General features: G+C 42.3%; 1 protein-coding gene and 1 long non-coding RNA gene across 2 annotated transcripts; both read right to left on the bottom strand.

The window, feature by feature from the left end:
• Nucleotides 1-78,443: 78,443 nt before the first annotated feature.
• On the bottom strand, nt 78,444-124,893 carry LOC146856089 (mucin-19-like; the record flags this gene model as incomplete). The annotated part of the gene is made up of 8 exons (XM_085651209.1): nt 78,444-78,586; nt 79,878-79,997; nt 83,472-83,628; nt 83,956-84,195; nt 87,189-87,380; nt 87,471-87,575; nt 109,617-109,755; nt 124,766-124,893. Coding segments are annotated over 8 exons (1,224 nt in total), but the record flags the coding sequence as incomplete, so codon positions are not given.
• Nucleotides 124,894-124,901: 8 nt separating this feature from the next.
• Nucleotides 124,902-141,073, bottom strand: LOC146856088 (uncharacterized). The gene is made up of 3 exons (XR_014980901.1): nt 141,036-141,073; nt 125,456-125,556; nt 124,902-124,917 (listed from the first exon to the last, which is right to left on the bottom strand). It is a non-coding gene; the product is annotated as an uncharacterized LOC146856088 (long non-coding RNA).
• Nucleotides 141,074-144,179: the final 3,106 nt, after the last annotated feature.

Here is a 144,179-nt window from a genome sequence, read left to right as displayed (position 1 = left end):
TGCAGAACGCTCAGTTGGTAATTCGCTTTTTTGGTGGCAACATTAATGTGTTCCTGCATATTCAGATGTTTGTCTAATGTAATACCCAAGTGTCTAGCAGAGACTATGATGTGAGGAGAGAAGTGAAGGGCTGTAAGATGTCTCAACCAAAGCTCAATCTTGGGGATGTTATTCGTCAGTGAGATGAAAAGAAATTCGGTTTTGGCAGCGTTAATTTCGAGATGGTTATCTGTGAGTTAGAGATGTGTGTTTTGTAAGGTGAAATTGAGGGATATAATGTCCTCTGGGTAGGCGATTTGGAGATTCAGCTGACTGTCATCAGCAAACATAAGATAATCAATGTTAGCAGATTTTAAGTGGTTTGCTAGTGGTTCCAGGAATAAGTTGAAAAGAATGGGTAAGAGAGCTGATCCCTGTGGAACGTCCAGAGTGATCGCATGGGTCTTAGACAAACATTGGTTCAGTGTGATTCTCTAGGACCGTTTTTGGAGGAATGAGGAAAACTGTTGCAATACGACCCCTGACAGGCCCATCCTTTGTTCCAGTAGTTTCAGTAGATTATCATGTTTGACCGTGTCAAAGGCGGCCGATAAGTCAAGCAGTATCAGAAGGCATGATTCATTTCGATCCAGCATTTTTAGTAAGTCTACCACGACATGGGTAAGTGTATATTCAGTGGTGTGACCTTGACGGAACCCTGATTCGTGTTGATCAAGGAGTTGATGGATGTCTATGTGATTGCAGAGTTGGATCTGGACACATTTTCCTAAGAGGTTTGCAAGCGTAGGGATGTTGAGATGGGTCAGAAGTTATTAGGATCAGAGCAGTCTGCATTTTTTTTTTTAAGTGGGAGTTACTTGTCCTGCTTTTAGGCAATCAGGGATAGTGCCTTGACAAAGTGAGGCATTTACAATCTTAGTCGACAGGGGGAGAATACATACTTTGATCTCTTTGAATATAGCCAGAGGTAGAGGGTCAGTGAAGTGATTAGATGGGTTTAACCATGAAACAATGTTGTAGATGTCTCTTTCATTGATTGTTGAGAAGGTGTGACAAGAGGCATTATTTTTGGAGGGGTGCTTGAGTAGGTCGCTCCCTTCAGTATACAGGGAGGTGTATGTGAAACTGGATGAGGCAGTCAGTAGTAGTTCATTCGCTAGTTGTAGTTCATTCTATATCTTTGTAGTTTTTTCCATGAAGAAGGCAGCCAGTTCTTCACAGTTTAGAAGGGTGCTGGATTCAGGGTCTAACGGGTTTGATGCGTTACGTGATTGCTGCTTGATTATTTCGAATAGTTTTTTGGGCCTAATTCAGGCTTGGTCAAGCTGTGCTAGAAGAAATATTGTATGTATGTGTTCCTAGTTGATCTTAAGTGTTTTAGAAGTTCCAAGGATGGGGAAGATCTCCAGGCTCTTTCTGTTACTCTTAGATTGCGTCTTTCAGTGATCAAGTTGTCGTTAAACCAGGACTTTGATTTTATAATGGATATTTTTTTTGTTGAAGGGGAGTGACAGTGTCCAAGACTTCCAATATGGAAGTATTATAGAAAACTGTGAGGTCATTGACATCATACATGTTGGTCTGTGGAATCAAGGTATTATTGCAAAGAGTAGTTAGTTCATTGTGGTCAATATTACAAATATTCCTTTTCCAATGTTTTATTTTCTTCGGTTGCCCTTTCATTGGGATCAGCCTTGAATTGATGAGGAAGGTGATGCCATAATGGTCTGTCCAGTCACAGGGGCTAATGGACTCCAAGTACATGTTGTCTGTCTTTGAGATTATAAGGTCAAAGTCTCACCCTTGTTGTGAGTTGGCCTGTCACAAATTTGGGACAGCTCATGGTTTAAAAGGAAGTCCTTTAGACTATTTACTGACTGGTCGATCAGATCATTCCAGTGTAGGTTAAAGTCTCCCAGGAAGATCTGGGGCCTTGAAGATTATGATTCATTGTGATGATTTTCATGATTTGTTCAATGGAAAGCGAGTTATTGCCGGGAGGGTGATAGAAGGCGTGTATATTACAAATGGATTTAGAGTTGCAAGAGACATTGATGCTAAAAAATTCGTATGGAGTTAGAGCGATTGTTTCTGATTGGGATACTGTGAGGGTTTGCAGTAGATGCATGCTATTCCCCCACCCATTTTCTTGGGTCTATCTAGTCAGATGATCTTGTGACTAGGGGGGGCTAATAGGTCTATGACGGGAGGAGATGCACTGTTTAACCACATTTCTGTAAGGATAATATTATCAAACTTATGTGAGAGGATAAATATCCGCCTTGTGTTTGTTTGCCAATCTGCAATTAAAGAGCATGCACTTCAGCTGATTATTAGAATGATAAGAGGCCGTCCGTGATATATTGACATGCGTTCTCTGCATGGGTTCGCTTGGATGATTTGGATTTGATTCCGTTCAGTCTTTTTAACATTTTTTGGGGGAGGAGTATATGGCTCTCACTGTTCGATAGATCGTGATTTGATCTCTTAGGGCGAGAAGAGCCATTGGGGAATAGTATAGATTCCGATACAAGATTGGATAAGTGTGGGAAATAGAGTGTGGGCATATCTGCATGGGACTCAATTCTGTATATGGTGGTACTATTTGAACCATGTGAGAGCAGTAGATCAGATGTAATGGACGTGAGTCTTCTGGAGATCATCCCTAATATGGCGTAAGCTACGATCGATCTTGTTGAATCGTATTTCCCAATAATCGTGTTTAGTTAGTTGTGGGTTGGGTCGGGAAGTCAAGGGGTCGAGACAAGTAATAAACGGTACCATACTGAGAGCAGGGGTTGTTAATGGGGGCCAGGCATGCATGTGCATCTGGACAATTTTGTTGAGGATATGCATGAGGATAATTAGATGTTATGGGAGGAGGTGTAGGGAGAGTGGCTGTGAGATGGTCTGTGGATCTGGGTTACCTAAGGTTGGTTTGGTGATGGGATATAGGTTTGTGGCCATTGCAGTTCCATTTGTATGGGAGTGTTGTGGGAGTGTTTGGATGGCCCACGCTGGGCACCCGGGCGAGGTAAGAAGGTGTGTATGGGGGGAAGAAGTTCAATAAAGTAGGGGTCTATCCTAGTTCTGGTATTGGGGGAACCGAAAGAAATGAGCATTTAAAGATGGCTGCCAGTTTTGCATGGTTTTTGTAGTAAAACGGGTAGTGTTACTATTTTTGTTTCTAGGGAAGAATGTTTTTTTTTCTGATTCGGGCAGTGGGGGGGGGGCATTTTCTTTGAGTTTTCCGCCTTATTCTGTGATGCCAAGTAAATTGGTGGGTCGATTCCTGATGGTCATAATACCAAGGCAGATGGCAGAGTCAGCCCAGTCTTTTTAATTAATGAATTCTTTAATCCGGTTCTTTTCTTCAGGAAAACCGAAAGCAGTAGCTAGAAAGGGAGCTCCCAGGCTCCTCCTTCCGCAATGAGCCTTTTGCGTGAGTTGGCGCCAGACACGTGTAAATGCGGGGAGGAAGTACTCGTCCTTTATGCGATTTGATCATGAGTGGGTCCTTCGAACGTATCATTGCAGGATGCAGTGATGAGGCCGAGAGGGGGGAGGAAGCACTCACCCAGTTTTCGTGATTTACTTGCGATAGGCTCTGAGGATTTTGGAAGCCCTCCCATGGCCTGTCCCTCAGCGCAGCGCTGCATGATCCTGGGGAGTGTGAAAGATACAAATCCCTGCATCTTTCCTGCGAGGATCAAACCTGAGACTGTGGTCTCTGCATGAATGGCGATGATGTTGCAGTGGGAGGAACCTTGGAAACCGTGTTAGTCCCTCAGGTGAGCGATATGAGTTTTTTGTCTTGCCTGTGGTTTGTCTATTCTTCTCTTAAATAATGAGTTTCTGTGGGTGCAGATAGCCAGGGCTGATGTGGGATCATTTCAAACTGAAATCCCAAAATCCCAGGAGCTGCCTTCATGAAACCCCTATCCAGTGGGCATCTTTAAAATCATTCCACTTGTCCAAAATATATGTAAATATTTTTAAATTATAATCTACATGTATAATTTTCCTATCAATGACATAAATGAGAAGAACTAGGAAATATGTAAATATTGCATAAAAAATCCATGAGTTAAACGAGTAGCTGGTAATGCTTTAAGATCTGAAATATTGTAAAAAAAGAACTGATAGCACAAGTGGAAAATTAAAATATAATACAAAACATTATTGCAGATCACGACAAATAAGCAAAATACAAAGGCCAGTAGTGTGCAGGTCCTCAATCAAAAAGGTTATTGTAAACTGTTTAGCTAACCGTTACTTGTAGGACTGAACTATATGTAGTGACCTGTAGTACAAGCGTAGATGATGTCCAACACCAGCATGACTTTAAATAGGGAAGTAAATCTTTGGTGAAATGATTTGCTAAATATCTTTATACATGTAAATTAATTCTGCATAAAATGAGCAAACTCAAAACTAAGCAAATTCAAACCTATAAAAAAAGATATCACTTCACACAAGGCTAATAACATTGTTAGTAATAAGATAACAAATCTGTGATAAATGTATGTTATAACATCTTCTGCATTGGAACATTCACCTTTCCCTATCCCAGATATTACTGGTGCATTAAATCATTAAAACACATAATTGCAGTATCCAGTGGGCTTGCATAGAATACAATTGAACCAGTAGATGGTTGAATTGCTAGATGAAAGGATGGATGTAATGAGTATATGACTAAGTATTCTCACCCTACCTACAGAAATTAGATAAGCTAGTTCTACCCAATATAAAAAAGCACGGTCTTTACCCTAATTTTAAAAAGAAAAGTTTGTTGCACTATTGAAAACTGTTAAAACTAAAACAATTGCTCTCATAAAAGAATATCTTAAAAGTATCACTGTTTTCTAATTCGAATTTGGCTGGTCTACGATCCAGACAATGTGTGTTCTAAGAACTATAGATTGACCCATATAATTTGTCAACTGAATGGCGGGCTTTATGCACGTTACAGGTGTCTTATCATGAATGTGCTTGATGACAAAAAACATAGGTGTGCACCTTCTGAAACAGGGAGCAGTGGTTTTATTTCTTTTTGATTTTACTGGTGTTGTGTGCAACTCAGGCACTAACAAGCAGTATTTTTGTGTTATATCTATCCATTTAGGTGGAACAATGTCTTCAAAATAGGAGTACATCGTTGAGTATGTTCACACTCTAATGAAAGAGTACCAAGGCTTACAATGTTAATCTAAAATTTAAAGGAGCCAAGGAAGCTGATGTAGAATAGTGAATTAGTTAGATCTGTGGCAAAGCATCATGGGTGTGGCTTACTGAATGGCATTTAGACAGATTACTGAATAAAAACCTCATCTAAAGTTGATTGTAAATTTAAATTAATACTTAAGGCACTTCAATTGACAATGTTTCTGCTCGCTTTACCATTTCATACCCCCCAAATATTCTAAAACCAATTCCCCCATTCCCAACGGTGTTGTAAGGATGATGTTTTTTCATACTACCTTTGGACCCATGACGTCAATTGTATCAATTTCATCCCTCCTAGTCAGCAAGTTTCTATCAGCCCATTGCTTCAGTCAGTCTTTTAATTTGTGCTCCCTTCATCCACTCCTGCATTATTTTACCTTCCTGGGGATGATAATGAGTCTCTGGATAGTTAAAAGCTTTGCAACTAGATGGAGGGTACAACCTAAGTCTAATGGCAGAATGAGAAAGCCCATCCATGGAACTAGTGCATAATTCGAGGTTAATAAGCCCATCAACCAGAATCTTGTTGATCAGTGTCACAAAAATATAATCAAATTGTGTGGTGCCCAGAGAACAACATTTGATATGCACAATATCTGATCCTATTACTGATAGGCAGTTGCGCTTGAACACAACCCAAAGTATGACCTTATTAACTAGGGACTCAGTATCTTAATGGGCACTAGGATCGAGTTTAAGGACTGGGATCATGTAAACTACCCTTCCATGCCTATTATGGTGCATTTTTGTGATCTCTTTATTTTCTTTATATGTTAACAAAGTGGCCACTGACCTACTGGATAGTTGAATGATTCACCTACCTTAAATGGCTAAAAGATCCCAATCTTACTTTTTGCTGACGTACCATTGCTCATTTCCAAGGACCAGTGGGTCTTCAAAACATAATTGACCATTGTATTACGTGTTGCTACCTAGGAGGGTCAGAGCTGAATGTTTCAAAACCTAAGATTATGGTATTTGAGGCTAGACCAATCATGAATTGTGTTTTGAGGGTAGGGGTTGATATGTTGGAACGTATGCAAAGCTTCAATTATTTGGGAATAAAAATGTCTGATAATTATGCTTGGGGCTATAATGATTAGCAGAAACTAACTAGTGCTGAGACTAATTAAGTAAGATCCCTTATTTCAGTCCTACCAAGTATTCCCCTTGAACTTTTATCTTTTGATACTGGGATCAAAAGAAATTCAGATGTGGCAATAACAAAGCCATTTGTTTGCTGGTTAGGACTATGGATCACTCCGGAGCTAACTGATAACGACAATTCTGTAAAGGTACTAATGAGTCTGATGAACTCATCAAATGATCCTTGGATAAAGTATGTATTTAGTTTGCTTGCACAATTGGGCAAAACTGGAAATTATATGCAAGGCTGATGTTGTAGCCATAAAGTCTTGCTACTGGCCATTTGTTTATGATCACTATGTTTCAAACATGATTAATGGGGGCCTAACCAATCAATATCATGATTTTAAGCCTACACCACATTTCAAATTGTTTTAGATATCACCCCCCCCCCCCCTGTCTAAAAGCTTGTATGTTAGATTCAGACTGGACAATGTACAGCTTAAAGCGTTTGTAAGAAAGTGTAGTAATGGAATGTCTCTGAGAACATGTCCTGCTTGTGGTGTAGGTCCCTAATTGGAAAATATGTTGTTCTCCAGTCCAGTGTACCGAGCCGCTCGTAACAATGGATTTAAATGGTGTTCCTGAATTTAGGGACCAGAGGATATTCAGTAGCTTTTAGGGTATTACAAAGAAATACCCCAAGCCATCTATTATTTGATGTAAGTTAATATCTAGTTCAAGAGGAATAAGATCTTGATTTAGTTTGCTGTCTTTTCTTTTAGATTTGAGTATTTTTTAAATGATCACTAGATGAAGCAATTTTTGAGTTTTGTTTTTCAAAGATTACAAACAATGTGAATAGTGCTATCTTAGCCAGTGTTAGGGCCATTTATTGGTATTTACTCACTTATGCACTTAATGCCTTTACTGGTGCAATATGTTTAAGGCTAACAAAACAATTATTGTGTTCCAAGGTTTTAACATTGTGTACAAAATGTATGTGTATATATATATATATATATATATATATTATATATATATATATATATATATATATATATATATATATGTGTGTGTGTGTATATATATATTATTTGTGATTGTTCTTGTGCTTTTAAACCAAAATTTAGTACTCAAAATCTATCAAGGCTTTACATATATGATAACATTTTAGTAATCTGAGAAAATTATTTAATGTTAGCCAGTGTTTGACGTTTGAAGGGCATTTTGGGTAAGAACATTAGTGGATTCCAGGCAGACCTCTCCACCATGGACACCCTCTAGTATCTACATTTAAAACATATCTTAGATTGAGAGATTCTATTGGATGCTTAAGCTCTCCACTTTCATAGAATCAAAGTAATTCAAATACAAAAAGTTGACATTTCCATTGCATTTTGGGTATTCTCTGACCAGACCAATATGCCCACTCACACAAAAAAGGTACTGCTTTTATCAGAAATAGGAATGGAATTTCTATTAATTTTTTGGCTTTCAAATGTAGATTGGTGTACATAAAAGACCACATTTAAAAAAACACCCTCAGAATAATCTGACAAAAGTTAAGAGTGGTTCAAAAAAACCCTATTTCCAAACTTAGGGCATCATTACGATGCCAGTCGGACTCTCGCATGACCGGCATCGCGGCAGAAGCAGGACCTCCTGACAAGGAGTCGGTGGTCCAGCTGCCCTGATTACAATGTGACAGTTTTCACGGCGGTCGCAAAGTGTATATTTTCCATTGTGGCATGTGCTGAGGGCTGCAGTACATACCACAATGGAAAATGTACAATTTAAAAACATCCCTGCACTGTGTGGCTGGCACCACATGGTGCAGGGGTGTTTACGGGGGCGCCATAGGTGCCTCCCAGGCCCCGTAGCGGAGACCCAAGGGGGAGGGGGCCTTTTCATGGCAGGCAAACCGCTATGAAAGGGTAGGCGGAAAGGGACACTGCAATCCCTAAGGCGGAGCCTGAGCAGGCAGCGCCCCTTTAATAGGGATTACTGACCCTCCAACCGCATGCATTTTAATGCATCGTTCGGACTGCAGCAACAGATAGCAGTTGTACTGAATCTGATGAGCCATTGGATGCGGTCAATCATAAAAACCTCCTTAGATATTTGGTAACATTTTAAAACTGCATAGCTTTCCTTCAGCTCCAAGTGTATTCATTGGAGTTTATTTTAGGAATTGAAACATGGTCAAAACACAATGACAAATCATTTTAAGCCACAGTTTTGTTGATGGCTCTGAGTATCACATATGCTTGGACAACCAACAAACACTTTATATATCTCAATGACTGGAAGAGTATGCCGGTAATAATGGTATATTGATTTTGTTGACCAGTCTACAGTGCAAAATATTATAGAGGAAAACATTGTCACCAATTTCTATTTTTTCCTATTTACTATGACAATATATTTTTTACTTCAAATATGTGTTGCCTTGGAAAATCCATGATCATTCTATATATATGACCCCTTTCTAAACCCACAATTCTTCCTAAGTTCTAAAAATGTATAAATATTTGGGTTAATCCCTGGGTTTCACACATTTTCCCCCCTAAACTGTACATAGATAGAAACCGCAAAAATTAGAAACATAGTCCTCCACTTAGAAATTGCAAAAAGCAGTTTTAAAAAATGATATCTTATAAAACTGCCTGCTTATGAAAGTTGAAAAGAGCACAGAAAACGTTTTGTTGAAGTCATTTTAGAAACAAACACACACTTTCAAATGCAAATTTGGCCTGGTTTTCTTGTGGGATAAAGGTAAGGCTTATCAGAGAACTACATAAAATATGAAAAAATAGCTTTTCACTAGCAAGAAAGCCTCAGCACGTTAGGGATTAATGAATGGTATTTTGATGGATGAATGAATATCAAAACAAGCATCTAAAGGTAATGAGAAACTGCAATTAATAGGTTTTAATTAATGACATACAGTTTTCATTTAGATGAAGTATTGATTAGGAAATAGATGTATCTTTTTTGATCAAATTGAGAAAAATCATTTAAAATTATACGGTATGGATCCATATGTAATATACTTGACAGGCTCAGTTGTGTAATGACATTTTAGTAACTAAAAATATATCTAAAAGGATCACATCTGAAAAGCAAGGCCTGCACATTTAAGGTAAGGCCTCTATTACAGAATGTCTTCAAATAGATCTGATATGTGTCTAGATATTATGGGTCAATTAATATATCTTATACTCTTGATAAGGCAACACAATTCCAAACACTAAAGTCTTACATTATTGAATAAATAATGAAATCTGTAGGATTAAGTAATAATATATTTGTGTTATGCTTTAGTGAAGATTTTATATGATAAATAACTATGGGGACAAATATCAAATCTATATTAAAAAAATAAATCAACCATTCAAAATACGTAGACCACATAGTTTTGAAATTAAATTGAAATATTTAGAACAAATAATAAAACCCAAAGCAAAATACCAATAATTTAAGAAAAAAAATCAATGGGAGACTATGCACAGAAGTGATGTTTAGCTGGAATCTGAGTACAAATGCACAAATCACTGACTATGTTTTCCCATCTAATTTATTTTAACAGGAATGTTCTTATGCAAGATAAAAACAGAGCAACTTCTAAAGCTAATAAACCAACATGAATACTTCATCATGAACTAGAAAAAGATGCCTGTGGTGCATAGGTACTTGATGAAAATGTAATTGTTAAACTGTTTAGCTAAATGGTGTTTTGGTTACACATCCCAGACAGTGATCTGCAGGGCATAGCTGTAGTGATTTAAATGACAGAAGTATTCAGCAAAGTCTTTTGCTTATTTTCATTATCATACTATGTTTGTATAGAAAGTATATACATTTAATAATAAAGCAAAAAGTTCTGAATAGGAACTTAGGATTCCTACGTTTCTGATCAATTTAGCTTATAATGTAAAACGGTGCTTTATTATTTTATTGTTGATAAAACAGTGCATGAAACTCATGTTTAGTTTATTAAGCACACATTCTGAGGATTGAACATTTGGAATGCTAGAAAATTAATTGTATTTGGATAGATAAATAAAGGTCAGAACAACTATTCATAGTATCTAGATTGCATTTTATATAATGTCAGAAAAGGTTTATTCCATGCAAACCTATTTTTCCTGGTGGTAATCTGAGAAATGTTTGAATGTGCTATTTGTTAGGGAACCTTATTTAAAATATGTGATTGACCAAGATACATGGACATGCTTAGGTACAGACGCAAATGAATAAATGTGGACAAAGAAATCTGAAAATTACTTATCTTGCATAATATTTTAAGAGCATCTGCTAGTCATTTATTTTTTACAAATTTTGAATTCTGGCGGGTCTAAATGACATTAGATGATTGTATGGATCTCAATCCTCTAAATACACACTTACTGAGCATAATAATAATAAGAATAATAATAACAATCTTTATTCGGCATATAAAAATAATACCATAAAAGGTACATATTTTAAAATATGACATCAAATCACAAACTCTCTGGAGAGTTTACCACATACAAGACAAAAACCCTCTATATACACTAAAATATTCAACTAATACATGCACAGCAGCAAATGTCGGAGCAAAATGGCACCAATTCATTTTGGTTTCACACACCCCATGTGGATCTTAACTTTAAAGCAGATCTTAAAAAATTGGTAATTCAGAAGAGTGTTAAAACATCTGTTGCCAATTTTAAAAACAAGGCTAATGTGTTTGTCTATATCTAAATCTTTGTTTAAGGCTCTTGAAAATCATTTTTCTAGGATATGCATAATACAGACAAAGTAGGACAAAATGTAGGGTATCCTGTGGAGACCTATTGTCACAGCCACAGGGTCTTATATCTTTTATATTTAATATAAAACCCACAGCAACGGCCAATAAATAATGAACTAAATTTAATCTAAAACGTGTAATAAAAAAATCTGTCATGTTAACTGGTTATGAGCGAAAAGTATGGTTCTATCCCCTGCGTTGATTTCACTAATACATCTTCTCACACCGTGGGCTTGGAGAGTTCTATAGCCTCACGTTGCACCGTTACATACCTAAAGTACAAATCTTTAATGAGTGCCTTATCCTGGAATCTCACATTGTCAGGTTTTATGAACAATTCTACACGCCCTGGTCTAGACAAAGAGTTTTTAACATATTTTAACCAGGGAATTTTAGGCGCGTGATCAAGCGCGAGGTAGTCCTGGATAACCATCCTACTGAAACATGGTTCAACACAATTCAAGGCATTTTTTAGCGTATTTGAGTAAGTGTATTTAGTCTAATATGTTAAGGATGAAACAAACATGTTTAAATTAGGCAAGACTTTGAAATATACTAGATTAGTAACATCAAGTAAATAGAAATGTTGGCATTACTGCATCAAAAGCACATCTATATTGTATCTTCATTATGCTTTGATATTCAACAAGAAAACCTATTAAACAAAGTCCCTTCAACTGTCACGTGCACCAAGGCCACAATGGTGCCAAAGCCCAACCACAGACTCAACACATCGAAATGCCATAGCCAGTCTACCTGTGAACAATTTGGAAGAAATTAACAGAAAAATAGCATACACACATGGGAGCAATATTGCTTTAAAGCTTCATAATCATCAAAAATGGCTTCAAACTGACCAGCAGTTATTAGCCAAATTATGGTCAACTATGCACCCTAGCAGAATAAAAAAAAAATGACAACATCTTTTGACACACACAGGCCTACACTTAAAAGTCTGTAAAGATCCTTAACAAAATTTACCAGTCACTATACAATAAAATCCCTTACTATATAAAGCCATGGGTGCTAACTCATATGATACATTTGTAAACAATGAGAAAAAGAACGAAACACAATGTCCACATATCACCTGAATTCCAGTCATGGAAAAGCTCAAAACTGCAAAAGGTGCCAGATTCGAAAAGTACTGTTGGCTATGCAATCAAGCAAGTAATACCAATGTATGAAAGGAAAGCATATAACTATAATATATTTTGCAATTATGATAATAAAGAAATCAGTCATGCAACAGATCTGATATTGCTTTTAAATCTGAGATGTTATGAGAGAATGAAGGATAGCCAAACAGAACAAAACAAAAATATAATGGAATAATGGACTGCAAAGCTCCTTCTACACAGATGTTAATTTTCCACAGAAGCATGATGACATTTTACAAACATCAGTGCAACAACAAACAATTCTTTTAATCTATTCCAAAATGTGAACATAAGTATCGTGCATGCCTGAGTTAAAAAGAACAATTGAAAACAGATTTAAAAACGTTGTCACACTTTAAAATCAATATGAAACATTTGCAAACAGTGCACTAGACTTTAATGCTAGGAAAAGTGTTTGGCTCTATGCCAATATCCTAGTACGTGGCATGCAGTGTAAAAACACCATGTTACAAAAATAAAAAATTACACTTCACCATCTTTTGTTTTAGACACAAACTGCTTCCGACAAAATGATGAGGACTAGGCAATTCACTCCATCAATGGTAAGGGCATTGTTATTTACAATAATGTTTAGATCAATCTAAGAAACACAGCCATTTTTTCTTATTTATTTGTATCTCCTTTTTTACTAATATCATAAAAAACTGAAAAGCATACTTGCTGTTCCAGTATACATACCAGTGGGTCCAGCAGAGGAAGGTGCAGTTGCTTAAAGAAAGAACAGATTGCGTCAAGAATATATTGATGACGATACTATTTTACACCTTAAAAACAATGCATAGGAAACATTTTTAAATGCATGAACAGTTCCTGTCAGTAATAATTGTACAAACAAAAATAAAGATTTTTTTTTCTGTGTTTGCCAAATTCTTTCAACATAACATGCTAATCTAGTTTCTCGATGAATTTGAACATAAGGTGCTTATTTACAGTTTGGAAGACAGGATACACCACCAAAGGCATGGCAGAGTACGGTACCCACCAAACTGATGGCCTGTCCTCTGTTTATAAAGTCAAGAAGACAGTCATGTTCCATTGGTGATACCTCTGCTGCCTCTGCAGGCAGACACCTTAAACCAACAGCCAGGCAGAGTTCAGGCAGCTACTTTAAGTATCCCACTCCATCTGCCCAATTTAGAGCGCACATCCCAATGTACTTTTTTCATGTTCAGAACTGCCAGTAAAAGACTGGTGGTCCTGAAAAGAAAAAAAGAAAAGATGAACCCCACATCATGGGAGAAAACTTAGAGGGTGTTTGGGCATTCATGTTTTATTTTCAAAAACAACCCACTGCTTTCGGAGCTTGTTTATGAAAAACAAGAAAAATGTTGCTGAGCGGCTGCAACAAACACGGTAGCTGCCCTGCAAATTTAAAATTAGAGGATCCTCTATTGTAGCTGTTCCTCCAAAGGCACAGAATTCTCCACCAGGCAGGCAGAGAACTTTAAATATAGTGGGCTATAGTCCACCCGGGCAGCAAAGTAAATGTCTCCACTTCTGTGGCTGAATGGAGTACATTTCCTCAAATGCTAAATGAGGCTCTAAATTGTTACATTACCTCAATAATAATTCTTCAGACAACAAAATATATTTATTTAAAGTTCATGTTTAGCTGTATTTCAATATGTTGTTTTCCATGTAATCTTTAATTGCATTTATGGCAGAATTATTTTTCCTCTTCACCAAAAGCATCTCTTAAATTATAAATATATTACCCTCTCTGTGACAGCCTATCCCTCTTTATTATAACACAGTGTCCTAAAGACAAATTTTGCTTTTTTAATTACATTATTTATGAATGTCATCACCCTGAACAATTGTTGGACAGGAAGACAAAAATTTAAATATTCACCAACTGTGCTTGGAATTTGCATATAATTTTGTTTGAGGTGAAGCTTGCTTCATTTATAGGTTGCGCTTTCGAGACCTCTTGTATATACTTTAGTACATACACCTTTGTGGGCTTAAACCCAGCCCACTGCTTTTGATTTGTTTGTTTCAGGGTCCTTAAAAATATCTCATAATACATATCTGGGATGGGCGAGAGCTACATTTAGAGCATTACCTCTAGACAACCACAGGGTGGACTCATCTGCATTAAGCTACTTTCTGATAGCTTTTCCTGGGAAGGAAGAGGGAGGGGGAGCTGACACTCATACCTGAATAGGCAGTGTCCTGTGTCCCACACAAACGGCTGATTACCCCCTATTGACTGTCAAGAATCAGGGCTGGGATGAAAGCGGGATCTGTGCCCCCACTTCAAAGGCACATTTGGGTATACTTACTGGGACTCTGACCCTACCAAGACAGTACACTACTGAACCTTTCAAGAACTCTGCCAGGAGTAAGGACTGCTGTGCTACAAGGACTGGTTGTAATATAAAGAAACATAATTTGAACAGCGAGTATTTTTTAATAAATGTTAACATTTGTGTCTAACAAGCTTTCCACAGAGGATTACACTTTTTATCAGATTAAGAAATATATGATTGAGGATATAAAAATAAATCTTAGATTATCCTATGGGGCAGGAGTACACCACAGACTCAGAATAAAAGATTTTTTAGAATACCTTTATTGTTGATGGGGACCAGCTGCCAGGTAACTATATTTTAACATCCATGTCACCTATGTGAGGAATGTTTGTTGAAGGATCTCCTGGAGAGAAGAAAAAAGACATGTCCCTAACCTGTTGGGAGTTGTATCCAAGTTAGTTGGGAACTTTTTTTCTTTGAATTTGTGGGATCCCCATGCATTGCATGGCAGTCCTGGGCATCAAAACAAGAACGGTGGAAGGCCCACCCTAAAGAACTCAGGTCTACTGACATATTTCAGCCAGCCGTCACAAGGCAGATGGACCACTGCCAATATTTGACAGCTGAGACTTCACTGTTGGAAACTGAGTTATCTCCCCAATTCTAAATGAGGTAAGGAACTGCTAGTGGTGTATTTGGTTTAAGAAATTGGGTTATTAGTTGAGAGGGGTGGAAGCATCAATAAAATAATAAATGCAATCCTTGTCAGGGTGGACCACACAGGTCACTAAATAAACCTGTGCTTAATCCTATGGTAGCGTAGCACAAAAGCAGCCAGGCTTAAATTAGAGGCAATGTTTAAAGTATTTATGCAGTAGTCAACCAGTAACACCACAACAGGGGAAAATTAATAAATATAAATGACACCAAAATGACAAAAATACAATAGGTAAGACCAGAGTTATGAATTTGTACAGTTTTAGTGAAAATAGTGACAAAAAGCACAAAGTGCCGTTCTTGGGAATCTGGTTGCACTGGACCAGTTCAAAGTCACAAGTTCAGGCTGACGATGATGGAGCGCAAGTCAAATACAGAGACAATGTTTGTTCCAGTGAAGAGTTTACCTTCTCTTAGTTCGTTCGCACTCAAGGAGCCTTAGCTGGGGATTCACTTTTGCCGGGGACGCGAGGAGTTCGTTATCAGTGCAAGATGCAGTCGTCGCAGGAGCTTCCCATCGGCAGGAGAAATGGATGGTCACTGTTTGGTATGAAAAGCTTGTCGCTGTCAAAACTTTGCATTGGCAGTAGAGGTGGTGACCAGTGCTGATACAAGGAGCCCACTCACAGTCACGAAAAGCTCAAAAATTCTGCATTTTCACCTGCAGCTCGCTTTTGAAACAGGAGGAATACACTCTCATTTTAGACAAGGGTCCAAGACTTAGGAGGGGGCCCCTTAGGGATTAGGACTCACTCCAGCACCAGAAGCAGGACTCACTCCAGCACCAGAAGCAGGACTCAGGCATGTCCAGGAGGTTTGGTCAGCTGGGCAGTTGATGGGGGACCTCCAGAAGCTTGTTGTGTCCCTGTAGCTAAAACAGGAGTCCAGTCAACTAACCCTTTGAGTCACTTCTGGGGAAACTGGGTTCAAGACAAACTGGTCCAGGCATCCTTCTTCAGAAAGCAGGGCACTCCTTCTTCTGAATCTTTCACAGGTCCAGAAGTGTTCTGATGAGAGGTTCTGAGGATGCCACGTGTGTATACCTAGTGCCAGCCTTTGGGTGGGGAGCAATCCCTGGCCTACTCCCAAACTGGTTCTGATTAGTTCTTCTACTTCTCCTATGGTTGGCTCCAAATTGTCTAGGGTGTCAAAGCCAAGGGCAGGCCCGGTGTAAGGTTCATTTTCGTGTGCTGCAGAAGTGTGTTTTAAAGTGTAATCAGGGCACGGCACAGCTCCACCCCAGCCATCCTGTCAGGAAAAGTCACTTCCTATAAACCATGGACACGTTTGTCCCAATGTCTGGAATGAATACACACACCCCACAGGTGAGCCATTCTTAGTAATGTGGCACTGGACATGCAGAAAGGCAAATTTGGTTAACAAAGAATAATGTCAACTTTCTAAAAGTGGCATTTTCAGAATAGTAACTTAAAATCTGACTTTACTACTACACAAGATTTAAAGTCAACATTCAAAGGAGTGGAAGACATATTTCTTATCTGTTCCCAAATTGTAGTTATCACTTATTAAGTGCAGTGAATTGATCCAGTGTTAATCTATGGGAGAGATACCCTTGCTATAGTGAAAAACAAGGACACATAAAACTTAAACAATTCCTATTTTAAATACCATGCACCTGGCTCTATGAGCTGCTATGGCCTACCTGTAAGGGTGTAACATGAACAAGCATGTCCGCCTTCTGATTTTAAGTGCCATCTGCTTACAGAATGGAACCTGAGACTGAGAACAGGGATCAAGACTACTGGGAATGGCATAAGAATTCTTTATTTCCTTCTGATAGGGTATCTAATTGCACAAGTTATCCTTTTTTCTTTCAGGTTTGAATAGTTACCCAAGCATTATGGTGTGCAGGCGCATGTTATCCCCAGGATTAAAGAGAGATCATATGAGTTGTGGGCATATGTACTGAATAACAAGAACACACACCTTGAGTCTATTTAGCTATTTGACAGGTTTCAAAATGACTTGCTATCCTTTATTTTTTATTATAGGAAGCATGACAGCGGGCTCTCCAGAATGGGACCACATGTCCCAGCCATCTTGAGAGGGGAATGTGTATTATAAGCAGTCCCGCCCGATAGCCTATGCGCATAATCCTGGAGCTTCAGCTGGGAAGGAGCTTATCTTGACGCTCGCTCCACCTGCGTCTTCGGAGTCCAGCACTGACCATTTAGGGCCATATGTAGGAAGCCAAATACCGGTCGGTAACGGACGATTTTCGGTAAATATCCCGTTACCGACCGGTATTTTGGCTTTTGCTATGTAGGGGGCATATTTCAGGATTCGGTAATTTACCGAATCGGTAAAATTACCGATTCGGTAATTTTACCGAATCGGTAAATACCGAATCCTGAAATGAGATGTAGGTAACACTCAAATGAGTGATGTCTAGGAAAAAGAATTCGGTATTTAGCACCAAATATAGGTTGGTGCTAAATACCGAATACATTGCACAAAGCAATATTTTGCTGTAATAACAGTGCCATGTGGCCAGTAGGGCATGTATGTCCGCCACATGTGCACACATGCAGGAATCAGGGGTGCAACAGGGTGTCAATGTGACACCCTGCCACCCTTGAATGTGCTCCCCCATTACCGAATCGGTATTTACCGAATCGGTAATGGTAACTGGCTTCCCATTGATTCCTATGGGCCTCCTGGCCCATAGGAATCAATGGGAAGGTATGCATCATTACCGAATCGGTAAATACCGATTCTAAATTACCAACCCTTTCCGAATCGGTAAGTATTACCGATTGATTACCTACATCACATTTACCGATTCATAAATACCGAATCGGTAAAATTCGGTATTTATGAGTCGGTAAATGTGACCCTACCTACATATGGCCCATTGTGAACCCGGCCTGTGTTCACATGTAAGGGGCGTTATGTCCACTCCTATTTTCTTGATGAAAGCAAGCAGTGATTTGTGGCAAAGATTTCAGTTGCAAGCAAAACATTCAAAAAAAGTGTGCATGATTATAACAATGCATTTTCAGAGTTGTAGTGTAAAATTGACTTTGGCAAGATACAGAGGCAAATTACATTGTATAGTTGGTGCTGTACCCACTGTAAATTTGAAAGTACTGTTGAGTTTTGGGAAAAACATAAATTCTGTGTATGATGTTCAAGCACTACAAGTGAAAAAATCCGGAGACAGAAAAAGCCTCAGACAATGCAAGACATTATTATTGGAGAGCATACGAGTGAGGCAAGAAGGACTAAAACTTGTGGTGTGTACGTTGTGTTCATGAAGGAATTACGCCACAATGACAGGTGTAATTAAATTTGATAACACATTCGTATATATTCCTTTTCAGCACAATTTAGTCCTATTCTACTTATTTTAGGGAAAGAATACATGACCTAGTCTACACATGACAAGAAGGGAGGATTCCCTGTGTATGTTAGGTAATAGTCCTAAAGTATTATAACTTAAGGACTCGCAGGATTCTAGTTGCACTTAGGAAAACGAAGAAGTAAATATTTGGTTATTACTCTTCTTTGTAGGAAACCTGCCTGGTTTTTCCCAATCCCACAACCTTTCCCACACTCAATCACCTCAGGATTCTGTGCTTTTAAAGTATTTGGAATTGAGGGAGTCAAGAGGTGGACACTTTTGAACATTGTACTGATCTTGAGGAGCATCATCTGCAACGAGCTGTGACACTATCTAAGGGGTGAGTGATAATTATTTAAAAGGATGGGTTAAGCCTGGTAAAGGTATATTTTGCCAGGTTGAAATAGCTGTTTCAAACTGCAGTGGCAGGGTTAACACATGTTTTACAGAGGTACGTTAGAGGGTGGGACAATGGGTGCTGCAGTAGCATTTAATTTGCAGGCCCTAGGTACATGTAGAACCATTTACTAGGAATGTATAAGACACAAATCTGAGGTGACCCTGTAGAGTGCCCAGTCTTACAGTCGGGAAAATGAATTAATTTTGATTAGGCTCCTTATGACATCTCAATTTTTATATCAGGACTCAAGTGACAAAATGGCGGTCAATCAGATGTCCACTGGAAAATCTAATGATGCTCATCTGTTTCCAAATGCACCTTATAGAATGATAAGCTTCTAGAGTCTTTGAATCAATTCAGATTAAGTATTGAGCTGCTGTACTATTTACGACCCTCAAAAAGAAACCTCAAATTATGGGAGATACAAAGGGACTGCCTAATTCACATTTACCACTACTGTCAGGAATGGGATTATTAAATTGAGAAGGGGTACCCGTATCAACTCAATAAACTAATTTGGTTAGGTCAAAACACAGTTCTGAGAGAATAGCTACTCAACCGTTGTGAGCTAGAAGACAAACATCAGGTAATCCTCAGAGAACAGTTAGGTTCCACCAAAACCAACAATTTAACATTGAAGATAGCACATTAAAGTTCCCAAACTCATTTAGGTGAAAAGAAGAAACTTTAATGAGCAAAAAGACACCAATAATATTAAGATACGATAAGAGGAACTGGAGATATGAATTTAAAGGCTCTAAGGGCAAAACGTGTCAAGAAAAAGTAAAACACCATTCAAAAGTTACTGTTCTCAGTTAACCTGAACCTGGATGCAATTTCAAACCAATCAGAAAGGAATGTAGGTCAGATACACTACGCTGGTTTTTCCAGTCAAATATTTCATATTGGGACTTAGTCTCTGACATGGCAGTCAAAATCTCCAAGCTTGCCAATGCCCAAGACACATTTTTTGGAAAGGCAATTCCAACAGCGGGTAAGGCTTTTTAACGAGGGCCTGAGAAGTTCCTCTTGGTCAGTCCTGCAACCACTAGCTTGCCACTCCTGGGCAGCAGGTCTCCCTCAATCCCGGTCTCCTGCGTGGTCCAGTCCTCTATGGTCAGCTGGGCTCTCTTAGAATTAGGGGTCATTCTGCTATTTGTGTCTCTACAGTAGACAAATAGGAATCCAACCACTTAATGTTTGGAAGCAATTTCATTCCCTGGGTGCCAGCAGAAATCATGAGTTCTTGGGTCCTTGACTTCTTTATTAAGTATTTTTCTTCCAGAAGAGTCTTCTTCCAGCAAGGCCTTCCTCAGATAGAGTCTTAGCAGATCCAGGAATGTGAGATGGTGCCTGAGGCGCTTGATTTATCTTGTACACCAACTAATGATTGAAGAGATTCTACCACCCAAACCAAACAAATTTTCTCACAGACTACCACACTCCTTTTGTAGCACCTCCTCTTTGCCTAAATATAAAAGTACACAGGGGCCCCTGTTTCAAGATGGCAGAACCCAGCTACCTCCACACGTGCCTGCATTCAGTTTCTTAGCAAACTCCTATTTAGGTGAGCTCTCTTCACACCTAACAAGCATCAATTGCTGCCTCACCTTCCATGGCTGCAGTCTGGCTGTCTGGGAGGGTCCTGGGAATGAATAGAAAAAGCCCTTCATGGCATCATCAAGTGAAAAGAGTTAGTGCTAAAACTACCCTTTGTTTTGTTAACTGTTGTTGTCCACCCCAGACCTATAATTTCTGCTAGGTGATAAACAGCTAATATCCATGTGCTCTCCTTGAACTCAGAGGCAGGCTAATGTACTCAGAACTAGAGTCCTTAACTCCCCCAGCCAAGGATGTATATTTCAGCTCTGAAGCTGTGATGAGTGGCAGAAACTGGTCTGGACTGCATAAAGTATGTGTAATTTTTTTTTTTTTTTAAATCACTTAAGTAATCAAAAATCTGATCTCATCATAAAATCAGGTTTTAAAAATTAAGCTGAAAATAACTTTGAAGCACTTATCTGGTGTTTCCCTAATCAGAGATAGGATATAATGGTTGTAATCTCATCCAGGCCAGTTCAGGGAAATATCTTGCACGGCCTACACAGTGAAATAGCTTTACGGTTGAATTTCCTCGTGAAAGCATACTAATATGTTGTATTCTCTAATTTTACATATAAGCATACTGCCCTGAGGGCTTACAAGCCACACTTTAGGGATGCTTTATAAATATATAAAAAGAGGCTTTTCCCATTTGGCAAAGGTACTTTTCCTTGCCTTGTGAAACTGTGGAGCATTTAACATGTAGTCTAGCCAGAGTCGAGTGGTGCTCCAGAAAAAACATGTATTTTTGCCATATCTACAGAGGTTGTATAGGACAGATGAATAGACCGTTTGGGTAACATTTTTTTTACCATTGCCATATTAGGGCCACACACTGTTGCAATGATTAGCAGTGTCACAGGGCAAAGAGTCCTTGCACCAGTATAAATAAGGTTTAGAAATAGGCAAGGAGCCTGGTTTGACCATGCAGAAAAGGCAATTTTGATACAACAAATAATTTTATTTCAAAATTAAATATCTACGACATTGAAGAACAGAGCAAAAGTGAGAAACTGAGCCCCAAAGTTCCTTGCTAAATAAGGTGGAACCAGCCTCCATGGAAACTGTAATACAGACTTAAGTATGCAAATTGATTATCATTTTCTTGCTGTCTTCATTTATTAGTGTTATAAGTATTGGTGTTTTCTATGAGTGCTGATGATAAAATAAACACCTAGCAATGTTTCCCACAGTACGCAATAGTTTATTCTTATATGTTTGACAGTAGTTGCTTCAGTTAGTGGCAAAGGATACATTAGCAGCTAATATTGTACACCATTATTGGCTTCTTAATGCTACTGTTAGCTCAGGGTGTTCAATAATAACTTCCTATTTGATTTGTAAAATGTTTCCTATTGTTTATGGGGCATTGCCAAACAAAGAATGTTCAGCTGTAAGGATGGAAATTAATCAGAGTTTATCTTGTGCTGGAAACTTTTGTCAGACCCATGAATTTTAAGCTCATGACATCTCTAGCAAGCAAAACAGTTTTGGGGTGTGGTAGGCAAACCCACAGCCATGCTCTGCCACTAGGTGAGCTGCTCCACCCCCTCCCCACAACTCACCACGGCTTCATTCCTTTGTCTCTTCCGGGTCTGTGTGAAGTCTGGCATGACGCTGCTGCTCCGCTGACCTACGATTGCGGTCAGATTTTCAAAGTAAGGCGGCAGCTCATACATTCTCTCAGAGACGCCAAGGATGCAGTTAGGAGTTGCTAGGCATGCGGCTTTTGCTGCCTTTTGCTCCTTTTTTCCCTTTGTTTTTCTTTGGAGGTGTCTCCGAAGAGGGAGCTTTGGCCTCACTTCACTGCTTTATCTTTAAAAGGCAAAGAGGCAACTAAGCTTTATTTGGATTCCATTTCTACACCTGACTTGATGGGACAGCTGGATTGAGGTGGTGGGACAGCTGGATTGAGGAAATGGTTGGCCAGTCACCATCCTGACTCTGAGGACACCATGAGGCCACAACTCCAAAGGACAAGCGGTAAGCACCTCGATGGTGTTTTCTTTTCAATTTTTTGGGCATTGCGGATTTCCAGGACAGTATTGAGGGCAACCAGGTTTCACACCAAGTGTAGCCATTTAAGGGTGCTATAATGAGAAGGGCGCTTTGGTAGTGGGTCGCTAGGTTGGCCCCTTCTTCTCAAAATCCATTCAAGTTTGCCCTAAGGATTAAAAAATGACTTTTCCATCTTTTCCCTCTATTATAATGGGAAAACATCTCAGGTTTTCAAACTTTTAGATTAACTCGCATACCGCCACCGGCCAAATCTCGGAGCGCTCAAATGAAGACTGCATCAGTTGCAGCAAGAGCAGAGCGTCATCAAAAATCAGGTCGTGGTTCGACAGTTGCGTCCAGCTCCCTAAGCTCAGAGGAAGATCTGGTGGATCACAGGCTGGTGGCTGGAATACCTTGTCAGCCTTCCAGCATGTCTCGCAGGACCCTGCACAAAATGAACTATCCAATTTTCCAATCCTGGAAGGACGGCAGAGGGAAAAAAGGGATGGCATTAAATGTAGCACTCACAAGGGAGAGAGGAACAAAAAGATATTACTTCTTCTGAGGCACGATGTGAAGATTTCATGTCCTTAACTCAAGAGAAAGGGAAAGAATATCCACTTTAAAAAAAAATAAAAGTGACAACAGCTGTGGTTCCGGGACCCTCCATAAAGGAGCAATATGATCAATCTTCCTCTTTGAGGTTTACTGCTCCCGCTGTAGAACATGCTGCTCTCCTAGATTAAACTACTGCTCACTCAGCCCCCTCTCCACAGAATATCCTAATGGACTTGCAGGTGTCGTCCACGTTTCCTACAATAGACCCAAGAAGGGTGCCGACACTACAAGATCAATCGCAGGACGCTAAGGCAAGAAACTCCAAGATCCATCTTCCAAATCAGGTGCCAGAAGATGACTAGTCTGTTCACTGGCATCTAAAAACCATGCTAAACCTTAAACTAGTTGAAATATGAGATCTAAAAGCATCACAAGCATCCGAGATTGCAACCCTGCATCTTCGCCTGACCCAAAAAGAGGAAGCAGTTTCAAGCTTTCCCGGTTTGGATGTAGGAGGCTGAGTCTAGGATCTCACGGCTTGAGGACCAGATGACTATACTGCAGAAGCAAACAGATCTAGTCAGGAAAGATAAATTATTGCTGGAAAATAAGGTTGATGAACTGGAAAATCACTTGCGATGCTCCAGCCTAAGACTGGTGGATGTGCCCAAGGTTGTGAAGGGGCCCAAGTCATCCAACAGGTTGAGACATCCATCAAGAAAAATGTGGTACCAGAAATTTCAGGGGATTTGGCAATTACGAGAGCTCAGAGGGTACCGGCTCATCCATTTCCAAACTCAAATTTGCCAAGGACAATCTCGGTCAACGTTGCAGATTACCGTATTAAAGAACAGATTCTTTCTAGAGCTATAGAAAGAAAACAATTTTCCACCAGTGAAGTACCCGCTTGTCGAATCTTCTCTGATACGTCAGCAGCAGCAGCACGGCATCGAAAGAAGTGTGTCAAGCTGCTTTATTTATTTAACCCCTTCAGTGCCCGCCCCTTTCCCCGCCCTGTGCCGGCCGTTGCATTAGCGGGCGGGGTCTATGACGAGCTGGACTCGCCATGGGCACAGCGCAACCGCGGCCCATGACGAGTCCAGCTCGTCATGGGCACTGAAGGGGTTAAGGCCCAATGCATACAGGCAGAAATAACACAACAGTCCAAACTCAGGGTGTAAAAGGCAGCATGTTTACCAACTTAGATGAGGCACAAGAAATGTTGTAATCAATTTCTACTCAGAAAGCCTAGTGGAAAGGGAGAAAGGGAAAAAATAAAAGAAAACAAGAAAAAAAACAAAGGAAGAGATGTATTATCACAATTAATGATGGGAGGTGGGTGTGGGTCATTCACTCAGGATGCTCCAACAAGGCACCCTACTGGGGTATCATTTTTGGCGCTCTACTAGGAAGGATTGAGAGTGGTATTGTGGGCTAATCGCCTCCCTTCAGGGGTGGGGGACTAGTTGAGGGAGGGTGTTGGTGGTGAGGAGCACAGGTATTATAAAAGAGCAGAATCTTAGATAGGAAAGTAAGGTTTTGTTTATCAGGCTTCTACGTATGAGAGTGTCTTTTGGAGATGGAGCGTCTCCTTCTCTCTAATCAGGAATGGCTGATAAACATTAAAAAATGGGTCAAAGAGTTTTTTTCTGATTAATAAGGGCACCGCAACACTTTTTTCTGTTTGGGGTACCTTTAATGCATCTATCCGCGGGCAGATGATTGCCTTTATGGCTGGTCAATCTAAAATGCGGAGGGTACGTATTTCCGAACTTCATCTCGCGGTTGATACCTCATTTCAGATGAGGGCAAGTTCACCCACCGAGCGAACAGCAGTGGATCTGTGGCTGTCTACGGCAAAAAAACAGCTAAAGGAATTCTTTGCACTTGAAGCGATAAATAGCTCCCAGACATTTCAACAAGTCCATGAAGAAAGCCAGATGGTGGGCAGATTTTTGGCATGGTCATCTAGGTGAAGCAGGAATCAGGGGGTTCTGGCATCAGAAAAGGAAGAGATTGTGGAAATCTTCCTTGCCCATTATAAGAAGCTATATGCAACTAAATATAAAATTTTGCAAGAAGCTATACATCAGTATTTCTTAGACGTTAATCTACCGGAATTGTCGAATATCCAGGCAGATGAATTAGTGGCAGATATCACAGCACTAGAAATTCATCAAGTTATATCCTTAATGCCATCGGGAAAGGCCTGCGGCAATAATGGTCTTCCAATAGAGTTTTATAAAGTCTTTCAGGAAGAATTAATGATGTTTTTAGTTCAGCTTTTTAATTCAGTGAAAAATGGCTTTGAGGTCCACCCATTCTTCAAGGAATAGATTATTGTTAGCTTTGTTAAAAAGGGGAAGAATCCCCAGGACGTTAACTCATACAAACCTATTAGTCTATTAAATTCAGATTATAAAATCTTAGTGAAAGTCTGGGCTAATCGAATTACGTCTGTCCCTCAGAAGGTTATTCATTAAGATCAGACCGGCTTCTTGCCGGAAAGGCAAATGTCTTCTAATACAACCTTTTTAATACATGCGATTGATTTTGTTAAAATCAATCACATACCCACACTTATTATGATGGTAGATGCTGAAAAAGCATTCGACCTTGTCAATTGGTATACCCTTTTTTTTGCCCTTAAAAGGGTGGATATTCCAAGCTTAATCATTAATATATTAAATAATATATATCAGGGCACACAGTCACAGATTTATTTGATCTCCAGCATAGCCGGAACTATAGATATAGGTCAGGGAACTCGTCAGGGTTGTCCCCTATCGCCCATACTTTTTACTTTTTTTATCGAACCATTGGCAGCCAGAATAAGGGCAAATTTGCAAAATTGTAACCTACAATCTGACTTCACCACTAAAGAGGTTTTTAAATTACAATATATTGACTGTAAATAGCATATCGTTATCTGCTCCCAATTTAAAATGAGCATTTATTAAATATATCATTAAGTTGTACGACAACAACTTTGCCCAAGTTCGTTGGGGGAAACAGGGTCAGGTTACAAAAAGATTTAGGGTAAACAGGGGTGTCAGGCAGGGGTGCGTACTTGCGCCCACACTATTTTTACTGTTTATCAACAGAGTGGTTCAGTACTTTTCTTCAACCCCTACGGATGCCCCCACGTTGGGTGGTACTAAAATTCCACTCCTTATGTTTGCTGACGATACCCTTCTTCTTTCCCAGACCCTTTCAGGGCTACAGTCAGCTTTGAATGTTTTTTCTAATTTCTGTAATGATTTCGATTTGTCAGTGAATGTATCTAAGACCAAATATATGGTGTTTAACAAAGGGAAATGTGTGAAGGGTCATATATTCATGAATAATGATTTGCTTGAAAGAACTAATGTTATGACCTATTTGGGGGTAGTATTCGAAAATAAGCTGGATTGGAGGCCGCGAATTGATGTGCTTACCCTTAAATTTTCCCAGCTTTCTGGATGCCTTGTTAAAGATCAGAAATTATCCCATTCGAAAATAATTGGCCCCCCCATTAAAATATTTAATGTAAGGATAAATTCAGCGATTCTTTATGGAGCCGAACTCTGGGGCTTCGCTAATCTTTCCTCTCTGGTCAAGGCACAACACAAATTCTTCAGAATGCTTACGGGCCTGCCCAGTTCTACCCCATTGAAACCGCTGTTACTGGATCTTGGCTGCCACTCTTTCGATGACATTGCTAGGTTTAAGCCTCTGGCCTATTGGAGGCGACTATGGACAGTACCTGAATTAGGCCCCTATGCTAAAGCCTTTCTTGATGTCCGTTCCATCATGGGAGCAGGTAACATTCCCTGGTTCCGACAGGTTAGGCAACTACTGGATTCCATGGGTTTGGGAATTTTGTGGTCAGACCCAGGTAACAACTCTTTTCCCTCTAAAAAAGATTTTAAAAGCCTGTATTGGTCAACGGTACTACAAAAACAACTATCCTCAGTTGCAGCTGATTCTCTGACAGGCAGATTTCTTGTTCAAAAGAAAACCCCACTTCTTGAACCCTATTGGGATACCATCAGCAAACCCAAAGACAGGAAACTTTATCACCAGTTTAGAGTTGGTACATTACCAACTAATCTTTTTACAAAAAAATGGAAGGGTGCATCACGCGATTCCTGTAACTGGTGTATGGATTGTGTTGATTCAGTGGGTCATGTTTTCTTTGTCTGCCCAGCTTACGCTGCTCCACGGGCTAAATGGCTTAAACCCCTATGTCGAACACTGGGAACAAGACAAAGCCTAGAAGCAATTGATATTTTGCGTTTTGATACAAGTGAACTTATCGTAATTGCAGTCGCTAAATTCTTAGCTTGGGCCTGGCTCATTAGAATTAGGAGGCACCAAAATTAATGAACCCTGGTTTCTTGTGATTTTATTGTGAATTTCTGTAATAGTTTTAATATTCGTTTGGTTGCATTTTTATTTTGTAAAATGTCTTTTTTGATGAAATCATCGACTATAAAGACTTATGAATGAAAATATAATAAGGTAACCCAGTTTTAGCCAATGTGAGATAGGCCTTACAGCAGTGAAAGATGACTTTATGAGATTTTTACTGCCAGTTCATGTAATATTTAAGTTCACATGTCATTCAATTTACCTTGCCATATGAGCCTTTAAGACTTGCCTTAGGGTTGACTTACATGTATTAAAAAAGATGCCTTAGGCCAGGCAAAAGGTTTATTTTGCCAGGTCAAAATGACAATTTAAAACAGCACTACAGGCTGCAGTGGCAGGCCTGAGACATGTTTTAAAAGGCTACGTTAGTGGCAGCCAACGTGACGCATTTAATCTCCAGGCCCTGAGCACATGTAGTACTATTCATTAGGGACTTAGAAGTACTTTTAAAAGTACCACTCAGGTATGTGCCAGTTGTACCATATTTTAGGGAGAGAGCACAAGCCCTTTGCTACTGGTTAGCAGGGAAAAAGTGAACAGAGTCCTAATGCCAACAAAAACAGGTACAGCAACAGAAGGCAAACAAACTGGTGGTGACCCTGTCCAAAGGACCAGTTCCAATTAAGAGCAATTATGCAGTTCTGTGAGCTTGCAAGGCCATATTCAGAGGTGACTTAGTTGATATATAAAAATAGTTTATTTCTCCAAAAATCATTTTTAAACAAATGTTGAAGAGGTATATAATGAATTCTCATTGAATAAGCAAGCACATTTTGCAGTCACTAAAGGCGTAAGATCCTTCTTAATAACTGAGACTTTTAATTAATTTACCCCTCTAACAGTTGAGCAAGTAAAGAAACTGATGGAATCAATAAAATCAAGTCAACTGATGCCTGTCCTCCAGGAATACACGGGCCCTAGAGACTGTATATTCTCCTAAATCCTAGAAGAAAGACTCTGTTATACCCTCAATAAAGAATCCTACACTTAATCCTCAGGAACTCAGCAGCTACTGCCCTATTTCTCACCTTCCGATGCCAGCTAAAATTGCAGAGAAGGCTCTGAACCTGGAACTATATTCCTTTTTAAACAATAACCTTCTGTTAGATTCTTCCCAGTTTGGTTTTAGAAGCTATCACAGTACTGAATCAGCACTGATTGTGGCATCCTATGAAATCAGGGCAATACTGGACAATGGTGGTTAGGCAGCACTTATTCTTCTAGATCTGTCACCTGCGTTCAACATGGTCTACTACAATATGCCATTGGGATTCATGGGGCAGTCTTGGCCATTTTAAGCTCTTTTCTTTCAGAGAACAATCTGTTGCCCTTAATGATTTTTTTGTAGCCCTTAATGACTCTTTTCTAGCCCTTTTTCGCTCCCTTGTAGGGTTTCTCAGGGGTCATCATTAAGCCCTAAGCTGTTTAATGTATACGTTATGCCCATGGCCAATTTAATCAGCACCTTTGGTTTCTCTATAGTATGTTATACAGACAGAAGTCTGATTTAAGTGATGTTCACAATGCAGCTAATAGGGTCCATCAATGTACGATGGAAGTGGGCAATTGGATGCAAAACAACTGCCTCAAACGTAACTCTGGAAAGACAGAGGTCCTTCTGTTTGGCAATGGTATTTCCTTTTAATCCCCCCATTTGGTGGCCACAGGACGGAGGAACTCTTAGAAAAGTAAGGAACCTGGTATTATGTTTGATGACAAGCTGACCCTCTAAGACCAAATCAAATCAGTCACCTCATCCTCTTTCCATACTTTGAGAATTGCGAAATAAATTCTTCCCTGCATCCCATTTGAACTTCAGAAGACAGTAATAGTGACCCTCGTACTATCCAAAATTGATTACTGCAATGCCATATATGTGAATATCCGGAAGCTAAACAAACTTTAGACACTTCAAAATGCAGCAGCTTGTGTGCTCTTAGGTATCCTCAAGTTCCAGTCTGTCTTCCAGGCATTGTCTTAGCTTCACTGGTTACTGATCAGGAAACTGATTCTCTTTTAAGGCCTTTGTATTGCCCATAAGTCTCTTCACATGGTTAGCCCAGAATGCTTGAAGCATAGCTTCAAGTGGTACACTCTCAACAGGATCTACTTTTACTAAAAATGTAATGGTTCCTAAGTTTAAACGGACATCTTGGGTAGGGCGGGAGTTATCTGAGGCGCTACTAAACTTTTGAACAGCCTTCATTTAGATATAAAATCTCAGCCTAACCTGCAACATTTCAGGTAGGCACTAAAAACATGTTTGTTTTCCAATAAATAATGTGCCAGTCTGGTCCTGTGCTCTACTGCCAGCGCCAAGACGCCTCTATAAAAATATATCACATCATACATGATACTGGCACTTTTCCTTGTCATGTGTCGCTGTAGTGCTTTTAAACTTGCAGTCCAGCCAGAGGACAGTGTTGCTCTATGAAGCCATACATGCTGGTCATATATGTGGGTGGTGTAAATATACAGTGTAACTAGCATACATTTAGATGTCATACCAGAGATGCATTTCTTGCACAATCTTGCACGAATTTACAGAACATTTCAAGGAGCCAATAAGATAAAAAAACGATACATGGTACATGTTTTAGGGGAAGCGTACATGTGCTGCACGGAAACATAGAATACAAAACCCTAATGCTAGCCAAATCATGCAGGAAAAAGGTAGGCAACTACAATACAAATTATATGGCTGTTGTGCTTGCAGTACTGGTGTCACAATAAGGGAAATCTACACAGCAATCAAGGGACCACCTGCAGATCAATATTACTTGACTATTCAAATCATCATGTGGTTTTTTGGAATGTAGAATGGCTCAATAAAATCAATCCAATTGATTTTGGTCTTCTTTCAGGACTCCTGTGCCATGCTCAGCCATTTGACTTGTCACGTTAACTTGTGGTGTAGCACTTCAACAGAGTAATGTTTGCTGTATTTGAGAAGAAATTACGGCACCTGGAACTTGTGACATATTCATATTTGAATGTTTAGACCTTGGCGACACAGGAGAACCTCCTTCAATGATCAATTCTCATGAACTGCTAAACTTGCAGCCCACCATTTAAAGTGTTGGAAAACTGTTGATTGATAGGCTATGTAATCACCAGAGTTGACTTAATCAGCAGGTACTCAAAGGCAGGTGACAATCTCCACAGTGTTGCTGCCTTTCATGCTTTGGCAGGACCACTTTAACGGTTAATCTCCTTGTGGATGGGGAAAACTATTTGCACATCTGTGCCATTGTTATTTCCATTTCAGAATTTGTGTGTTTATGTATATGTGTATGTATGTAATATATATATATATATATATATATATATATATATATATATATATATATATACATATATACGAAACTGCTAAGCTCCTCGAACCTCCGCTTTCAAACCACAACAGCAGCAGCGGCAGCGGCAGCGGCGAACAAAGGAGAGCGGACCCCGATTTCTGGCAGGAAGATTTATTCTTGTCCTTCGCTTAGTGACGCGTTTCGGGCACAGCCGTACCCTTGATCACACACGTGTGTGTGATCAAGGGTACGGCTGTGCCCGAAACGCGTCACTAAGCGAAGGACAAGAATAAATCTTCCTGCCAGAAATCGGGGTCCGCTCTCCTTTGTTCGCCGCTGCCGCTGCTGCTGTTGTGGTTTGAAAGCGGAGGTTCGAGGAGCTTAGCAGTTTCGTATACAATTGCGGAAGTGGGTTGCTTCCGGTCACGGACCCCCTCCCTTCGAGTTGGCTGCCGTCCACAACCAGCATATATACATATATATGTATATATATACATATTCACTTAAAAAAACAATGAAATTCCCCCGTTATAGTTAGTTCTGATACTATAACTCGCGCGCCCGCAATCCTGCTCATGACGTCACATATTACATCACTCATGACATGGTCAGTGGCATCACTCATGACATCACTGATGACATCATCCTTGTGATAGAGTGGCGGTCGCGTGAGTTATAGTTATCTGAACTAACTATAACGGGGGAATTTCATTGGTTTTTTACGAGTGAAATATCCACCTAACTATAACATGTGTGAAACCTATGGTTTTTTAAGTGAATTTGCAAGGTTTTTTAAATGCTAATTCCTAACTATAATGTGTGTGAAACCTATGTTTTTTTCAGTGAATTTGTAAGTTTTTTTAAATGCTAAGTTATGTATGTATTATTTTTTTTATATATATTTATTTTACAATAAACTACGTATTAAAAATTTTTTTTGGGGGGGGGGGGTTTCACCGTGCGCGCACGGTGCACGCACCCCTGCGATTTAAAAAATAAATAAAAATAAAAATAAAAATTCTGCCTTCGGGGTCCTTCAGGGACCCCCTGACAAAGGCTAGGGGGTCAGGAACTCTCTACCCTGCCCCCTTTTCACGTTCAACACCTTCCTTTTTCACTCTCGCGCTGAAAACAAACAAAATGGCGGCCGACACTTCCTGATTTCGACCGATTCAAACGTTGACTAACATGTAACCACCAATCAGAATTACGCTCGCGCACGTTAGGATGCTCGTACGGTGCGCGCACGGTGCGCGGCTATAGATATGTATGTGCTTTTAACTGCAATTTTCTCAGGAACTACTGAACAGATTGACTCCATATATGCAAAAGGCACATCCCTGACCTGAGGACTACCTCTCTGCCAAATTTCAAGTAATTCTGTTCAGCCGTTCGGGCTGTACCTTCGACTAAAGGTCCTATGGGAAAATGCATGGGGAAAACACGTTTTGGGACCCCCCTTTTTTCTCGACCCCCCCTTGACGAATCCCCCCGAGACTTTCAGGGTAGGAGCTGAGCGGAGCGCCCCATTAGTTTTGAAAATTTCGCGAAGATTCGTCAACCGGCGCCAAAGTTATTCAAAATAGAATTTTCAGATTTCCTATGGAAACAGGGTCCTAACTATAACTATCTACTGGCGACCGCCAGTAGATAATATGTATATATATGTATATATATATATATATGTTTTCACTGAAAAAAACAAAGGTTACAGGGATGTTATAGTTAGGCTCAGATTTCACTTGTACAAAACCACTGAAATTCAGCAGTTATAGTTAGCTAAGCTAACTTATGCCCCCGCAATGCACTGCTTATGATCTCACATATTACATCACTCATAACATGGCCAGGGACATCACTAATTACATCTTTAATTACATCATGTTTTCCAAGAGTTTATGAGTGTTAAAGATTTTAAAGATTTATACTAACTTATTACAAAACTTAGATTAGTATACTAGGTGCACTACAAATGACTGATACTACTTCTAACATATATTATGTGAGTGGTTGTGTGACTGTGTGTATCCATGTGTGAGTGGCTGCATGGGTATGTGAGTGACTGTATGGGTGTATAAGTGGGTGTCTGAGTAGCTGCTCGGGTGAGTGATGACTGTGTGAGTGCCTGTATTGATGAGTGAGTGGGTGAGTGAGTCGCTCTGTGGGTGAGTGAGTTACTCTATTGAGAGTGAGTGGCTGTGTGAGTGGTGGTATGGGTGGGTAAGTGGATGTATGACTGACTGCATGGGGGATTGAGTGGGTATCTGAATGCATGCGTGAGTGAGTGAATGGGTGAGTGAGTGGCTGTTTGAGTGGGTTTGATGGTTAAGTGAGTTGGTGTGTGAGTGGCTATATTAAAAAATGAGTCTGTGTGAATGGCTGTACGGGAGAGTTAGCGGACGTGATGGTGCTCGCATGGATGTGTGCATTAGTATATAAGCGGTTGTGTGAGTGCTTGTATGGGTGAGTGAGTGGCAGTGTTAAGTAACAGTATGGGTCAGTGAGTGGGTGTGTAGGTGGCTGCATGGGTAAGTGGCTAGTTGTATGAGTAGCTGTATGAGTGGGTGAGTGGTTGTGTGAGTGTCTGTATGAGTGAGTAAGTGGGTTGGTGAGTGGATCCATGGATTAGTGATTGGTTGTGTGAGTACTTGTACGGGTCTGTGAATGGGTATGTGAATGGTTGTGTGGGCATGCGAGTGGGTGTATCAGAGGTTGTATAGGAGTGTGAGTGGGTATGTGAGTGGATCTGTGGATTATGTCATCAGTGATGTCACAAGTGATGTTACTGACCATTTTAGGAGTGATGTAATATGTGAGGTCATAAGAAGTGCATTGTAGGGGTGTAAGTTATAGTTGGCTCACTAACTCTAACTGCTCAATTTCACTAGTTTTGTAGGAGTGAAATCTGAGCCTGACTATAACGTCCCTACTACCTTTGTTTTTTTTCTGTGAATTCCTAAGGTTTTTTTAGACTATTTTCTAACTCCCGAGTCCAGTTTACTAGACCCAGACAGCACAACATGGTTGCTTCCAACCAGAGACATGATTCTGACCTCCAGCTGCTGAGCCAAGCTCGAGCAGGAGGAAGGCAGAACAATAGGTTTCCTGTCACAGGAAGGTGTGATCACCTCCCTGACAGGGTTTAGTGTATTGGGCCAGGTGGGAGCGCTTGCCAGCACCACTCAGCCTGCTTGAAGGGCACATTTGATGCCCTCCTTGCATAGTCCATTTCAAACCAGCTCAGGGAGCCGTTGGTGAAACTGGGCAAAGGACATGGGAGTATCCTCCCCACTGTCCAATCCCTCCCCTGGGAGGGAACCCTGAATCGTCCCAGCCCTATCCTTAGGGTCCTTAAGGGCTTTCCTGAGGGTGAGTCCCTAGACTTGTCACGGGACACCATTCATTTCAGATACCACTTCTACCTTGACCATCTGGGCACTCTGGACTTTGCTGGACTTCGCTCTGGGCATCAAGGCTGCAACTGGAAAGACTCCTGCTGCTCCCGATCCCTTTGCCCTGCATGTCTGCTGCAACGTCCATGCCTGTGTTCCATACAGGAAACCTTCCAAGGCCTGTGGGCATCCAAGACACCTGAAGGATACTCCCTTGAAGTGAAGGAGTCACCTCCCTTCATCTGCAGGCACCACACCTAAGCTGACCGGTCTGCTGATTCTGTGCTCCCACAGACTCAGAGAGGCTCCGCAACATAGGTGGTGGTTCTTCACATCCCTCGAGGCCTGCCCTGTCCTCTCACCATGTTTGAGGCCAGTCTTCCTCATTGGGGCTGCAGGAACGGAACCTCTGTGCACCTCGTTGACTTCCCGTTGCAAAAGGCCTGTTGGCTTCCTTCCATCAAGATCTTCGGGCTCCAAGTAGCCCCCACGTCAAGCATCTCCAGTGACCACTATCTTTGTCCCCACCGCATCACTTGCACTGTGGGTTTGCTTCTTTGGTGAGCTGCTTCAAAACCCCTTGCAAATCCAGTGCCTCCGGCCTGTGGTTTCTGTTGAGGGTCACCTTTGAATTCTTTGGACTCACCTGAATGCTCGGGGACTGCCCTGCTTGTGGTGAGTCACCTGGACCTTGCTGGTCCCGACACTGTACCTTCTTCGCGTTTCACATTGTTTGCAGTTGCCAAGGGTTAAAAAGCGTACTGCATGTGAACCGCCCAAAAACCTTTGTAGACAGGGCTGACATGGGTTTGCTCATGGCACCTGATGAGGGACAGGAGGAAAAGAGTGACCCTCTCCCGGTTCTCCTCTCTCAGAACCCTGATGATGGGTCAGTAGATGGAGTAGCCTTGGGAGGCAGCTTCACTGACAAGCAGCAAACTGATTGTAGGCAAATCGTTCAACAGTACAGACATATGTTCTCCCTGACACCCAATCAAACCAACTGGTGTATCCATGAAGTGGACAGAAGTGACAGTATGCCTGTCTACAGACATCCTGACCGCGTGAGGGATTACATCAGGACATAAGTCCAAAGATGCTGGAATTGGGTGTCATTGAGCCTTCAGATAGCCTTTGGGCTAGTCCAGTAGTCCTTGTGCCAAAACCTCACACCAAGGGTGGAAGCGAGATGAGGTTTTGCCTGGGCTACGGAGGTCTCAATGCAGTCACTAGCACTGCTGCTCATCCAATTCCCAGGGCAGATGAACTAATAGATACTTTGGCCTCAGCCAATTTTCTGAGTACATTTGACCTGACAGCTGGCTACAGGCAAATCAGACTTGCTTAGAATACCAAGCCAAAAACAGCATTCTCAACCCCTATTGGGCATTATCAATTTATTGTGATGCCCTTTGGTCTGAAGAATGCACCTGCCACATTTCAGCGGGTGGTGAACAAAGTCTTAACAAGTCTGGAAGCCTATGGTGCAGCCTATCTTGATGATATAGCTGTCTTAAGCTCCACCTGGAAAGATTATCTGGTTCTCCTCAGAAATGTTCTGGGGCCCTGCAAAAGGCAGGCCTCACTATCAAAGCCACTAAGTGCCAGATAGGTCAGAGTACGGTTGTGTACTTGGGCCACCTGGTAGGTGGAGGCAAGGTTCAACCACTCGAGAGCAAAATCGAGACCATTGTGGAATGGGTTGCTCCGACTACCCAGACTCAGGTCAGAGCTTTCTTGGGCCTGACTGGGTATTACAGAAGATTTATAAAGGGATATGGGCTCATTGGGACGTTCCTGAATGACTTTACATCAAAAGTAATGCCCAAGAATGTTCAGTGGACAGTAAGCTGTCAAAAGGCATTTGATGACCTAAAGCAGGCCAAGTGCACTGCTCTCATCCTGCAGAGTCCTGACTACTCTAAAACTTTTATTGTCCAGACAGATGCATCTGAGATAGGGGTAGGGGCTGTGTTATCACAACCTAATGCAGCGGACCAGGATCAACCAGTAGCTTTTATCAGCAGGAGATTGCCCCCCCAGGAAGAAACGTTGGTCAGCCATTGAGATGGAAGCCTCTGCTGTGGTCTGGGCCTTGAAGAGGCTGAGGTCAGACCTGTTTAGCACATACTTAATTGTTCAGACAGACCACAAGCCCCTCTTATGGCTTAAGCATATGAAGGGTGAAAACCCCAAACTTTTGAGGTGGTCCATTTCCCTTCAGGGGATGGACTATACAGTGGAAGATAGACCTGGGGGTAACCATGCCAATGCAGATGGACTCTCCAGATATTTCCACTTAGAAGATGAAGACTCAACTGAGCAAGGTTAGTCTCATCTCCTTATGTTTGGGGGGGGTTATGTAGGAAAGTAGGATCTGCTTTCATGGTTACCCCCACTTTTTGCCTGGTGTTATGCTGTTTTCGACTAGGCTGACTGGGATCCTGCTAACCAGAACACAGTCTCTCTGCTTTCTCCCCTAAATTGTTATGGTAAGTACTTAGGTACATCCCAGATTGGATACTGGGGTACCCTTATAAATCCCCAGTATATGTTACTAAGGTACCCAGGCCATAAATACCCCAGGGTTCCCCCATAGGCTGAAGCATGTATTACGCCACCCATGGGAGACCATTCAAACTGGCACTACAGGCCCGCCATTGCTAACACCACTTACAAAAGATATAGGTTCCCTACATCTAGGGTCACTGCACTTAAAACCTATAAGTTACCTCTACATCTGGCCTTTTCAATCCTAAAGGCAGGGTGCACAGTTCTAAGTGTGAGGGTGCCCCTGCATGAGCAGTACACCCCTACAGCCTTCGGAGTTCATTCTCCCGGGTTGTAAGTGAGACAGCCATATTTCATATAGAGGAGCACCGCGTCTTTACACGATGACCATCTCTAAACTGGCTGTAACAAACCCTGTCATATTTGGTATTAAACATGTTGGAATCATACCCCCACATTGTAAATGGTGTGGGAGGTATGATTCCAAGCACTGTAGGGGCCCTCCGTTTTGCCCTCAGTGCTCCCGGTACCACTCTTCTAGACCCGGGCAGCACAACATGGGTGCTGCCGACCAGAGACATGAGTTTGCCCTCCTGCTGCTGAGCCGAGCTTGAGCAGGGGAAGGCAGAACAATAGGTATCCTGTCACAGGGCAGTGTGACCACTTCCCAGACAGGGTTAGTGTATTGGGTCCGGGTGGGAGCACTTGCCAGCGCCACTCAGTCTGCTTGAAGGGAACATTTGGTACCCTCCTTGTATTGTCCAGTTCAAACCAGCTCAGGGAGCTCATGGCTCCCGCTCTGACGCGATACTGGACAAAGGGCATGGGAGTACTTAAGGGCCTACCAGAGGGTGGGTCCCTAGATTTGTCTTGGGACACGATTTATTTCAGAAACCACTTCAACTTCGGCCGTCTGGGCACTCTGGACTTTGCTCTGGGCATCAAGGCTGCAACCAGGAGGACTTCTGTTGCTCCTGATCTTTTTGCCCTGTTTGTCTGCTGCAATGTCTATGCCTGTGCTTCATACAGGAAACCTTCCAAGGCCTGTGGTGAAGGAGTCAATTCCCTGCATCTGCAGGCACCGCAACTAAGCTGACCGGTCTGCTGATCCTGGAATCCCACGTACTCCAAAAGGCTCAACAACACAAGTGGTGGTTCATCACATCCCTCAAGGCCTGCCCTGTCCTCTCACCAATTTTTAAGCCAGTATCCCTTGTTGGAGCCGCAGGAACCGGACCCCTGTGCACCTCGTCAACTTGTCAACTTGCCATTGTAAAGGCTTGTTGGCTTCCTTCCATCAAGATCTTCGGGCTCCAAGTAGCCCCCACCTCAAGCATCTCCAGTGACCAATATCTTCATCCCACCACATCACTTGCACTGTGGGCCTGCTTCTTTGGTGATCTGCTCGAGGACCCCTTGCAACTCCAGTGCCTCTGGACTGTGGGTTCTGTGGAGGGTCACCTTTGGATTCTTTGGGATCCCGATTGCTCGGGCCTGCGCTGACTCCCCTGCTTGTGGTGATTCACCTGGACCTTGCTGGTCTTGACACTGCACTTTCTTCACTTTCCACTTTGTTTGCAGTTGCCAAGGCTTGTTGGTGCTCCCTCTGGACTCCGTCCCCTCCACTCTCAAAATCTGACATGGGCCAGCTCGTGAATGGCTCCTGGACTTCCACAACATGGCCTGGTCCGCACAGCTCCAAAGTCGCCTTCTTCTTTGCTGCGACACCCAACATCGGTGGGTACTCATCCTCAGGGCCCCCTGGTCACTCCCGAGTGACCTAGACTCTGTCTCCTCTGCTTGCAGATACTCTTCACCTCAAATCCACCGTTCCACTGGACACTTTCACCTTCTCTAGCAGCAGCATATTACTAAAGTCACCCATTGAGTTTTATGACGGTTTCTGACACCACTTCACACCTATGAACCCGGCTTCCCTTGTGCAGGTAACCTGGTTCCAAGGGTATATATGGGTGGGGTGGCTCTCCAACCTCTTGTTTTCCACAGGGTCTCTTCAGGGTCCACTGGTAAAGGTCCTCTTTCTTTAAAATTGCAACCGCGACTTACACATTGATTTGTACAGAGAACGCGTCGTGCCCCACAATACACACAACCTAGATACTCACCTTGAGTGGTTCCTCGAGTCCCTGGCACTTCTACGTCCTCTGGGTGTATTCTTGACTCAAGCCGTGGTTCACATACCACTATTTTAGTATATGGTTTGATCTCCTCCTGGGGACCAATGTGTATTCTGGGATACTTAACTTTTCGGTTGCAAAGTATTGTGTATATCTCTGGGTAGGAGATCGCTGCATGTGTTAGTGAATGTCTCATAACAAATACTTATTTTTTTAAATACACCGTGTGGGTCTTTTTCATTTAATCTATACCAAGAAGATTGCATTCTGGTAAAACAAGCTGCTTTACACTCCTTCTGGACTAAGCCTGAAGGCTGCTCTCCACATCTACCCCTTAGAGAGCTTTCTCAGGTTGTTTACGACCACTAAAATAACCATAAGGGTTGGCTGTTTTGCTGCAGGGTGCCCACTTATATAAGTATGCATCATATACAGAGCCAGCCTTTCACAGTCTGTGAGTGAGTGCATGAGGCCCTGGGTGGGACTGTGAGCAAGTGAATGAGTCTCTAAGTGGGTGTGTGACTGGATGTGTGAGTGTCTGAGTAAGTCTGAGAGTAGGTGTATGAGTGTCTGAGTGGGTCTGTGAGTTGGTGCATGAGTCTCTGACTGGGTCTGTAAGTGGGTACAAGAGTGTCTTTGAAGGTATGTGAGTGGATGTATGAGTCTGTGAGTGAGTGAGTGAGTGAGTGAGTGAGTGAGTGAGTGAGTGAGTGAGTGAGTGAGTGAGTGAGTGAGTGAGTGAGTGGATGTGTGAAGGTCTGAGTGGGTATGTGAGTTGGTGAGTGTGTGCATCTGGTTAAGTCAGTGGGTATGTGACTCTTTGAGTGGATCTCTGAGTAGGTGCATGAGTCTGTGCGTTGGTGGATGAGTGTCTGAGTGGGTCTGTGAGGGACTGCAAGAGTCTCTAAGTGGGTCTGTGAGTGGGTGCATGAGTGTCTGAATGGATCTGTGAGTGGGTGCATAAGTATCTCAGTCGGTCTGTGAATGGATACATGAGTGTATGAGTGGGTGTTTGAATGAGTCTCTGAGCTGGCCTGTGAATGGATTAATGAGTGCTTGAGTGGATCTGTCAGTGGGTGCGTGAGTCTCTGAGTGGGTCTGTGAGTAGGTGAATGAGTGGGTCTGTCAGTGGGTGCATGGTAAACAAAAGTAGGGGGGCACATAGGTGCAGGTCATCATGCCAGCTTCCCCTGTGAAAGTCTTCCTCTCCGGTTTGCCTGCAGTGCATACCCTCTGCTGCCTTCGGTCTTGTGTCTCCTCCGCTCATTTTCTGCCTGTTTTTCTGCCTCTTCTCTCCTTGCTCGTGTCCTCTATTTTGCCTCTTTCTGCTCATTCTGCCTTTTATTTTTCCTCTTTCTGGTTGCTCTTGACCTTTATTTTGCCTTTTTCTGACCGTTTCTGACCTTCATTTTGCCTCTTGCTGCTGGTTTCTGACCTCTATTCTGCCTCTTTTAGTTCATTTCTCACCTTTATTTTGCCTCTTTCTGCTAATTTCTGACCTTTATTTTGCCTTTTTCTGACCATTTCTGACCTTTATTCTGCCTCTTAGTGCTGTTTTCTGACCTCTATTCTGCCTCTTGCTGCTCATTTTTGATCTCTATGTTGCCTCTTTCTGCTCATTCTGCCTGTTATTTTGCCTCTTTCTGCTCAGTCCTGACCTTTATTTTGCCTTTTTCTGACCGTTTCTGACTTTTATTTTGCCTCTTGCTGCTGGTTTCTGACCTCTATTCTGCCTCTTTTAGTTCATTTCTCACCTTTATTTTGCCTCTTTCAGCTAATTTCTGACCTTTATTTTGCCTTTTCTGACCTTTATTCTGCCTCTTGGTGCTGTTTTCTGACCTCTATTCTGCATTTTTTTTGCTCATTTCTCACCTTTATTTTGCCTCTTTCAGCTAATTTCTGACCTTTATTTTGCCTTTTCTGACCTTTATTCTGCCTCTTGGTGCTGTTTTCTGACCTCTATTCTGCATTTTTTTGCTCATTTCTCACCTTTATTTTGCCTCTTTCTGCTCATTTGTCAACTTTATTCAGCCTCTTTCTGCTCCCTTCTGACCTTTATTTTGCCTCTTTCTGCTAGTTTTTCATCTTTATTTTGCCTCTTTCTGACCTTTATTTTGCCTCTTTCCGCTTGTTTCTCACCCTTATTTTTGCCTCTTTCTGCTCATTTCTCACCTTTATTTTGCAAAGTCTGAGGCTTAGTAGACTAATGCATCCAGTGTAGGGGATTGTGTTTGACCTCATGGTAACAGGTTCAAATCCCGGTGGGTCCACTCAGCCATCCATTCTTTTGAGTACCATTTAGTTGGGCAACAATAAACATCTGCCTCTTTCTGCTTGTTTCTCACCTTTATTTAGCATTTACTGCTCATTATTAACCTTTATTCTGCTTCTTTCTACTTGTTTCTCACCCTTATTCTGTATCTATCTGCTCATTTCTCACCTTTATATTGCATCTTTCTGCTCGTTGCTGACCTTTATTCTGCTTCTTTCTGCCTGTTGCTGACCTTCATTTTGCTAGTTTTTCACATTTATTTTGCCTCTTGCTGCTCATTTCTCACCCTTATTTTACCTCTTTCTGCTCGGTTCTCACCTTTATTTCGCCTCTTGATGCTCGTTTCTGACCTTTATTTTGCCTCTTTCCGCTTGTTTCTCACCCTTATTTTTGCCTCTTTCTGCTCATTTCTCACCTTTATTTTGCAAAGTCTGAGGCTTAGTAGACTAATGCATCCAGTGTAGGGGATTGTGTTTGACCTCATGGTAACAGGTTCAAATCCCGGTGGGTCCACTCAGCCATCCATTCTTTTGAGTACCATTGAGTTGGGCAACAATAAACATCTGCCTCTTTCTGCTTGTTTCTCACCTTTATTTAGCATTTACTGCTCATTACTAACCTTTATTCTGCTTCTTTCTACTTGTTTCTCACCCTTATTCTGTATCTATCTGCTCATTTCTCACCTTTATATTGCATCTTTCTGCTCGTTGCTGACCTTTATTCTGCTTCTTTCTGCCTGTTGCTGACCTTCATTTTGCTAGTTTTTCACATTTATTTTGCCTCTTGCTGCTCATTTCTCACCCTTATTTTACCTCTTTCTGCTCGGTTCTCACCTTTATTTCGCCTCTTGATGCTCGTTTCTGACCTTTATTCAGTCTCTATCCACTTGTTTCTAACCTTTACTCAGCCCCTTTCGGCACCCTTCTGACTTTTATTCTGAAGCTTACTGCTCGTTCCTCACCTTTATTTTGCTTCTTTCTGCTCTTTTCTCACCTTTATTTTGCCTCTTTCTGCTCATTGCTGATCTTTATTCTGCCTCTTTCGGTTCATTGCTGACCTTCATTCTGCCTTTTTCTGCTTGTTTCTCATCTTTCTTCTGCCTCTTTCTGCTAGTTTCTCACCTGTATTTTGCTTCTGTCTGCTCTTTTCCGACCTTTATTTTGCCTTTATTTGCTCTATTTTCCCGGGAGTGCGAGAGAGAGCCTCAAGGCCCCCATGTCTCAGCCAGCTCCCCGCCTCCTGCGGGGCCCGACATTGCTGCTGCATGGTTGAAGCTGCTGGAAAGGCAGCTCCCTCCATGCAGAAGCAATTGTTTCATCTCATTCCTTGCCCGCATTTCTGTGGGCAGGGAAAAAGATGAAACCTACACTTCCAACAGGCGGGAGCACTCTGAAACCTCCCACCCGCTGGAAGCTGAGTGTTTGTTTCAGATTGGCGAAAGCTGTGAGCTTCAGTCAAGCTAAAGCAAGCAGCTATGTCCCAGGGATGGGTACCCAGGGACACAGCAGGAGCCGGCCCTGGGTGGCGGCAGTCCTCAGGGCCATGTATGGCTCCAGGATTGTCAAGGGTCAGCCCTAGGGTGGTGGTGGTCTTCAGGGCTGAGAATGGCTCGGGAGGTGAGCCACATGGCCCCCTCCTTCTAAAAAAAAGAACCCCGAGGAGGGGGCCCCTGCTCCATATTCAACTTAGCCCTGGGGGCGTGGTGGTACCTGGGGCTGGAAGGGTGTCAATAAGCTCCCCCCCCATTTCTTTGTATTTAGCGCTGGGGAGTTGGTGGACCCCTGGCCTAGAGGAGGTCCAAATGGCCCCAGCATAATTAAAATTGAGCCCTGAGGAGGTAGTGGTCTCCGGGACTGAATTAAGCCCAAGGAGGGGGGCCATTGCACCCCCTTCCTTTTTTTTTTAAAGTCCTGCATGCCCCCAGGACCTGGCCCACCTAGGAGCCATAATGTAAACAAAAGCGGGAGACTGCCACAGATTTGCGGTTTCTTCGCTTTCCCGTTGTGTATATATATATATATATATATATATCTATATATGTATATATTCACTGAAAAAACCATAGGTTTCACACACGTTATAGTTAGGAATTAGCATTTAAAAAACCTTGCAAATTCAATGAAAAAACCATAGGTTTCACACATGTTATAGTTAGCTGGACATTTTACTGATAAAAAACCAATGAAATTCCCCCGTTATAGTTAGTGCAGGCAACTATAACTCACGTGACTGCAATCCTCTGCTGATGCTACTACTGTATTTACACACTTATTTGCCCATGTCTTCTTCCATTAAATTTTAGCTATACATATATTACAAATATTTTTTTTGCATAAAGACACATATGTCATCAGCAGAGGATTGCGGTCACGTGAGTTAAAGTTGCCTGCACTAACTATAACGGGGGAATTTCATTGGTTTTTTATATATATATTGATTTAAAGGCTATTTTCTCAGAAACTACTGAACAGATTTACACCAGACCTACAAAAGGCACTTCCTTGACCTGAGGACTACCTCTCTGCCAAATTTCAAGTAACTCTGTTCAGCCGTTCGGGCTGTAGCTGTGTCTAAAGGTCCTATGGAAAAATGCATGGGAAAAATGCGTTTTGGGACCCCCCTTTTATCTCAGCCCCCGCTTGACGAATCCCCCCGAGACTTTCAGGGTAGGAGTGAAGTGTAGCGCCCCACCTATTTTGAAAATTTCGCGAGGATTCGTCGACCGGCGCCAAAGTTATTCCAAATAGAATGTTGCGGTTTTCCTATGGAAACAGGGTCCTAACTATAACTACCTACTGGCGACCGCCAGTAGGTAATATATATATATATATATATAGATCCACGCTACCAACAATGTCCACGCTCTCGGACAAAGCACAGCACTCCGGGAGGATTCCGTATATTAGTTTATTCGGCAACAAGCAAAAAGACAGACGCGTTTCAGGGTATCCTTCGTCAGTGTCTAATTACGCTAGCCGCGCGAGAACTATTTTAAATTCAAAAGACCCATGACGTCACTTCCTCACCCATACGGCCAATGCAATATTATCTATCGCATGGCGGCCATCTTAACAGGGTGAAGATAACGTACCAGCCTATAGAGTTATACACAGTTTCAGGTATTGCTCTCGACATTTAAGAATTACATCAACAGCGTTAAAACACAATTGTTGCTAATCAAGATTGAAAACAATTGTTAATCAATTAGCATATTGTAAATATCATTTAACAATTATGTTACAAAGAGAGCTACAAATCTTAGTACAATTAAGCCGTGGATCGGCATGTATATTGTAGCAAACCTCATGATGTACATTCTGAACCTCGGTGTATTATATAATTCATTCAATGGTTCGTTAAACAGTAAAGCCGTGAATCGGCCTAAACATTTTATAGTGAAGTAGTCCACTGAAATCCATGAGACTAAATTCCCACAAATGTAAGAAAGAGTCAAAAACATACTCAAGGGAAACCTAAGTAGGAGACAAGAGTTGTTCTTACCCCTTATATTCCCTGAGTTGCATGAGTGAAACGACAAAGAGAGGAAGAGATTACAGTTACGTCTACAAAGTCAACCAAATTACCTCCCCAGATGCACAGCTAATTCCTCTCCGCTATTCAACCCAAAGGGTGTTTTGGTGTGCAAATCAATAATGTAGCGGGACTCAAGTCTCCGCAAGCGTTGCACTCTATCTCCACCTCTTGGATTAATATATACACAGTCCAAGCCAAAATACTGTAACAGTTCCCTGTTACTCTTGTGTTTGAGGGCGAAATGTCTGGCTACAGGGTAGTTACTATCTTTATTCATGATTGCGCGTTGGTGTTCCAAGATGCGCATCTTTACACTATGAATAGTGCTGCCGATATATTTAAGTCCACAGGGACACAAAAGACAGTAAACTACATGTGTGGTAGTGCAAGTAATGAATTTATCTATGGGTTTAGGTTTTTTTATCCCATCGATTGTGTAGCTCAAGGTTCTTTTGCTGTTACAGCAAGCTTTGCATTTCCCACAAGGGAAAAAACCTTTCATTTCTTTCCGAACACCTTTAGGTTGACTTATAGGTGGTAGGTAGCTCTGAACTAGTTTATCCCTCAAAGACCGTGATTTGCGGAAGGTAATCAGTGGCACTGTCGGGATTTCTTTCCCCATTACGGAATCGGTTTGCAATATATGCCAATTCCTTTTCATTATATTCCTCAAAGTGTTTGCATCATCTGAGAAAGTTGTTATCATCCGCAATTTGCTACCTTCAGAATTACTCCTTTTTATGCTGTTCAGCATATATATATATATATAGATATATATATATATATATATATATAGATATATATATATATATATATATATATTACAAAAACCTCTCCTTAGAGGAAGGAGTGAGTCGCACACATCGCGGGGTTATTCAAAATGTATTTGCAAACGTAAAGGCTCCGCTGTTCCTAATGCATTTCAGCCAACCTTTGGCCTTCTTCAGAGGAGGAGCTTCAGGCATCTGGGGGCCGCACACACGCACTGGAACCAGGTGATTGCTCATTTTATCTCCAGTGATTTCCCTCTAGTGGGCGCCGCGATGGACTGCAGTGTAAAGCATTCTGGTCCTCATAGTGAGCTTGTCAGCCTCACAACTCTTTCCCTTCAGTGGGTGATGCCTGTTGTGGTTCGTTAATAAAAATATGCCGCAATCCCCTTGCACACCCTTTTCGAGCGTGCTGAGGTCCATACCAAGGGTCAGTCCCTGGTATGGACCTGGTATGGACCTGGTATATATATTTAAGTGCTTTTTGCCCCTGTCAGTGTCACAGGTGGACCCTGACACTACACTTAGGGGGTCAGGGTATTCCCACCCTGTTGCCTTTTCTTTTTTTAAACTGTTTTTGCGTGACTCAGCTTAAGTCAAGTCCCAAGATGGCTGCCAACAATTCCTGGTTGAAGTATTGGCATCCAATCAGATTTGAGCGTGGGGACTGTGAGATCCTCGGAGGATTAGCATCATTATATATATACCAATTTGTTTTTCTTTCAATAAGTCTAAAACTACAGAACAGATTTATACATATATATTAGAGAAAATGTGGCATGAAATACCACTGAGACCCATAGCAGGATTGCTGGTATATAGTGTGACACCTAGAAAGTAGAGCGGTGAACTCCACTCCGTTTGCGGAGTTTGCAGAGTTTTCTCCATTCCGCGTAGTGCAACAAAGTTTTTTCTCCGCTTGCGCTCGCCAACGGTAAGTTGGCGATCGCAAACTGCAACTTTGGTAGAGTTTCTACCCGAGCGACAGGAAGATCAGCATGAACGACAGTTCGCACTGCACTCCGCCACTTGCAGAACTCCGCAGAGTTTTTCGGTAACTTTGCGGAGTTCCGCGTATCGGAACTTCGCAAGCTACGCCTAGGCCTGCTAGCAAGGCAATGTCAAGTAAAGTCAAGTCTGTGAGTCTCTATGGTGCAAGAAACTCAGGTGTATCCAGGCACAAATCCTAAATTCCTATCCAAGCAGCTGAGATATTTGCCACTTAAAAGGCAGAAACAGTACAATCTCTTTCTAAATTTCTCCAGCTTGTTATATCTGGCCACATTTGTCCACCACCTGCCTAACTCTATGGCCTATCATCAGCTCATTAAAAATTCATTCAATATCACTTAATCTGAACATTAAATGTCTTTCACCAACATGCTAATAACCCATTACCGAATTAGCGAATCCTTTCTTCAGTGCCTATTAGCTATACTTTCTGCCCCATCAGCACATCATTTTTTGCATAATCTTCCCAGACTTTTTCACAAACAGGATGGAGGGTCTACGGAACAGAAAGTAAGGGCACCATATCGCCTGACAAAGCTGATTGTGCAGAGATGGGGTAAGAGTTCTTCTGTGGGTCCTTACTTACTCTTAAAGTACAGCACTTAGGTCACCACACTTTCTGACCATGTCATTGCCAGCATGGTCAGTATTTGAGGGCATGGGATTAGCGGGTTGTAGTGCATCAAAGGTGGGTCGAGCCAGAGCCTAATCAGGCAACAGGCTTGGCTCTAACGTCTAAATGTTGTGCTATCAAACAAGTAGAATTAAGGACATTTACAATTATGAGAAATCTTTTCCCTTCAACGTGGTTTATTTCGTACAATTGTTTTAAATACCATGAAGATTTATGTAGCAGAAGGATCTGTAGAAAATTGGCCCAATATAGGGGTATTCAGTTGGAGCCGTGTCCTCAGACCTTTTAGTCACAGAATGCAGAAGCTGAGTCCTTTTTTGGCAATGCATTAACTGTACCAAACTGGACTGTGCAGTGGGTTTGTGGAGGGGGAAGGTGCTGGAAGAATCTGTGGGGTGATGCAACCCTTTGTTGATAAAGGTAATGGATACATGCTCTGTCGTCTTGAATGAAATAGAGAATCAATAAAATAGGTTTCGTGGGAAAAAATATATATATATGTAGGAACATCATAATCCATCAACCCATTAGTATGTCCTGTAAACTGCACTTTGAACTGAACAATGCTGCAGTAACGCAAAGGAGGTGCAATGAAGCTAATTGACTTGCATAAGATCACATGGTCAATTAATCCAGGAAGATTTGAGTCTGCATTCCAGGCAATGTACGAACTAAAAATACGAAATAGTACACAAGGAAAGTAATTTTGGATCATTACGGTAGTTCAGCTTAGAAAGTATTACTTAGAACAGTATGTGTGTTGTTCTTAGTAGCACAGTTAAGTATAAAAAAATCATTATTTGCAGAGGAGAGGGGACAATCAGAACACCACTACAATCAATAAAATACAAGAGCAAAAAGAAGTTCTCTCAGGACCCCTCACAGGGTTTATACACCAGCTACAACATTTTCAGTGCCTGTTCCTCAAACTGCTGTAAATTCTTAAATAAAATGTTTTCACATGCCTGCAATTAAAAAGATTTATCAATGGAAGTAGCTGTACAAGAATATACACTCAATCTGTTACAGAAAGCTGAATGTTCTTTCTCTTCTAAATTACATTATGTAGGTGAAAGAAAGGAAAAGATCCGAAGTGCCTAGTCTGATAATCTGGGCTAGGTAGTCCCATGGGGAAAGGGACAAGCCAGAGCTATACCTTTGTCCGAGCCAGGTTCAGACATTCATTGGCTCGCCCACCTATAGTGTGTAACTATATTGCAACCACATATCTCTCTACTGCGAGGCTGGGTATCATTGAGGAGTGAGTTCTGCTATCTGTGCAATGCTAAACATTTACTAATGCTTGAGAAGAAGACCTATATTATAAAACAGACTGAAACGTGTCAATTTTCAATTTGCATTCAAGTTTAACTGTTCATTACTTCACTAAAGTCAATTTCAAACATACCTGATGTAGATGTAGCAATTGGAAGTGATGTTACTGTAAAAAGGAAAACATTTGGAAAAAATTCAAAACGATTACTGACTTAACACTGCTACAGGCAGCTTGCCATGAATACAATGTTGCAAAACCTAAAATAAGCATTTATACACCCAAGTTTCAGTTTCAGTTCATCAAACTTTGTTGAGGTTGAAAAACAACCACAATATCGTACATGCGGTAAAATACAAAATACAACATTAAAAATAGGAGCTCATTTACCGTACCAATACAACCATCAATTATAGAGAAATATAATCAATCTTTTGACAAATAAATGAGTATGGCCAGGTTGACAGCAAGCTAAGGGCGGGACGTCTGCATTACAGATTCAATAGGAAGCAGTCAATGTTCCTGTGGTACTAACATGAATATATGAAGGGCCAATGGAATTTTTGCATTTGTGCGGCTGCAGCGGTTTTCACATAATTATAGTTTATCCACATTTGTCACATAATCTATCATCTACTGCATATTCTGTGTATTTTAACAAATAACATTTGTTTATAGCTCAAACGGTTCAAAGGTTACACTAGATCAAGTGACACGTGTTGCCATGCATTGGAATGCAGTTTGAAAAGGTTCACTTGTTGCTTATTGCTATATATGGGTGCTAAAATGAGATTCAATCAATATCCAGACAGTATTAACAAGTGTAAAAATGACAAAACAATGAAGTTACACTATCACAAAATGTGCTGCATTACGCTACATAATTTGCCTTTTCTTGCCGCATAATTTACTCCGCCCTACCACCTAATTTGGCCCTCCCCTGACACAGAATTCCAGTGGGCATGAATACATTTGTGAAATCATTTTATTTTAGCTTCACCCTCAAAGACCTACCCTTGAGAAGAAGGCCTACATTATAAAACAGTGTTAAACATGTCTATTTTGGTATTTGCATCCAATATTAACTGTGCATTTACTTCACTAAAGTCAGTTTCTTAATTCAAACATACCTGTCATAGCTGTAAATGGTGGACCTGATGTTACTGTACAAGGAAAACATTTGGAAAAAATGTAAAAAGATTATTGACTTCACACTGTCACAGGCAGCATGCCATGACTATAATGTTGCAGAACCAAATCTAAGCATTTCTATGACTAACCATTATAGACATATACAATCAATTTTCTTACAAGTAAATTAGCATGGCCAAGTTGACTGCAAGCTAAGGGCCGGAATTCAGCATTGCAGACTCAATGGGAAGCAATCAATGGCACTGTGACGTGAACATAAATATATGTAGGGCCACTGGAATTATGCAATTGTGAGGCTGTAGCGGTTTTCATACTTATAGATTATCCACATTTGCCACAAAATACATCATCTGCTGCATAATCTGTATATTTTAACAAATAAACTTTGTTTATAGCTCAAACGGTTCAAAAGTTACTAAATATCCAGTGACATGTGCTGTCCCGCATTGGAAGGCAATTTAAAAATGCTCACTGGTATCTTATTGCTATATATGGGTACTAAAATGAGATTCAATCAATATCCAGACAGTATTAACAAGTGTAAAAATGATCAAAACAAATAAGTAATACTACCACAAAATGTGCTGCATTACGCCATAATTTGCCTTTTTTGCAGCATAATTTATTCCACCCCACCGCATAATTTGGCCCTACCCTGCCACAGAATTCCAGTGGCCCTGAATACATTTGTGAAGTCCTTTTATTTTAGCTTAACCCTTAAAAGACCCACTATTGAGAAGAAGGCCTGCATTATAAAACAGTCTTAAACATGTCTATTTGGGTATTTACATCCAAGTTTAACTGTTCTTTTACTTCACTAAAGTCAGTTTTATAATTCAAACATACCTGTTACAGATGTAGAGGTTGGACCTGATGTTACTGTGCAAGGAAAATATTTGGAAAAAATTCAAAACGATGATTGACTTCATACTGTCACAGGCAGCTTGCCATGAATACAATGTTGCAAAACCAAATCTAAGCATTTCTACAACTAACAATTATAGACAGGCAATCAATCTTCTTACAAGTAAATCAGCATGGCCAAGTTGACTGCAAGGTAAGGGCCAGATGTCAGTATTGCAGACTCAATGGGAAGCAGTCAATGGCCATGTGACGCGAATATGAATATATGTAGGGCAACTGGAATTTTGCGATTGTGCGGCTGCAGCAGTTTTCAGATACTTATAGATTACCCACATTTGCCACATAATCCATCATCTGCTGCATCAGGGGCATAACACAGGCCCCCACAGCCCCTGTGGTGCGGGGGGCCCAGAGCTGCAAGGGGCCCCCTCCGCACCGTACTCAGTCCTGAGAGTTCCACTGTAAATACGGAGTGGGGGCCCCTTTATGTACCTTGAAGGGGGACCCCCCTCAACATTCGTTACGCCAGTGTGCTTCATAATCTGTATATTTTAACAAATAAAATGTGTTTATACTTCAGACGGTTCAAAAGTTATTACAAATCCAGCGACACATGTTGCCATGCATTAGAAGGCCATTTTGAAAAGGTTCACTGGTTGCTAATTGCTATATATGGGTACTAAAATGAGATTCAATCGATATACTATTGACAAGTGTAAAAATGACAAAATAATGAGGCAATACTATCACAAAATGTGCTGCATTACATAATTTGCCTTTGCTTGCTGCACAATTTACCTAACCCTGCCGCATAATTTGGCCCTCCCCTGCCACAGAATTCCAATGACTCTGAATACATTTGTGAAATCCTTTTATTTTAGCCTCACCCACAAAGACCCACCCTTCAGAAAAGGCCTGCATTATAAACAGTCTGAAGCATGTCTATTTTGGTATTTGGATCCCAGTTTTACTGCAACCACATTTCTCTCTACTGCGAGGCTGGGTACTAGTGAGGAGTGAATTCTGATATCTATGCAATGCTTAACATTTACCAAGGCTTGAGAAAAAGACCTACATTATAAAACAGACTGAAATGTGTAAATTTTGATGTTTGCATTCAAGTTTAACTGTTCAGTTACTTCACTAAATTCAGTTACTTAAATCAAACATACCTGTTCCAGATGTAGAGGTTTGAGCGGATGCTGCGGAAAAAGGAAAACATTTGCAAAAAATTCAAAATTATTATTGACTTCACACTGTCACAGGCAGCTCGCCATGAATACAATGTTGCAAAACCAAATCTAAGCATTTATACAACTAACAATTATAGACATGCAATCAATCTTCTTACAAAGAAAGGAGCATGGCCAATCTGACTGCAAGCTAAGGGCCAGACGTCAGCATTGCAGACTCAATGGGAAGCAGTCCATGGCCTTGTGACGCTAACATGAATATATGCTGGGCCCCTGGAATCATGCGATTGCGCAGCTGCAGTGGTTTTCGCATATTTATAGATAATACTCATTTGCCACATAAGCCATCATCTGCTGCATAATCTGTATATTTAAAAAATAAATTGCTTAAAGCCTAAACGGTCCAAAAAGTTACTAAAAATAAAGTGACGTGTTGCCACGCAGTGGAAGGCCCTTTGAAAAGGTAAACTGGTTGCTTATTGCTATATAAGGGTGCTAAATTGAGATGCAACCAATATCCAGACACTATCAAGGGTGCCTAAAAACTGAGACATGGGAGTAGTCTGCTGTCGATGTAGTACATTTTGATCCCCGGGATAGGTCTATCTCTGCCAACCTATAGGAAATCAGGCTTGATACTAATCCCATCATCCTGTTTCCTTTCTTTACTGGCACACCTGACAGTGCCATTGTCAAACCCTTGTGCATGTCTTTGGGAGAGATGTACAACAGCTGTAGAAGGCAAGCCTAGAGTTCGAGCTTCATTTACGGGTTGGTAAACTAAGTCTTTAATGACCAGGTTCTTACGCAGGAGGTCTATTCAGCACCTTTCTTTGGTAATTTCTACTAGGGATGAAAACTGTTCTTCTATTTTCCCCAGGCAAGACAATATAGGCTTTAGAGTATCTGACAGGTGATTGGTTAACCTGGGGTAGAACTCCTCTAAAATGGATTGAATCCTATCTTCTCCCTGGTGATTAACTGAAGTATTCCAGACCTGGTCAGGGCTTTGCATATGCTTTTGATTGGGCGGGTGTTGTTTTTTAGAGGTTATTCCCGGTTCTACCCTTTTCCTTTTTCCACCTTTGGGTTATAAACTTGTGTCCCCACCCTCAGTCTGCGTTCTAGTTTGAAGATGGGTGGTGGGGTTATTCAAGGCAACAATGGGGTACCGTGGTACTACTGGTTGTGTCGGCTGCTAAACCTCATACTCTCCCCTCGTCAGCTCTTGAGATGTAACCATGGAGGGGGTGGGGGTGAGGAAAGCGACATCCTGCTTTCAGTCAGTTCTATTTATTTAAAACTCCAACATCTCGCTGTAAAAAGGCATCAAGGGTGGTACCGGTGGTCAGAGGTGCTAGGTTTGTCTTACGTTTCCCCATCCCAGTGAGGTTAAGGAGCCACCACAGGGTGTAATACAATATGGTGGTAATGTTTGTCTCCCTCAAAGAAATTAGCCATAGAAATTGCACAGTACCTTAAAAAGCCTTTTGGTGTCCCTCCTGCAATGGAAGTACAAGGGGGAGGCGGCCTGCATGGGTGTCTAGGAGTGTCTCTGTGCCTTTACGGCATCTGCAAGGCTTGCTCTGGCTTCCATACTGCAGAGAATGCTGGGGGACCGAGTCACACTCCAGCCCTCACCAGCCAACAGAGTAGGAATCCAGGAATTGCAGTGGGCCTCAGAGGACCCCTGTAAAAATGTACCACGCTGCAGGAGTGTCTCTGTGCCTTTACGACGTCTGCGAGGCTTGCCCTGACTTCCACACCACAGAGAATGCTGGGGGACCAAGTCACACTCTAGCCTGCACCAGCCAACGGAGCAGGAAGTGCAGCGGGCATCGGAGGGTCCCTGTGGAAATGTCCCATACTGCAGGAGTGTCTTGGTGCCCTTACGCATCTGTAAGGCTTGCCCTGCCTCCCTCGCCACAGAGAATGCTGGGAGGCTGAGTCACACTCCAGCCTGCACCAGCCAACAGACCAATAGCTTCAAATCTCTCAATTGCGTGGTTTACTTTACATAAATATTAGCTATGATTGTGTTTGTGAGTTATGAGTAGTTAACACCTCTCCAGCCCTGTGCATACTGTGCTGCTATAAAACTTGCGCACACTGGATGTGTGTCTATAAGCATGTACTGGCCGAGCGTGCACAATGAATATGTGCCAGAGTGTGAACAGAGGCAGAAGATAGGCAAAACCTGTTTACCAATGCTTATTTTTGAATCAGAGCCACCTGATTGCAAAGCCATTCTGGGGATGTTCTGAAAACTGCTGGGAATGCATTCCGCCCATCGCTTGCCTTTGGCTTTCCATTCTTGTATTGCTCACAGTTGCTTTCTTTGTGTTTGCTGGCTCAATTTTGTTTTAACCTGTCCAACATGTCTTTGTCCCTCCCGTGGAGTATAGTCTTTTTCCCACCTCTATGACTGGCTTCTTAGTTTCTTCCTCAAGTACTTGCTTTTCAGAAACCCCTTTTTCACTTTTTTCTGAAGCACTCCATGAGAGTGCATGTCATGTGTATTCTAGCTGTCTCCCTTGTTTGCTTCTCTGCCCTCTCCATGTCGCTCTCAAGCACATTGTGCTTCTGTGCATCCGCTACGCTCCACGTAGTGTTTTGCCCTTAGAACCACTAGATTTACACATTTTCATGAGAACCTCCATGAGTTCTACTACATGGGGTTTGCAGTAGTGACATTCAGCTCTGTGCAATCGGCCCTTACTTTGGGCAATCTAACAAACTGCAATTGAAAAAGCCAACCCTTTAGCCTCAAAACAGGTTCCAAGTTAAGGAGTGCATTATAAAACTAACTAGTACATAACCTTTCACCAGTGCACATGCAAGAAACAAGGCCCTACGTGATGTTTATATTTAAAATACTTGCGGGTCTGGTGTGGGTTTCAGTGTAACGTCTTAATTTATCAGGATTTTACCTTTATTCCAAAAGATACATGTAGGACAGCTATCTCAAACAGAGCTGCTGAAATAAAAAAGCATTTTCAATGCAATATGTCACGCAATTACGAGATTTGAAGCTATTGGCATTGTAAATGATAATGCCTTTTATTTATGTGTTTTTCAAAGCAACACATATAAAAGGCATTGTCATTTCTAATGTTAGTATCTCAAACTCTCGCAAATGTGTGACCACTTTAATGGTGGCCGTGCCCTATTCTTTAGACGCTGCTCGCCATATCAGGTTACAGTGAGGAACGTCTAAAGAAAGAGGTGCTTAAGAAAGGGGCAACATTAAAGTGAAAGGGCGTATGGGGTGCTTTTACACAAAGTGTAAAAATAAATAAACAAAGTAAGCTTTTGTAGCATGGCTGCTAAAGTGAAAGCGGTTGCGCTGAAATTAAACAAATAAATGAGCGCGGCCGCTAAAGTGAAAGTGGACCGTGCCATGAATTAAATGTTTAAATAAGCGCAGCTGCTATAGTTAAACCGGACCACGCTGGAAATGAGAAAATACATAACTAATAACAATATAAAAGGTGGCGGCGTGCTGCAAAGTCGTGGGTGGATTAGGGAAGCTCATTAAAGGAAATAGTGCTCACCGGCTAGATAAAGAAGACCGCGTAACAACACAAGTAAAAAGACCAGTCGTTATGGGTGGTTACAAATGCAGACAAGGAGGAACCAAGGAGGGACTACTAAGCCTATTCATGAAAGAAAAGCAACTATTTCGAAAGGACAGTAACAGGAGCCAATTGAAAAGATGAGCGGGAAATGGGCGGAGCTTCTATGCAATACCTCAATACAGTATGCCTTGCAGAGTAGTGCATGTGCTGCACAGGCTCGACCTAAATACAACTGTAATCTCGAAGGGCGAGTACAGGTGCGGAGCCATCGTAAGTAGAATGCTGCTTTAGAGGTGGCCTGTAACTCCGAGAATCCCAGCCGCCCGCCAGCCAGCACAGTTTCCACAGAATGCAACGACAATAAAACCCTTCAGTGGATGGAGAGATAGGTACTCTCTGAACCAGGGCAGGAAGCACCCAGGAGATCAAAGGCCAGCCTCCTTGGATCACAACTGTCACCCATCCTGTCAGGGAAGCATTTTTTGTAGCGCCTATTGCTGCAAATTTCACCGCCATGTTTAAGAGAGGCAGAATCGCGGGCTAAAGCTTCAGTCTGTGGCAAGGCTTTAAGTGGGCCAGATCTCACCAGTGCTGAGCACCGGCAGTTTTTTAAAGGAGGCCTCGAAACGGGTCTTTATTGGGCTCTGTTTTGTGCCCTGGTACAGGCGGTCTGTTTTTTACCGGACTGCAGTGACAGCAGGCATATCATGTGCGCTGCTCACACTGCATGACATCATGTTAGGTGAGCGTTTTAGGGGAAGTGAAATCCTTTAAAGAGAGTCATTTTCTCTCCAGATTTCCATTCTTGTTTTTAAACACAGGAGCAGCAACAGTGTCGTGGTGTCACTAGGGCTTTAAGTGGAAGCTTTTACAATATTATATACAAGCCAAAGTTGCTGCTTTATTTAGCTTATGCAACTAATAACCATTGACAAAGCCAATAGTCCTGACTTGTTGTAGGTAGGATCTTACTTGTTGTATCATATATCTGGATGCAATGACAGCAAAATACAACTCGGGCAGTACACTATGTTAAGCACAGGTTTTTTATCGTAAACGCCCTAAATTACATTGGTCACGCCCCCTTGAGAGACCTCCCAGTTTTTTCATCCCACTTAAAGCCCTGGTCTATGGCATCTGTACTGAGGGGTAGGCAGCAAGAGAGAGAGCGGGTGGGGGTGGAGAGTAGACAGACAACTAGACATCTTAAGACAAGTATGACACTTTTGCTGTATAGAGCCATTCGTAGCTCCCTCTTGGGTCCCCTCCAAACTGACAGGTCTAAGAAATAAACTGCAATCAGCGAGCTGAACCATATGTAACAGGAACAGTGTAAAGATGAAACACAGGACATTCTTCATATCAAGCAGGCAGCAGCTAAAAGATGCAAACTCAGTGGCCATGTGCTGTGAAATGAATGTGATAATCGCCTGATTCAAAGAGCCTGGTTTGCAGCTTCGGGCACTGTGTGCACTCTGCACATTGCTCGTCAATGCAGCACTGCCAGGGTGTGTGTGTTTCCCAGCCGCCCAGTTTTAAAGTGTAGTGCTCGATTTTCCCGGCCTTCCCGTGTTAAGGGAGGCCTAATGTGACTTCAGTCTCTTTCCATTCAAGTCTAAGGGTTAGAGTAGTGTATAGAGCCTATTTATTAGGCACTTCAACATGATCCTGTGTTCTTCCCCATAGATCAGAGGTTGCATACATATCCTAGGGGATAGATCCGTTAGCCTTGAGAATAACTTGCCCTATAGTGAGGGTATTTCATAGAGCTGTGTTGAATTCAGGCCTGGTAGGCCTTAAACGGGAGAGACTCCATCTTTCCTCCTGCTCTGGCAGCTTGGGAAGTTTCTAGGTCATAGGCAGTGTTTTAGTTAGGAGGTGTTATTCGCTTGGAGAGAACCGGTTCAGGCCGGCCCTTATCGAAGGATTGTATTCTCCTTCATGCCGAAGACACTACAACAGGCCGGCCGGCTGGGAACGTGTCCTTGGCACGGGGAGGTACAGGAATTTGGTGGGCGGCAGGTTTCGAGCTGGAAATTTCCATGAGAGAATGCACATCTATATTAGTGAAAGTCTGAGGCAGATACTTGCACTTGCTTCTAGACCGTAGGCGGCATCTGGCCGTTAGCAGTAAAGCTACTACTTATTCCAGGGAAGACAGATGACGAACCTGAATCTAAAGAGGAGAGAGCAGCTGATGAGGAGGAGGTTCCAGTGACTAGGAGGAAAAGAGAAGGGAGTAGATCTGTGACTACAGAGGTGTGACTTCCAGGCGAAGCCGAGGCGCAGATGGGAAAGGAACCTAGATGACCTTTGAGTACAGGCTGAATATAATCAGGTGACGTTAACCCTTTACTATTAGAGTATACAACTTAACCTTTCACTTTCCTTGCAGGTTGTCTATATATATAATGTATTCTGCTAATGTGCATGTGGCATTTAAATAAAGTATTTAGCTTGTTGTACGTTAGCATGTGTTGTGTACTTTTGTATAGGAGGATAGCCTATTCTTTAGTCAGAGTTGCCTTAAAATGAACAGAGGTTAATCCTGGTCAGGTAAGTGGTAACTGGATGAGGGGGAAAACAAGCCCCTCGAACTAAGAGAACAGGTTGTGCTCAACTAATAGTCTTTGTGTGATCTGATATATGGTAATCCCGATTCCCCTGTCGTGCACCACGGTAATAATAGGATGAGCTCGTGCTAAGGCTGCCGTGTAGGTAGGAGATTCTGGACCTGACTGAGGTCGCGAGATCGTGTGTGTGTTGCTACCGGATGGGTAGGAGATTCTGGACCTGACTAAGGTCGCGAGACTTTGTGTGTTGCTACCGGATGGGTAGGAGATTCTGGACCTGACTGAGGTCGCGAGATCGTGTGTGTCGCTGCCGAATGGGTAGGAGATTCTGGACCTGACTAAGGTCGCGAGACTTTGTGTGTTGCTACCGGATGGGTAGGAGATTCTGGACCTGACTAAGGTCGCGAGACTTTGTGTGTTGCTACCGGATGGGTAGGAGATTCTGGACCTGACTGAGGTCGCGAGATCGTGTGTGTCGCTGCCGAATGGGTAGGAGATTCTGGACCTGACTAAGGTCGCGAGACTTTGTGTGTTGCTACCGGATGGGTAGGAGATTCTGGACCTGACTAAGGTCGCGAGACTTTGTGTGTTGCTACCGGATGGGTAGGAGATTCTGGACCTGACTGAGGTCGCGAGATCGTGTGTGTTGTTGTGATCGTAAGGCTGTGAAACCTTGGTATAAATATATAATAGGAATTCCCTGTCCTTAGGTGGTACATATATATGTGGTTATTTAGGTGTAAAAAGGCCCTAGGGAGGGGGTAACGTTCTGGTTTGGGTCAGAAGGGCTCTGTGGAGCGGGTTCTATCAGGAGGAAAAACCAAAGCAGAACATTTGGCGTCGTGAACCGTTTACGTATTCTGTGTGCGTTGTGTTGTCCCGTGTTTGCTGCCAGCGTGTGCGTGACTTTGTTTGTATGTTCTTTGTAATATACTGGTGTGTCTAGCATTTCTTCTTCTTTCTTTTCTTTCTCTACTTCTCTCTTTTTCATGATCTGTTCTAAACAATGTAAATATACTTTTAAGTTGCCCGTTGCTATTCCCGGCTGGGATTCAATGCCTTGTGAAGCCCTAGCCCGGGAGTGGGCTGAGTAATTGGAAGCAGACTGTTGCACATCACTTGATTTATTTGAATGGGGGAAGACAGTATGATGTGCTGGCTCGTGAAGTGAGCTCATTGTGCTGATTTAAAATTGGTATGTGTATGTTTCAGCGTGTCTTATAAAGAGTGCTTATAAATAGCTTGCTACGTGAGGCAGAGAGGGCTGGATCCCTTTCAAGTGTTAGTTAACCCCTTCAGCGCTGGGCGAATTCCGCCGCGGTGCTGAAGGGTTCGAGCGCGGGCGGGCTCATGACGGAACGGTTCCGTCATGAGCACAGCTCAACCGTGGCTCATGACGGAACCGTTCCGTCATGAGCATGGAAGGGGTTAAGGAATGCATATCTACTGGTTTTCAGTTGTAAAGTGCATGTAAGATCTCAGAGCATGGCTCTGAAACGTGGGACTCCCTTGAAATTCCAGTCTCCGTAGTTGCAAGGAAGGGTGTTATTCAACAGGTGATTGATGGCATTTTGGAGAGAGACAGCGGTGTTATTTTCATGTGTTGGTTACCATGCATTACACATGTGGGCATTTGCAATAAGAACGTGGTGAGTTGTGAACAGAGCTGGTTGATGCCCAGTTTGCTAATATATCTTTGATGACAAAATTAAACGTGTACCAGGCTGTGAAGTTGTTCCCTTTGCCATGTCGAAATGATTCAGGTGTGATAAGTGTAACAGAGCATGCAGGCAGGCTATGAGCTACACAGGCGGTTTTAATTAATTCCTCTACGGTGCTTTCTCAGCCTGCATGGAATGTGCATGAAAGAAAACAGACTACTGTTGTAGGCTTCACGATCACCGGTTGCGGACATAAATTACACATGACACTGTATGATATATTTTGCTTTCAAAGAGAATTGCAACAATGTGATTTTGGATGTGACCAGCTGATTGTGTACAATAAGTCTAATATGTGGCCACTTCGTTAACATGAACATTTATTTCGTAAGGTACTTCTAGAGCAATGTGCCCTTTTTAGTTACAGGAAAGTGCAGGGAATTAATAGGTCGCTTTTAATTTCAGATGCTGGACACATGTTGTGCTTTTGCGCCCCAACAAATACTGAACAAAACAGGGTTAGAGGCAATGTGATTTGCCTATGGGAGAGCATTTTCAGATTAAGACATGTGCAGTCTTGCTGGAGGTAAGGAGTGGTTACAGCTATTTTTCCTCTCAGACCTGTAAAGAGTTGTTCTGGAAGTGGGTCGTTTCACAGCGTCTTTCAGATTGCTGTTTGGGAGTCTTGCAATGAGATCATCCAACAACGCTAGGCAGGGCTCAGGCTTTCTGTGAAGTCCGAGAAGGAATTCCTACGGGAGGGGTCGTCTCATCTCAGCTCCTCTCCTCCATAGGTAGGGACTGCTTCCTGGACATAACTGTCTGGGAGGTTTGCACAGGCGCAGGTTCCCCCCCCCATGAGGCGAGTTGCAGACAGTCCGAGAAAGTTGGCAGGCGTGCGGTTCTCTCCGACCTTGAAGGAGATAAGGTGTGAGCTACAGACAGCCGGAGGAGCCTCTGCTTGTTATATTTGGCAAGAGGCCATTTAGTGTCCGCGGAGATTTGTGAAGGGGGCCAGCACCTGTGAGGGGTGCAGTGAGCGAAGTGAGAGAAGGAGACTGCCCCAGCCCTTCTTGCTGTGTATTGAAACAGAGGGATTTTTATCAAGACTTTAGAGGCTAAAGCGTTAGTAGTATTATTACACGATTCCCCAGAGCTGGAGGGGACCTATATAGACAGAAATTGAAATATTGTACTTTTGAAAAATGTTCTTTGCAAGAAAAGTGATGCTTGTTTCTTTTTCAGATTCGCCCAGTTCTCCGCGTATGAGTGGGACTCCCTTCTCCCGTGTGAGTGGGGCCCTCCCTCTCCCCTCCCCTTCCCTTCCCCCCCCAAGCCTGGAGTAATACGAGACGGTGGCGGCTGATGCCGGTGGCTATCCAGACTGGACGGGGTCCTCCCTTATCAAGAAGATACAGCTGCTGATGTGTACCGGAGAGCATGATGGCCTGCTTCTTTCAAAGCGAAATGGGATCAGCAAAGTGTAGAACTGTTTCCTTCACGTGCGGCCACCATTATTTGCATGAAGGCGGTGTGTTTTTTTTTTTTTTTTTTTTTTCATACTGAAGGACTGTTTTTTTTTTATTAGGGATGGAGATCAATAGAGACGCTTTGCAGCGCTCAGAGTAAATATTTTCTGAGTTACTGAACAGTAATAACTTGTAGCTGTTGCTACTATATCTGAGTTTGACAGTGGAGTCTCCAGTTTAATAATTAGAAGCATTTGGAGCGTTCAACAGCTTGATTGATTTATTTTCTGTATCCATTCCACATGTATCCGGATGTCTATGAGCTATTTCTAGCTGCTCCTGCAGTTGTGGCTACTACATGTGTTTGGAGAATGCGGACTTTATTTGCTCTAAAGTGATTATCACATACCTTTGATGGGTTTTTATTGCTTTTTAGTCATGCTTTGTTTTGAATTGTGTATTTTTGTGTAGCAACTTCAAAATATGAGTTGCTGTTTCAACATGTGCTTTTTAGTACTTGTGACTTTTAATTTAGACATGTGCTTTTCAATGGTTTTTGCTTTCAACTGCGATATGCAGTACTTTCATGATCATTTTGCTTTTCACTTATGTAATACAGTTGCTATTTTCTAGATTTTGTTTTTGACTATGCGAATGGTGATGATCAAGGGTCATGGGGTGCAATGTAGTGAATCAGCCACTTGTGGTCTGACACCCTATGGTGACCCTCAACCACCACCATTCTGTACTGACTTAAGTGTGTTCTACCTTTTAGTGGAATAGTCTTTCCAAGAATAGAAGGTATGGTATGTTGAGGTGCGGTCTTGTGGGTGGTGGTGCACACATGTGCTCAATGTTGTATACTGAGGGATTTAGCGTATAATGTTATTTGGGTTAGGTGAATTATGATTTTGACCCATTGGCGTTGACGTGGTCTAATGTGATTCTGCCTTTTGACTCTACCTTGCTTCAAACTTCTCTGTGTGTGTAAGTTGTGTGGATGAGAATTATTGGTGTTCCTGCTTTGGCAGTCTATAATGCCAAATCTATTGAGAAAATGGCCTGCTGGATGGTGAAATCCATTAATAATACTTCTACAGCCCTGTCTGACATGCTATCGGACGCCCAGGGTGAACGTAGGACCATTTTGCAAAATCGAGCGGCCATTGATTATCTTTTGCTTAAACATGGACACGATTGTTAGGTATTCTGATTATTATCGGCATTTTGATTTCTATCTGTTGCTTTATTCACGTGTATTCCTTCAATGCTTCAATTCTGCACACTTGGTACTAGACATAGATCAGTTCGTTTTGTTTATAATAGACTGAAGTCAAGGGTGGAATGTGCCCGGCCTTTCCGTGTTAAGGGAGGCCTAATATGACTTCAGTCTCTTTCCATCCATGTACTAGAGTAGTGAATAGGGCCTATCTATTAGACACTTTTGACACAATCCCGTGCTCCTACCCATAGCTTAGGGCCTATATACATAGCCCAGGGGATAGATTCGTTAGCATTAGGGGTAATCTGTTTTGTAGTAAGGGTATTTCATGGAGCTGAATTCAGGCCTGGTAGGCCTTAAACGGGAGAGATATTATTCCTCCACCGATGTTAGTCATGTTTATTGAATGTATAATAGACTGAAGTCAAGGGTGGAATGTACTGCCCGATAATCCCGGCATTCCCGTGTTAAGGGAGGCCTAATGTGACTTCAGTCTCTTTCCATTCAAGTCTAAGGGTTAGAGTAGTGTATAGAGCCTATTTATTAGGCACTTCAACATGATCCTGTGTTCTTCCCCATAGATCAGGGTTTGCATACATAGCCTAGGGGATAGATTCGTTAGCATTAGGGGTAATCTGTTCTGTAGTAAGGGTATTTCATGGAGCTGAATTCAGGCCTGGTAGGCCTTAAACGGGAGAGATATCATTCACTTCAACATGATCCTGTGTTCTTCCCCATAGATCAGGGTTTGCATACATAGCCTAGGGGATAGATTCGTTAGCATTAGGGGTAATCTGTTCTGTAGTAAGGGTATTTCATGGAGCTGAATTCAGGCCTGGTAGGCCTTAAACGGGAGAGATATTATTCTTCCACCGATGTTAGTCATGTTTATTGAATGTATAATAGACTGAAGTCAAGGGTGGAATGTAGTGCTCGATTTTCCCGGCCTTCCCGTGTTAAGGGAGGCCTAATGTGACTTCAGTCTCTTTCCATTCAAGTCTAAGGGTTAGAGTAGTGTATAGAGCCTATTTATTAGGCACTTCAACATGATCCTGTGTTCTTCCCCATAGATCAGAGGTTGCATACATATCCTAGGGGATAGATCCGTTAGCCTTGAGAATAACTTGCCCTATAGTGAGGGTATTTCATAGAGCTGTGTTGAATTCAGGCCTGGTAGGCCTTAAACAGGAGAGACTCCATCTTTCCTCCTGCTCTGGCAGCTTGGGAAGTTTCTAGGTCATAGGCAGTGTTTTAGTTAGGAGGTGTTATTCGCTTGGAGAGAACCGGTTCAGGCCGGCCCTTATCGAAGGATTGTATTCTCCTTCATGCCGAAGACACTACAACAGGCCGGCCGGCTGGGAACGTGTCCTTGGCACGGGGAGGTACAGGAATTTGGTGGGCGGCAGGTTTCGAGCTGGAAATTTCCATGAGAGAATGCACATCTATATTAGTGAAAGTCTGAGGCAGATACTTGCACTTGCTTCTAGACCGTAGGCGGCATCTGGCCGTTAGCAGTAAAGCTACTACTTATTCCAGGGAAGACAGATGACGAACCTGAATCTAAAGAGGAGAGAGCAGCTGATGAGGAGGAGGTTCCAGTGACTAGGAGGAAAAGAGAAGGGAGTAGATCTGTGACTACAGAGGTGTGACTTCCAGGCGAAGCCGAGGCGCAGATGGGAAGGGAACCTAGATGACCTTTGAGTACAGGCTGAATATAATCAGGTGACGTTAACCCTTTACTATTAGAGTATACAACTTAACCTTTCACTTTCCTTGCAGGTTGTCTATATATATAATGTATTCTGCTAATGTGCATGTGGCATTTAAATAAAGTATTTAGCTTGTTGTACGTTAGCATGTGTTGTGTACTTTTGTATAGGAGGATAGCCTATTCTTTAGTCAGAGTTGCCTTAAAATGAACAGAGGTTAATCCTGGTCAGGTAAGTGGTAACTGGATGAGGGGGAAAACAAGCCCCTCGAACTAAGAGAACAGGTTGTGCTCAACTAATAGTCTTTGTGTGATCTGATATATGGTAATCCCGATTCCCCTGTCGTGCACCACGGTAATAATAGGATGAGCTCGTGCTAAGGCTGCCGTGTAGGTAGGAGATTCTGGACCTGACTGAGGTCGCGAGATCGTGTGTGTGTTGCTACCGGATGGGTAGGAGATTCTGGACCTGACTAAGGTCGCGAGACTTTGTGTGTTGCTACCGGATGGGTAGGAGATTCTGGACCTGACTGAGGTCGCGAGACTTTGTGTGTTGCTACCGGATGGGTAGGAGATTCTGGACCTGACTAAGGTCGCGAGACTTTGTGTGTTGCTACCGGATGGGTAGGAGATTCTGGACCTGACTGAGGTCGCGAGATCGTGTGTGTCGCTGCCGAATGGGTAGGAGATTCTGGACCTGACTAAGGTCGCGAGACTTTGTGTGTTGCTACCGGATGGGTAGGAGATTCTGGACCTGACTAAGGTCGCGAGACTTTGTGTGTTGCTACCGGATGGGTAGGAGATTCTGGACCTGACTGAGGTCGCGAGATCGTGTGTGTTGTTGTGATCGTAAGGCTGTGAAACCTTGGTATAAATATATAATAGGAATTCCCTGTCCTTAGGTGGTACATATATATGTGGTTATTTAGGTGTAAAAAGGCCCTAGGGAGGGGGTAACGTTCTGGTTTGGGTCAGAAGGGCTCTGTGGAGCGGGTTCTATCAGGAGGAAAAACCAAAGCAGAACATAAAGGCAGTCAAAGTACAGGAAGCTAAAGGGTTTGCTTAGAGTCCGCTCTAATGTCCAAGGCGGATTGAACTCAGCTCTGCTGGCTCTAATTTATTTAGATGCGCTGTCATCGCTTTGCGAGGCATGCAGTATCTACTGTAGTGTGGAAACTTTGTGGAAACTCCGCCCACTCTCTGCCCATTGGCTTTTGTCTTAAATGCTGCCTTCCAATTGGTTTGAGGCTTGTTAGTCCCTCATTCATCATTTGTATCCTTACACAGCTACCGGCCCCTTTACTTCCAACAGTATTTTTCTTCTCCTGCCTTCCCCCCTCCACTCCTACAGTCCGTGACTTCTCAGACCACAACAGCCCCCCACTTCCGTTTGTTCCTTCTTCCCACCCGCACTTCCGATTCTAATGCAATAGGTCTTGCGTAAATGCGAGTCCTATTGCATTTTCAATGCTTGCTTATAAAGTCCTTTCTGTGATGTACGAGGTAGATTGAATATCCCAGCATGCCTCTGTTCGCACTTGCATCTCGCTGTTTTTTTAAAGAGCTTGTTCAAATATGCTTCCTCCTTGCTTCACGGCTGGCCGCAGCACTTGCAGTGGATCAGGATCCACAATAGCCATATACGTGAGCGGTACCAACAGCGTCACTCTTGTGGCCTGGGAAGGGCATGGCACCACTGCGTGTACAGAAGTTGCAGAGACTGCTACAGTGAGGAGTACTACAAGGTATTTCGAAGCTCCGTAGGCTATAGCTGCCTCCCCCTCCTTCCCGCTCGTTTCAGTTACAGTGTCAACAGTTTTTCCCTTAACTTGCGCTTTCTGGTTCACGGCAACCATGTGCTTTACTCTGTATGCGGCTTGTTTTATTTACCGTAAAGTATATTTTTTTATAAAGCGGCCCCAAGCTTTCACTTTAATCGCTATTACTTTTCAATTATGCTCTTTGCCCCCCCCCCCCGACGCTGCACAAAGCGTCGGGGGGGCAGAGGCCATTGTTTCCCTCCCTCCCCCATCTTCGCCCTTCATGTGCCTTTTTTCTTTTCCGGACGTGGTATCCGCTTTATAGTGTTTGCGTTTTTTGTTGTTGTTGTTTTTTCTATGTTGGGGCAGCCCTCGCTGTCCGCGCCTCTGCAGCACACATGGCACTACCTCAACTCTGGTTGCTGTCAGTGCTCCTGCTGCCCAAGACCCGCCTTTGCCACTTTCAGGCTCGCAGCCAGGCAAACGGATTCTGCAAACACGCCTTCTATTTGAAATTAATTCATTTGTTCCAAAGATTACATTCAGAGTTTCTCCCAGGCTGGCTGCAATCAAGAAGCCGGCTGTTCTCTGAGGCCGGTGGTCCGCTTGACATCACACCCATTATAACATTGGTTTTAATACTCGCCACATTGTGTTTTTTCCCCCCCAACCAACAGTAAAACGAACCGCATCACTCTCTTTGAGGCCATGGGTTTATATGAGATCTTGTCCGTATACTCTTTTTACATTGAGGGACCTGTTTTTCAACATGGCACCTGAGATTGCTTAAAGGGACATGAATGGCAATTTTGCTAGTGCATTCTCATTTTTATTTCAACTAAATGTGATATATAAGCGACAACATGGTGGCTAACACCAACACCACCAGAATCAAATGTCACATGAAAATCCGGACCATTTGGGTGAGTTAAACCACTTGAGCGCTTGATTTGTGCCTAGTTTTTGTAACTTATTCCATATTATAAATAATATCCTTGAGGTTCAACCTCGCGAATTATTAACATGCTTCAACCATGGTAGAGTTGCTTATATTACGCATGGACTGCAGCTTGTAATGTGCACTGGTGTCCTCTTGCTTCATCGTTTTGGAAGTAGTGGTAATTCTCTGCAGGCTCCTCATTATTGGGTATCGCTTATCTTATTGTCAACACAATAGATGTACGCTTTTCTTTTCCCACAAAACAAGGTCACCTTTACATTTCAACTAGCAATGCTTACTGGCTGATTCTTGGAATCAGGGGGCACTCGCCCGCATCAACATGCTAACATTATTTAGTCATTCAGTGCAAACCTGTACACCAATTCAGTGAATTGCTGGCACATTGTTTATATTTCAGGAGAGTCATTTACGTTTCACTAAGACACTTGTATTGCAACCCCCCGTAGCCGGCTACACCATATTTGTGAACTGCGTAAATATTGTATTTTATTCTTGGTTTTCCATGCTCCACATTTAGCTGGGGTTAGTCTCTCGTTTTTACATGTACCACTAACGTGGTCATCTTGATCGACTATCTAGCACATTTTTCGTGCCCACTTTATTTCAGATAATTGCCATCATGTCGCTTCAATCTCAGTAGAGCTGTTAATTTTTTTTATTAAGACACATGCTTTGTAATATGGAACGCGTCTTTGCACCTCTTTACCGAGAAGTGTTTTTCGTCTTAATTTTTTCCAGTGGCAAACTTTGGAAACCTTTTTAACTTTTCTGTTTTGTTTCTTTTCAAAATTGTGTACCACTATTAAGATTTCATGTTTTCTTGTCATTGGCCACACAATTCAACTCCACACATTTCCAATCCACACCACATAAATCAACACCAAATCATATATTTCAACTCAGCCGCACATTTACGACACACAACACACATCCAATCCACACCACAGAATACCACATAATGCCACAAAATTCAAGAGCACACCACATAGTTAAACTCCACTACATAACACGCCACAACATAAAGGGCCATATGTAGGTAGCCTAATACCGGTCGGTAACGGCCGATTTTCAGTAAATATCCCGTTACCGACCGGTATTTAGGCTTGTGCTATGTAGGGGGAACATTTCAGGATTCGGTAATTTACCGAATCGGTAAAATTACCGAATCGGTAATTTTACCGATTCGGTAAATACCGAATCCTGAAATGCGATGTAGGTGACACTCAAATGAGTGATGTGTAGGGAAAATAATTTGGTATTTTATGTTGGTGCTAAATACCGAATTCATTGCAAAAAGCAATATTTTGCTGGACTAACAGTGCCATGTGGCAGACATACATGCCCTTAGGGCATGTATGTGCGCCACATGTGCACACATGCAGGAATCAGGGGTGCAACAGGGTGTCAATGTGACACCCTGCCACCCTTGAATGTGCTCCCCCCATTACCGAATCGGTATTTACCGATTTGGTAATGAGGCATACCTTCCAATTGATTCCTATGGGCCATAGGAATCAATGGGAAGGTATGCCTCATTACCGAATCGGTAAATACCGATTCGGTAATTACCGAATTTCTCCGATTCGGTAATATTTACCGAATGATTACCTACATACGAGTTACCACTTCTTAAATACCGAATCGGTAAAGTTCAGTATTTAAGAAGTGGTAACTTGTATGCTACCTACGTCTGGCCCAAAATATCATTCCACATAATTCCAGTTCACTCAATACCACATAATTACTATATGCATAACACCACTGCAAACCATGCCACACAATCCACTCCACTCCACACATTTTCACAACTAACAATTCCATCCAACCCACATAATTTCACTACACACCAAATACATACACTCCATAACACATGGGTAAAAGAAATTGCCTTTTACAACACCAATAGTTCTAACTCAAGCACATGTGGCTAAAGCTGCAGCACTCTATTGCAGACAGCTGCATTTCGGACACTTATTATTTGTAGCTTGTAACATACAAGTTGCAGACTCACAGTTATCCAATCAATGTGCTATGATACTGCTTGGCTACAAGTGTTCAAATATTGTATTTTAGTAGCCTAATGCAGCAGCAATTCAGTGCGTATTTTAAAAATAAAAACGTTGTTCGTAAAATGTTATAAGTGTTGAATGGCTAAACACTTATAAGCAGTGGTTAATTTGTAAAAATAAATGCCGGGGTTCTCATCAGGAGTCAGCGTCGACCAGCCCATTTCTCCACAGAACAAACAAATCCTATAAGAGGGGAGAGGATGTTGCATAATGGCCAGAGCTGCAGATCTCCGAGCTGGCGTACCAGGTTCAAGGCTCAGGGTCGGCTCAACATGCTGTGATTCTGGGCGAATCACTTAATCACCCTCTGTCCAACACAAATGTATGTCTCCTTAACTGGTGCTCAAGCACCGGTGCTGATGATTAAGTGCCGGTGCTCAGCATCGGAAACCACCGGCTCAAACTAAGCACTGCTTATAAGGTCCAAAAGCCGAGACCGATGGCATTGAAAAGGCTTCTTTTTAACAGATTTTATAGCTCTGCTGGCTCTATTGGCCACACATTAAGCATTTTATCTCATCACCCCGAAAACTGTAACATGCACCGATGGAAGCACGAAATGGGGGCGCGCACAGGGACGAGAACGTTGAGCTGTGCGTGTTCCACAGTTGTAGAGCAAGGGGTGCTTCCAGGTGAGATGGAAATATAATCGCGCTGTGCGCTAAAGAGAATCGATACAAAGGTCCTGTAAGTGAATTGGAGGCCTTAACATGCCTGCAGGGACCAGAGGGTCTGCATTGCTGGGACACCGCACACCGGCAACAAGCTAAGATTTGTGTTTCGATTCACACAGGCAGTCTGAGGAGAACAGCTAAGGCGGGCGCCAGTAAACTTACATTGAAAAACCCACTAAACAGGAAACTTTTACAGTGCTATGGAGCAATCAGAACACATGGAAACAGGAGGTATGTATTGTGCATGTGTTGACCTGAGCATACAAGTCCAGTCAGGGCACAAGTCCTAAAAAAAGAAGTAGGGGGATGCTGACGTCACGACCGGAAGTGACGTCATGAAAGGTGGCTTGCACCATCAGACTCATTACCTCCCCTCGCTCACCCCTTAGATGCGAATGCATCAGAGAAGCCAGCGCGTGAGCAGTGTTCTGAATGGGCTCCGATTTCGCCCCAGAGAGGTCAAAGAGTGAATGTGTGGCTCCATTTGCTCCAGTTATCGAGCTCCCGGTAAAAGAAGTGGGGGGACTCTGTCCAACTGCGTGCTACCCCGACTCGAGCCCTGAGTCCAGTGCATATTCTTCTTGCAACTGTCAGCCTGAGCACACAGGAACAGGGAATTATCAAAACACCAGGGCCACCACTCTTATCGTGTCCAAATGGGCAAATTAAGGGAACTAGTGCCCCATTGTTCAACACCAAATGATTGACTAGCATATAGAAAGAATGTTCGACTTGTAACTAATGTGCTGTTCCCTACTTGATGAAGTAGACCAATTGGTAGTCCCCAAAAGCATTGGCAAGCCAATAGGTCTTGCCTACGAGGGCTATTGTCTTACTGATGTCTTTTAGTCATGTAATACAGTAGCGCGGCTGTACAGCATGGGTGAAAGCTAGAAAAAAGCACTCTGAAGCTGCTTTTTTTCTGTCTTTCAGCCGTGCATTTGCACAACGTAACTAAAAGACATTGGCAAAGGAAATAGCTCTTGTGAGGGAGACGTACTGGTTTTGCCAATGCTTGTTGTGTTATTCTTTAAAACTTTAGCCCCTTGCCAACAGTATTCCTCTCTCTCTTTTATCCCCCTGGAGTCATACTTCTTTGTTCTTTATTGCCTTACGGACATACTGTGACTTTGCAGTGAAAAACACAATTACATGCATATTAATGAAATGGAATTCAAAGATAAGAGCACAATGCTAGAACTGTGAGTGTGCAAAAGCAAATGCAGTGAGTTGGAAGGGGGAGGGGCCTCTATCATGTTGAAGGGGTTATGATAGATATTCCAGTCTAGCGCATAATAACAAGAGAAAAGAAAAGTTATAACTAAGTATCACTGTCACCTGACTACATGCAGGGTAGGTAAGAGAAGGGATGAGGTATCTGGGACAGATGGCTTTTGGCAAAGCTGGGAAAAGGGATACAATTTGAACATTGGTCCAATTGTCCATCCTCTACACCTGCATGGCAGAAATAAGTATTTTTCTTGCCTTTCTTCTCCCACTTCACCCACCAAATGCTCGTATCAGGAGGATGTAGGTCAGTCCATTTTGACATTCAAAAAAAGATTGGAGATCCCTAACCCAAGGAAGGATAAAAGAGATAGATTTCGGAGCATCTCACTCAGGACATGTGTCAGTCACTGATTGGTATACATCTACTATTAATAATGGATCAAAAGTAAACACATATAAAAACTCTAGAAAGAATGGGCCAACATGGATATTGCACACAGAGCGTGAGCTCAGTCTGTGCTCATAATAGGGGTGATACATATTCAATTTAGTATGTAAATAGGATCCCACACAAATTCAGGATTTTCTAGGGTGCTGTTTAAATCGTTTTTATTAATATGAGGCTCTTTTATGTGATGTCAATATTGCAACTGTCCACTTAGAACTGGAGTGACCTGGGTGCACCTAGGGTGATTGTGTAGATGGGATACAATCAAGGAGGTCTCACAAGCCTTCCATGCCAGAACCCTATGTGACTTTAACCTAGCAGCTTCCTGAGATTATCATAAACCAAATGCTGTAAAGGGCTGTATGCAACTTCCACGTCTTTGTCTTTTACTTTTCTGTCAGGGGAAATGGTGATGCCTTCCTCAAGAACACTGCTGTCTATCCTATAAAACTAACACTTTGGTTTGTAGGTGTTTCCAAAAAAGAGAAAAATAAAAAGGAAAATGCCAAATGGGCAAAATAAATCCTTAGGAAACAAGATACGAAGACTATCAATTGAGAGTTCAATAACTTGGATTGGGCCAAAGAAGTACCAGCTTTTCCCACTCTAGAACAGTTTCCTTTTCTGACATTTTGATGAAGAAGGCGGTGTCATGGAAGGAGGTCTAGCTTTAGGTAAGATCACTCCCAGATTTGAGTGCTGACCTGTCTACAGCACGGCTCATGCCCATTAGATTGCCACTTTGCCTCTAGCCCGCCTGGCATGTGTGTTGAGCTGGACCTATGAGCTACTATGATGACAGTGGTTTGCAGGCCATTGGGAGGTAGGAGGGAAAAGGTGGCACCAAACTGGTGCTGGAGCCAGAAAGGAGAATGGGAGTGGCCAGGCACATGAACAAAGCCACAGACTACAAGGGTGCAGATGCAACTCCAAGAACGACTACGCTGGCAAACCAGTTGCCAGTTGAGATGCATCCATCCCATGTGTCCACATCCCCAATTCACTGCCACAGGACACAACAGGCTTCTGTACTACCTATGTGCATCGCTAGAGCTCCACCAACACAAAAACAAGGTAACAATAGGATGAAGCTTTTCCAATGTGCAGTGTCATCTTCACTTATGTACACCGGCCTTGATTGCTTAGAGAGGGGGCGGTATAGCCAACTAAAAGGTAAACATTCATCAGGCTGTAAGCAAACTCTCCGGTTCATTATTAAGGTTAAAAAAAATATTGAAATAAAATGTGCTTTACCTTGGGTTTGGGGTACAGGAGTGGAAGGTTCTAAAATAAACAACAAAGGGAGATGTTAATTAGTAGAGCAAAGCTAAAGTCAATAATTGGTCATAGCAGATTTCATGCCTTAATTTCCATCTCAATGAAGACAAATGAAATGAAAACGAGATTCCAACCTATAGTTCACACAGTCTTTATAGGTTTGCAAACTAAAAGTAAAGATGTAAACAGATATCTTCTTATAGCAAAAAACATTTTTTCCCATGATTTTTTTATAATTTAGAATAAAATCCAAATTAATCATGCTTTACAAGATGTCAGAATAACCTCTGAAAATAGTTTTCAGAAAGTATGTTGCAAAAGGGAATTTTTATCTCTAAAATATAATTTCACTGTATTTACATTTTTTATCACAGTTGTTATTACTGTACTCTGTTTGCCTAATATTATCTCTTTTGAATACATGTAACATTTTCCAGAAATGTGAATGCTTAGTATCCAAAACACTATTACTAATATTTGACTCAATATATCAAATTAGTATTGATGAGTGGTCACTTGTACCCTCCTAAATATGGAAAGATAAGTAGGACTCACAGGTTTTGCTTTAGAATTAAAATGGGTTGGTAGAAATTCATTATGCTAAAGCTGCCCCAGTTCTATTCCTTACTTTGACCCCAGAGGTATTGAACCTTTGCGGCTAACAAACTGCATTTTATCTATGATGTCCTAGTAAGTTACTTACACTCTCCTAGGGGCCCATGTAGGTGTACGACTGAAGTGACATTACGTCAGAATACTAGTCCCACACTGGGAGCTATGAAATTTTAATAATGATAATATTGTGAGGTTACTGAATATCCAAGACTGATTTGTGGCACGCAACGAGAACTTTAACTCAAGGCACTCTCATGTACTGCTTATGACCTCACATATGCATATGACATCACTGATGACATTTTAAACCACGTCAACAGAGACAAAGTCAGGGCCCTGACTTTGCCCATTCGTTTTAGGTTTAAGCCTATAATAACTGATAAAACCCCACTGAAAATTCAACAGCCCTTACCAGTGATAACATATAGACACTGATAATAACCTGTACAACCCCAAACTAAAATGCCAATCAAAGAAAGAAAAGCGAGAGAGAATGAGTTACTTTTATTTCTTCATGAAGTGGCCAACATAATGTCTCTTTGTTATACAAGGTATCAGCAAGAAAGACTGGTCTAAAGTTATTCTTCTTGAGTTTTATTGTTAATGGATGTTACTAAAATATTGTTTCTTCTTCCTTTTCTTTCTTACAGTTTTGTGTGCTTGGATTAAAGGTAGATGGTGTAATAGCATGGTTTAGGTCTGATCTAATTATTTTATACAATGTACAGAATCTGGCAATATTATAATCATATTGGATATTTCGGAAATGTTTAATTCTTTCAGTGATTGATGAAATGGCTGGTTCATAAGAATCTTGGCCAATATTTACTATCACATTTACCCATAAAATAGGTAAACCACTTTGCTTGTTATCAGTCCTAATTTGTTAGAAAAATGGGCCGATGTAGCAGACTGCCAAACACCCCAGGATATTAACATTCAAGGCAAGATTGAGTGACAGGTGCCTGTGAAAGAGTGTTGTCATCATGCATATGGGATAGTGGTGAAAACATGACACAAGACACTCCACATGCCAACGAAAGTCCTAGCTGATAGGTGCCTCATTGTTATGTGTGATACCTGGCTTTTAACCAACTGCAATTTACTACTGGGGGTTTTAAACCAACGGTTACAATGTTGGCAGCAAAGTGTCAAGTCCCAGAACACAATGTGATGTATGTCAAAAGGTCAGGACTGTCTTAAAGTGGTACATGTGCCAGGGCAGCTTTGAATGTCCACACAACACCAGCGCCACCTTAATGTAGTCAAGCTAAGATTGCCAAAAAGCTGTGGCAAACTTGCTTAAAGCATCAAGTTTAAGGTGAATTAAAATGGAGGGCTGCATATTAATCTGGCTGAATTAAACATTTTACAGGTTTCCCAAGGTACTGTGCTGTTGGCAGGATTGACCACCCTACAGTGTCATGATATTCAGTAAAGTTGATGAATGAGCCCCAAATGTGTCCACCAAGTTGTTTATTAAAACATTTGAATATAGCACTCTTACTTTTTTAATACAGTAATAGTCCTGTGAACCAGATAGCCCTGATAGAGTGAGTAAGTGAGTACCTGAGGTAATGAGTTGTGAGAGAGGGTAATGATATGTGAGTGTGAGAGTGCAATAAGCTGGCTTTCCATTCTTGAAAACAGATCTAACCTAAGTCCACTGGACACTCTGTCAATGAGAAGACACTACATATCCTACATTACTTTTCCTTTAAATTAAATGTGTACTTTTTAGCAATCACTGCAATACACACATTCATTGCAAAAACTGGAAAACCCAGTTTTTGTCTATTTTGGTGGTTTGTCAGGGGAAAAACACTGACTATCACTGATTTCAAAAGGTTTTGAAAACACTGAGAAAACACCAGAGCAATTCACAAAAAGTAAACATGAAAACAGGACAGCCTCGCCATGACTTATAGTCTTGTTGTGTACTGGAGCTGGCAGATTACAGAGATGTTAAGGTTTTACTTTTGAAAAGAAACAGCTCTTCAACTGTGCTTTTTCAGTTCATTTCTGAAGTGTTTTCACATAGAAATGGAAAAGTGAATGTGCTACACGAAGCTCAATCTAATTGTATTATTTATTTTAGGGAAGGTGGATATTTAAGCCCTTGTTTCACACAATAACATAAACCACTGTGACACAAAATGTGGGCTGCCTTAGGCCATGCTGGCTGTTTACAAGAACAAGGACCACAGCACCTTATATTTTCGCGATACCTCCATGTGTATACAGATACAATAGGAAATTACAGTAGAATGCAACAACACTATGTACTTAAAATACACACTCTCTCACAAATATAAACATTTTAGTTTACATTCCAAATAAGTTCAGGCATCATTCTTGCATCAAGATAAAGACTGTTTAAAGATACACAACATCATTATTTTCTTAATTATAAATGAAAATATATACTGACGTTCGCAAACGGTGTCGTTGCATTTCTCACTGTGTAGAATGAAAATACAAAAATACATTTTGAGCTACAGGTTAAATTGCATATCATCAATAAAAGTGGCATTACATGGTTGTGTAATTGTACATCCAAATAACAATTAGTCGATAGATAGGAAGGAGAACGAAACAAAAGTAATGCTGAAGGGAGAGTGGTAGGAGAAAAAAAGAAGTTGCATTCTGTGTGTAAATTAACTGGTGACTCATACTAGTTGTTAACGAAGACATGAATAATATAGTTTCAAACATATTTGACACTTCTAAAGAAACTGCACTCTTTTCTTTTAAATCATCAAAACTGTGGCAGCAGAAAAGAATGAAACACATAAGAGTGCTCGGAAAATACATAAAAATGCTAAGTAAAAGCAATTGAATGCATTTACTGTCCTCAACAAATGTAAACAATTAGCAGTTGCAGGAAAGGATGACTTACTCTACACATAAAACACAAGACAAGTATAAGGTGGAGACAGGATACATTTTTAATATTTTGTGACCTTGAGTCAATAATCTTTCCCCTAGATACCATGGCCCTAACAGCATAAATGGAATCTCTCATTGAGGGAAGGTGCAACAGATTTCATAACATAACATGTGTATTTGTAAAGTGCACGTTCACCTCAAGGTATCTTGGCGCTGAGTAACAGATGTTCATTGTTACCCAACTCAATGGTACACTTTTTATTGACCTCAGATGGATGAAAGGATGAGTGGACCCACCAGGATTTGAACCTGTGACCATGAGGTTGAACACAGGCCCCTGCTGGCGACGCATTAGTCCACTGAGCCCCCAGACCCATATGGACAGAAACTGGGCGCTGGACCACTACGGCTGGGTGTGGAAGTACAGGCAGAGAACAAGATTGTTTATGGCATATCAAATCTCTGTTATTTGTAGAAAAAGAAAGTGCCTTTGTTGTTGGAAACTAATTTATAAAAATACCACCTTCTAGTCATAGCCACTGGAAGTAGGGTAGAGGGGGCTGCTACAGCCCCCCCTCCCCCCATAATAGCATGGTGAGGTTCAGACAGTGAATGTTCAATAAAGATGCGTTTTAATCTTGTCATGTAGGGTTCAAAGATAGAGGTCAAATATCAGACTCTGTCTCCTGGGGAAACATCCTTTACCATGCAACCATTACAACGCGGTATGGTTACATCGTGGTTTACAACGAAAGTCGTTACACCGACTTGCACTGGAGGGCGCTCTAGACTAAGGAATAGTGTGAATTACTATTCCAACACCTTCCCTACTGTACGTAGACTGGAGTTGGAATAGTAAGTCACACTATTCCTAAATCCAGCGCCCTCCAACGCAAGTCGATGTAACGACTTGCGTTGTCAAAACCGCGATGTAACATACCGCGTTGTGATGGTACGCGTTGTATCATCATACATCCGTCTCCTGACATATTGCTGCTTATTTTTTTAACATTGAGATTGGAGTTTCCTTTTTTTCTCTGAGAGCACATTGAGAGGTTTTTGTACAGTGAACTATGTGACAATCATGCAGGGGTACAGACAGTGTGGAAGGATAGGCTGTCTGAATAATAAATATGAAGCACTGGGAAGACGAATTACTGATAGTATTACCTTGGTGGAAGGGCACTGCAGTTAAGACTGCTATGTATTACCTATGTACAGACATTCCAATTTGACACAGCACTTTTTACATTACTGCAGGCGGGCGCTACAAATGTAGTCTTATGTGGTCGCTATTACGACGCTACTAATATTAGTACTGAACATTAGCTCTTATTATAGAAAAGGCCGGAGACTCCTGCTCCACTCTTACCCATTTGATCTTTTCCTAATTAATTGCAATGCTAATATTGTGAGTAAACCATTTTACCTCTATAGTGATATTAACAATTTATCATACTTCGAATTTAGAGGAATTACTAGGTAGTTTTTAAGCAGATCCCACGTGACTGGTGGCACTTTTAGAAAAGCGATAGGGAATTTAGCATCATATATGTGGCTGTGTGTTCACGACGCAGCAGTACTGACATATGTCCCATACTGCACTGACATCATGTATGTCCCATATTGCACTGACAGCATGCCCCATAAGCAGTGGAGTGAGGGAGTAAATTACACTATTCCTAACCTGCACTAATCCTATGGCATGTGGCATGTATTAAAGATTGTCTACCTGGACACCCTACAATGTAAAGAATGGCCCTGCCGTCTGAGAAAATGTCTGACACTGCATGTCCCTTCCTGCGAGTACACGCTTAGAAGTTCAGAATGGTTTGGAAGTCCTGCTCCTCTAAGGTCCTGCTCTGCGAAATGTCGATTTTAAATGACCTTTCTACAATCACATCTGTACATCTCCTCAAAATATTCTTCAACAGAGGCCGGAGCCTGGAAGCGGGGTTTTACGAAACTCAGAGCGTTTCGTTATTATGCATTCTCGTGTTCATCCTCATATATTGTAATGGCATCAGTTTAATTTAACATCAGCGCCTCAATCTATTTACATTTTATAAGAAAACAAAAATAACTGCAAATGTATAACACTGAGTCCATTCCTTAAAGACCTAGGACAATGGCACTATGAAAAGTCACCAATGTAATACCAAACTTCTGTACCTCGCTACATGCCTGTCCTAACTTCTGTACCTCGCTACATGCCTGTCCTAACTTCTGTACCTCTCTACATGCCTGTCCTAACTTCTGTACCTCGCTACATGCCTGTCCTAACTTCTGTACCTCGCTACATGCCTGTCCTAACTTCTGTACCTCGCTACATGCCTGTCCTAACTTCTGTACCTCTCTACATGCCTGTCCTAACTTCTGTACCTCTCTACATGCCTGTCCTAACTTCTGTACCTCGCTACATGCCTGTCCTATCCCTCTATGGCTTCACCACTTAACTGTCCTATCCTTTCCTCCTTAGCGTCTTTCACTCTCAAAAGATAAAAGTAAGGGGTAGCTACATAAGCAGCTATGTAAGAATGATCGACACCACTCATGGCTAACCCTGTAACATTACTTATGATTGTATATGGTACATAAAAATAAATAATGTAATGAATAAAGGAAAAAAAAAGCACATTGTTAACTAGGACAACGTGACCCCTGTCACTTCATTTCAGCAGCCTGCGAATCACTTAAATATTTTAGGTCATAGGTACCGTACCATTCAATAGGGCAGCAGTTGGGCAAACATTTCATGTTCTCCTCGTCGAGGTATGGCGTTTCAGGAGGGCACTTGGCAAAGCAACCTGCGTGGACAGAGAGGACGGGACTTGACGCGCAACAGTGAAAAGATCGCACGGATTACAGCTAGGACTTTAAACATTTCCGAGGCCTAATCTTTCACAAACAGCAAAACATGTGTTACCAGTTACCCCTGCACGCACAGTACGATCCAGTTAACTTGTTAATCAAAACTGAAGAGTAGTTACTTATTCCTAAACAAATTAACTTTAGCCACTCCAAGGCCTGAATCCCCCCTCAAATATGGAAAGAATAAAACTTGCTAGAAAGGGGACGGTTTATTCATTTTTTTACTAGCTGCCTGTCTCGTTCTTTAGCCAATATGTTAATTCAAGTGAAAAATCACACCTCCCAAAAAAATAAAGATAAGTCTTTTTTGTAGGCCCAAGACTCATATAGTTGCCCACTGTAGTGTCTAAATTACCCGAGGCTGAGATTAACGCAAGCGCTGCACCCATCACTATTTTGTTTACTTATTAGTTTATTTTATTATTTGTTTATTTTGCTTACCCCAGCTAGAATGGTCTTGTTTTGCACCAGTAAGAAACCCTTACAGGTTAAGGAATACAGGCAGCCCCATTCAAATTCACTCTTGTGACTCATGCATGTTCTGCAAATATGAACATCCGAAAAAAGTCAGCTAATGCCCAAGGATATTTGCAACAGTGCTCAGAGACTGATGCACAGGACCGAGGTCATTTCCATTAGCACAGGAGGAGGACAGGTCATGCCTCCTTTTTGTGAGAGCAACCCTCATTTAGAGTGGGAGTCACTGATAAATGTGCTTGCCGTTCTTTCCCATAAGGCTGACCTGATCAGATGCACTCTGGGAGGAGGGTAATGTAAGTAGGTCCCTGTCCCTCCAACCTAGTGGCTGGTATGAGAGTATGTGCAGCTATGTTTTCTGATGGCCCTCAATTACTTGCCCATTCCTGCTGGTCCAATCATCCAGCAGCACACTGTTGTCGCCTGTGACTCAGGAGATCTGTGTCAAGCGACGGCCTCTTGCAAAGTGGTGCTGCACACAATGCACACCATGCACTTGTAAAAGCACAAAACTTCAGCAACTGGGCGAGGATGCACTCATTTCCATCAGAGGAGCCATCACTACCCCGCTAGGCAGTACTATGGACATGCAGGTTTGGGACAGTCCTCTCACACAGCGTGCAACTATGTTGATTGTCAGCTGGAACAGAGGAGACAAGCTAAGAGGGCCACGTTTCGAGTTTACTACTTACTAGGAAAAGACTCTCCGACTATAACACTACAACATATTAATAAAATGCAGATTTCTACCTTCCATTTGAGTGTTGTATTCCGCAGGAACCCTTTTGTTACATGTTTTATATGTAGTTCCACATGGGTTATAATGCCATTTGCATTCGCCTTGTCTGTTGTAGTAATCGCAGAATACAGCTGAAAAAGAGAAACATAGGTGTTTACAAATTACATATGGAGCAACTTGTTTTATTAATACACTTTCGCAAGCTTTTTTTGACCTTACAACTATATGCCCTACAGCCACAATTCAACACGATTTGAACAAGTAGGCTGAATGAAATTGATGGCAGTGAATGGAAGCGGTGAATCAGGGCAGCAACCAATGGCAAAGAGACGCAATGAGTGTTGAGTGCACCCAAGTAGGTTATTGGGGCTGAGTCCTCCATTTGCATGTGAAAGGGAGCCTGAAGATCAGGTATACTTCTTCATTCAAGTAAACGAAATCTTAATTTGCCCAACAAAGACCATAAAAACTTAATTCAGTAGTCAACACGGCCAGCTACCTGATGGCTATCCATGGGCTTCATACAGATCACACTGAATGGCTGTTGGGTGGCTATCGCGCTTTGACTTCCTACTTGAGGTCAAAGTTAACTTCCATGACTAATTGAATTTTTGTAGAGGGTGCAATAATTTTTTGGCGACGATTTGAGATAAGCACAAGATGGAATCAGATATACTTAGGTCGATTAGTACAATAATGAGAGGCATGGAAGGGTGAAATCTATTAACTGATTGAATTTTGAGCACATGTTTGATTGATAGGATGATAATTATTGCTATTATTAATATTATTAATATCATGTTTATTAATACTGTTATGCTTATCTGCACAATTGATATCAGTGATGGATGTCATCTAGAACTAGCATCCTGTAGCTATATTATTATTGTTATTATGCTAATAATTTCAACCATTACGATAAGAGTGAGTTAGTACGGCTGCTAATATTACTGAGAATTCTGTGATAATCAATATAATAATATTAATATTAATAACAGTCGTTATTACCATTATTATTGCTGGAGGGAGTTGATGTAAATATAAAATCCAGTATCCAGCTAGTTCAGAAACTGGTTGCCAGCCTTCTTACCCATGAATGAGGAACCCTTATATACTTTCACGTTTTCAATGCTTATGCTTTCTGAAGCTGAGATGGGTGTGAGGATCAACCGTTTGCCTGCAATCAACATGTATGTGGTGCTGAGAGACTTTCCCTAGTTCAGCAAGCATATGGAGTCTGTAGTAGTCGAGGCCTGCCGAGGCCATGTTGAGGCACCTACGCACACACATACTGAGGTTCAACCTGCTTGTGGAAGGAGTTGAAAACTGTGGTTCTTCGCTCTTTAATATGAAACGTGTACAGGGTGGAGTTTTGCAACTCTTCTGATAATGGTAGAGCAGGCAAACACAATGTCATTGTTTAAGTTCTGAAATGTATGTAATTCTTGTTATGTACCATCAGTTGTGGGCCATAATGACACGGAATGCCTTCTAGGCCTGCTGAAGTCCTTGAAAATCATGTGCTAGAACTGTTTTCCTTGTGATTATATACTTAACTAAAAATGATAGGCCAGGGGTCATATGTAACAATTTTGCAACTGCAATCCCTATGATTCACAAAAACAAAACCACAGGGATTGCGATTGCAGAATAGCTTGTAGGTATGGTTGAACCAATATTGTGAGTCAGAAGGCTTTTTCTGACTTAACAAGGGGTGTGGAAGAGGTGTCCTCAATTAATTCATATGGCAGGTACCAAGAGCTTGTGGTTGCAATTGTGGTGGCAAATCACTAACAAATCACTGTTTCCTGAGTTGGAGTGGTAACTGATTTGCAAAGTTGAACGAATTCCCCTTGGTGTATTGTGTCAGGAGGTTTTGGGGGGAGGAGAGAGGAGGCACTACCCAGTCGCCTGCAAGTTTTCCCAAACATACATTATTTTTTTTTAGAAAGCAGTATCAGCTCCTTTACGGAGCATGTGCTGCTTTAAAAAACAAAAGTTCCCATTTGGGAATGCAAACACGGGGATAGAGGTGCTGTTCTTTGCAGGCCACTGTCCCTTTGGTTATATCCAATCACAGAGGTTTACATGGAGATTGATGAGATGCAAGAATTTGTTATTATTTGGGATGCAATAATCTGATCTCCATCTATCACATGGTAGTTTAGTTATCCTGGAGTGTCATATGTATCTGGGTCTAATGATCCTGATGGAAGCAATTACTGGCATCGAAAGAATTTCTTGACTGAATTTTTTGGCATCAAGGTAGGCCTCAAGGCTATTATTTTCTTTAACCTAAGGGTCCAAAGCTATTTTGTTCTTTATCCTAAGTGTACAGAACACATTTGCAACTTTGATATCTTTGCTATGCGATTTTTGGGGCATATTTAGATTTTTGTTTAAAAATGACAAGCAGAATGTCACTGCAATTCCATAAGTGAGATCAATATTCAACATATTATTTAACAGTGGTCTACAGAGTTTCCAAACGGCAAAATAATAACACAGTTCCAGATTCTTCGCCTATGTAAATGTCTCAAAAAAAGAGCGAGTCAACTCCTTGATAACCTGAAACCAGGTAAACCAGAGGCTGGCAGCATTTGTTCCTCCAGCTTACCTAGTGGTGTATCCTAGTGGTGTATCCACACCAGTGGGTTTTAGCTGAAGTGCTATTTACAGCACACAGAGCACTTGTCTTAATTATGAAGTGATGTAAAAAAATAGTATACCTAAATTATAAAATCTTTTAAATGTTCTTTCAAATAGACAAATATATGAATTACTTCATATGAAATAAAGGCCACTGGGGATTTTAGTCATCAAGACGTGCAAAGAGGGTCACAACTTCTTTAATGGGAGGTACAGAAAGAAAACCTAAAAGTCTGGACCAAAATGCAATAATTCACATTGGTTTTATAAAACCCATAAAGAAAATGATAGTTTTTACCACCAGGCTTGTAGATACATGCGTATCTTCACCAATCACTGATGTACTAAAAATATATACATAATTTATAATTGTGCCAATTTACAGGCATGAGATCAATTTAACTTATAATTAATTGTATTTTTTAATCAATGAACGCATTCAAAGTGAGGAGCAGACATGTGTCAAAGTTGAACAACTAATGCCCATGACATTGTATAACAATTGCACGGCTATGTATGAGAATTCCACACAGAAGTCTCCCAATTATTTCTAATGTAACACTAAACAATAGTTACCTATGTCTTCATTTTGTAGTGAAAAATGATCGTTTGAGTAATTGTTCAACAGAGCTGATTCATGAATATATTCTTTCAATAAACATAAATTGATTAATTTAGAGCATCATTTGTACAAGTCGTTCCTGTGGTGGCATCAGGCTGCAAAGGGCAATTTATTAAAAAACAACTTTCAGAATTTAAAAAAATATATTATGAGGATCAAAGTCTTGAATTTTGTTGACAAACCTCAAATCTTCTTTAACTGTAAGTCAGAATATGAGAGATATCATTTTGGCATCACCACGTATCCACGCTTTTATTCCATTCCATGTTGATTTGAGCTCTGGATTAAGTACAAATAACATTTCCTAAGTATGAGCAAAATATTTCTCACTTACGGCAACGATCTGGAGTACGCCAATTCACACAGACCCCAGCTGCGTTGCAAGCTTCAGCGTACATCGCCACACTTGTGCAAAATCCTTGATATTTGCCTTCAAAGTCACAAACGCAGGCTTCCTTTATGCAGGCGTCATAATAAGGGGTAGGGTCAACCTGAAAAGTGAAAAAGTGGGTGAGAACCGACCTGTAATACAGTGCATAGAAGAAGCAGCAATTTTATTAAGCACTCAGATGTATGTTAGATTTCATTCACTTCTTCAGACACAATCCATAGGAGAAATGGAACATTTTAGCTCCTGTTTGGTTCCTAATTTCTTGACAGGTAACAAATTACCTTGTTACTATTTGCAACTATGTGCCTCAAGATCCCTTCATGTTCACCCACACCTTCATGTAATCCCAGTCTACATGCTTTTGTAAGTCAAGATCTAACTTGCCATCACAGTTTCAAAATTCAGGTACTCTCTCCTGAAATCTTACCTTTTTATGACAGGCTAGGAACCCGCCCTCCTTGATAAGGGCACACTTTTTATAAGCCCAGTTTTTGCAGTAGGCATTACTGTCACAAGGGTATGCTTCAACTTCTGTATCTTTACATGTTGGGTTGGTCTTCCAGCTGTTTCCAAAAGCTAGTACAGAAGGCACAAGTGACCCATCTCTGGCAATGGAATCATCAGCTCGGTCTCCATTGTAATTTCCGCATACACCACACAATTTGCCCTGGAAGGATTTCAAGGGTGGGATAAGGATTTCTGATTGTTTAGTGTATTTGTCATAATAGCACCTACAGATATAATGGCACAGTTCAACAGATAAAATATATCAGATTCACAGCAAGCTTACTGTGTGCCACTTCTCGCTACATCCAATTTTATAGGAGGACGTGGAAGCAGACAGAAACATATCCTAAAATTATAGCCGACCTGGCTCAAAACAACAGAAAAATACAATTGTTTCAGACTCCCAACATAATACTTATTAGAAAAATTTGGAAACTAGATCTTAAAAATGGGAAACTTCATTGCAAACAAACTTTTAATCAATACTGTGTACTGAGATGTCCCATGGTGCAAGGTTGATGGTTATGTTAGCAAAGGGCAACTTCTTTTTTGCTTCTAAATAGATCAAGAACATGGATCAAGAACATTTGAAAAAAGTGTAGGTGCCACCATATTTTCCTTTCAAACACCATACTCCTTAACACCTGATCCCGCACTATCTCTTGCTCTCCACCCACTTCCTCCAACTTTCCGTACTGGTTTTAATTGCAGCACATCTTTAAGGGAGTGGATATTTAATTTCATTTTTAAACTTGTTTAATTTACATATGCAAAAGCTAGATGGCCGACTATCAGTAATAAACATGAGAAAATATAAACGTGGGCTTCTCCTGTATAAAATGTTGATTAAGCCATGTGATGCCATTGAGGTGCCTACTGTTGTGTCATCGTGAGAAGGGAAATGTGAAGGATTATGGTTTCATAGTTACATGACTTGTGAATTTCATTATTTTGTCGGTTTTGGGTCATAATCATAATGTCTCTTTAACTGAAGTTTCAACTTGGGGTTTGTAAGATGTTTTATTAATATGAGTCAGACTGTGATTCTAATAGAGAGTGAAAATAAGTAAACAGACAGATAGATGCAAAGATAGTCAAATGTTAAAAACACATTGATAGCCTGAGAGAGAAAGACTGATTTTTGTATAACAAACACATACATAGATAAGACTGGTAAACACAGAGCAATAAACTACTGATATATTGTAAAGAAGACGATGAACATTTTAAAACAACTTATATCAATATTGCATGCTATTCTCTTCATTGGGGGTTTCTTGTGTGCCTATAGAAAGCAGAGTCTCTGTTAACTTGGCTAATAATGGGCCAGCCACTGCGCGGCACAACTTGTGGGGCTTTATTAGTAACATTTGATCCTATTGATTTACAAAGATTTTTTTATTCAAATCTGCTAATTATACAGCAGATGGTTGATTATGATGTAAGTGTGTTAATCCATAGTTATATCGAGAAGGGCAAAACCACAGAATTGCGAAATTCTAGTGGCCTTGACTAAAGTAAAGCAAACAAGGCCTTATCCACACTAATAGTTAAAAGGACCCTCCATAATTTAAATCAATATACTTTGTCCAGGGGTCTGGTAAGATGCATTAAAGAATAAACATGCAGCTCATGATGTAATAGAAACAGATTTATCGCTTGATCTACCATGACACTTTGAGACTGATAGACATATTACAGGCCGCATACTGTATATAATAATTACATAGGCCAATCCCATTATCTCTTGTGAATCAGCCTATCAAACAATTTGGTTTGCCTATCTATTAGGGCTATCAGTTGATTAAACCGCAGTAGACTCATGGCGCGATGTACTAAGAGGCATTACACAAAACGTGGTACTAAATTCCACAATTTACAACTTGTCTCTTATTCACTTGTCTCTTATTCACTGATGTGACCTATCTATAAATAGGTTGTGTAGCAAAATCTCCAGTTCCAGGGGGTCAAAGATCGACCTGACTAATGAATAATAATTAGGCAGGTTGCTATCTGCAACATCATGTAATTCGACACTGGTTCGATGGCCCGCAAGGTACAGCAGATCACCATCCCTGTGTCTGAATTCCCAAATTAGAGACTTTTCTTAAAGCAGCCCATTTTCCTTAAAGCAAACAGTGATGCCTTTAAAAAACATGTTTTCAGCTTTGAAGTACATAAGGGCTAACAGGCAGTCGTCTACACCCTAGGTCACCTGACAGGATTCACAACGGTTGAAATCAGTTATTACCTCCCTTGAGGTGTTGGTAACCAATGAATGGTGCAAACACAAATGTGATCACCAACCTGTGTACCACTGTGACTCACAATTACTGGGGGGCTTCCCTTGTTATTTGAAATCACAGGGTTTGCAGAAGTATAAGAGTTTAGTTCCTGGGGCATGGCCCACAGACAGCTTTTTTCCAGGAGTCTGGATTATTACGTGTGGTTAAAAATACATTAGGCCTTAATAAACATTTGCGACAAACATGTTGATGGTATCTATCCACCTTAGTAGGAATCTTTCTCTGACTCTTTTTCACACATCTGTAGCAGGCAAAATACCTTCATTAGAAAACATGATGAGTTTACTCCTACTTTGAGGGGGCACGTACACCAGCCTCTCATGGTCATTATGCAAAAGTGTGGCACATTAGGGATAAAACAGGAGGTAGAGGCTTCATGCATTGATTAAAGCTGTTTTCTGGCACCATTACATTTTACATTGACTTCAGTTTTCTTGACTGTTACTGAGATCTTTGTATTCTAACCTCAGTCTACTCTTCTGTGTCTACACGATCCAGGATCTCAAAGAGTTCAGGCTTTCATTCTTTCTATTCTTTATGATACAATACATCGGCAAAACCTCCTGGTGGGAGTTGGTCCTCTTGCACAATCATTTTAAATTCTGTGAGGCAACATACTTTCAGAGAGTTATTCTGTATCTAGTTTTTCTTATCTTAAGTGTTCCAAGTGTTTAAGTATTCTGGACATGGGCCTTCATTTGTTTTGCTTAGATCCATAGTTATACTTTAAACCTAAGTCAGATCCATATGAAAGAGTTAAGTGTGAGCATGATAAAGCATATGGCATAGCTCAGGTAGATACACTACACATGCAGTGTCAATACGTTTGCTTTTGTGATAGAATTACCTTCCACTTGGGATCCGCGTCCACACTTATTCTTGTATTTTTGTCCCATATGACGTTAATTCCATTTTCACACTTCAAAATAATATATAAACCAACACTATGCATTGTGCAATTACATCCCTCCTGAGGAGTTGAAGTTGAAGTGGTGTTTTCTTCGGTAACAGCGCCATCCTGAAGCACATAAGTCTTGCACTAAAATCGTAAAATCAAAATTTTTAAATTATACATTGCAGAAACCATATATGGGTTCAATTTGCTTTAATTCTTATGTGTCTTCCATACCTGCAGGACAAGCAGGACCTTTCTTGAGCAGGTCATCCCATCTGCACAGCAGGGCACACTTTCAACCAGCACTCTAAAGGTGCCTTCCACATTGTTGCAGTAATCCTGAGATGAGAATGTATAGACATTGTCAAATGAAAATATCATAAAAATGGCATTGTGAGATGGCTTTCACTATACATTATATAGCTATAACATACTCATAAAGATAATGCAGTTTCCCCTGCTTTTCTCAGAGGCTGATATTCACAAATATTTCACAAATAATATGTATATTTACCAGCAATTAGCCCAGCACTCATGAAAAGATAATTTTCTTTTTGCCAAGCATTCATTTTTTGTAACCACACTGTTTCAATTTTCTTAGCAACAAGAATATTTCTCTTTAATGGGGACTACAGTTTTACATTTGAATAACGTGTTGGATAGTCTCGTTATTTATGTTTTAAACTTTGGTAATGTAAAAAAACACATGGACTGATTATATGCTTTTTCTTTAGTTTTTTTTTTTAACTTTTCCAAGTACTTCACACAGATTAGTGAAAAAGTTAAAGGCAATTGTGCAAGCCTTAGTTTAATTATTGGCTAGCCAGTGCTCTAATCATGCTGCACATACACAAAGAAACACATGTCATAAATGAGAGGCACGCTATCCTCAGGTTTTATGGGTTTGTAGGGCCTAGGCCACAGCATTAATTTCTGTTAGGGGACCAAAGGTCAGGAGAGGTATATTACATAGTTTATTCTGATCTGTCTTGCCCTAAGTAGACCTCCCACCCCCCAATGTGAGCCAAAGAAGAAAGGAAGAGGGAGCTGAAGAAGGCGCAAGTAATCCCTTTAAAGTCCACCTCTATATATTGCCTGACCACTAGTGTCTGAAAGACAGCCCTGATTTACACATTTGGATGTTTAGCTCTACTAAAGGGTGCTGCTAGAGGGAAAGGAGCATATACAAAGAGCCAGCTCTTATTTTAGAGCATTAGTGCCAAAGCATTAGCACTAGAAATTTAAAACATAAGTTTTAATTGAAAATGTACCAAACAGGCTTACCCTTGCACTATGTTTGAAAATGTGGTCACTTTGAGTAACTTATAAAATCAATTTCTCGTTAGTAGGTGAAGTGGTACATGTGTAGTTACAATAGGTAAGATCAATGTAACTGTTCTTTTCACATATCACTGTGTGACAGCCCTTCCTGTGAGGGTTTGACATCAATGCTTATGCTAATTAGCTCATTGACTATTTACTTAGGACTTGTTCTCTGCTTTCTGAATTCAAGGGTATGCAGCACAGGCAGCGGCGTAGCGTGAGTTGCCAGCGCCTGGGGAAAAATTTCAAAAGAAAGTATTGCGCCCCCTAAATTGTGGACCATTAGCTCAGGAAGTGCTAACGATCCACGGGTTAGGGGGCGCAATACTTTTTTCTAAAATTTTGCACCCCCTAAGAATTTTGCACCTGGGGCAACCGCCCCTGTGGAAGCCCCACGTAGCGACACTGAGCACAAGTGTTCAGTGTGGGTTGAGCATCACTATACAAAATTACTCTGTGATTTAGCCCTAGCTCTGAAGTCTGGTGCATGCTTTGGCCAGGGAAAATGTTCAGCATCTGGCATCAATGGGGATGCTCCTATCACCTGGAGCTGGATCCACTAACATGTTGTGATCCTTGCTCAAATGTGTAGGTAGTCCTCATGCAGCAGATCATTCTTTCACTTATTCAGAGAGAAATGAACTCCCTTGTGCTAGGACCACATTTTATTTTGGCTGACCAATCCATGAACATGTGAACGAACACATCAAAAGGCTCATTTCTGACCTCTCTCTTCTTTTTGGTAGCACAAAAACCCAACATGTCTACTCTGCATGAGCAAGGGAGTATGTTTTCTAGTAGTTCTCTGTCAATCTGTCAATTTTTGTAAACTGGACACTGAAACATATCTGTGTAGTGATGAAAAAAGGGGCATAAAGCAAGATAATCTGAATAAATGATGCATCAGGAGCCTCCCAATAAGGCCCTGCTGTGTAGACTCAACTGTGTGCACCTGCGGGGGTTAATTCTCAATCTCATGACAAAACCTGGTGCAGTTGTTAAAGACAATAACATGGATCTCCTAAAGAACAGCCAATGACCATATTGACAAGCTGAAGTATATTAAAATGCTGAGTAATGCCTTCAAATATGATGAGTCCACAGAGGATGGTTACCCTAGTCTGGAGACTATTGTCAACTTCATCATAAAATGATGACTAATTAATTGCCTGGCACTGGTAAAACTGAAGAGAAGAACTTAGGTGTCCTATTTAAGAAAAAAAAGAGAATACGGAGTAATGCAGACTCTTGTCTTTCAGAAACAGATAGATTATTTTACTCTTCTGTGGGCTTATTCACAGATATTTCTTTTTCATAAAATGCATTTATCATTAGTGTGCCTTTAAAGATGTCTGGTTATAAAGAAATGACCAGTAGATTGGACATCCTACTTTCTCCAAATAATCTTGATGCAAATAAATTATATTAACATTGCATGCAGGTTTCTATGAGATGTAGAGCAAGCGAAAGGCCAAGCTTGTACGCTAGGGAAATTTGAGTTATTGTGTTTGAACGGTCATAAAGTGTGAATGACTATGATTACTAAAGTAGCATATATCTCTTTTACACACATAGGTTGTAAAGTAAATCAGAAAAAAGAGTTGTACATGCCAGGCACTAACATTGAGGATGTTCAGTCTATTTACAATAGAGGCATTACACAGCATTGCCCAAATGTGGAGCCCCAAAAGCAAACTGATAGACAGTGTGCAGATTTACTAGGCTTGGTATTTTATGGTGGATAGAGGTCAATCACACAATGGGGAGGATGGGAGGGTCATGAGGAATCTGCAGCTAGCCAGAATCTGTACCAGAGAGAGCATTACCAAAGGTAAGTAACTTGTTCTTGAAAGAAACTTCTAGCTGCAGATTCCTCACCTTTTGAATAGTTACCACAGCAATACCTATTCGGAGGTGGGTCTGTGAATGGACTCAAACCAGAAAGTCCTGCAGGTCCGAGCGGGCAAAATGCCCCTGCCAGCAAACCTGACTGTACAAGGAATAATGCTTTGTGAATGTATGGAGTGATGGCCATGTAGTTGCCTGGCAAATGTCTAGGACTGAGACTCTGTGTGCCAGCGCAGTGGCAGTAGCTTTGGCCCTGGTAGAATGAGCACACAATCCTTCCAAAGGCTACTTTTTGGCCGATGGGTAGCAGATCTTAATGCAGCGTAGATCCTGTGTTAGATGGTTTTCTTCTGTACTGTATTGCCTTTTTTTCATTCCAGAGAACCCCACAATGAGCTGATAATGCACCTGTTGTTCTTTTAAATGATCTATGTAGAAGTTCAGTGCTCTCTAGGTGTCCAAGCAATTAAGTCTCTCCTTCTCCTTAGAACGCCGGCAGGCCATCGAGAGTGCTTCACCAGCAGGATGCAGAAGGCCATTAGAACCAGCAACCTCAGAGTCAGTCTCAGGACAATACAGGACTGAGGTTGAAAAATCAGATACAGTTCAGTAACCACCACTGCAGAAGTTTTGCAGTCTATTCTCAAATCTGAACATTGCTGGAGAGGTCCCATTGATGTTGAGCTCACTGTAGAGCCTGCATATGCCACGTGACGTGCTCGACAAGCAGGATGCAAGAAACTATCAGTCCCTGCAGCCTTAGAATTGATCTCACTAGGGCATGGCCAGGCCGAGCACAAAGATGGCCACTCAACTGTGAAGCTCCAGAGCCACCGTCATATAGATGCAGCCTCCTATCGCTCCACTGGCTTCCTTGTGGCAATCACTAAGCATTTAGATGCCTCTTGAGATGCGGTATGGCCTGAGCTGCTTGGGAGTCGGCTGAGTGAAGTGAGTGAGCCACTGCGGGCCGCGCTGCTAGAGGCCGACGCAGCCTTCAGAGGGCCCGCAACGGCAGGGGTCGTGGATGAGCCTGAGGGTTGGGCTGCGTGCAAGGCTGCGGCACTGGCGTAATTGAGCCCGGGGATATCCAATGACCGGTAGGCCTGCGCGGGACTGGGAGAACTATTCCGCAGCCAAGAAAAAGGTACAGCGATGTGATGCAACTCAGCAGCGGGTTGCGGTGGTGAGTGGTCGGTCAATAAATAGCACACAGGTGCCACCGATCAGCGAATATCGGACATAGAGGATGCCCAACCCACCACCAGTAAGAGACTGGAAAGAGATGAACTTCTTCTGAAGGTGGTTGCCTCCAAAGCGGAGGATTTTGAGGCGCGGTTGCATCGGAATAATATTTGTATAGCCAGGGTGGCAGAATCCACGAATACTGGCCCCATGAACATCTATGTCGATCAGCTCCTGGTGGATTTGTTTGGTAAATAAGCCTTTTCCTCGACTTTTGCAGTGGAGCGGGCCCGCAGATCACTTAGCCCACGACCGCCGCCTGGCACACCTTCGAGATTGATTATCACCAAGCTTCTTAATTATCACGACAGAGACGGCGGCTCTTCGAATTGCCCGCGACAGAGGGTCTGTTCAATATCAAGGCATGAATCTGGCATTCTTCCCAGACTTCACTCCTATGGTACAAGAGGCACGCTGCAAATTTATAGACATTAAATGTACACTGCAGAAGGCGAATGTTCGCTATGCTTTGTTGTATCAGGCACGGCTCCGTATTCAGATCAATGGCAAAGCTCATGTTTTTGATTCACCAGCTGAAGCCTCCAGTTTCTCGAAACAGAATCAAACTAAATTAGACCCCCGTGCAAGTGGTGAAGAGGTGGCATTGTCCCAAACAGTGCCAGTGGGCTCATGAAACTCTCAATAGGCTGTTAACCCCTATACAGAATGAATGACACAGATCTCTTGCTGCCCTTTGCCGGCCTGGTCCTGGGCTTCCCAGGGGCAACATGTCAACAGGTTGAACATACATACTTAACGTTATGCTTATATTGGCTGAACTAAGTTTTATCAAACACATGGACCTTTTTGGAGGTCAACCATGGGGGTTGCCTCCCCCCTAGGAGTTCTCCTACAGTTTAAATTAGCAGTTTCTTATTGGGAGAATGAAGTGATTCACTGGATATTGTTTGTTTATTACCTGATGTGGGTGGGGGGTTGGAACTCTGGTTTCTTCAATGTTTTATATTCTAATGTTTATTTTTACAGGGCACTAACAATGTTGCTGAGCATGCATGTGCATATTCTACACATCTTCATACATACACATATCTCACAACCGCATATGCATTACATAGAATGTCAGAGGACTCTCCAACCCACGAAAAGGACGACAGGTCCAGCCCTATCTGACCAGACTCTCTATCCAAGTGGCTTTTTTGCAGGAAACTCATTATACCCCACATTCCACCAATCACTTTGCAGCACCATGGGGGGGAGGAGTAAATGTTTGCTAACTACAGCACCTTCTCTAGAGGAGTGTGCATCTTGATCCGCAAATCAGTTCCCTATAGAGTACGGGAGGTGGTCACTAATTCCGATGGTCGTTACCTCCTTATTACTGGTGTGATGGGTATTGAGACGCATCTACTGATTAACGTATTAACGTGTATGCCCCAAATGTAGACTCCTCTGAATTTTTCCCTAACATATATACACATATATTTCGGCTATCAACAGACATTATACTAATGGGGTGCGACTTCAACCGCACACTAGACCCCTCGTCAGAAACGACGGGCTCATGACAGATCACTAAGCCCCATTCAGTATGGGCACTCATCTCCCTATTGCAGACCTTTCTTCTTAGGGGTGCCTGTAGAGCCCGAAACCCCACCAATAGGGATTATTCCTTCTACTCAGCCCCACACAGCTCTTGGTCCTGTATAGATCATTGGTATCTTTCTGCCAGGCTTATGCTAGCTGTTACCGCAGTTGAATATTATCCGCGTACGCTATCAGACCAATCACCTGTAATCTTGACTCTCCACATTCCCAGTGTTTTGCGTATCCGCATGTCCTAGTGCTTCCCCTCTAAGGCGCTACTTGATGACATGTTTCGTAGCAAGGTCAGAGATGCCATAGTGGAGTATTTTTATTTAAATACTAGCACAGTAGAGTGGCAGGATACCCTATAGGAGGCTTTTAAAGCATACATTAGAGGAGTGAGTATTGCCAAGCAGGAGGGAGCATTGCACTCCATTCGACAGGAGCTTGAGACAATAGAAGGGAAGCTCAGAGAAATCAATGCACAGACCCAGACAATTGACTCCCCCCTTCAGTAAATAGGCGCACAACGCTCCTTTCTGAATTTCAGGAACTCGCGGCACGTGAGGTGAATTACATTGGCAAATATGTGCGAGCTTGGGTGTATGGCGACAGTGACTGACCCAGTCGCCCTCAATATCAATCATCCTTTGTCACACATCTTGAATTAAATAATGGAGCATCGCTCACACGTAGGCAGGAAATTACATCTACTTTTCTCTCCAATTATACCCATTTATAAACCTCACGGGTCTCTCCGACAGGTGACACACTTACTGATTACCTAGCTGAGGTGGCGATGGTTTGGCTTGATGAAGGACAGACCCAATTTCTGCCTGCGCCCATTACTGCAAACAAAATCGCGCAAGCTATTGATGATCTAGATGGTACCCATGCTCCGGGCATGGATGGACTGATGGACATATTCTATAAAACCTACAAGACCCTATTAGTTCCACTTTTGCTGGAAGTATATGCAGGGGCCTTAGAGGAGGGATCCCTCCCCTCTACCATGTGAGAAGCAGTAATTACACTTCTACTTAAACTTGACAAGCCTCCTCAATGCTGCACCTCCTATAAGTCCTTATCCTTGTTAAGCCAAGACTATAACAATTGAGCTAAAGTTCTTGCTACTCGCCTGTCCCTACTGGTGTTTTTGCTGTTCTTAACCAAATCAATCCTGAACTTTCCGCTGCAGAGATCTAATTGGACGCTGAAAAAGCATTTGACTCGATGGAATGGTCCTTTCTATATGCCACATTGTGGAAACTGGGAGTGCCCACAACTTTTCTAATCCTATTCGCCTCCTCTATACAAACTTGACGGCCCTGCTCCGAGTACATGGCGATCTAACCAATCAGTGCCCGCTTACGTGCGGCACTAGACAGGGGTGTCAGCTATCGCCCCTACTATTTATCATTGCTATGGCCCCTCTTGCGTGACATCTGCAAGAGTGACATTTACAGCGCGGACTAAGATTTCACCGGGGACCACTGTTGGCTTCGTTCTACGCAGACTACGTGATGTTATTTGTCCCAGACCCCAAACTAATCTCCCGCCTTTGTTACGAGAGGTTGTGAACTGGAATAAATCTGAAATGTTCCCACTAACAGATTCCACTGCCCACTTTACTTTAGACTTTACACTATGGTGGTGCATTGATCCCCCCAATATGTGGGCGTTTTCCTACATCGAAGTCCTCCGGAGATTATCCGGCTCAACTATGGGCCCGCAATTGATAGACTATCAACACAAATTAATCCGTGAATTAAACTCCCTCTCTCAATTGCTGGCAGAATTGCCACTATTAAAATGGTAGTCTTGCCCCACTTTCTTTATCTATTCCTCAACATTCCCATAGCTCTCACAACTAAATTTTTTGATACACTCCACCGTTTGCTTATTTCATTGGTATGGGCTGGCAAATAGCTGCACATTAGCTGCGGGACCTTGACTATGCTGTACCAGCTCGGGGATTTTGAGTTCCAGACCTTTACTTATATTACCTGATTGCGCATGTACATTTTGCATACTACTGGTACCACCCCAATGCTAGGCTCCAGTATCTGAAGCCAGAGTGGTCACAGGCTCACCCCTGTCACTCTCTTCTATTATACCCTGCGGCTTACCTAGGAAAAACAAACATTGCAAACCACATACTGGGCCTGGATCAAGTTACAAAGATATCTAAATGCTGATCTTCTGTACTCCCCACATATACTGTTGCTGGATAATCCTTGGCTACCTCTAACAACAGAAACACTTACCAAATGAACTTTAACCCTGTATGGACTACAAACTTTAGGTGACCTCTTTCACAACACCCAGTTGTGCACTGTTGAGGACGTAACAATAGGTCGTGACGTGTCCTACTTGGACAAGTTTATTTTGCATAGATTGCAAAACTCTATACGTCCCGTGCTCCCATCTCCCCCACGGGAGCCGACAGAATTTCCCCCACTTACATTAGCTATCACATCAACTAGTGGGGCCCACCTAGTTTCCCGGCTCTATTATTTATCCTTATCACTCTGACAAGCAGTTGGAGCGGGGCCTAGGGCATAGGAAAGAGACTTGGGATGCCCCTTACTGGACCAGACGTGACTGTATTGCTGCAAGCAAACACAGTATATCTCTAGCAATCATCGGCATAAATTGTTGCATTTTAAATATTTACACAAAGCATTTATCACACCTCACCTGCTGCCAAAGATGTATCCCATCAAATCACATAGTTGTTCCAGATGTGCAGTGGAGTGTGCCGATTTCTCGCACTTGGCGTGGAACTGCGCACTTATATTGGCATACTTGGAGGAGATCTATCACCATTTGTCCCAGATGGTCGAATCCGAACTACACCCAACCCCACTGCTGGCCTTGTTGGGGTATATCAAGCCTTTACAGGGAGAAGCGAGGCGATTCGCTGCTATCGCTCTGCTTCTTGCTGAGAGGCAGGTCTCTTAACATTGAGGGGGACCCACAGTTCCAACCGTGAAGGCTTGGATTCACAACTTAACCTACTGTGACACTACTAGGGATACATATGCCACATTACAACCACCTGCCTCACGACCCAAAAACATATGGCAACCATTGCGGACTTACTTATTGCTTCACCCTGAGGAGGTTGAGTGATTGTATTGAAACCAAATTAGGCCCCGATAGTAAACATGTATACAGGCAATGCACACTTGCTCAGTATTCCATTTATGCCACCCTGTGTATTTTCAGGGGGTCAACAGATGCTCCTTTCTAGTATGAATACATATTGACGTGGTGGACGATGTAGACACAGGACCTCGATCTCTGAATCTCCATTTCATTTCCTTTTAGTGCTATACCACATGTAACTGTTGCCACTTGGCTTTGTTTTCTTTTTTGTTTTGTATGTGTAGATGTGTTTTATTGCCACTTGTAAGGTACTCTAGGTACTGATGCTGCATATGCTGGTGCCATTTATTATGTCATTTTTGTTAACCCTGTATGCTTTCCTTTCCTCTCTTCTTCTTTGCTCTCCGTTCCCAGACCAATAGGTATTTATTCTCTGTTGTGAAAAAATTCAATAAATAAAATATTTTAAAAATTCAATAAAAAAAGAATTGACCTCTCTGAAATCCAGTATCAAGGCTGAAAGATCAAGATCATAGCCTGAATGTCTGGACTTTCTTTGCCATGGGAAAGGCATGAAACCAAACGATGTCCAGAATGACTCCAATGAAGGGAAGTGTCTGAGAAGGAGTTAGGTGTGGTTTTGGCATTTTGATAGAACCCCAAGCATTACAGGAAGTTTGCTGTAGTCTGGAGGTTGTTGAAGCCTGCCTGCCACAACCATTCATCGAGGTGAGGGAAGACCGGCTACCCTGACAGCTGAAGGGGTGCTGCCACTACCGCCATCACTTTCACGAACACCTGAGGGGCACAACTGAGATCAAAGGTGAGCACGGCAAACTAAAAATGGTCCTCTCCCACCACAAACCACAGGTAGCGCCAATGAGTCAGCAGAACTGGACTATGGAATTAAGCGTCTTGCAGGTCCAACGTTACCATCCAGTCCCAGGGTTGAGGCCAGACAAGACCTCTCTCAGTGTGAACATTTTGAATTTCTCTTTCCATAGGAAAACATTGTGAGGGTGCAGATCTAGAATAGGCCAAAGACCTCCATCTTTCTTGGGCACCAGAAACAAGCGGGGATCACAACTACACCCTACTCCTTACACCAGTATTCTCTCTATAGCCCCTTTGGCCAAAAGGACATGCACTTCCTGCAGCAAAATGGAGAGGTAGCGCAGATGGGTCAGCAGAACGGGACTATGGAACAAAGTGTCTTGCAGATCCAACGTTACCATCCAGTCTCCAGGGTTGAGGGCAGACAAGACCTCTCTCAGTGTGGACATTTTGAATTTCTCCTTCCATAGGAAAACATTGTGAGGGTGCAGATCTAGAATAGGCCAAAGACCTCTATCTTTCTTGGGCACCAGAAACAAGCGGGGATAAAAACTACACCCTACTCCTTACCCCAGTATCCTCTTTATAGCCTCTTTGGCCAAGAGGGCATGCACTTCCTGTAGCAAAATGGAGAGATGGTCTTGTGTCAGTGGCTATGTGGACGGTGGAAGGTGCGGCAGAGAAGGGAGAAAGGCCATGCTGTAATACCTGCAAAAAATATGTAGGACCCACCTATCCGATGTGATTACTTGCCTGCCCAGTAAGAATTATGGATTCTGCCTCCCACCGGGAGGCTATGTCCCTTCAAGGCCATGCTAAAGAGGTTTGGCAGGTGGTGCCACAGGGGGGGTGGTGGGCTAGATGGCATGCTGACCTTGGCCGCAGGAGCAGTGAGCATCATGACCTCTATTGCAAAACTTCTGGCTACCCTGTAGGGGTTAGATAGGTTAGCAGTAAGGAACGCCTCACCCAAAGCCGCAAAAGGAACAGTGGAACTTTTGCAGTTGGTGATGCATTGTGGAAAGACCCATAGTGAGAGTACTAGCTCTGCTTTCCCTAAAGCACTCTAGGGCAAAATCAGCTTTCTCCCTGAACAGGTAGGTCCCATGAAAGCACAAGTCCATCAAGGAGGACTGGATGTCCCCCGAGAACCCAGTCGATCATAGCCACACATAGCGGCGAATCGTAACAATGGTGCCTATGGCCGTCCCAGTGGATCGGTGTTGTCCAAGTCACAATGAATTTTAATGCCTGTACGTCATTGTACCAGTTGTCCTCTTGGTGGGGCTGACCAAACTCATAACCCAGGTCACAGTCGTAATTCAAATCAGTCCCAAAAAAGAAATGCAAAGAGTGTTGCTGAGCCTATGGTAGTTCATGGGGGTAGGGGATTGGCCCCTCAGGAAGACTCAGCCTCGATGTCGGTTGAGATCAGACTTTCAGTCGACTCGGCATTTAACAAGACAATCAGAGCCACAAGTCACAAGTAGTGAATTCAGCATCAGCATTGACGTGCCCAGGATAACATGGGTTGTGGTACCAGCAGCAGAGTTGGAGGCAAGACAAGTGCCGGAGGGTCCAGCTTGCACCGAGGGCATACCTGCCGGACGCTTTAGGGCAAAAAGCCTACACCAGAGGGAGTTGGCAGAGCTCCAAAAGCCACAGAATGGCTCAGCAGAACTCTTCAATCTGACTCACCATGGCTGAAGGCCCTGGAAACTCAGGCTGCATTGGAACCAGCTGCAGGATCGGCTCCAAAGTTGGCTGACTTCAGGGGCGATAACGAATGGCTTTGCTCCACCATTGGGCTTTCTCAGGAGAATTTGAGTGGTGCGAGGAAGTGGAACCCGCTTAGACTTCTTCTGTTTCTTACAGTTACCTAAGGATTTGGAGCGCGATGAAGACTGACCTCAGGAGTGGCTCTGTCGATGCCAGGAACAGGACTGAGAATGGGCCTTGGATGCGGAGCGATACTTGAAGCGTTTCTGACGAGGAGTCTTCCTATGCTTAGTGACATAAAGTTTCACCTCGTGTTCCCTGATGGCTTTTGGGTTTAGGTTTATCAAGCCACAGTCATTGCAGATCTTGGAGTCATGGTTCGATTCCAGGCACACCAGGGGCCATATTACAGAAAGTGTCCCTGGGGTGCAACAGACATCTGCACCAGCTTAGTCTGTCCTAAGGGGCACTTTGGTATTACAGAAGGGGCCACAGATGCATGTGGGGCTCCTTCTGTAATCCTGAGAGTGCTGGCACACAGAGGCTTTCTCTGTAATAGGGTACACTTTCTCTGTTTGTGCACAGTGCACCTATTTAAATGTGCGCGATGGTGCAAACAGGAAAAGTGAGCCCGATGTATAATAAGGGCCCTGATGTGGATCTGTCACAGACATTTGTTTGCGATTGTCCCCCCAGGGCTTAAACCCTATAATTTTATGGGGTGAAATACCGAGGTTTAAGTGTCTGAGAGAAACAAGAGGGGGTTCAAATACACGTATGATGGTGTGGACATAAATTAACTGACATTAGCGTACGGGAATGGCACCTATATAGGCTCTGCACATAATTTCCAGAGTGGAACGATGTCAGTGCAGAGCTGCATGGCGCCACCATCCAGCTTATAGAGGTACTGCTAAAAAGTTTTTGGATTCAGTCTGATGCCTGTCGAGTATTCAAAAGGTGCAGAATCTACAGCTAGAAGTCTCTATCAGAAATACTTAATTGTAGTGTTCATAGTGATATTACAGAGTATTCCACCAGATGAGCTGGTGCAACCTGTTCCACTATAGATTACAGCTTTTCATCTGATGATAGGTTTGGCTAATTCCAGAATAAATGTTTAATGGAATGGTTAGAGAGTGATCACTTAGCACAGTTTCCTTTAACAGGTTTCCACACAACTAATGTGTCACTGGACAGATTCTAATGTCTTAAGGCTGACTAGTACTATCATCTCAAACAATGTACATATTTTAATGGAATAGTGAGTGCATGGCCCTCAATAGACTACTCTACTATAGCACCTCAAAACATTGTTAATCCAAGATTTGTTTGCAAAAATTGCATCAAATATTCTCTATCAAAGCCATTGGCACTGTTGAACAACTACCTCATTCGTTGGTCAGGAAGAATGAGTGAATTGAAAACACACCTTCATAAGTTTATGGGATTGTCTATCTTGATATGGAACAGTTCCAAATGGATTGTTTGGAGGCGCCCATCTTATTTCGTTGGTCATCATGATATTGCAGATTTGTTTTTGTAAATCTGGGCACATTTCCATACATCATTTAGAGAGGCAGACATGTTGCTTTGAAGCTGTAGCTGCCAAACATGCTGATGGCTGAAGAAGCCCTTGCCTTGCGGATTACAGCATGGGGGTATTTGTGTTGGTCCAGTAGGGTTGCTGTGCTTCATAAGCCTGCCTGCATTTTTCAGAGACAAGGCAGAATGGGGAAGGTTATAAGGTTTAGCCAGAACAGTGGGGCCAATGTATGCAATACACAATGGCTTTCTGATGGGCTGTGTCAAGTAGTAGAAGTGTGGCTTCAAGGCTATAGTAGGCAAGCAGATAGTGATCCCTTTAAATTGCTTACTGGTAATCTTCTTTACACTGACTCCTACTCTCATTTGTCAAAGTCCTTACTTCATGGAGTCCCTCTGCTAGGTGGAGCCTCAGCCTCCTCAAAGCCAGAGTCAGGATAGTAATTGAGGGAATGTGCAATGAAGACTAAAGGCTAGCTATATGTTCTGATAAGAAGTTGATGGTGCTGATACTCTTTATTGGAATATGATTTTCTACGGGATCAAGAGCATAATCCTTTTCTCTGCTTCTTATTTTTTAACATCTTCTGGCTATACTTCACCTATATTATTGCTTAGAAGAGATCTTGACCCTGATCCTTTATCCTGAAAATGCGCTGCCTTAATGCATTTTGCCTCCCTGTCGCTTATTGACTTCAGGAATCATGACAAACCCCCAGACACCAAATAGAGTGGTTAAATACAGATCTGTCAATTGCAGTTTGCATAGGTGGATTCTAACTTTTGGTTACAACCATAAAAACGTAGTGAACAACTACAAGAAGAAAAATGCCAGTCCTAGTTTAATCTAGATACCACTGTTTATTTCAATCATTCTCAGGGCAGCTCATCATCACCGTCACCCAAGGAATATAGGGCTTCAAGACTCAAAAAAAGGCATCCAAGAATCTTAGTAAATTATGAGAATCAGACAAGTCATAAAATATGATTTAAGCACCCATCTCAACTTCGGCAATTCACTGGGAAATGCACTACCACCTGCTATGACTCTCTTTAGCAGAGGGAGCAAATAGTTGCCATTTCAATGCAGCCTTCTAGTTGGGTGACAACAGAAGTTATTTTCAGATTGTAGTGGAAAACATGTCTATGAAGTGCCTTATGAGCAATACTGAACAGTTTAAATTAGGCACTGGACCTGCTAGGCAACTAGTACAAGCATCTCAATACTGGAGATAAATAAACATTTCTTATGTTGTTGCTTCCTGCATGACCAGGTTTTGTAAGACCTTTGACTTATAAAGCTCTTTCTTGGTTCCACCTACCATCAAACGTTTGCAATAATCCAGTTCCCTTTCTATTGCTTGCTTTGAACACTTGACATCCAAGGGTAGAAAGGATGAGTAGTCAAGGTTTTCTCCAGGGGATCGTATGGTGTTTGGAATGTAGATACTGTATGTCAATGGTGATGGTGAGGATGTGTAGAGTGCAACAGTGACCCTGGGGGGAATCCTGGTGCTGGCGAAGATAGACCACTCAGAACACAATGGAATAGCTCACTACATATCAGAGGCGAAAGCCAAGTCTAAAGGAGTTAGTGAAAGGTGAATTGGGTACACAGAGAGTAGGGAACCAGCAGGACTTTCTGATTTTCTGCAGCAAGAAGAGAAAAGGGTGGCTACCATACTACAACAGAAGCAAGACTACGAAGAAATGTTAGTTACCTGTACACTGTGGTTCTCCAGTAAAGATAGCTTTCTTAGATTTACAAGCTTCAATCTTCCCTATCGTGTTGGGAATTCCACAATAATAATTACAAGCAGTGCATGGAAAATAAAAGCAACAAAAAAATCAAGTGACATTGTTAACCAATTCACATTGTTTTATAAGAATCAAAACTCAGCCAATCAGAGTGCAGCCCCCTGAGGCACTCTTCCATTGCAGGGCCGCCATACCTCAGATTTCAATCACAAGTGTACTCAAATTTTAAAAAGAGGTCTCCGGAGTGGTGAGACTCTGAAGGGAGGATAGATGGTCGCATGTGAATCTATGAGTAACATCAATACTGGAGAACCCCAGTATACAGGTTAGTAACTTGTTTTTTCGCCAGTAAATATATTAGACCAAGTTGCTGCTCTGCAAATGTCTGGTAGTGAAACTCCAGCAAACAGTGCTGTAGAAGTAGAAACAGTTCTTCTGGGGTGTGCTTTGGCATTGCCAATTGACAGTCGATTCAGTAAGAAATGGCTGCAGAAACCCAGAAAGCTATGGTGTTCCTCGAGAGAGCATCACCTTTCCTAGGTGGGGCAAAAGCTATTAGATGCTGATCCGACTTTCTGAAGTTCTTTGTTCTTTCTGTATACAATATAAGACATCGTCTGGCATCCAGGAATTGTAAAGGTTTATCAGCTGTTTCTGCTGTATTAGTTGGGGTCTTGAAGAATGTTCTCAAGACAATTGGCTCATTCAAATGAAAAGAAGTTGGAACCTTCAGGATAAATTGAGAGTTAGTTTTCAAAATTACTCTACAGACTCTGAACTGTAAATATGGTTCCCTTACAGTAAAAGCGTTAATCTCACTTATTTTTCTGGCAGAAGAAAAAGGCAGTAGAAGGACCATATTTCATTTTAGATGTTTCAATTCTGCTCTATAAATGGGTTCAAACAGAATTCTCATCATTTGAGATAGAACTGTGTTCAACTGCTATGTCACCTCTGGCTTCTTGAACAGAGGAAAAAGTTTGAAGAGATCTTTCATAAATTCTTCTACGAGTCTGTTAGACTAAAGAAAGTAATTATTTCTACCTCTGTGAAAACGTGAGATTGATGATATGTGGACTTTAATAGAATTTTGGGCAAGACCTTATTGTGCCCATTTTAGCAAGTAAAGTAGATCAAAAAGGGTGTTGATCTTTACCTGTACAGCAATCACAAAATCTAGTCCATTTTTTTATTAGACTTGTTTGTAGTACCTGCCCTAGATTTCTCTAGAATTGCTTAGCAAACCTTTGGTATTTTGCAAAGAACCAATCTCTTTGTCGTGAGGAGCCAGGCTGATAAATTAAGGGACTTTTTCTTTAGATGAATCACTTGTCCCTTGTTGATTCAGCTTGAGAGGAAAATGTGGATGTTCCAATAGGAGAAGAAGCTCTATGTACCAGGAGTCAATAGTATGAGATGGCACGGTTCTTGTTTCATTTGTGAAGGACTCTTAGAAACAGAAGAGAATGAGGGAAGGAGTATGCAAAAATTCCTCTCCAGGCGATGTTTCTGAGGAAATCTACTGGCAAAAAATCAGCATTTTATGGCCTGATCAGTCACAAACAGGTCCAGATTTGGAGTTCCCCATTCTCAGAAAATTTCCCATAACTGCTACTGATTTAGTTCCCATTCTTGACACTCCTTCGATGTTCTGCAGAGAGAATCTGCCCATTAGTTTTCTATACCTGAAATATACTCCAACACTAGAATTTCAACTTAAAAACATTGATGTGCATTTTTATCTATGAAGGTGTCCATTCACCATGAATTTCCAGTGGTTGTGTGATAGAAGCACGCATGGTTAAACCACTTGTGCCTCTACTACCCAGCCCAAACCATGAATGCATCTAAACCACGCATTCCTTTACTATGTATTCCTTTACCACAAAATTTCATGGTATAGGAGTGAATGGTAAAGAGGTATGTGTGGCTAAGGTCACCACTAACCCGACCTCCCCACCACCTCCGACTGCCCCTCCACACCTGTGCTGTTCTGAAAACCTGGCCCCTTTACTAACACTAACCCAACCCCCCACCCTCCGCACACCCATCTCCCTGCCCTAAGGCCTAAAACCTTTCCCGTTTACTTACACTACCCCCCACACCCACGCTGTCCCTTAAACTACCCCAACCCCTTTCCACTGCCCTGAAACAGGAAACAGCCTTTACAACAAGGTTTTTACCTTGTTGTGCCTTTACCACGCATTTTTAAGCACGCATATGTTTACCACAAGTACATGCCTTTACAACGCATGCCTTTACCATGGATTTAAGGTAAGTTGGGGGTATGGGGTCTCCCCCCACATATACATTGTTTTTAAAAGAAAAACAATGCGTGATAATGGCATGCGTTGTAAAAGCATGTTTGCAGTAAAAACATGCGTGGTTAAAAATGCGTGGTAAAGGCATACATTGTCTTTACCTGTGTTGTACCATCGTACAAATCCCTGAAACCTTCCCCAACACCCCAGCACTAAAAACTACACCCAAATACCCATTCCCCTCCCACTGTCCTAAAGCCTAAAACTCTGCCCCTATACTTACACTACCCCCACCCATCCCTGTCCCTTAAACTACCCCAATCCCTTCCACTGCCCTGAAACCTACCCCGACTCCCAGCCCAAAAAACTACCCCAACTACCCATTCTCTTCCCACTGCCCTAAAGCCTAAAACCCTGCCTCTTTACTTACACTACCCTGACCTCTTATCCCCGCGTTGTCCCTTATACTACCCCAACCCCTTCCACTGCCCTGAAACCTACCCCAAGCCCCATCCATAAAAACTACCCCAACTACCCATTCCCCGGCCACTGCCCTAAAGCCTAAAATCCTGCCTCTTTACTTACACTAACCTGCCCACATGCAGTTCCTTAAACTACCCCAGCCCTTTCCACCGCCCTGAAACCTACCCGACACCCAGCTCTAAAAGTTACCCCGACTACCCATTCCCCTACCACAGTACTAAAGCCTAAAACCCTGCCCCTTTACAGACACTACCCCAACCCCCCACCCTGTGCTGTCCCTTAAACTACCCCAACCCCTTCCGCTACCCTGAAACCTACTCCGACCCTCCCACCCCACTCACCTCACTGCGGCTTCTTGCTGCTTCCATCTAGCCAGCAGCTAATCCGCGCTCTGCCTTAACCACACATATGCTTGTTTTAAGCATATGCATGGTTAAGTCAAGCGTGGTTGCGCTTGTTTAGTTGGAACACCCGTGGTTAAGACTGCGGTGGTCTGACTGTTCCCCATTTCCAGGTCTTGTAGATGTACTCCCCACTCTTCTAAGGATGCATCTGTTGTTATTATAAAGTCAGGACGAGAGTAAATGAATGATAGACCTGGAGAAATGTTGTCTTCTCTCTTCCACCATGCCATTGCTAGTTTGATGCCTGGGGTAATGTGGACTATGTCGTTGAATGTCCCTTGAATTTATATCCACTGAGCATCTAATTGTTTCTGTAGTGGTCTCATTTGTTGCTGACAGTTTGGGATTAGTGGTATACAAGATAAATCATTCCCAGCATTGACTTGAATATCTGAACAGAAGTTAACTTTTTTCTTGTGAGGGGCGATACAAAATGTATTACGCCCTGAATCCTTTCTTTTGTGGGGTATGCTTTGCATATCTTTATATTTGGGACCACACCCAGGAATACAGTCCATCTGCACCTGATTAGCAAGGAGTTTTCCTTGTTTAGCATTAGATCTAGAATTGGGAAAGGCCCAGTGACAAATGAGCAAGCATTTAAAAGTGATTCTTCTCAGAATCGGTAATTGGTGGAGATCAATAAGCTGAACTGAAATTTTGTCTCCGCACGTGAGGCATAGAGCATGTTTAACTTTTTGTGCAGACTGAAGTTGGGCAATTAAATGCTTTGTAAGACAAAGATATAGAAAGTTCCCATAACCCAGATGCAATGAGATTGATTTTACAACACTTTTGCATCACTTGATGGGAGAAGAACATTTCTCTGGAAGGTTTTCAGGGAGAAGAAACTGGTACTTTGTATTTTGTTATCCTAAGCCCTGAAAGAAAGGTTGCTATCAAAAAGATACCTTGGTTGAACATTTTGGAAGAGGGAATGGGGACTTCGATACTGATGACAGGCCACCATGTCAGACAACAGTGAGGCGTTTCCGCCAACACTGAGCCCCTCCATCTTGTCAGTATTTTATTTCAGTGACTTTCTGTTCATCGAACTCATCAATCTGAACTTTACAATTTTGGTAGTTATCTTGAATGGTGGTTTTCTCTTTGTGAAGCACAATAAGAATCTGTATAGCAGTAGCATAGCAATTAAAATGAAAAACAATTGAAAGGTACAGTTCTGGTAAATGGGCCACCCTATCTCATTGCAATAGTCTTCCTCAGGGAGTTGGCCTCTACCGTGTGTTCCAGTTTCAAAACACCTTTTCATTATTGCAGTTGGGATCCCCTGTAGTTCTAAGTGGCATCCAGTAGCACTGAAAACCCTCTCCACTCAGACAATGGACCCAGTGGCGTCACTAGGGGGGTGCGGACCGTACCGGGTGACACCATCACATGGGGTGACACCGTGACACCAAAATGCAAAATATTACTGTCTGTCTATGATTCTATGTAGCTCTATGACATTATTCTTATGCATTGTTTCAGCCCAGCGACAGAAATTTATTATTGAAATATAAAAATATCTCTGTTCTGTTAGTTATAAACACAAACACAGCGTGTTATAGTTTTGTTTTGCGTCAACCATAGTGATGCCGCTGCTGAGCCTCTGCTTTAAATCGCTACATAAATCAGGAGGAATCCGTTACCCGGCCGCTGGCCAAGATTATTGTCCAATTAGCTATAAGACGCTGGCGTCCGGACGTCGATAACGTTTGAAATGTCACTCACATGGCTCCCGGACCCGCTGTGTTCATCAGCCCACTGCCCACGCCCACCACATGTGCTTAAAAACACGCTTTGCACTGGCGGACTCGGAGGAGGTCCATCATGGGGTAAGTCGTGAGGGGGTGACACCATGAGTTACCGCACTGGGTGACACCAACCCTAGTGATGCCGCTGAATGCACCCCAAGCTAGACATCTCTCTTTGGCTAGCCTCAGAAACCACCCAGCATCATCATAGATCTGCTGACACGAAGGGAATGGGGTCTTTCCTGATCTTTACGATATTGGAATTCCCCTGGGTCCGCCACCTCAGATCATCAAGAGAAAAAGGTACACCCTTGCTCCTTCTGGCAACAACACCCCTCACCTTGGCACATCATACAGGACTCTAATGATGGATCCACATCACAGACTTGGAAGAATATCTTAGTTCCTGAGTGGATGTGGCCCATCCCCATTTTTTCAACTTTTGAAAAACTCTTGCAACTTCTGCACGGAGCACCACTGACAAACTTGAAAACAATGGTGAAATTGTGATTTTTCAGGCTTCGCAACTGCACGCAGAGCTCATCCTAGCGTCATCTGGATGGCAGGAATATATTCCCAAAAAGAATTATAACATTTATACCCTAAAAATCTAACTAACAGGGAACTCAGTGGCCAATGTTAGCTAAAGGAAAATAGTTTGAGACTCCGAAGGAGGCTTTGTGACTTTGGGTCTTACTACAGTGATTGATTACTTTGACTAGCTAATTATGCAAGGATACCAGATTATGTAATGATCTAATCCCGTTGGATATAACTCTAGCTTTTCACTAGTTTTTATGAAGTTTTAGTGCAGACTGGACACATCAATGGGTTTGACCCAGAATGGCCTAATACCAACAAAAAAAAACTCCAGCTAAAGGGGGCATCTGGCAACATTAAAAAAAAATGATACCTTTAAGTGACTTGTGGTTTTAATTGATGGGACTACCTCTGTTCCAGTATTTGGGGCATCTAGTGTACATAGCTCAAGGGAGAGACCAACTGAACACCCCACTCGCCTCACAGTCAATGAACATTGGATGAAGTAATGCCCTAGTAGCTACAAGCACATGTTCAGCGGGTACCAAATATCAGAGGCCTGTACGTCAAAACTACTCAGTTGCGGTCAGAATTATTTGTGGTGGGAAACTGCAAGGACTCTGCCACTCAGAGGATGCACATGTTCTATCAGTTTAGAATGGGAATTGAGGTTAAGATCACCCTTGACTTCAAATCTCAAGGTCTTTAGAACCCTGAGGGCCAAACCAGAAATAGCAATGTATTATCAAACAGCAAATAACTCCATAAAAAAAATACCCCAAGGTCTGGGATGGCCAATCAAAGGAACACATGGAAAACCCCAGGTATACAGAACATGTATGATTTCACAATCACAGTAGGACAAAGTCACCTTGAAGTTGATCTACCATTTTGTGAAAGTATACCATTTTGTGGGCAGTATTAAGCCTTCCCACACAGGGCCGGACTGGCCATTGCGGGCACCGGGCAATCCCCCGGTGGGCCTCAAGGATGGGGGGTCGGTTTTGGGCCCCTGGGGGCCGCTTTTGTTAAAGGGCTGTTTTTGCAGCATAGCTGCAAAATCGGCCCTGTAACAAAATCGGCCGAAAACCGGCACTGGCAAAGAGCTCGGACGCACCCCCAACCCCCGGGGGAGTGGCCGAGCACTTTGCCAGGGCCGGTTTTGGTTCCCAATCCGGCCCTGTTCCCACAATGTCTTAGCCAGGCTATCTATGTGAAGGACACACTATACACTACACACCACACACCACACACCATGAGGAAAGGGAAGGATCATAGTTATGTGGGACTGCTTCCCACAATCTCTTAGCCAAACCAACTATGTGAAGTATACACTACACACCACACACCATACACCATGAGGAAAGGGAAGGATAATAGTTATGTTGGACTGCGTATACTATTGGGGGGAGCAATAGATGGCTTCTCCACAGGGTTACAGGTAAAAAGTATTGTATTAGTGTTCCTATAATCCACGGATACCAACTATGAGTCATCCACAGATGTGTATGAGGTAGAAGGAGACACCCTTTCCTATTGGTTGAAGTGTTCTTTGGGTATCGTTTATCCAAATCCTTACATAACCATGGAGAATCTCCTATGGACTTACCCCACTAGGGGAAGAAGATAGGGCAAGGCAGAAAATATCAAACCTGGGAAAACAGCCACAGCTTCCCAAGCTATGTAAGCTTCTTAGACCCTTTAACTGTGAAAAAAATTACCATTCCCTTAATAAAGCAAGAACAAGTATCAGCATTCACAAACAGGGATAAGTCAGGAAAAATAGCAAAGGTAAATGCAACGCAGAATGAAAAAAACAATGCTCATAAACAGGCCATTAATTGTGGTTATATTAAAAAAAGCTAGAAAAGGTGCCAACTTGTTAAACAAAATTTCACTAACAACAATACAGCGGGCAAAGACACCAAAATTTGAAAAACTGAAACATTGCATAAATATATAGCATAGATTTGTCGAGTAAGTATGAGAGTTGTAAAATATACATACTTGAGTAAAAACATATTGGCATAGTCCATCGAAGCTGTCTGACTTGCCATCATAGGTTTTGAAATGCCCATCTCCATACATATGGCAACTACTCTTACATTCTTCTTCTGCGCATTTCCAACTTCCATCAACACAGGTACTAAACATTCAAAATTAGTGAGATTATCAAATTACATATGGAAACAGATTTATGCTAGGCAAGAGGGTAACATGTTATAGCTGTAGTGGATTAATGGAGGGCTAATTGGTGAGACACCATAGATGTGTAGATAATTGGAAACCAGCATTTGTCTGACAGCATTATAAGGTAGCTCCCTTGTCTTGGGGGCCAAGCTCGGCTATGTTTTTTCACACCAAGAGCCACAATGGGCACTTACTGGGAACAATGGTGCGTTGCCAGAAAGCATGTGGTTGAGTTCTTTCATTATGGAGACAACAGGCATTATTTCACTTATGCTAAACATGAAGTGAGCCCTGTATTACTGCAGGGATGGGTTATATTCTTGTATGTGCAACACTAAAACGCTAAAAAAATCAACAAACTGATGATTTTCAAGGAATAACCCCTTCTGTGCCCCGCCCTTTCCCCGCCCTGTGCCGGGCTTTTTATTAGCGGGCGGAGTTCATGACGAGATGGTCTCGTCATGGGCACAGCGCAACCGCGGCCCATGACGAGACCATCTCGTCATGGGCACTGAAGGGGTTAAGACATTGCATTTCGGACAATAACATTGCATGGACAATGCCAACATTACATATTTGTGCAACAACATGGTAAAGTACACAATCTGTTGATAAGGACCTCTACAAACTCAAAAGAGACAGGTATTGACACAAACAGTACATATGAATCAATTGTATAGGCAATACATCTGAACCCATTGCATGAGATTGTCTGTAATATGATATGTTATGTTATGTCATGTTATGTTATGTTACTTGACTTGTAAAGAGACATTATTATCACAGCTGGGACTTCGTAGCCCCAGGAGGCAAGCTAGTTTTGTATGGTCATAAATTAGATCTGGCTACAGATGGAAAGTCCTCTGACTATTTAGATGAAAGAGACACATTTTGGTTCTTGTCAAAGTGTTCTTTGATCTGCTAATCCCTTCGCTTGTACAAGTCAAGTATTCCATGGAACAGCAGACCTAAATGAGAAAGCTTATATTTACAAACTGTCACAAGAAATTGATTCACCAAAAGCCATGATCTGAGGAGGTGTATAAAAAGTAATTTTCTCACAGATGAAGTCAAGAACCTTTCTATATATTGTAATTATAATTGTATTTTTATAGTGCTTTTCACTCCTGAAAAGAGACATTGAAGCACGTTGCAGCGAGTAGCAAGTAACCCAAGGTTAGTGGTAGTGTGTTGGTGGGTTCATTTGTTCAAATTCTTCTATGTGAGTTATTGGGTTAATTCTCTAACATCTTGTTCAGTTACTCCATTTTGTGCTGAAGATAGCAAGTAGTTTGCGTCATGTGTTAGTTGGGTGAATTCAACAGATTGGGAGAAGTCTGAAATGTGATTAATAAAAGCCCAGGGAAATCTTGAAAGTATTAGGATGAGTGCACCAGTGGAGAAAAATGGTAGATGTGGATCCACAAATGAGAGTTGACGCAAGGGTGGGTAGTAAATGAATGGATGATATATCTATCTATCTATCTATCTATCTATCTATCTATCTATCTATCTATCTATCTATCTATCTATCTATCTATCTATCTATCTATCTATCTATCTATCTATTTATCTATCTCTTGATTTTGTGCTATACCTCTTCAATGCACTTCCAGAACCTCCCTACCCCATTATCTCATTTGCAGATGTTCTCTGTCATCCCTGCTTTCTCACTTTGTTAGTCACACAGGGGCACTATAACTGGTGAATTTCAATGTTTTTTAGTTTAAAATGTAGCTTTGCACAGACATTTTCACCTAACTATAACGTCACTTTTGACCTTTGCTATATATATATATTTATATGAAAAGCAGGAAACTCCCACAACCTCCGAACGGGCGGCGAAGAAGGAGAGACTGACCACAGGAAACTTCAGGCAAGAGTATTTATTCGACCATTGCTCAGCAAACCATGACGCGTTTCGGGCTCGAAAGCCCTTGTTCACATGCCAATATATATATATATATACATATATATATATATATATATATGTATATATATATGAAAGAAGCGCCAACATAGCCTAGCTCTGGAAATCAACAGCTGTTATTCACAAATAATGTGAACTGCTATATGGAAATCTGCGTTCCCGCGCTGCCAAGGCCGCCCTGCAGGTTAGGGGGCCCCCCATGATGGTGGTGAATGACGTACGTGATATATATATATATACCGTCCCTGTTGTTGTGCACTTGGTGGAATAAATTAAATAAACAACATTAACTGACCTTGCCGTGCTGTGGATTTCCTTGGTGCCGTGGATGCTCTGGTGGGGGACACTGGCGAGTTTCTCTTCAAATATATATATATATATATATATATATATATATATATATATATATTCACTGAAAAAACCATAGGTTTCACACACTTTATAGTTAGGAATTAGCATTTAAAAAACCTTGCAAATTCACTGAAAAAACCATAGGTTTCACACATGTTATAGTTAGCTGGACATTTCACTCGTAAAAAACCAATGAAATTCCCCTGTTATAGTTAGTTCAGCTAACTATAACTCGCGCGCCCGCAATCCACTGCTGATGACGTCACATATTACACTACTCATGACATGGTCAGTGACATCACTCATGACATCACTGATGACATCTCAAATGACATCACTGATGACATCACTGATGACGTCATCCATGTGATAAATTACCACATCTTCTCACACTCTAATATAACCTTTGATACACCGACTCAAAATTTCAGAGTTCCATTCTAAAAACCATACTTACTCCAATACCAATAACTACATACCCACTTATTAACTGTTAGGTCTACATACACCTCCACTCATTCACCTGTACAGTCACTCATACTTACAGTCACTCCATACAAGACTATTATATGCATTTATACACCTATATAGACAATCACACACCACCAATCATCCATAGAGGTACTCTCACACCCAGTCAGTCATGCAAATAATTACACTCCCATTTACTCACCTATGCGGTTATACACACTCAAGTTCACTTACTCATAAAAATAGTATCACATTCTTACGCTCTTATAGAAACATTGATACAAGCACACACTCATCCATACAGTCACTCTCACAATCACACACTCTCACATCTACCCACTTATATACTCTTACACGCATATATACTGCCTTTCACATATGTAGTTAGTCACAAATGTACCACTGAGATATACATTCAACCCCTAACACACCCATACATACACTCACTCAACCATACAGTCCATCACAGATGCACTCTTAAAACCATGCACCCATAGAATCACCCACTCACACATCTATGCATAGAGTCACACGCACCCTACCCACACAAACACTCAGGAACCCATACAGATACTGAGACTAGCAATCAATAACTCATATAGACACTTATATAGGTATTCACAAAACCATACCGCCACTTATACACCAACATACAGACACATACAGACATTTACACAGTTTAGTCACTAGTCTGCAGTAAGATACATTTAATGACTCACTTATAGAGTCAGTTATGCACCACAGAAAATCATCCATTTACACACTTGTACACCCACTTATTCTTCAACAGGCCTTTCCCTATATATATTAAACATATTAAAATTGTTCAGAAGCACATACTCAATCGATGATGTCATCAGTGATGTCATCAGTGATGTCATTTGAGATGTCATCAGTGATGTCATGAGTGATGTCACTGACCATGTCATGAGTGATGTAATATGTGACGTCATCAGTAGTAGATTGCAGGCGCGCGAGTTATAGTTAGCTGAACTAACTATAACGGGGGAATTTCATTGGTTTTTTACGAGTGAAATGTCCAGCTAACTATAACATGTGTGAAACCTATGGTTTTTTCAGTGAATTTGCAAGGTTTTTTGAATGATAATTCCTATCTATAACGTGTGTGAAACCTATGGTTTTTTCAGTGAATATATATATATATATATAGATATATAGATATATTCACTTAAAAAACCATAGGTTTCACACATGTTATAGTTAGCTGTACATTTCACTCGTAAAAAACCAATGAAATTCCACGTTATAGTTAGATCAGGTAACTATAACTTGCGCGCCCACAATAAACTGCTGATGACGTCACATATTACATCACTCATGACATGGTCAGTGACATCACTCATGACATCAATGATGACATCTGAAATTACACATTGTGGATTGCGGTCGCGCAAGTTATAGTTACCTGATCTAACTATAACGTGGAATTTCATTGTTTTTTTACGAGTGAAATGTACAGCTAACTATAACATGTGTGAAACCTATGGTTTTTTAAGTGAATTTGCAAGGTTTTGTAAATGATAATTCCTAACTATAACGTGTGTGAAACCTATGGTTTTTTCAGTGGATTTGTACGGTTTTTTAAATGCTAAGTTATGTATTTATTTTTTATTTTTTTTTCTGGTTTTTCACTGTGCACACACCCTGCGCGCACGGTGCGCTGCGCGCCGTGCGCGCGCTGTGGGCACTCGGTGCGCTTCGCCCACCGAGCGCCCACGTTGCGCAGTCCATGCCATGCGCGTCTCACCTTTTTTTACACAGTAACATTTGCTTTTTTCTCCCTTGTGGCTCCTTTAATTTATTTACTAAATGTGATTGTTACTTCTTTATTTTATTTTTTTATTTTTTTTTCCCGTGCGCGTACGGTAAGCTTACCGTACGCGCACTCTGCGATTTTTTTTTAAAATTATTAAATGTATTTTTCGTACTTTTGGGTCCTTCTTGGACCCCCTGACAAACACTAGGGGGTCTGCAACTCTCTCCGTTGCCCCCTTTTCACGTTCCCCACCTTTGTTTCTCAGTGCGAGAGACAGAAAATGGCGGCCGACACTTCCTGATTTCGACCGATTCGAATGTTTACAGTCATGTAACCACCAATCAGAATTGAGCTCGCGCACGGCACCGTACGCGTACGGTAAGCTTACGGTAAGCGCACGGAGCGCGCTTACAGATATATATATTGATTTAAATGCTATTTTCTCAGGACCTACTGAACAGATTTACACCAGACCTACAAAAGGCACATCCTTGACCTGAGGACTACCTCTCTGCCAAATTTCAAGTAATTCTGTTCAGCCGTTCGGGCTGTAGCTCGGACTAAAGGTCCTATGGGAAAATGCATGGGGAAAATGCGTTTTGGGACCCCCCTTTTTTCTCAGCCCCCGCTTGACGAATCCCCCCGAGACTTACAGGGTAGGAGCGGAGCATAGCGTCCCATTAGTTTTGAAAATTTCGCGAGGATTCGTCGACCGGCGCCAAAGTTATTCCAAATAGAATGTTGCGGATTTCCTATGGAAACACGGTCCTAACTATAACTATCTACTGGCGACCGCCAGTAGATTATATATATATATATATATATATATATATATATATATATATATATATATATATATATATATATATATATATATATATTGAATGCCTTTCACCTTAGCGCACTATGTGATCAAGACCACAGGCATGTGGTCAAAACGCGTCATCCTGACATGCTAAGACAATAAATCTTCTATATTGCATCTTTAACTGGAGTCGGTGCCCTTGTTTGGCCCACCGCGGTCGTTCATTGGGATCCTGGTTTCGTGTTGAAGCGGTGCATGACTGACTCTGCACCACAGACCCCCTCTTTGCCACTAAGGGCTCGTGTGATTTCTTTCAGTCGAACGAAGGATTTTTTCTCCGGGAGGAGAATGAAACAATCACTGCCCCCTGTCCAGCCCGGATATCTTGCCATGGTAGAGCTGTGCACCGAGTCAGAGGACCCGTCCATCACCTCGATACCAGTGGGTGAGTGTATGCATGCAAGGGAGTTGGCAGGTTAAAAATTGGTTATAAGATTGGCTGTCACATCACATTGACATTTGTACATAACTTATCGACAGTCACAACATAATTCTGTCTCACACAGCATGTCAAACCAAGCGCTGCAAGAAAGGGAAGCAGCTGCCGATGCATTGTTTGACAACCTTCCAGCACTGGACAACCAACAACGAGCTCCCACGGCTGTAGGGGCTCCAAGTGGCGACATCAAATCTAAACTTAAAAACCTGGAAAAATTAATGCGCAATGAGCTTACTAAATGGTGAGAATGCAAGTCCCTGCAAAAATACCGCGACGTGGGACGGATTCCACGTGGCCTAAGGATCATGTTAGCACCAAGTTTCGACAACCCCAACCCCCTCATGCTCAAAGAGTGGGCGGAGAGCATCCTGGAGGCTTCTATGTGCCTAGTAATTATCCTCATTAAATATGCAGACATTGATCGAAGGGAACTTCAAGATAAAATTGACAAAATCAATGAGGAATTCAACAGCTCAGACCAAAAAGAAGTTGTGAGCAAAGGCTGTGAAGAAATAATAACAAGAATGAAACAACGTGAAGAACCCATAAAGACACGCAAGGCATTCAAGTTTCGCTGGATAAGTCTGACTATGAGTGTGGACAGATTTTCACCTTTGCGAGGAAATTTGATTCAGCAAAAAGACAAAAGTTCAACACTCTAACCAAAGTTTCCGCACCTACAATGCCAGCTGCCATGTCCCGTGATACAGCTGACTCTGCCTCGACATCAGACCTGAGTTCCACTGTAGACACTGGCACAGACTCAGAAGCCGGTAGCATGACAAGCAACAGTGACCCCAGACTAAGAAATAACTTCAGCTTAACGGAGGAACTTGGTTTTTTAAGTCGAGGACAGGCACCAAACACTGCGGCCATGAATACCGAAGAAACAAAACACAGGCGTAACTGCAGAAGGAGGGAGCGCAGAAAACGTAGGAAATCAAAGAGGAAACTTCAACAAAAAGAGGCAACTAGAGACAAAAATAACAAGCAACTCCAATACAGTTATCAATCTCTCGGATCTACAACTAGCCGAGGCGGAAATACAACTTCTCTCTTTGGGCTTGACCTACTGCCCAGAAAGCAGTTTTGATTACACCACCACTCGAATTGACATTTTTTAATTTTATTCGTAAATTAAAACTCATCAAATTCTTCAAACAAAAACATGGAAATAAATCCCTACCTTCGAATGGCAATGTGAAGGTTCACATACCAGACACCCTTGAAGTTTCAGACATCGCCACCATCAGAACTATGTCTGAGCTAGAATCTCCAATTGACAATCCCTCCATGCAAGTATTATTACATAACGCTGGCATTGACACTCCTATCGCCATCATGAGTCCGTTCAAGCCACCATCTACTTTCACACCCTCCATGCCTAGAGATCCCATTGACATTTACAATGATGCCATTGTAGAAGAGGTTAAGAATTTGCACAAACAAATAACCCGTGCAAAAAACAAAAAGAATTACAAACACAAACAATTTATGGACCTCATGAGTAAACTCAAAGCCAGAACGGACATAATCATTAACAAAGGAGGTAACATCGTCCTATGACCTAAACACATGTACATGGAAGTAGACTACAGACACCTTAATTCTGCCATATGCTACAGGCCTACCAACATGAAGGAAGTGATTGCTAGTGGCAAAGAACTCAAAAAAAAAGCCTAACAATTATAGGACTCAAGGCGCTCTCAGCAAAGAGGAGCTCAATTTTCTCAACAATGAATTTCCTGTATTACCGATTCTGTACTTCCTGCCTAAAGTACACAAGGGAATATCGCCGGTGCCTGGCAGGCCTATCATCTCGGCACGCAAATGCCTTTGCGAAAACATATTGAAATATGTTGATTATTTCTTGCAAGCGCACGTCACTAAACTACCTACATACTTAAGAGACACCAGTGACTTCCTTCTCAAAATCAAAAACATCCTGTGGTCACCGAACTGTATCCTGATGTCCCTCGATATAACTTCGCTCTACACGAGCATCCATCACCCATGTGGACTAAATGCATGCCATAAATGTTCTACTAAAAGACCTGTCCATTGTTATAAACACAATGAGATTATCATGGTTCTTATTGAGTGGTGCCTGCAGCATAACTATTTTATGTTCAACAACAAGATATACCAGCACCTTAGGGGTGTGGCTATTGGGGCTTGCTTCTCCCCCAGCTATGTCTGCCTTCATGTGGGCTGGTGGGAGGAGCGGGTCCTCCGGGTCACACACTCTGAATCTTGGTCTAACAACATTCTCTGCTGGCTACGATACATAGACAATGTTTTTGTGGTTTGGAAGGGTCCTATGGACAGTGCTAAATCATTTATCAATGAGATCAACTGTAATGATTTAAATTTGGATTTCAATGCCACCATCAGCACTGACACTGTAGAATTTCTAGATGTAAAAGTTTATGTTTCAGATAACACACTACAGTCCACCCTCCATAGAAAAACCACTGCAGGTAATTCCACCCTTCACACTACCAGCTTTCACCCAAAACATCTGATAGCTAGCATTCCATACGGGGAAATGCTGCGCTTGCGCAGAATTTGCAACAATCCCACAGACTTAACCAAGTGCCAATTGGAGTCTCACATGAGACTCAAAGCCAGGGGATACACTGAAAAGACAATCACTGCTGTGATCACCAAAGCTAATTCATTTCCCAGAGAGTTGTTACTACAAAACACAGACACCACTATTGGCACAGACACTCAAGCAGACCTGGCAACTAAGGGATGGGTAACCACACGCCTCATCACAGCTCACAACACTGAGTCAAGAGCACTTAAATCCATTTTTAACAAACACTGGGGGATTATCAAAACTGACTACACATTAGGACCCATGGTTGCCCCTAGACCTGACATTACCTATAGGAGAACCAGGTCCATGCTTGACACTGTAGTCAGGAACGGGCCTTGAAATAACCAATACCACTAATTGGTTAACTAATGTCAAAGGCTTTCGGAAGTGCAGCAGTTGCAGTGCTTGCAGATTTGGAGTTAACACTACCCAAATCTCGGCAGATTTTCAGGAGTAAACCCATAGTGATACAACAGAAACTCACCTGCAGAACGGAATGCGCTGTGTACATTCTCACTTGCAGCTGTGGGCTTAAATATGTAGGGAGCACCAAGGTCCAAGTGCACCTACCTTGCAACACATCAGAGCCATTGTCAACAGTGACCCGGCATACCCTGTCGCCAGGCACTTCAAAGAGACACATCAGAACAACTTAGACCACCTGAAATACTGCGTCATTGATTGCATTCCGCCACTCAGATGTGGTGGCAACAGAGAGAAATTGTTGAGATGGCAGGGTTAAACATTAGTGAAGACCTTTTCAACTTTTTATAACGTTTATCATTAGTATTCACTCCAGTCATGCGCTCTCACACCATCGCATCTTTGACTTTTTTAGAAGTCGGCTGACTTCTTTTTGGTTGCCCAGTTTTTAATCCACTTCAACAATTTTTTTTCGCACTGCACCAATCTTGTCTTGTCCCTTTTACACCTCACGGTACCAACACTGATTTTTCCTGCAATTATGCACTCATTTTTAACTTTATCCATTAGCGACTGCACTGTACAGTATTTTCTCGCCTATTCTACATCTTTCTAAGCAGTTGACTTGATTTCCATACATTAGGCTTAGACCTTAACATGCAAAGATTAGACTCCAGAGACATCTGCGCCCTTCTTCCACACCAGCACTAAGCTTATATAACTTGAACGCATTAGTTACGCGCCGACTGGTATATAGACTTTGGCATTGGCTTTCACACGCTTCCAATGATATGAATGCGTTACATTTAATGTTCCCCTTTTAGTTACGATGGTACACTGGATTCCTCCCATATTAAATTGGGCCACATGGCATTCATATTCATAGGTTGGACAAACACATCCACGATTCTTGTGGGATACTGTGTAACTCTGTTTTCCATCAGACTATTCTTGGGAGACTTAAAACCCAATCCATGCATTCTTTTATCGGTTACCTTGTCTCTGGCACCGCCAACACCAGCTTACCTTCTGATCTGCCGCGCACAACTGATGTTACAGAATACATGGCCATGTGCACCTACATATAGAGTGGCAGTCTTTTTTCTATGCCTGCTACTAAAAGTGCTTGTCATTGCTGCGCCTAGTCATCAATGGATGACAAGATGTTTTACTACTTGCTGCAAAAGTGTTACATTTTTTGCCTTGTCACTATGAACATAGTAAAGTCACTCATGTCACTATAAATGTAATGCCTTTCACCTTAGCGCACTATGTGATCAAGACCACAGGCTTGTGGTCGAAACACGTCATCCTGACATGCTAAGACAATAAATCTTCTTTATTGCATCTTTAACTGGAGTCTGTGCCCTTGTTTGGCCCACCGAGGTCGTTCGTTGGGATCCTTTTTTCATATCTATCTATCTATATATATATATATATATATATATATATATATATATATATATATATATATATATTCACTGAAAAAACCATAGGTTTCACACACGTTATAGTTAGGAATTAGCATTTAAAAAACCTTGCAAATTCACTGAAAAAACCATAGGTTTCACACATGTTATAGTTAGCTGGACATTTTACTGATAAAAAACCAATGAAATTCCCCCGTTATAGTTAGTGCAGGCAAATATAACTCACGCGACCGCAATCCTCTGCTGATGCTAATACTGTATTTAGACAATTATTTGCCCATGTCTTCTTCCATTAAATTTTAGCTATACATATATTACAAATATTTTTTTTTCATAAAGACACATATGTCATCAGCAGAGGATTGCGGTCGTGTGAGTTATAGTTGCCTGCACTAACTATAATGGGGGAATTTCATTGGTTTTTTATCAGTAAAATGTCCAGCTAACTATAACATGTGTGAAACCTATGGTTTTTTCAGTGAATTTGCAAGGTTTTTTAAATGCTAATTCCTAACTATAACGTGTGTGAAACCTATGGTTTTTTCAGTGAATTTGTATGGTTTTTTAAATGCTAAGTTACTTTACGGCATTCGTGGCGTGCGCGCCCAGTAAACGCCGTTCGTTCCGTGCGCGCACGGTGCGCTTCGCGCACCATGCGCGCACAGTGAGCACTTTACGCAGTTAGTGCCGTGCACGCACGGTGGCCACGCGGTGCGCTACGCGCACCGCGTGCCCACGTTACGCTGGATGGGCCATGTACGCACGATGCGCTTCGCGCACCGTGCGCACATGGAGGACATATTGTGCTGTTCGTTGTGAAAGGTAATTGTTTTCTTTAAAATGTTCAGCTTAAATAACATAAGCAATGCACAAATGGTGCCCTACGGGCACCATTTGCACACGGGGTGGGGATAGTGTGGATAGTTTTTTTTTTAAGCATTTTTTACCGTACGCGTACGGTAAGCGTAATCGGCGAATTTTCGAAAAAAAATTACATTGAATTTTTGGCCTTGGGGGTTCTTTGGGGACACCTTCTTCAATGTTAGGTGGTTAGGAGCTGAATACACAGCCCCTTTACAGGTTTTTAGCCTTTGTTATTGCTGCCCCACTCAGAGTGCGAGAGAGAAAATGGCGGCCACCGCTTCCTGGTTTCGACCGATTCGAATGTTTACTTAGATCTAACAGCCAATCAGAATCGCGCTCGCGCACGGCACCGTACGCGTACGGTAAGCTTACCGTAAGCGCACGGTAAGCGCACCGTAAGCTGGCTCAGATATATATATTGATTTAAATGCTATTTTCTCAGGATCTACTGAACAGATTTACACCAAACCTACAAAAGGCACTTCCTTGACCTGAGGACTAGCTCTCTGCCAAATTTGAAGTAACTCTGTTCAGCCGTTCGGGCTGTAGCTGTGTCTAAAGGTCCTATGGAAAAATGCATGGGAAAAACGCGTTTTGGGACCCCCCTTTTTTCTCAGCCCCCGCTTGACGAATCCCCCCGAGACTTTCAGGGTAGGAGCGTAGCGTAGCGCCCCATTAGTTTTGAAAATTTCGTGAGGATTCGTCGACCGGCGCCAAAGTTATTCCAAATAGAATGTTGCGGTTTTCCTATGGAAACAGGGTCCTAACTATAACTATCTACCGGCGACCGCCAGTAGATAATATATATATATATATATATATATATATATATATATATATATATATACACACACACACATATACAAAAACATATACATACACATGTACATACAAACACAAATACACTCAAAAATTTCCATGCATGGTCTGCTAATACATTTTTTTCTGCTGCTGATCCTTTTTGGGGTATTCTTCAATGGGATTGATTAGTTGGGAGCCTAGTGATAATGTAGGAAAAAGCTACCTCTTAACCATTTTACTGAACATCCTAAGGTTTTCTGTAGCCCGTATCTTCGCTGGAACGAGTTCCTGATTTTTGGCTGCTTGTACAGAGAAGGAAGTGCCTCTTTCTTGTAAACGGGATTATTAGATGAGGTGCTCAGCTACAGCATACATTCCTCAGTTGGAAGTATTTGGTGACTTTCTTCCTAAGGACCACAGGATGTTGCCATTTATTTCCTTAGTGGGTGAAATGTAACACTTGAAAGTTGACTACTAGCAACTGGTTATCAATAAAGGGACTTGAAGATGGGGGAGATATGGCGTTGTGCCTCCACATCTAAAAGTAGATTTTTGACATTCCAATGATCTTGGGGTTTTCCAATTTCAAATGTATCTGTGTGTTGTGAGCAAAGTTATAGCAAATCATGCCGAAACTGTTGATTAGTTCTGAAAAGAATTCCATCTAAAGGTTGATAAGGAGAGAGGAGATGATAGAGTCTTGAGGGTCTCCTAATTTATAGTGTGGGCTTTTGAGGAGAAAGGAGGCATATGAATGACATTTGTTCCATTGTATAGGTAGTAGGTAGGAAGAGATTCAGGTGAGGTTTGTACCCTCAATGTCAACCTTTTTAAGTGTAAGGATTAGGGTCTCAAGCTCAACAGTATCAAATACTGCCAAAAAATCCAAGAGTATATTTCAGAAACCCAGTGTTTTTCCAGAGAGTTTTTGAGGCCATCCCAGAGGGCTATTAGGACTCATCCCATACCTTTTCCAGGGCAGAATCATGTTTAACAGCCAGAGAGTAGGGGATTATCTTCTATAAAATCTGAGATGTGATTGAAAGCAGCTCTTTCCATGAGTTTGCTAAGAAATAGTTTTGGGTGTTTGCATGCCTTGGTACGTTTTTTGGGAAAACTCCTGTTGAAAGGGACTTGTTGATCAGGTTGCTGACTAGCATGGCTACTGATGTTGATAGAAGGGTTTTTTGAAGGGTTTGTGAAGGATAAAGGTGATAAGGGCAGCAAGCTGATCTGCCAGCATTCACTAGGTCCTGGAAATTGGACAATGACAGAGCCTGGAAAAATAATGGAGATGACAAGGTCCTTCTACTATATTGTGCAGTGGAGTATACCCGCTATCCTAAAGGAAATCAACTTGAGTAGCCCTTGCAAGGTGACTAATATTGAAGTCATACATTTCCATTTGTCCAGGTGCATCAGTGTCTGCAAAGGCATCTTATATATTTTCTAATGTCTTGGGAGGGTATTCTGGCACGCCCAGACACACACCATTTGAATAATCCAGTCTTTATTGCATTATGACTCAAGCTGTCTGGTCCTTATGCTAGAAGGGTAAAAAAAGGAAATATCCTTATGATAATTCTTAGCTGGAAAAATATGTCAGAATCACCATGAATACTTGAGTTTCAAGACAGACAACCATAAGGAAAAGATCCGCCCCTGCACCACCTATGCCTAAAAATTATCAAATAAAACTGTCCATACCTTTTAGGTCAGCACTCATCTGGTGCACCCATCATCATCAGCTGAGATATTTTTGTAATGACAAACAATAATGTTTTAGCAGAGTTTCAATAATTGATTTATCAGCTCAAACCTATCATTATAGTGTGTTAAAAAGCATATTGATGGGTGTCTGCGGAATGATTCTTAGGTGTGACCAGGGATCCCAGTTTTGTTTGTTTTGTATTCTGTTTCACCAGTCTGTTTGGGTATTCATTGTTAATCAGTTTCTGAAAAAGTTTGTCTTAGAGGACAAACAAGTCTTAATTTGTAGTTTTAGCCCTCATGGTATTGCAGAAAGGTTTCTTGCAAGGGATTTGGAATGTCTTCCATAGTGCAAAAAAGTGTTCTTGTCTGCCATGTTCATAAAAAGTGAGACTGTTACTAGGCAATTTTCATTCACAGTGGAAGCATCAAAAAAAGAATATCATGAAAACCAACACATTTTCCAGAAAACCTCATCAATATGTTAACCATATTTACATATTTGTCATAAATGAAATATTATAACTGAAAATCCATATCTTCTGAAAGCTATCCATGTTTGTACCCCTTACTTTAATGTGAAAATCCTCCTGGCAAGAAACTTTCAATTTTTCAACATTCCAAAAAGAAGTTGGTTGGTACCTGGTGAGGTGTAGGTTAGTGCTCAAAATATTTCATTGACTTCCAAAGCCTCGTATAGAGCAATGTGTGAATATAAAGATTCAACTCTGAAAGTGGCTATTATGTTGGTTTTAGAGTTGTATAGAAGGTGCCCCACAGTTTGGATATTGTGCAAGAAGTTTCATATAAAGGAATGGTTGATGGGGAAGGGGTGAAGGAGGTAGCCTATGCATTTATAAAAGAGCTTGAAGATGGAGCCGATGTTGGACATTATCAGCCTCTTTATGTACAGCACCCTTTCTAGACAGATTTGACAACATGAAGTGACACACTGAAATGCTGCAAAATATTATAGTGTCTCTTCATACAAATCAACCATGAGTATTGGAAACACAAGTAATAGATTCAAAGATATTGTCTACATAATGGATTCGATGTTCTCTTTTTGTTAAACCCACATTTTAAAGACTGTGTAGGCCTTTGTCACAATGCTACATATTTTGCTGCCTTGGGCTATAAATATTGTATCTAATGCTGTCTGCCACAAAAAAAATGACAAAAAGAAAGCAATCACTAACTACTTAAAATTGTGAGGTTAGAAAAGGGGAAAACAAGTAAAACATGTCTACTACCATGTAAGAAACAAAAGCAAAATTGCTCTTTAGTGTTCAACAGTTACCAATTGTTGCATCCAACTGTCGTCACTGCTCCATTCTTGTACTCCTGAGCTCCAGAAATACATGGGCAATCCTTTGGAAGAACGCACTCCCCTCTTGTGTCGCGAACCATTGGTCTACGACAGTAGCATCCCGGTACACAGTGTTCTCTTATCTAAAGAAGCATGGGTAAAACATGTCAAGCAGTTCAACACCCAAATAGGAGAATGAATCAATGAGCCAACAGTCATACTTCCTTTCAAAGGACTTGCCTAGAATGTCTGATCTAGTGTGGGATTTCTGCAACCGGGTATTCATGCGCAGAGATTAATGATCTGTGGGCAGAGGCTAAAGGTGACCACACATTCATCTACAATCCAAATTTCAAGGATGTTTAAGAAGGTTATCTAGTTCATGGTGGAGTTTGAATTTCCACACCCATTACCTGGACTCAACACTTAGCTATCTAATGCTTTCCTAGAATGTGCATGCCTAAAAGCTTTACTAAAAGCGTAATCATGTCTCATCTCTTCAAATGCATGGCTATGACTGCCACAATTCTTGAAACACCACGGAGCCATGCTTTACTTCCTCAATAAAAGTCTATGGGGCTTGTCCTCGTTAGAGTTTGGGAGATTTTTTGGCCATTGAAAACATGTAGTGTGACGAAATGAACGGTGCATGTCGATCTCCTTTCGTGACAGCCCACTTACTTTTTGAACTGGTAGGTTCATTTTTCGGCACTCAAGATCAGTTCTCTTCTGAGTTAGCGGGTCACTGCAATCAATATATTCAGCTCCTCCCGAACAGTTCACTGATGTAAAAACAAAGATATTTTTTAATAAACGTGGAGCATTCCATTTCTTAAATTAATGCTAACAGAAACCAATCACTGAATATTTTTTTCCACTGGGAGAACTTAGAAGTCTATATAGTGCTAAGCTGGTCTCATTTAATGAGTAGGGCTGGGCGAGGTATTTATTTTTTCCTGGTAAGTAACACAGTGTGAACCCATCTTTTGGATCTGCACCCACCTACCACAGACAGCCTACGCAGGCAGTCACTTCACATGGGTTCTCAAACCACTGTGAAATTTCCTGCTCGTGGGTGGTTTGTGCAGTTCAGATTTTATCACCAGCAGAGCAGATATGATTTTTTAGGCCAATTTCGCTTTTTAGGCAAACAGAACAAAGCAGATTTCGATTGATTAGCCTTCGAATGAATTGTTTCATCTAGCACTATCAGCCCTAGTCATGAGGGTGATTTTCTGACACTTCTGTTTATTTAGCTAATAAAACTGAGCAAGCTGGGTAATATAGGACAATTTTACAATGGACAATGTGAAGCTTAGGGCTGTTGCACAGTAAATGAGGACTAGCTAAAGTTCAACTTCATGAAAGGTGCCACTTGACAATGTGGGAATACGGGTGTGCATATAGTGAAGTTAATGACATCCGTGGTAATAAGAAGCATTAAGATTAGTCTTCCCTAAACACTGAATACATTCATTCATGATTGCTTTTCAACTAGAGATTTTTTCCAGACAGTTAATATTTAAGTTCACAAGAAATACAAATGAGTGTGATGAGTGACAAATATATGAATTTACAGATCATCTTCAATTGCTTTAGGATACATAGTCAGGTACAAAACATTGCTGTCAGTGACTCCTAAGAATACAACTTTGTTTGGTTTGCCGAGGCGATCCCTGCTATGAGGCATACGAAGTGGTGTACCGTGTTTATCAGAAAAGCTTAAAAAATTATTGAGGATCTGGTGATGACTTGCTTCGTATTGTGCACCTTCTTGATCCCCAAATCTGGTCAAACTTACAGGGGCATCCCATGGCCTTAACACAGCTTTCTCAAGAGTACAATTATGGTACAGTCCCAGTTTTCATTCTTGCAAGCTGCTGCACTCTCCATCTCCCGATTATTTCTCATTTGGTGATTAAATAGCTAAGATCAATTATTGTACAGCTTACATGGGTACCAGCTAGTTCCTCCATGAGCCATATTAAGGCCACCTTAGGTGTGAAGTCGACTTGGTGCCCCAATATCTAGCTAGCGTTTGCTGGATTCTCTTCCAATATATCAGGGCTTTTCCAGATCATGTGCATTAAGGTACCCATAGAAGATTAGCAATTAGTGCAAGTCGGTGGGTGTGTGGATTTCATTTGATGCAGCTGTTCCAGAGTGTATTATATTCCAAGAAGGAAGAGAAACTGGATAAGGCTAAGTCTTCCAGGTTTTGCAAGTTTATGGGGGCCATCTTGGCCTCTCTCCATTCATTGTGGTCAAGCTTTCTCAAGTCCACCTCCCAAGCTTTGCGTAGATAGGCCATTGGAGCTGCCGTGTTTGCAATCAGTGAACAATGAAGTTACGATGTACTGCCTTTGCCTAGGGGTTCTAACATCAATTTAATGGGTTGTAATCCAGCAGGAGCTAGTCCCGGAGAGGATTAAGGAGATGTTGAAACTGGAAAAATCTGAAGAATTGGGATTTATGTAATTGGAATTTGTCTTGTAGTCCTTCATAAGGTTTCATGTAGTCCCCCTTCTGCACATCTCCCAATTTGGAGATACCGATATTGTCACACCCTCAAAATTCTGATGCTTGGGCTCCAGAAGGAAGCTAGTTAGCCAGCAAAATAGGAGTTTCTTGTGCGGGTCTAGCATGCCATCCATTTGTCTTTAAGGCTCTGTGCAATGCAAGTAGGATTGATGTCATACTTGCAGGGATGTTGGTGGCATCTTTGGTTTGGTATGGGGTTTGTAAAGGGCCTTTATTTTAGAATACGTTCAGTTCCAGTCAATATGCTGGGTCTGTTCTGTCATTAAACATCCGATCATTGAATACTGGATAAGGTCAAAAGGGGTGCAATTCTGAAATATGCCAAGAGTCAGGGGGCTGATCTGGGAAGGCTCCAAGAAACTTATCTCCTTGGCAACAAAGCCCCCTGACTCACTGGATTCGGCTATTGTCAAGTATTTCATGCAGGCCTCACAAGAGGGTATAGAGGTACTTGTATCCTTATACATCAGAATCTTCTCTTCCAGGTCACTAATTTCTGACTGGATCTCCTGGGCCAATACACAGCCGGCACCTTACATGGTCAATCCATCACGTTATGTTGTATATATGCCCCTCTCCAACTGGGACAATCATTTATAGACCAATTTGTGCAGATGTGGGGAGAATTTCCTGATGGCTTAACATTGGTCAGGGAAGATTGGAACGATTTTATGGACCCCCAGATGGATAGATGGCACACACAAGACACTGCCACACACAGTGATGCAACTAAGCTTGCTTCCCTGAAGACCACACTGGGGCTTTCGGATGCCTGGAGGGTACACCGTGGGATGGATTTGGGGTACACGTATTTTTCGACAGTGCGTGGGTCCTTCTCCCGGCTGGATTATTTCCTTGTGCCCACTCCTTATATCTATAGAACATCTGATACTAACATTCTGACACAAGAGCTGTCCAACCATTCTCCGATGGTCATCACCATACAGCTTGGACCGAAACAGTCCACTGTTTTCTGGAGACATTCGCCTTAGCACCTATGACTCCCCCATATTGAGCTCACATACTGAGATTCATAGAGGAATAATTAATCTTAAATGAGGGCACTGTGGAGTCTGCAGCGACCCTGTGGGAAGCCTTTTAATCCGATGCTCCACAAGGAAGACACAAGTAATTGCACCGGAGAACTCCGGCACAGGAAACAAAGGCTGGTGGACATCGAATCCCAAATACAAGATTTGGAGGACCGCGGGATTCGTTGCCAACTTTACCAACTGTAAATGGATGAAGCTAAATTGACATGGCGAGCAACACAGAGCTGCATGAACCGCTAGGACGATAAATCCAGTATCTTACTATATAGATTATTCCAGATGGCCTATCAGCCCACTGCTCTCCCTCTTCTATATGACTCCGCTGGGGTGACAGTCTCAGACCCCCCGGCGATTGCAGACAGTTTGCCGCATACTTCACAAGAGTGTATCCCCGACGAGACACCCTGCCTCAGGAGCAGATAAGTACATTCATAGAGGACTTGCCAATTACAACCTTATCAGGCACAGCAAGGGTTCAATTAGACCTAGTTATTTCAGAGAGAGAAATATCTGCGGCCATCTAGGGGCTCCAATCGGGTAAAGCTCCATGGCCCAATGGCATGCCAAGCAAGTTTATCAAGTTGTACATGCCCCAACTAAGGAAACATTTATTGGCAATCATACACGCTGTCGGCCTGGAGGGGAGACTTCCTGCTGATTTGCACCATGCCGAAATCTTGATTTTTCCCAGGCCCGGCAGTCGGCTGGACGAGCACTCCTCATATCACCCTATATCCCTCATCAATGTAAAGGCCAAACTCCTTTCAAAAACCCTAGCCTACAGACTGGTGCACTCAGACTAGGTTGGTTTTATGGCTAACAGAGCCACTCGCCACAACATCCATAGTGTGTCTATATCCTTGCCCTGGCAGTCCGCCTTGGGTGACTGGCCACCATATAATTGGCTGATGTTGACAAGGCCTTTGATACTGTTAATTGGGATTCCCTGTTTATGCTGTTAACTCGGCTGAAATTTGGCCCCAGATTCCTCCATTATGTTCACCTGTTTTGCACAGGCCTGACGGCCGTGGTCAGGGTAGCAGGTCATGTATCAGATCGCTTCCTGATCCAGCAGGGAACGCGCCAGGGGTGTCCTCCCTTCCCACCATTGTTCACACTGATTACAATGGAGCACTGGTAGTTTGGGTCTGAATGGATGCACAAGTGCGAGAATTTGAGTGGGGCCCAGACTGCTCCAACAGACTCGCCCTCTATGCAGATGATCTGTTATTCTTTCTTACGGACTCCGAAGAGACCGAGCCGAGACTTCTACAAATACTGCGCATATTTGGTGAGAAGGCGGGGCTTCACTTTACCACCTCCAAATCTGTAGTATTCCCCTTAAATGGATATACAGAGAAGATACACTGGGCTCCGGGCATACGAGTACAGACTGACGGTTTCAAATACCTAGTGGTGTTCATCACACTTAGGGCTGGCCTCTCCTGGATGCATGGTTTGGAGTCAGCTCTGGGGCAGGTGAGAAAGGAGAAGCGGATGTGGTTGCTTCTGCCATTGTCACTTACCGGCCTTTCGGCGACCTTTAAAATGGTGTCCTTACCCGACTACTCTACCAACTACAAAACCACTCCTACCCGATCCCTACATCATGTATTAGCCAAATCAATAAGATCCTTACTGGCTTCCTATGGGGTTGTGAGACTCCATGCATTTTCTTGGCTAAATGATTTCAAACGACGTTTGGTCAGGGTATTGCAACTGCTCATGTCTCCATATCATCTGCTGATTGTTAGCAAATGGTGGTGTGACCACCAGGTAGACCCAGCCTATGTTGTGGAGAAGTGGGCAATAGGAACCACTTCTCTGCTGGACAATTTCTATGGGAGAGGACAGCTTGACAGGTTCCCCCAAGCAACATGGGTAGTCCTGACCCTATGGAAATCTAACCTGCATTGAATGGGATGGTGGGGGAAGCTTATGACACATAAACCATTGTGGCATGGCACTATGTTAAAGCAAGTGGCTCATCTGGAAGGCTTTAGGAAGAGGGACATGATCGGTATACCTACACTGAGGGATGTGATGTTGGAAACAATACTAAGATCCTTTCAGGAGCTTTAACCAGGATTCTCATGCCCTTGCCCTGTACATAGGCAGTCTTGACTCCCTCCCAGAACATAATCCTCTGAAGTATAAACTGCTTGCAGAAGATTTGGGAGACTACACGCTAGCAAAACTATATCGCTCCCTCCTTATACACAGCCCTCACTCACTGTCAGCCCCTCATTAGGCCTGGGAGACTGACCTTGACACCTTCAAAGATGATGATTGTGCTGATGCTCTGAGATAGCCTCAGGAGGATGTCATTTTGGCATGCCTGCGCCTCCTACACTAAAATACCTCCACAGGATTAATTATACTAGACACCCATTATGGCGCATGGGGGTAATAGATTCTCCCCTACGCTTGCGCTGTTGTACGGAGGAAGGTACCTTCATGCAGACTGTATGGGAATATTCCATTTTTTGTTGATTTTGGGATGGAATGTTCTCATGTCTAAATAGAGTGCTTTCTTGGGTGATTACAGATGATATTGGGGGCAACAGCTACAAAAGGTCACTCCTATTCCTGGGGACGACCTTGGAAAAGAGGTACATTGCCAGGGAGTGGAAGTCAGAGGCACCCCCATCCTTGGTGGTGTGGAAGATACATCTGGACCGTTGTATGGGCTTGGAGGTGGAGGTTTATCAGGCCAGCGCTTGTCCTCAAAAGCATAATAAGTTTTGGCAGTCTTGGGCAGACTATCAGGGATCTTGCAAAATGGCAGCTCAGAGAACTCTTTGTTGTGTGATGAGATTAGAGAGTATGGACAGTTGTATGAGAGACAGGATCAGCATGCAAACTAAAATGTCTAACTTATATGCCCAAATGCATGGTTGTGATTGGATAGATTTTCTGTGCAGTTCCAGTGTTTATAGCAATAAGACTCAGGAAAGTTTATCCTTTCTATCTAACTGTCGTCAGTCCAGGCCTTTTTGTGACTATAAAACTCAATAAAATTAGTAATGAAAAAAAAATCAAACCATTAATGATTGCTAGATGTGCAGAGAAGTAATAGAACTGGACAACAGTTATCCCAAGTCCACCCTAGTATGTCAACTGATTGTATTAGACGATTGAGATTTGTGGTTTCCCATCTGCCCAGAGAAACTTCCTAAAGTTTGTTTGTAGGATATTAAAAAAGGGAGTGTGGAATGGTCTGTGGAAGTTCTGCAGTACATACAGAAGCTTAGGGAGTGCAATCATTTTTATGAGTGCTATCCTTCCCTTTATTGATTGGGGGAAGGGTCCCCTACCTGTAGAAGTAGTTAGTACTCTGGGCCATAGAAGGATGAGGATCCACATCAGCTGTGGGAAGAATGTAACGTGTAGTTCTAGGTATTTTATATGATGTGTTCAGATTTTGAGGTTTTGGTTGCCACAGCGCGTCTTTGATTGTGTCTGTGAGGGGTACGGGCTGACTTGTCCCATTTCACATTTAGACCTGATAAATGTTCGTACAACATCAGTATCTGTAGGAACCACAGGCCCATCAGCTGCGGGGCTCGGATCAAGAGGACCATGTCATCTGTGTAAACGAATACACAATCTTCTGGGAGATTGTTCAGTTCAAAGCACCATATTTAAGAATCTCTTTGTAACCACTTTGCAAGAAGACAGGTTTTTTTCAGGAGTCCACTCACTTTTTTCCCTATTTGGACAGCTAGATGCTGTTTTTTTTTTTAAAGTGCACTAAAGCCGGCTAATCAAGCCCCAGTGCCACTGCTCTCTCTTTAAAATTGATACATGTGAATTGGTAACCCCAATTGGCAAGGACTTTAACTCCCTTTCATGTCCCTGATAAAAGGTACCAGTGGCAACCAGGCCATGGGAGTTAAAGGGGTCACCAGGGCCTGACACCCTGATTGACCCAAGTAAACAGAATACAGCAGTCCAGCCATTGCAGACTGTAGGGGCAGTGCAAACTGCCCGAACTCGACTTTGCTCTCACCATGTGTGGCAATGTCAAAGCACTATTTTTAATATATGCCAGTGCATTATATTAAAGGTAAAGACATATAAGTGCCAGTTTATATGTCCCTATAGTAGCCTTTTTAATTAAGGGCTACTATAAGTGATCAGTGGTCCATACTATAGCAAGGACTGATAACAGGGTACCCCTGAGGTTGCCAGCTCCATTATGGTACCGCCAAAATATGTCACGTTTGGTATCAAACAACTTGCTTCATCACCCCTGACATGATTCTCATGTGATAGTCAATGTGGCATGCACCAAGGTGGCTACCTTAGAGGTTGCTCACCTGGTTACCCCAGCATTTCCTGTGCTCTGGCTGACAGTCCGCAGCTGCTGCTGCCCAGACAGGAATCTGACCCCTTACCAGGTGATGTGAACTCTCCCAAGAGTCAGAAACAATGGCCAGGATGGGAAAGGAGGTGACACCTCCCTCCCTCGAAGGATGGCTTGCGAAGTGGAACATCATGGTGGTGAGCTTCAAAGCTTTCCCTGTCTCTGATATGCATCTAGGCTGCCTGCCAGAGGAGGACACAGCTGTCCTCTTTCCCTGGGCACCTGTGCACCGGGATAGTTGGGACAGTTATGTACTCAGTTCTGATTTGAATTGCAACAGACAAAGAAGAAACCTGAGTATGTGACAACAGATATGCACAAAACAAAGGCATGATACTCCGCACCTGTGCAATAATTCTGATACTGAACTTCTGCGCCTCGTCCCGGGTTAAGACCATTATCCCCAGACAGAGGGACCCCTGCGTGGCAACTCTAGAATCCGTGTCACTAGTCCCCTGCAGTCCGCAGGTAAAAACAACATACCAGAACCAAAGAATCGCTGGCCATTGGGTGCTCCAAGGGATTGCCCAAAAGTAGATGGTCCAGTGCTTCGTTTGAAATGTAGTCCAGACCTCCAACAAGTTCCAGGCGGCTACCATTTTCCACCAGACCTCTGAACGTCAAAACAACTTCTCGCTGACCTTACAGCTGCCAAGGCTTGTTGGTGGCCAGTCCCTAAACCACTACCTTTACTCAATGTTGCAACCTGAGGGAACTCCACAGCACCTTCAACCAACCAGAGCAGTGGCCCCTTTGTCGACGTTCCCTCACCAGCACCAACTACGCGGTAAAGCCACCTTTGCCCCAGCTCCTGCTTCAGCACCAAGGATAGCCAGTACAACTCTGCACCTGCACCTCTCGAGACATGTAAAATCAAGCTGGCTGTCATGGCTTGGTCGTGGGACCCGCATCACCTTAACCCCTAGTGGGTTCCCACGCAACTCAATCTTCAATTGACCAATGTGACTAGTGCTTTTAACCATTGACTGCAATGCTAATGGTTTGCAGTATTGATTTGCACTGATTTATTTTTCTTTCTAAAATACATAACTCCGGTTTATGGATTGACTTGGCAGTAAGGAGGGGTGTAGGATTTCCTTACTCTTTCCTGTCACCACCATCCTTTACGTTTTTAATCCTGGCGGGAGGGTCCAGGAATACAATTTTGAATAGTGACACCTCTGAGATAGTTTTAACTTCCACTGCACTTTACTTTCGGTCATCCCATCATAATTTGGCACTATATGTGTGTGCGTTTTACACGTGTGTTTTGTCTTCCCCTCCCTTTTGCTCCACCCCAGGCATTGGTGTGCACTGGTGTGTTTGGTAGCAAAGCCCAATGATGAAGCTTGTCACAACTTTGTGAGTGAGGGCAGTATTTTCACAAAGTGCATGTGCCTCCACCAAGCCTTTTTCCAGTTTTTCTCTCTCTACTCCTTTATGTGTGTGCAGTCTAAGGGGGCCTGCCAGCGTCACTAGGTTGGCAATAAACCTCCTGCCCTAAGCTGCAAGGAAGAGGATGCTCTTGACTTCCACTGCAGAGGAGGGAGTAGCCGCATCTGTGATGTCGATGCACTTTGAGCGGCCAACTTTGACTCCGTCCTTGGAAAAGATATAGAAAAAGAACACCATTTCCTGCTGGAAGATCTGACATTCTGCTTGGCGGAGGGTGAGGCCACCTGACTTGATCCTCAAGAGGAGAGCATGCAGGTATTGGCGATGACTGTCACGGGTGGATGCGTTTATGAGAATATCGTCTCTGACATTGATAACACTTTCAAGGCCTGTCAGGACTTCCTGGATTGCATTTTGGAAAAGCTCTGCAGCTGATGATAGTCCAAAATTGAGCCGTCGATAGCGGAAGAGGCTGAAATGTGTGGAGAATGTTGTGATGTGCCTGCTGGTCAAGTACCAGTTTTGAGAACCAGGCAGAGCCATTGATATTGACGATGAGGTCATCAATTGTGGGAGATATGTGCCATTTTCAGCTGATTGCTTTGTTAGGGAGTGGCATGTCTATGCAACCCAGCTGTTTGGGGGTGTTGGTGACAACCATGGGGAATTCTCACGGGGTTGGACCAGACACTTTTTCAATGACTCCTGCATTCTCCATTTTTTGTAACTGAGGTTCCACTGCCGGGCGTAGATGGAATTGAACTCTGCGGTGTTAAAGAGCCACGGGGCAGATTGAGGAGTCGATGTTAAGTGAGATTGGAGGACCTTTCAGGCAGCCTGGACCAGTAAATAGGTGAGGGAACTCGTAAAGAAGCCTATCCACGCTTTCTGAGAGGTCGTCCAGGGCTGTAGCAAAATGAATGCGCTATAGTCGACCAGCCGTGTCTCCTAGTCTGTGGAGGTGATAAAGAATTTTGCCGGGCATGCATAGGTGCAATGGGATGCTACACAGAGAAGACACCATTCAACGGATGGGGGTTGTGCTCGCATAGGCAAAGATTCACACAGTTGTGGGTCGCAGGATGGGCCTTGGAGCCAAGGTGTGGAAGTGTTGTAGTCTAGTAATTTTCACGGAGGCACCTGTGTTGATGAGGGAGGTTGGCTGGGTACCTTCAATGAGGACTTGGCAGGTGGAGCGGGTGCGTCGTAGGGTTTGTGCTGGCATTAGAGCGTATGACATAAGGAAGATGTCATCGTCCTCCTCCTAAGCCTCACCCTGTTCTGGGCCAGATACGGGTCGAGTACTATCCAAAGAGGATGGGAAGTCTTGTGTGTGTGATATGTAGGTAATTGGCATCCGCCCTGACAGACCTTGGTGAAGTGGTTAGGGCTAAGACACGCTGAGCTAGTCTTGCCTCTGGCTGGGCACTCAGAGAGAGGGTGAGGAGAGTCCACAGCATTCACATTGGTCTTTTGGGGATTCTCTTCCTTGGGCAGACCTGGAAATGGGTCGGTGAGAAGGTCCATTTGTAACAGCTGTGGTCCTTTCCAATCTGATGACCCATGGGGCACGCTCTGGCATGGTTGAGATTTTTGAAAAGCAAGTTCTATCTGGTCCTCTTGATCATTGGAGGGTTCATGAGAGTGGGCGAGCATCAGGATTTAATTGAGAGGCATGTTCGGCTGGCAAAGGAGGTGCAATCTGAGCATGGCCAACTGACAGTCCTGTATTATTTGGGTATGCACCTCTTTCTGGGTGTCATGTGCAGACCTACTCTCTCAGGTGAGCATAGAACAGGTTGATGGATTTACCCCCTCGCTGGCAGGCCTGCCTCAACTTGAACCGCTCAAAATCTTGATTCATTTGGGGGTCAAAGTGCACATTAAGGGCTGTAATGGCTCCTCCGTAGTCATCATGAGCACCAGTATTGGGGAGATTGCAAAAAAGTTTGAACATCTCCTTCCACGCATAGTGGAGCAGGAGGGAGCATTTTGTCTTGCCGTCTGTTTCTTTGGTGGCCTTGAAATAGTCGTTGAGGTGAGGCACCCATGTGCACCAGGGGCGGGGGCAGTGTCTCCAAGTTCACTGAAGGGGGTTGCAGCGGGTTGGATGTGCCCCCTAAGGCGTGGGCTGCCATGAGTCATTGTGGTGGCAGTGCCGGTGCTTGGGGCGGGGTGAGCCACTGAATTGCTGTCCATGCTCCCGATGTTGGGTGGAGCACTACACAGAGGGAGACAGAGGCAGTTGAGGTGTGCCAGGCAGAAAAGCGTGAATCTGGAACTGATGCGCAAGAGTGAGCACTTAAAGTGGAGGAGGGTGACAATGGGCAATGACACCAATGAATGCAAAAGCTGCTGGTATGATGGTCCTGTTGCTTAGGTAGCTGGGTTCAGGAGCGTGGTCTGTGTGCCAGCAGCACATGATGACTTGCGGTTTCGAGTGGTGAAGGAGGAGGCTTGACTGCCAACGGGTATTTTCAGGTGTCCAGGCCTGAGCTGAGACTACTGAGATTGGGCAGGCAAACCGGAGCGGGATAATGAGGCTTTGGGGTTGGCGCCATTCCTCATTGGCACTGTAGTGCCCGGTGCAGCAGGGCCCTTCTAGGCGCATGGCGCAGGAGCGAGAGGAAATAAAGTTGTGGAGGCTTGACTGACTGCAACTAGCTCATGGGTAGGATCCGCCCTGTTTTATTAACTTGCCCCGACCCCCAATGTGAATTCATGTACGGATGTACGTCATGGCGCTAGGTCGGGGCCTCACACTGTGTTCCATGCTTGAACCTGATGTAATGGAATATTTCACTAGTATCTATCACAACTGCCTCTAAAACGTATTATTTCGGAAATACATCTAAAAAACCTGTTTTCAAAAAATTGCCATCTGATAGACAAAAAATCGAATTTTGAGGGGGACATCATCGGCATAACACATGGGGCGGTCCACCTTCTTCATGAACTCCCAAGCCCTTCAAGGGTCCTACAATCCAGCCAAGTTCAATGAATATTTGTGAGCTATGGGAGAGTAGGGCGCCCCTCATCACATTCTGCAGGGGGCCCATCATTTTGCATTACAACACTGGGGGGCATGTAACGTTATTGGGTATGAAACGTAAAGGGTTCTATGTATTTTTGCATTGAGAATGAAAATTTGCACTGAATGAATCAAATGCTTTACTTATATGTGGTAAGAGTTAAAAAATGCCCTAACTGAACTTTTTCAAAATTTACTTTTTGGTGACATTTGATCAATATGGGATCAGGGAAATAGATTATAGAGAACTAAGACTCTCCTAAACTGGCAATGGAAATAATTGCTTATAAACTGTGGTCAAGGGAACTGCACCTTGTTCCACATCAATAAATAATTAGTGCTCTTAGCACAAAAAGGAAAACAGTGATGTTTTCCACAACAGTGGGTCGTGGGGGGTCACACGGCACTGGAGACCAATGCCAATATAGGTCTCTCAAGTATGTATACAGTAACAGTTTGTAGGCTGTGTTTCAAAATATTGTCTACAGAAATACCATCTGGCATATCTATTGTTTCCTAAATATCTGTTACAAAAATATTGAACCACTGGGTGTAGATTTTCTATGATTAACTCTCACAGGGCGATAATGTTGGAAACTATATTTATGACATAAGATTTATGTAAGACGAAATTCGGACACATTACAGAGTGTTGCATGGCAGAAAATCGCTGCCTAAATTTTGTCAGACAAAATTATTCCAGGCTTATTATCGTTTCCAAAATAAAATTATTATTAACAGAATGTGATGATTGTGAGGACACACCTATTTTTTACAGGCGATATTTATTCCGGTACCACACTGCCTTTGGTTCAAGTTGCATCTGTAAGCAATGTCACAATGTAACAGATGTTTTCTGGATGATGAGGTAGAGGTGAAGCAGAGAGGTTGAACGTGAACAATATTGAGGCAAAATCTATGGGCACCAGCTGCTGAAGATACATGAAAAAGGGCTTACAACCCAAAGAGCTAATGGTGATTATAGCATGGACTTTGCTGATTGTTTGTTCCTGCTGGCTCCCTCTTCTACAGCATGAACATATGTTAGTTATCAAACAAACAATAGGTGTAGTTGCTCCAAAAGGCAGTTTCAAAGCCTTATTGCCACTGAGTAAACGTTTCCTTCGTTATCTCCTAAAGGAGAATACTCAGAGAGCTACACTTATATTGACACTTCTGAAGAGCAAGGTTAGATGTTATTATGCTTTTGAAAGGGTAGAGGTGGTTGAAGGGGGAGTTTAGAGAATATGTGATTATACATATTTTCATTTATAAAATCAATTATCCCACTGGATCTAAAAGCATGAAAGGTGGGAGCCTTCCAAATGGTCACAATCTTCTACAGTGATCAGCAACCGGCAAGTTTAAAAGCTTCAGGTCACAAGAATAAGATCTTTTCGCGTCCCTGAAAACATTGCCATATTTCTGTATATAGCCTTATGTACTATAGTCATAGTGCTTGCGAAATTTATTTCTAATTTTCAAAACATTAGCCCTTTATTTTCTTATTTTTTTACAGAGGCGCTGCAGTACTATTGATCCAATGAAAATTACTGATGACTATGAATGTTAGTAAGTCCAGGTAAAGAAAGGAAAAAATAAGATAATAAATGGTAATGTTGCTATCCTTCTCCAAATCTTGTGGATTGTCCAAATTTCTCAAGGATGGAGGTGCTACTAATTTAAAGCAAATCTGAAAAACAATGGAATACTAGTAGAAAGATGCAGAAATGCAAGAAGGACCAAGGGGGTACATCATGGTATGTTGCACAGATCAGTGGTAGGTGTAAGTGGAGTGCCTTCTTGCTTACTAAGCTAACTTTGCAAAGCTTAGCTTGATTCTACCACTGAGAGGTTTATATCAGAGGGTGCAAGATTATAGATGACATCTGTTATTTGGACCATGGGATACTCATGTAACCAAGACCAGAAATATTTATTTTCTTGTGAATATCATTTTTATTTAAAGGTTATAAGAAAATCATTACTTGCAAATGATAACATCATGGAGATCTAGGTAACTGGGTTAACCAGCACCTATGGCATTCCTCCTAAAGGCCCCCTGATTTTGAACCATGCCCTAAATCGTCTTGCTCTGTTAAATGTTAAGGGGCTAAGCTTGAAACTTCTCTACAGATGGACCTTCAAGATGCCTCCACTGCCAATCCCTGCACCTTTTAATTGATACAGCAAATTCTTCCTTATTTCTCTGAAGAGAGCCCTTGTGCGACTGTTATAGCCTGACTGGATTATGACTCGAAAACTGTAATGGTACCTATTTGGACATCAAGAGTACTCTGATCCTAGGTTGCTTACATTGTCATGTCCATGCCGCAGTTTTGCACGCCCTCCTCACTTCTGAAATATCTCGACTGGTTATACTGAGATCCTTTAAGGGTCTTTACATTGTCCACCATTTCATCCCCAATACTTCTAAATTCATCGCCAATCGCTTGATTATATATATAAACCCATAACCAGAGTTTTCTGAACAGCTAACCAGCTGCTACCACGTATGCCAAGATTTTGGGAGGCCTACTTGGATGGTCATGCTTTTTTATTCCATCCCCCACAACATGGAACTTTTTGCTAGTTACCCGCAGGACCATCTTTGCTCACCCTCGATTTAGGAAAGATTTGAAAATGCTGTTATTCCATTACTACCTTTCTTAGTCATATTACTGCTACTTGGTTATTCATTTGGTCTTGCTTATCACCAAGAGTACCAATGGGTGATAGAATGATTTACAAAACAACAACATAATATTTGCTGCTGCTCGTTGGGAAAAAAAACAGGACTCATAATTTAGAGCCTTTGGGTATTTTCTTCCAATCCCATTTTGTTTCCATGATTATAACCAATTTTCAATTGTTTGTCTGCAGGGCTGGCTTTAGGGCGGTGCGACTGGTGGGGCTGCACTGGGTGCTGACCTGGAGCAGGGGCACTGACCTCAGTGAGGGGGCCATGTTTAGCAATAACGTACGATTTAAACGCACCTGCTGAATAATTACTTGGGCACCCAGCTTTCTGGCGTCAGTAAAATTGTCAAGATATCTCTTGTGATCAATGTTTCTGCCAGAGAGAGAGGGCATTTTATCGAGTGGCAGTTTTGACTCACCATAAATGAATGCAGAGGGTTAATATGCCTGCTGTAAAGAACAGATCTGCCTTTTATGTGGATAGCTGAGTGGATTAACAAAGCCAGCCTTTACCAGCGCTTTAAAACAAGTGAAATGTATGTGAGAGAGGGGCTATGGAGAGATGAGAGATAGTTTTGCCAGGTGGCAGTAAGTGAATCTGAGGAGGAGGTCATTGGGTGGGGGCGCCCTGTTTGTCTGGCAGCCAATCTGAAGTTGTGGCATCCGACAAGTACAATCCTGTAATAAACTATTTTGAAAAACTGTTTAACTGAGCTCAGTCCATCATTCCAGTAAATCCCAGAAATTTAGGGCCTGACTTAGAGTAGGACAGACGGGTTACTCTGTCACAAACGTGACGGATGTCCTGTCATATTACAAGTGCCAGAGGATATAATGAACTCCTAATATGGCGAATGGGATATGCCGTCATGTTTGGGATGGAGTAACCCGGTCCACCAAACTCTAAATCCAGGCCTCAGCCTTTCCCAGTTCAGAAATAACAGAGACGAAAATGAAAACAATACCAGACATGACCTGTGACCAACGGTACCACTGAAATAATAGCTCAAAAATGGTTTTACCAATCAGAATCTAGAACATCTTACATGTCCCAGGTACTTACCACCATATTCAATGATGAATCTACAGAACTGATGCTTGGCACTCATTCTGCGCTGGCTAGACTAATGCATGCATATAGAACAGTACAGTTTATTTTCATAAAAGCCTCACCTGCATTCATGTCCATTGGGTGCAAACACTGAATCCGTCCATTTCTGCACTCGCTGGAAATAAATTTTGAGAAAGCAAAATTACTCAAAACCTGTCAACTCTTCAGTATTATCCCACTGCTTCCTATATCATTTATTACAAACTGAAAGTGGAAGGTGGTGGATTTCTACTAGTCTTCTGTGCGCTTCACATTTTATGCAGCTGATATAGACCCTCATTATGGGCGCGATTACGATGCACGCTGAAACGGCTTCGACCATCGGTCGAAGCCCTTCTGCCCGCATCGTAATCGGCTGGTCGGATTTCTTTCCGACTGATCCATTTTGATAGGGTCAGTCGGAAGGGAATTCGAATCGGATTTCCGAATAGCCTCCGATGGGCTTGGAGAGCCCGTCTGCCCTTCGGAAGCTTTAAGTAATCCCTTGGCCGGCTCTTTCCGGCGAGGGATTACGGTGGCAGATTCTCCTTTCTGTGCCGGCCTTTCTGACACAGAAAGGCTTTGGGAATCTGTCTTTTGGGGCCCCCAGCAGGGCCCCATGAGTGCAAGCCTAGGGGGCACTTTGTTGGCCCCTGGTTGAGCCCTGTACCTGGTGGCAGGCACCTCAGGTGCCTGCATTGGGGTGCAGGGATGAACTGCACCTCTGCTCTTTACAATGAGAGCATACATTCCATTTGGAATGCATGCTCCCATTATAATGTATAGGATTGCAACCGAACAGGGTTCGGTCGCATCCTACTTGCTGTACTGGAACCGATGACAGGAGGTCGTTCTATTCCAATTCCTAAACGATGTCAGATGGACTCCGGTCCGTCCGACATCGTAATCGGGCCCTATGTGCATCTTGGTATCATGCCTGGAAGCACTATCACTTTATCAATAACAGGGGATTACAAGGGCGACCCTAAGGAGTTATCAGAGGAATCAGTAATTCCAGCTCCCATTGCTTCAGTAAATCTTCATTTTGCAAGGCTGTCTGCTTGTTGAAAGCTGTCGAAATCTCTGGGTGAAAGCAGCTAAAATCACCATGAGAAACTAAGTAGATCGCTATCGGTCCAGCAGATGTGAGAATGCCATTGTTGCTGATGGCAGTTTTTGCCTGCTTTATCGCAACTAAAACCCACTTTGTAATGAGGTCAACAGCAATGTAAGTCATCCATGTGGTGTGGCAACGTGGTGGAAGATGCACTAAGAATGGAGCCTGTAAAGTGCTCACAAATTTCACACTGACCTTTACTGAATCCCAAAAGACAGAATCTCACAATTCTACCTACCTTATGAATATTAATGAGATAGTTCACAAATTGTAACTCACTATGATTTTCTGCCATCACAAGGATGGTGACCTATTGAAGTCAGCAGACCACTATGTCTGTGATTGATTTCAAATACACCAATATTTTTCTTTTATTTAAACACATTTTCCTAAAAGGAAAGTTTCCTTTTTTACTCTAACCCTCCTGTTCTTTCCTTTCTCTTTCTATCTGCCCACCATTTGTCTCATCCTTACTTTTTCTTTCTTATCCATCTCTCCTATGCTCATTTTTCTATTTGTCCCTATCTTACTTTTACCTCTATTTTCATTATTGACCTTTTTCTGTTTTCTTCACTGTACATACCAGCCCACACCCCTCTATAATGGTTTGCCCTGACAGTGTTAATTATGTGATTTTTGTTTGAGGAGCTGCAGACAGAATACAGCCCTAAACAACTGCAGACTTCCCCTTGTCCTTGTTTTGCTGCTTATCAGATATCCTATGACCCCTGTAGAAGATAAACCTCAAAGTTCATCATTTAAGCATCTGCCCATGCTCTTAAGCCTATAAAGCAATCTTTGTTTTCCTTAAGTGCCTCAAAGTCACTTATTTCTTGCAACATTTCTTATGAACCAAATAGAATGGAATCCACCCTGACCATTATTCCAACATCATAGATGGCCTTCCCATGCCACTCTTGTAGCATCATGGCTATTCTCATGTTATGGCAGTTCGTCCTACATCATGGCTATCTGTCCACTATCCTGTTTATGCTTCACACATGATGGCCGTCTTTCCTGCATCGTAGCCACAATTCTCAAATTACAGCGGTACGTATTTCATGGTGGTTCTTCCTAAGTGGATGCAGTCCTTCCTACATCTTGTCTATGCTTCCCACATCATGGCCACCCTTGTAACAGCTTTGCCTTTCTCATATCCGGGCAATTCGGCTTAAATCATTGGTGTCTTCCACACATCATGGCTGTACCTCCCAAGTCATGGAAATACCTCACACATCATGGCCATACTTTTCACATCTTATACATCTCTTGGACATCAGGAACGTAGTTCCCATATCATGGATTATGGTCTTGTTGATTCTGTTATATTGGCGCAAAGGTGTGCTATTGCTAGTTAGCCACAACATTAACAAAGCTTTGGTGACTAATAGCGAATGGCTGCTGTACAAGAACACACATATTTTAAGAGGAATACATACCACTTATTGTCATCAATCTCCATGGTTTCGCCTGGATTCATGATACCATAATCTATAGTGCATTCACACTTCTCTTCTGCAACACAGATTCCTCCGCTCTTCAGGAATTGTCCTTCTGGGCAGCCGCATTCTTCAATTTTAGATGGCTGGTCTTCGCAACCAACATCTGGCTTTTCGATGGATGTGCAGGAAAGATTGCATCTTGTCATGTCGTACCGGAAAATCTGGTTGTTGGGACATTGTCTCTCTGTTGAAAATTTACAAAAAGTTTAAAATCCTTACATTCCCAGTAGCATTCTCCTTGTCATCCCTGTTGCAATCTTCATAGACTGATTTGTAATAGATAATGATATATAAAGAACACTTACAAAAAATACACCTTCCCAAAAATACCTGAAAGCTTTTTTTATGGAGCACATTTGGTTTGCCTTTTTCAAGAGACTAAGATGTTGCTGCATACATGTTTATTCTGTTCATGGTCTACATGATTGTGGCAGATATTTATTTATTTATTTTATTAGTTGAATTATAAGGCGCGACAGCTACCCAAAAAGGGTTTCCCGACGCCAGAACAGAATAGGTGAAACGTATAGCAGTTTAGAGAGGTTACTGGTTAAAAAACCAAGTCTTCAAGGACCTACGCAAACAGGTGTATACCATTTCTTTCCGGA

Source organism: Triturus cristatus, chromosome 4_1 (genome assembly GCF_964204655.1).
Source record: "Triturus cristatus chromosome 4_1, aTriCri1.1, whole genome shotgun sequence".
NCBI classification, from domain to species: domain Eukaryota; kingdom Metazoa; phylum Chordata; class Amphibia; order Caudata; family Salamandridae; genus Triturus; species Triturus cristatus.
This window is presented reverse-complemented; position numbering and strand designations above follow the sequence as displayed.